General features: G+C 54.0%; 3 protein-coding genes across 4 annotated transcripts; all 3 read right to left on the minus strand.

Annotated features, from left to right (window-relative positions):
• Positions 1 to 27,488: 27,488 nt before the first annotated feature.
• On the minus strand, positions 27,489 to 42,235 carry TAS1R2 (taste 1 receptor member 2). The gene is made up of 6 exons (XM_090271469.1): positions 42,054 to 42,235; positions 40,250 to 40,550; positions 36,160 to 36,933; positions 33,735 to 33,944; positions 29,667 to 29,790; positions 27,489 to 28,510 (listed from the first exon to the last, which is right to left on the minus strand). The coding sequence occupies exons 1-6, from the start codon at positions 42,233 to 42,235 to the stop codon at positions 27,582 to 27,584; spliced, it is 2,520 nt and encodes an 839-aa protein (XP_090127595.1). The 3' UTR covers positions 27,489 to 27,581.
• A 6,541-nt stretch (positions 42,236 to 48,776) lies between these two features.
• Positions 48,777 to 74,291, minus strand: ALDH4A1 (aldehyde dehydrogenase 4 family member A1). The gene is made up of 15 exons (XM_090268689.1): positions 73,953 to 74,291; positions 65,596 to 65,689; positions 64,705 to 64,797; positions 61,926 to 61,973; positions 60,918 to 61,073; positions 59,203 to 59,352; positions 59,055 to 59,129; positions 57,707 to 57,894; positions 55,238 to 55,311; positions 54,361 to 54,557; positions 54,162 to 54,209; positions 53,113 to 53,265; positions 52,239 to 52,360; positions 51,348 to 51,466; positions 48,777 to 50,974 (listed from the first exon to the last, which is right to left on the minus strand). Exons 1-15 carry the CDS (start codon positions 74,009 to 74,011, stop codon positions 50,862 to 50,864), a joined length of 1,689 nt encoding a protein of 562 aa, XP_090124815.1. The 5' UTR covers positions 74,012 to 74,291; the 3' UTR covers positions 48,777 to 50,861.
• Positions 74,292 to 75,673: 1,382 nt separating this feature from the next.
• IFFO2 (intermediate filament family orphan 2) lies at positions 75,674 to 120,971 on the minus strand. Of its 2 annotated transcripts, XM_090268690.1 has the most exons (9): positions 119,972 to 120,969; positions 90,203 to 90,263; positions 88,855 to 88,950; positions 87,514 to 87,654; positions 86,082 to 86,221; positions 82,491 to 82,611; positions 82,243 to 82,335; positions 81,160 to 81,290; positions 75,674 to 79,927 (listed from the first exon to the last, which is right to left on the minus strand). In XM_090268690.1, exons 1-9 carry the CDS (start codon positions 120,631 to 120,633, stop codon positions 79,822 to 79,824), a joined length of 1,551 nt encoding a protein of 516 aa, XP_090124816.1. In that variant the 5' UTR covers positions 120,634 to 120,969; the 3' UTR covers positions 75,674 to 79,821. The 2 variants fall into 2 exon arrangements, with proteins under 2 accessions (XP_090124816.1, XP_090124817.1); XM_090268691.1 differs by lacking the exon at positions 87,514 to 87,654 and having other exon boundaries at positions 119,972 to 120,971.
• Between the last annotated feature and the right edge of the window lie 925 nt (positions 120,972 to 121,896).

A 121,896-nucleotide genomic window follows, 5' to 3' on the forward strand; every position in this document is an offset into this window, starting at 1 on the left:
TCATTCATTCATTCATTCATTCAACAGGTGCTGGAAATACTGTGATGTTAGACAAGCTCCCTGCTCTCAGGGGACACACAGTCTAAAATAGTGTTGCATTCATCACAGTATACCAGGGGCCCACCCAGGGCCTGGCACTGAGGGACCTCAGTGAGTCTGCTGAATAAGCAAATTAGAGAAGGAAGGAGGGTGGGCAGGAAAGAGAGAGAAGGAGGGGAGGAAAAGCCCTGGTGGGAAAGCTCTGTGAGCCCCGTCTTTCCCCATCTCACCCCCTCCTGTTGTCCCCTTGGTCTCTTTCTGGCCTTGCCAGACACCCTGATCCCCTCGCTAACCCAACTGAACTGTGGGCAAATGCTTCTCCAGGCCAGGCTGGAGCTTTTCAAAAGGAAAACAAAGAAAGCCAGACGCCAGCGCACATAGGCATGTTCACAGGGCACAGACTCCTTGAGGAATGTCTGGCTGGAACAGCTGAAGTCATTGACCATGGCATTTCAGCCCAGCTGGGCCAGGCGGTGGACTCAGAAAACAGCATCCCCCAAACTGCCACCACCAACAACAACACCATTGACAGTGTTAGTACCAACACCAATAATCATGGTAGCACTACCACCATCAATATCAACACCACCAATACCAGTAACAATGTTGCTATCACCAACTATAGCAGTAATCAGACTGGCACTACCACCACCAACAACGCTAACAACATTAGCAATCATGTTAGTACTATAACCATCTCCACCATCAACACCAGTAATCAGAGACTTCCGGCCAAGATGGAGGCCTAGACAGACATGTTGCGTCTCCCTCCACAACTGAGAAGGAATACAACTACCTCAAAACTAGAGACAACCAGAAGTTCCAGAAAATCGAGCTGCATGGAAGTCCAACAAATGAAGATATAAAAAAGAAATACTCACCCAGACAGGTAGGAGGGGTGGAGCTGGGGTGGAGAGGACATGGTGTGGTGGCGACAGCAGTGGTGGCAGTGGCAGGCCAGCGGAAAGCGCAGTCACATGTTTTAAAAAGTTGGGAGAGACACCTGGGGAACCCTTTCAGCACCAGACTGGACCATGCAGCTCACGGTTCCAGCACAGGGGGAAAATCAAGCCTCATTGCTTCTGACTGTGCAAACCAGTTGGGGTTGGGGTGGAGGAAGAAACTGCCACTCTCTCAGCAGAGTCTGCTTGCTTAAAGGGTCCCCACTGTCCTAGAACATCTCCAGACCCACTCACTCTGGGAACGACGGCCAGAGCAGCAACTAGAGGGGTGCCAGTTCCATACGAAAGTGGAAGAAGTGCCTGGAAAAGGGGTGAGTGCTGAGCAAGTGGCATTGTTCCCTCTCAGACCCCTCCCCCACATACAGCGCCACAATGTGGTCAAACAGGTCACCTGTACTGATGAATACCTAAGGCTCTTCCCCTTACCTAACAGGTGTGACAGCTCTACCTAAGACACAGAGGCAAACAAACATAGGAGCCTGTCGAGATGAGGAGACAGAGAAGTATAACCCAAAAGGGGGAACGGATCAAGGTTCCCATGAGAGAACTAGTAACAAGGAGATAGGCCACCTAACATATGAGGAGATAGCCAACCTAACATACGCAGAATTCAAAACACTGGTGATAAAGATGTTCAAAGGCTTGACAGATATGCTTAAGTACAGCAAACATGTAAGGGAAGAGGTGAAGGCTATGCTAAATGAAACAAAGAAAAATCCACACAAAACCAATGGTGAAGGGAAGAAAACGAGAGTTAAAATAAATAATTTTGAATATAAGGAAGAAAAAAATAGTCAACCAGTGCAGAATGAGGAAACAAGAATTGAAAAACTTGAAGAGAGAAACTTCTGGGACAACTTTAAACGTGCCAACATCTGAATCATAGGGGTACCAGAAGGAGAAGAAGAAGAGCAAGAAATTGAAAGCTTATGTGAGAAAACAATGAAGCAGAACTCCCCAAATTTGGTGAAGGAAACAGACAAGTTCAAGAAGCACAGAGAGTCCCAAACAAGCTAGATCCAAAGAGGACCACACCAAGACACATCATAATTAAAATGACAAAGGTTAAAGATAAAGAGAGAATCTTAAAAGCAGCAAGAGAAAAACAGAGAGTTACCTACAAAGGGGTGCCTATAAGACTGTCAGCTGACTTCTTAAAAGAAACTGCAGGCAAAAGGGGCTGGCAAGAAGTATTCAAGGTAATGAAAAGCAAGGACCTACAACCAAGATTACTCTATCTAGTAAAGCTATCATTTAGAATGGAAGGGCAGATAAAGTGCTTCCCAGACAAGGTAAAGCTAAAGGAGTTCATCATCACCAAGCCCTTATTATATGAAATGTCAAAGGGACTTACTGAAGAAAAAAAAGATCAAAATTATGAACATTAAAATGACAACAAACTCACAACTATCAACAACTGAATCTAAAAAATAAAAACAAAATCCAACTAAGCAAAGCAGAATAGGAACAGAATCATAGGTGTGGGGATCATTTGGGGGTTATCAGCTGAGAGGGGGAAGGGAGAGAAATGGGGAAATGGTGCAGGGACTAAGAAGCATAATCGGTTGGTACAAAATAGACAGGCGGAAGTTAAGAATAATATAGGAAAGGGTGAAGCCAAAGAACTTATATGCATGACCCATGGACATGAACTAAGGAGGGTGGGATTGCTGGAGGGAAGAGAGTAGTGGGCAGAGGAGAACAAAGGGGAAAAAAATTGGGACTACTGTAACAACATAACCAATAAAATATACTTAAAAAATAAAACAATAATCATGTTATTACCAACACCACCACCAACCCCATCAGTAATCATGTTAACAGTAGCATCATCAACATCAACACCAATACCAGTAATAATGTTAGTACCACCAACACCAGTAATCATCTTAGCACCACAAACAACAACACCAACACCACCAGTAATCATGTTAGTACCAACACCATCCTCAATGCCACCACCACCACCACCACCACCACTAACATCACTGTTCTCAATAACAATGAAAAGAACTAATGATGAAAAGAACAACCTCAACACCAACACCAATGACTTTAACATTACATGTAGCAGCAATACCACCAATAACTACAATAATAATAATAATAACCCCTATTCCAACCTCAACATCGCCAGTAAAAATATTAACACCACTACTGTCGATAAGTGTCGCTGGTTCGATCTTCCAGTCAGGGCACATCAGAGAAGGAAAACTCTGACTCCAAAAAACTTCCGCTGCCTTGCGGCATACCTCTTCAGGGGAAAGGCTAAGGGAGTAAACCCCGACAGAAAATCCGGAGCCGGAGTCCCTAAGGCGGTTTGACGTTGTAGTCAACACCGGCAACTCCTGCAGCGCACCTGAAGCCAAGCTGTATTGACTCCGTCTTTCCCTTGGACCCTTCAGCTGCGAAGAGAGGGGGGGGTCTGCTGCAGACCCTCCATATCACCCTGCCCAGGCTCTGTAGCTTCAGCTTCACTGGAGAGGACACTCCAGCGTCATCGCAAGATGTCGATTCAACACGGGAGGAGACAGATACCGTGTCACTCCCGAGTCGGACTGCACAGCCATTCTCGGCGGTGCAGATAGACTCTTAAGAAGCTACACCATCGTCTCTTGAGACGGACAGCTGCCGACGACCTAACTGAGAAGACAGGCTCAGAAAGGTTGACCTCAGTGTGTTAGAACAGGAGTGCTGGCTCCTGACTCCCAGCCAGGGCTCTTCGCATTATGTCCCTCCTGTCTCCTTGGCCTGGAAGTCCTCACTGAGCCCGCTCCTGGTGCTCTGTGAGGTGGGTCTGAAATCTCTCCCTGGCGCCTACTGGCTGGCCTCTCCATATCTCAGGGTCTTTCCTTCCTCACCTGTCATAATGGGACCGTAACCATGATACGGATCCCTGAGTGGTGGGCAGATTCCTGAGATGGCACATGTAAGTCATCAGGCAGGACACCCAGCACTCAGAAGTCATGGCTGGGTAGCAGATGTCATGGTTGTTAGGGCTGGCAGGAGGAAAAGGATGTTCCATTCTGTAGATCGGCCCGAAGTACTCATATGCCGTTGGTTACAACCATAATAACGACAGCTAGGTCTTACTGCGGTCTCACTGCACGGGCAGGCAGCGCCCCGGGTGCTCAGCAATGGTAAGTAATCAACCAGCCCAGGCAGTCAGTCTTGGCCTGTGCCCTTTATTTACTAGTCTAGATCTCCTCCAGTAACATAATTAGCATCTATTGAGCATCTACTATGTGCTGGTGCTTGTCATATAGTGTCTCTAATTATCACGACCTTGCAGACAGATAATACTGACCTTGAGATGAACTTGAACTTGGGCTCCCCACTTTGGCTGGGTCCAAAGTGGGGTTCTTGCTGCACCACAGGGTCCCCACCTCCTAGTTTCCTAGGCTGTGGCATCCTCACTACCCAGGGGAGACCTCAGCGCCACCCTGGGGGCAATGCCCACAGGCCCCCACCCAGGGCAGGTCTATGCCAGAGGCTGTCAGGCACAGAGGGTGGTAAATTCCAGGCCTGCCTTCCTGGCTTCCAAGGCTATTAGGGCTCCCAGCCCCAGTGTCCCAGCCCCAGGGGAGCCCAGGGGCCAGGCTGGTTGGGGTTTTGGCATCCCCAAGAGCAGCTGCCCAAGCATAAGGGTTTTGTCTTTCCAGGCTGAATGGGAGAATCCTGCCCCCACTCCCAAGTTCTTGTTCCCAGAGAAAGACCTTGGCAGGACCCCTGATCCCCTCTCCTTCCCTGGGACGGATGGCTTCCAGCTGCCTGCTCCCGGCCTGGGAAAATTCCTCAGAGCCCTGCATGGCCCGCGATCTCTGAAACCTGAGTGGTCCCTCCAAAACCCCAGCCCTCTCCCTCCGCTCCACCCAGGGCTACCCCAGGCACATTTCCTTCAACACCCCCCTCTTCTTTCCCCAGCAAGTCCCTAGTTAGCGTAATCACAGAGAGTTATTTCAATCTGGGAGGGGCTTAGAACAGAGGAAATTCTGTCCCTGATCACCTAGCCCACGTTAGGCCCTAAGGCAGGTACCTTACAAATGGGTAGTCAGTGCTCCCAACCACCTGGTGAGTTTGGTGTGTTACCAGTAGGGAAACTGAGGTTCAGAGAGGCAAGTTGCTTGTTAAACGGCACTGCTGGGTACGAGCTTAGGTTGGTCTAAGGCCTCTGACACCTTGCCTGTCTAAGTCCCTCATTACAAAGGTAGGAAATCAGGCCACACAGGAAGGTGGCATGCCAAGGGGACCCTGCCAGGAGTGTCAGGCCTGGGTGTGAGCCAGGTGTGTCTGCCTTTCCAGCATGTTCTCCATCCCCTCCACATCTCCACCTTCAAGTCAAATGCATCTCTGGCCTCAGCGATGTTGTGGCACCTCCACCTCTGCCTCCCTGTCTGCCTGCCCCCCATCCCCCACCCTGGTAGCAGGAGCTGCTCTGTAGAATGCAGAGCTGAATGTGTCCCTCTTCTTCTTTGGAACCCTTAGTGACGCCCAACGACTTCAGGATTAGTTCAAGTGCATGGCCCTATCTCTGTGATTGAGGCCCTGTCTCCATCCCTGGCTGAAATGGCCCCACCCCCTGTACCGGGTTCCCTAAAGACCCCTGCCCGCTGTGTCTCTGAGCCTTTGCAGATGCTATTCCTTCAGCCTAGGAGTGTCCCCTCAGCGCCTGCCCTCCACATGGCCCCATAATTGCCAGTCACCTTGTCTGCCTCCCTACCAGGCCAGGGCTGGCTCCCTTCCCCGCTGAGGACTCTCCAGGACTCTCCACATCTTCTGGAAGAAAAACAGGGTCCCGTAGCAGCTGCAAAGCCCAGACAGACCCTCCTCTTGTCACGGCCTCATTACCTGGGCAATATCATGCGGTGCCCAGAGTCTGTAATGGTGACAGAGGCCCCCTCAGTGACCTTCCCTGTCACATCCCCCCATGAGGGACTAGAACAACCAGCTTAGGGAGAGTGAGAGGAACAGGTGCCACCGCCCCCCCCACCCCCCTGCCCCCCAGCGGGTCCTTTCCCACACCGGCCGCCAGCTGGGAAGATGGATGGGCCCTTCCCAGCCAAGGAGCAGGGCAGCTCACATCACGGAGGGCTTCACATCCCTGGCTGCAAAGGGCCATAAACCGTTCCGGAGCCAGACATGGCACTCAGGCCATTTTTTCAAGTCATGGGAGATCGGGGGCGGGGGTGATGGTGAGGTGGGAAGGAGTTGTTTTGTTTTCCTGGGTGTTTTGTTTTCTTTTTCTTTTTCTTTTTTTTTTTTTTGAGGAAGAAAAGAAGAAAAAAGAGAGAGGAAGAAAGACCTACTGTGCTGTCCCCACTCCGCTGGCCTGTCCCGGACACGGCCCGGAGACACCACCCAGCCCTCCAAGGTGGCTTCCTGCTCAGGTTTCACCTGCTACCTGCTCTGCTTCGCCAGGCACTTGTGACCCCAGGCTGGGCCACAGCTGTCCGGCCTCATCTGCCAAATAGATCAATGGGCCGTAGACCTTGAAGACAGACCCCTCCCAGCTCTATTTTCGACAAGCCTGGGTTTATCAAGGGCAGAGGCCGGATTCCAGTGGGATCAAGTGCTTCTCCCCTGACTCAGTGTGCGATTGGCACATAAATATTCAATAAACTCAGGACTTCTGCTCTCCGGGACTCACCTTTTCCTGATGAGAGATGGGTATCAGTGTTCTTTTGGTCATGGAGACTGGGGCTGCTGAGCCCTGGCCATGTGCCAGGCACAATGATGGACACAAAGGGGGTGTGGAAGGGAGATTCCAGCTTGCCCCAGGGTCGGCCAGCAAGTGAACAACCGGGGCTGGGATTTGAACCTGAGCACCTCGGGCCATGCTATGCTGTCTCCTCCCAAGGCCTCCTGAAAGGAAGAACTAAAGTAATACCAGGAGTTCTGAGCAAAACTTAAATAAAACAAAAATAAAGGTTCTGGGCAAAGGCCAAGGCTCTGGCAGAGCAGGAGGGACCCGTTACCCCATGCCTTGCTTCCAGGACAGAACTTCCACTTGGCCTTCATGAGGTCCAGGCTCCAGTGTAACCCTGGGGTCTGAGAGGCACAGACCCACCCCAGGCCACCTCCCTCCTCCTTCTCCCTTCTGGACTTTGGTTCGTTGCTTCAGAGTGAAAGTAATGTGGGAACACCCACTCCACCCCATCGGACTGTTAGCTCCTTGTGCTTTCCTTAGCCCCATAGCACTGCTCAGGCCTGCCATTGATTCAGTCATTTACTCAGCAGTTATTACTTGAGGACCTACTATGTGCCAGACACTGTGCAGGCCCTGGAGACACCACAGTGTCTCCTGAGATAGACTTAGAGCTTGCCACCTAGTGGAAGGGACAGGCACCGGTAACGTCACTGGGGGTGGTGCTGAGTGCCAGCGGAAAGCGAGCAGGTTGCTGTGATTGAGGGGACCAGAGGACAGACATCAAGTTTCGGGGTGGCTGGAGGGCAGAGGACATCTCTTTTAACAAGATGGTGTTTAAACTGAGACCTAAAGCATAAGGAGGAGCCAGCCTAGCTTCCTGTTTCCTGGGAAGTGAGGGAAATTTAGCCTAACTCCCTCTACTTACAGTTGGGGAAACTGAGGCCCCCAAAGCCCACATGGCCAATTGGCAGCAGAGCTGGGACTAGGTGCCTGGTGCTTGCCTCTGCCCCAGGGCTTGGACTCTTGTCCTCAGGAACCCAGGACGGGGGCAGGCGAAGGTCTCCAAGCCGGAGGCACAGTCTGGTGAAGAGGCAGGAGGAAGCGACTGGAGCTGGCGGTGGGGGGAGCTACACTCCACCTGCCGGGCACAGCGCCCCCGACCATGCCAGCTCCGAGGCTCCCCAAGACCCACCTGCCCACCCCACTGACTGGGCTTCAGAACATTGATTTTCCAACAGCCATCCATCAGCCTGGCACATCCAGCTGTTGGTGGGACTCCTGAGTCCCCAGAGCCTCATCCACCTGAGGAAGCTGCCCCTGGAACTCCCCCTTCTCAATACACCCCCTGTGATTCCAGCAGCTGGGAACTGGGAACTCCTCCCCTGGTAGTCTCCCCCCTCCCCCCATCCGCACCGAAAGGGGCCTTCAGGGTCCCTCCTAGTTTACCCCTCCCCCGCGGCTCTGCTTGTTTGGCAGGGCTGGTGCGACAGAGGAGCTGTGCCCACAGTTGGTAGGATCTGGATCACAAAGAGTTAAGGCTCCACTGGGGTCTGCCTTGATCCTCCTAAGCAGGCAGGACCCCAGGCGGAGTGGGGGCTTGGGTTTCACGCCGCCCCCCACCCTGGCCTGGCTATAAAATACGATCGTGTCTCACCGCTGATTGATGGTCCGAGGGAAACCTTGGGGAGGTAGGCTGTGGTGAGATTAGATTTTCAAGGGCTCGGCCATTGATATTCTATCCGAGGCCTCCTGGAACCTACCACGGGCCCATCTCCATGGGCCTGGAAGCACTGGAAGAGGCTGGGTGGTGGGAAGGACAGACAAATTGCCCTCAATGGCAGAGACACAAGGCAGAAGGTACCTGGGCCCAGCCCCTGCCCCGAGTATGGCCCACAGGGTCCCCTCCAGGACTCCTGCAAGCCTTGACCTGTGTGGCCACCCACTCATTCATTCATTTCCCAAGCACCTACTATGTATCAAGGGAAGGAGCTCAGAGGTGAGCAGAATGAGACAGTCCTGGCCTCATGGGGGTTTCAATCTAGCAGGCCCGGGGAAGAATGATTCTGAGATGTCCTTCCCATCCATGGTGTGTAGGTTTGAGGACCAGGCCAAGAGTAAAGTACCAACTGATGCTTTAGTCTGGGCTGACCTGGGCTCAAACCTGCTCTGCCACGAAGGAACAAACCTTTCCGTGCCCTGTCTGTGGAACGGGCATAGGACTAGCCCCTAACCAACAGTTAGCATCTGTCAACAGCATGAGTATTCGTTATTTCCAAGGCCCAGTCTGGTTATCTGAGTGCACCCCCACCCCACACATGGACAGTGAAGGAAAACGGGCCCCCAGCCAGCAGCTGGCCCTCAGCCCTGCCCCAAACTCCCCTCTTCTCAGCACCCCCAATCCCCCGGCCCTGGGGTCCCTAATCCACCCCAGAGTGACACGGAGCAAGTGCTCCATCCCAGCATCTGCCTGCTGCTAGGATCACAGAGGCCAGGAGAAACCCAAGCCCCTAGACCCGGTGGCGGAATGTCAACAGCAGATTAGACCTCCTGCTGTTCCCAGGACCCAGAAGGGCTGCACGGCTTTCTCCATGAGTTCTCCCCCACCTTCAGCTCTGGGCAGAGACCCAGCACCAACCCCCTCAAAAAAGAGCCCGTTTACTCATGTCCCAGTGGCTCAGAGAGAGCAAGGGGCTTGCCCAAGGGCACACAGCATTTTGTCCAGAGCCAAGGCCAGCTCCCTGCTTTCAGCTCCCAAGCCCCGATGTTCCCTGTACTGTCTCCTCATCTTTCCATCCCAGTCTCGCCCCAGTGATTTCCTCTGACTGTGACTTTGACCAGGCCAAGGAAGTTAATCTCCCTCATCAACTTGTCAGCGAACAGTCCTCACTGCCTCAAACACCCTGGACTGATCCACACCCCCACACCTACCCCCAGTCCACCCTGCACCCCGCCCAGGCCTCAGAAGCTCCTCCCTAGTCTCTGCAGCCACGCGCACTATAGAGGTTTTGCAAACCGTCAGGCTCGGGCCCAGGACATACTATTTGGGGAAGAGGAGGGTTCTCACACGGTAGCTGTGGGAGATTTCACACTAAAATTCGGATCCTTAGCCTCTCTTGAAAAGAAATGTTCCAGCTACAGAGTTCCTCACAGCTCCATTCCCTTCACAGGATCAGCCCGGCCTCCTCAGGAAGTTCAGTTTGCAGACCCTTCAGGTCAGGGCTTCCCTGGGCTGGGGGAGGGAGATGGGGAAAACTGGTAACTAATCTTTTTTAGTGTATTAAGGTAACATTGCTAATCGCATTCTATAAATTGCAGGTGCACAACATTATGATTCCATATCTGAGTACACTATTGCATGCTCACGTCTCAAAGTCCGGCTTCCTTCTGTCAAATCATATATTTGATCCCTCAGCCTAGTTTGCCCTCTCCCACCCCTTTCCCTTCTGGCAACCACCATTCTGATGTCTGTATCTAAGAGTTTACTATGGAAACCAGTGTGGAGGTTCCTCTAAAAATTAAGACTAGAACTACCATGTGAGTCAGCAACTGCCCCCAAAATATAAAAACACAAATGTGTAAGGATATATGTACACCTGTGCTCCCTGTGGCATTATTTGCAATAACCGAGACATGGAAATAACCTACATGCCCTCTGACCAGTAAATGGGTAAAGAAGATGTGGGGTATATATGCGGTGGAATACTACTCAGCCGTAAAAAAGGTGAAGCACTGCCATTTGTGGTACTGTGGTTGAACCTTGAGGGTATTACACTAAGTGAAATAAGTCAGATGGAAAAAGGACAAAAACTAGTGAGGGGCTGCAGGTGTCATCCAGGCGTAAGAGCATGGCGCCTGTTCCAACATGGCACCCACAGAGACGGGGCCAAGATTTGGGTCACATGCAGAAGACCTCGTCCACTTGCTCCTGGGTGCAGTGTTGGGGTTCAGGAACGGGAGGAATTAAGGGCGACACCAGCAAGGCTGGCAGAAGCCACTTGGCGTATGGAAGAGTTTCCAGTTTGGATCCTGTAGGCAGCTGGCATCTATAAAGTTTCCCTACTGTTATTTCTCTCAGTGAAACTAAGCAAATTGCTTTGATTCCCTGAGACTCAGTGTCCATTTCTGTAAAACGGGAGCGAGAACATGTACTCACATGGAGTGTGATGAGAATTACATGAGATAAAGACTGCCAAGGGCTTGGTAAAGTATAAAATACTATCCAACAGAAACTATAAAAACCATAAACATTAGTAAAATCAAAAAGCTACAAAATATTCTCAGTATCGTCATGACTACTGTTTCAGGTGGCGTTTCCAGCTGGGAGTGGGCAGGAGGCCCCCTGGTGTGGCTGAGATCAACCGATGGCTCTGCATCCACTGGCCAGGTCACCTCCTGCCCTGAGACAGGATGGAGGGACAGGCACAGCTTGGCCAGCAGAGAAGGTCCCAGCGATGGAATCAGGAGGCCCCGAGCCTATTCCCAGTTCAACACTGACTCTTGCATGACCTTGAGCCTCAGTTTCCCCTTCTATAAAGCAAGGGTGTTAAGCTAGATGACCCCCAATGGCCCTTCCAGCTGCGACACTGTTCAAAGCCCATCGCCCTCCTCCTCCCTTGTCTTGCGCAAAAGTTCAGCCTCCCAGCACCTCCCAGAGAGGGCCAGCTGGCCACACCTGGGGAAGAGCTACCAGGGCGGGAGGGGCTCACCCGCAGGCCTGTTTCAGACCTTGCCCGTTCCCCACCACCTGAGCCTTCCTCTCCTCACTTGTTCTCCCACCTCCTGGCTCCAGCTCCGCCAGGGTTAATTGGCCCACAGCCCCCAGCCCCGCAGGAAAAGCAAAGAAGGAGGCCCAGGAGCCTCCCTCCACAACCCCCCTCACCATACCCAGCACAGCTGTCTCCCCACATCCCAGCCGTCCCAGGATTACCGGGCTCCCAGGGGCCCAGAAGGAAGTGGATCACATTCTTGAGAGCCTTATGTCAGGCCCGCTGCTTCCCACTCCCCTTGCCAGACCCCCCCTCACCGTTCTCCAGACCCCATCCCGCACGTCTCCCAGCGGAGGCAGACTAATGGGCATGGAGCCAGCAAGAATTTTACTTCCCTTCTCTGAGCCTCAGTTTCTTCACCTGCAAAATGGGGATAATTTCTATGCCAAGGGGGATATTTTAAGAGGCATGTCTGAATATGGGAAGTGTGGTGTCCATAAAAATAGCCACCTTTACCACTGGGCAGCCCTGTGCTCCTGGGGGCTATGTACAAACTTACTTAATCTTCTGAAATAGATAGGTCCCATCATTATCAGCTCCATTTTATAGATGAGGAAACTGAGGCACAGAGAAGCTGAGTGGATTGCCTAAGGTCACACAGCTAGTATATGGGATTCAAAGCTGGGATTCAAACCCAGGCCTTTCTGGCTTCAAAGTCCACAGGCTTAAATACACTAAAGTGACTGCAAGATAAGGGTTAGTTTCCTTTGTCCCTATTTCCAAAGCCCTTACCTTCTTCACATCTTGTGATCCATCCAGTGTGAGGAGAGGGCTAGGTAAGGTGGGGGTCACAATGCAGCTCCCACCTGTGCTCCTTGAGCCACAGCTCTGCCTCCCCTAGCTGTGTTGCATTGGGCAAGGCGCTCTCCTCTCTGGGTGTGACTTTATCTTGGACATGAACATCATAGTGGGAGGTGGTGGTGTGGAGGGGCTGGTCCGATGCGCTTCTCTGAGCTCTTGTGCATGCAGACAGCTCAGCTTCCAGAGACTCGGGCAGAGAAGGGTTGGAGCCTGGCAGCCCGAAGTGCACGCTGATACGTTTTAAACGTGCCGATGGGAATAAGGGAAGGATGCTCAGATATCCCTGTGCAGCTACAGCAAATTGAACCCTGCGATGACACGTGCCAGCCTGATACACCCGACCTTCTACAAGGTCACCATTTGCTTTTTAAACTGAGTCTATATGTGCTCAGCATGTCCCTTCAGACCAGAGACCGGGGTTCCTCCTGTGGCACCAGGCACCTCATGGGGACACGGGCACTGGCACCCTTCACTCTGGCCACAGCTCCTATACCTCCAGCCTTCTCTCTCTTTCTCCCTCTCTAGTTCCTCTCCTCCCTGCCTCTCACCCTTCCCTGAGCCTTTGAGCACCCTACCTGTGCTCACAGCTCTCCTGCCTCCTGGAATGCCCAGCCCCGGAACCACCTCTTCTGGGCACCTTCCCTGGTCCCCCGCCCCCTTCATCTTCTCTGATGCAAAACAGATCACCTGTTACGTTTGCTTTATGGGCAACAGCAGACCCTCCATATCACCCTGCCCAGGCTCTGTAGCTTCAGCTTCACTGGAGAGGACACTCCAGCGTCATCGTAAGATGTCGATTCAACACGGGAGGAGACAGATACCGTGTCACTCCCGAGTCGGACTGCACAACCATTCTCGGCGGTGCAGATAGACTCTTAAGAAGCTACACCATCGTCTCTCGAGACGGACGGCTGCCGACGACGAATGTGTGTGTGTGAGTAGTTGCTATTTATTGATAATTCCTAAAAATCAAGGGTTATATTTATTTTTATCCAAAAAGTTGCTGGCATATACATATGCTGTTTTTCTTAACTGGCAGAGTCAATTAATAAATTATAACCCCCTTTGTCACCATCACAACCATCACCATCACCATCACTGACATCACCACCATAGACAGTACCACCGGAGACATAACCACCACCATAATCATCACCACAACAGACATCACCACCATAGACATCACCACTGTAGACATCACCACCATAGACATCACCCCATCAATATCACCATCACTGACATCACCACTGTAAACATCACCACCATAGACATCATCACTATCATTATCACCACCATAGACATCACCCCATCAATATCACCATCACTGACATCACCACCATAAACATCACCACCATAGACATCATCACTATCATTATCACCACCATAGACATCACCACCATAGACATTACCATTGTAGATATCACGACCATAGATATCACCACTACCATCAATATCACCATCACTGACATCACCACCATAGACATCACCACCGGAGACATCACCACCACCATAATCATCACCACCATAGACATCACCACCATAGACATCACCACCACCATCAGTATCACCATCACTGACATCACCACCGTAAACATCACCACCGTAGACATCACCACCACAGACATCACCACCACCATAGGCATCACCACCATAGACATTACCATTGTAGACATCACCACCATAGATATCACCACTACCATTAATATCACCATCACTGACATCACCACCGTAAACATCACCACCGTAGACATCACCACCATCATCATCATTCCAAAGTCCATCTTCTTAAACACGAGCACCCCAAAACCACAGCAGAATTGCCATTATTTTTACCACCCAATGAATAACCAACATCAGCACCATTGCCATCATTCTTGCCATCACCAGCACCATGCCCATCACTTCCAAGACCTACTGCCAGTAAGCTTACCACCATCACCTCCATATCACTACCAGCCCCATCATCACTTTAAGATTCAGCTCAACTGACATGAACCAGAGGCATAAGCCTGGTCCCTGGCCTTGTCCACGCCCATCAGAAGGACCACACCTTCCTCCCCCAATCTTGCCACCTCAGTGTACAATGGATGCCCTGGAGAGAACAGTCATTTCCTCATGATTGGGGAGACGGAAATTTTCATAGCCAAGAGGGCGGGCTTTTGTTTGAATGACTGCATCCAATACGCATGCATTCAACCATTCACTCATTCAATCAGCATTTACTGGCCACCACTGTCCACGTGAACCAGAGGGATGCAGAAGTAAGTAAAGCAGAAACAAGGCCTATTCTCATAGAGTGGGGAGGGCAGATGTCAGATAAATCATCAAAGAAGACACAGAGCACCAAAGAAATGGGCTGGTTGTAAAAAGGAGTAGGATGGAATAAGCTAACCTAGTCTGGGAAATACAAGAGGACTACCTAGTTAAGCTGAGACCTGCATACCAAGTGGGTGTGAGCTAGGCAGAAAGGAGAACACACCGGGGTTACTGGGACAGAGTTCTGGTGGAGGGCACAGCATGTGCAAAGGCCCCGAGGTAGGAAAGGCAGCTCCTCTTAGAGGAACTGAAAGGAACATAATATGACCGGTATAAGACATCACAGGGGAAGGTGGAGGAGACCAGAAACTGAGCCGTACCAGCACCATGGGGAGGGAAAAAAGGATGGTGGTAGGAAGCAGGGGATGGTTCTTTCTGGGACTTGAAAAGAGACTCCCCAGTCCCAGAAGAGCGGGCATAGGCAGCCCAGCGTGAGGCCCAGAGGAAGCAGCCCGAGTGCCGATGGGGGTTGATGAAATGCTATGGACGGTGCTTAGCGATTATGCAGGGAGAATCGATTGCTCGGGCTGGTGCCTGCCTGGCACAGAGACACAAACACTGAAATGTCAGGCCTGTGATCTGAAAGCGTCACCCAGCAGCTGATGAGTGAGCACAGCTCCATGGGTGCAGGCAAAGATAGGGGGAAAAACAAACAAACAAACACCCCCCCCATATGGGAACAGGGCTCCCAGAAGGTGCTGGCAGGAAGTGGGCTCTTGTGCACGCAGACCACTCAGTACCCAGGACACCAGGAGGCTAGGCCATAGCTACAAGATGTGCCAGAAGGTGTGGTCTAGACATGCAGACCAGGAGCGGGGAAGCAGCTCTGGGAGACTGGGAGACTGCCCAACACCCGCTCCGTGGGGAACTGTGGCAGTGAAGGGGGCCTGGTGGAAAGGAAGATGCAGGGAGCACCCGGCAGGGAAGGGAAGAGGCAGAGGAGGGCCTGCAGGGCCCTGTGCTAACCCAGCACCCTCCTGGCCATGCCCCCGCCCCGGAAGCCACTGCTCTACAGAGCTGGCCTTGTGCCTGCCTCCTGAAGAAGTCTGGGCCGGCTGGGGCAGCATCCCAAAACCACATTTTCTGAGCACCTTCTCTGTGCCATGCATCTGAATTTCTGGCTATACATACTTTCAAATAAGTGTGGCTCTGCAGCAGGAGAAACTATGCTTTCAGAGTTACATGGCCTGAGGGAGCCGTTCAGGGAAGTTGGTAATCACACCAGGGGGCTCTGACGACCATGTGCCTGGCAGTGGGGAGCCCTTAGTAGTCTCCATTACATCTAATCCCCCTCCCCAACCTGACCCTCTAAGAAGCATTTTTGCCATCCTTTTACAGACAGGGAAACTAAGGCTCACAGAGAAGTAACTGGGCCAAAGTCATCCTGCCAATGAGAGATGATCTAGGGTTTGAACTCTGCTGTAATAGAATCATAGAGCGTCTGCACGGGGAGATGAGACCTCATTCCCAAGATCCACTGCAACGAGGTTCAATGCTCCAGGCACAAAAAGCATCTCCTGCCCAAGGGAAGGGCCAGAAGTCACAGGAAACCCAGGGGAAGGAAGATACCAGGAGGAGAGCTGGCTCCAGGATCCAAAGATCAAATCTTGCTTCCCTGGTCGCCTGTGTCTTAAACCCGCTGGCCCGTGGCAGGTTCTTACTGTCCCTGCTGTGTGCACACGAGTCCCGCTCTGCAGGATCGCCAACCGCACGAAACAATCTCAGCATTGCATCCCAGCCATCCTTAAAGCATAAATCAGATCAGGTCTTCGCTTGCTTAAACTTTCCTGTGGCTTCCCTGTTGCCCTGAGAATAAAGTCCAAGGTGCTAGCTGTGGCCCACGAGGCCCTGCTGCATCCAGCCCCTGCCACCTTCCCCTCGGCGTGCCCCTCAAGCAAGTGCTCCCTCTGTATGGAAGACCTCCCGATAGCCCTGACTTGTCCCCCCAGGCCTCAGCTCCAAAGCTGCCCACTGGAGATGCCCTCCCAGCCCCCCGCCCCCACCCCGTGCAAAGCAGCCCCAGCCACTGCCATGCGGTTCTGGTTCAGTCTTCCTTCCTAGGACTGAACTCAGTGTAAACGGGTCTTATTTGTGCTTTTATCCCCCTCTCTTTCTTGTCTCTTCTCCGTACTGGAGTTTATGTTGCCTGAGTGCAGGGAGTTTGTCTGTCCTGTCTCTAGCATCTAGAATGTGCTTGGCACACAGTAGGTGCTCAGTAAACATTTGCTTACAGAGTTTCTCGCACTAGGTCAGTACGCAGCGCCGAGGGTCCCAGAGACTGACCCCACCTGGGACTGGACTTCTGTCCAGCTCCACCACTTCCTCACTATCTGACCACGGGCAGCTTGCTCTGCCTCCTGATCCTCAGTCCCCTTACCTGTAAAAGGGGGACATTACAAGGGTGTTAGGTGAGACAGTGTACACACAGGCCTGGCACAGAGTACACATTCATTGCATTCAGAATCATAGTAACAACGCTGCCTCCTGCCTGCTCTGCAGGACCTGCGTTCCTGCCTGTTCTGGGCTGGCGGCTCTAGGCACCAGGAAGGCCTGCCTCAGTCCCATTTCCTAACAAAGTTAATTCATCTATCCAGCCTGCCCATCCTCAAACCACTTATTATTTATTCTTTCTTCTTCTTATCCACCAGCCCAAATGTGTGTGTGTATGCCCACAGATGCACATGCACATGCAGATACATGTATGGGCAGCTGTGGGCACATGTCTCCACACACATGCACACACAGCAGAATCGTTGTGCTTAGAGGGTCACAGCGCTGGAGTGCTTCCACATACAATACCCACTCGCACATGTGTGCACACCCAGGCACATTGTACACCCACACCCACATGCTACCCTTCTCATCTGTGCACGTGAAGACACACATGGACCACAGACACAGCATTTGTACACCCACTCTTGCCCACAGGAACATACAAAACATCCTTCCTTTTAGCCCTCCCTCCTTCACATGCCCCAGCCTGGCAGACCCCAGTGCCATGTGGGTTACATGCAAGTGCACATGTGATCAGAGACAACAGGCTGGGCATTTGGCCCCACACAGACAGAAGCAAACAGCCTGTGTGCACCTCGGTGTGTCCCACGTGACTGTGTCTGCACATATCTGCTCCCTGCTTGGCTGTGTCTCCCATCTGGGGGCCTTTCCCCCAGGCAAGTGATGGGCCACAGAGGATGTGCCCAAGGGTCCAGCTTCAGGCTCCAAGGGGAAGTGCCCCAAGCCCCACAAAGTGCTGCTGGGCCCCAGAGCTGGGAGTCTGGGACGCTCAGTGGCTGAGGCTCCTGCTCCTGCTCCTGCCCAGGAATGGGGTCAACAGCACCACCTGCTGTCAGCTTCTGGAACTGCCCTTCAGAGAGCACATGCCTAGCCCTTTCCAGAAGAACCCAGACCATGGTCACGACCCTGAGAACAAGCTTGGGCCATAGGGACACACCAATACCAGGTTCTAGAACGAAACTCATGGTCAGAACCACCCAGGAAGGTTCACATCCAAGGTGGGGACCACTCTCCTTATATGGATAGGGAAACTGGGGCCCAGAGTCAATGAGTGAAACCCACTGCTTGCACCAGGAAGAGGGGGCATGGAAATTTCAGAAGTGGAGTTCTTTTCTCATATTCCTCGTGTTGTTTCACATCTGTGTTAGAAGGGGTGGGAAACTGATTTGGGGGGCCAGGTGGTGGTACCAAGAGGCTGTCAGCCTGGGGTGAAGCAGTGAGAGACACACTAGGCCCTGCCTTGGATGGGAAGACTCACTGTAAGCATGGATCATGTTCTCACCCCCAGGCATGTACACATACTTGACACCCGTGACAGGGGCAACAGAGGTGGGGAGACCAGGACAGAAGCCACAAAGGGATGAGGGGTGTGAGGAAGGTTGATGGGGAGGTGCCCTGGCTGCCTGGCACGGACTCTAATCCCACCACCTTGGATGCCTGCTGTATGCAGTAGGGGACAGCCTTAGAGTAGAGATACCCTGGCCCACCATTCCACAGATGGGGAGACTGAGGTCCAGGGGGGGGGTAGTCATACCTGAGGTCTCAGGAACCAATGGCCAGCTCAGAATTGGTCCTTGCAATTGGTCTTCTGAGTCCCAACCCAGAGCTCTTGCCTTCCACACTGCGGGTCCTTCACTTCCCTCTTCGCTGCCCCCACTGAGGGACACAGTATGCAAAGGCCCTGGGGTGTGTTTGTGCATGGTTAACGTGTTCAAGAAACAGCAAGGAGGCCAGTGTGGCTGAGCAGAGCGAGCAGAGGGCAGAGCAGGTGGAAGTGAGGTCAGGGAGGCGACGAGGAGGTCAGGTAGGACACTGGCTTTCACTCTGGTGGGACGAGGAGCCCCTGTGAGCAGGGAAGTGGCAAGACCTGGTTTAGGTTTGAAAGCGCACTTGGAACACTGTGTGTTTAATAGACGGTGGGGGACCATAGGCAGAAGCTGGGAGACTGGTGAGGGGCTACCCAGAAATCCAGAGGTGAGAGGTGAGGGTCGGCCAGAGATGCGAGGTGCTCACATTTGTGATCTGTTCTCCGGGCCACCCCATGGTCTGCTCCACCTCAGCCCGGAAATGGATGGATCCCCTAATGACTCGGATCTGAGAAAAAGCAGAGTCTACATCTTGCTGGTATAAACAGGGAAAAGATGACCTTGGCCTTTGGCTCCTAAATCTGAGGCTTAATGAAGGCGTCCAGCTGGAAAGGAAAAGATCAGCATTAACATCCTCACTGCTGTCACCACCAAAACCATGACCACCATCACTACCGCAAACATCACCAACATCATCACCATTACCTCCACCATCGCCGACACCATCATCTCCATCACAACCACCGCTGTCACCACCACCACCACCATCATCACCACCAACAGCTCTGCCACCACCACCATCACAAGAATCACCATCCCTGGCATCTCCACCAATACCATCATCACCACCATCTTTCACACCAACATCCTCCTCCTCACCACTGTCACTGCTGTCCACACCTCACCCCATTTTCCACCATCATCGCTGAGCCAGATCTAGATTGAGGTGCACCTAACACTGAACCCAGAAACCTAGCAGGAGAGGGTGAGAGTGGGCTGGGTCTCAGCCACCGCCGCCCGCCCCTCCACTCCCCATCCCCCAGGAAGGGCCAAAACGACTCAGTTGGCAGGGAAATAGAGCTGGGAGGCAGAGCAGGGAGGGCTAGATGGGCCTGGAGTTGGGAGTGGAAATGAGAAGTAGTCGACGGGACGCCATCCAGGGCAGGCATCAGACTGGCTAGAAGAAAGAGGGACGTGGGAGGCTGCGGGTCAGGGAAGCAGGCTGACCGTCATCCAGATGGAACATCAGAAAAAGGGAGAGAGTAGCCCCAAAAGGAGCCCCCTCACGTGCTGAAGGCTTCTCAGAGTCGAGGTCCAGCAGGCAGCAGGCCAGCCTACCCCAGGTGAATGGATATCATCATGGCTTCCCTATCTATCACGGCCATGATCACCGTCACCATGACAACCAGCCTCATGAATGGCACCTTCCCCATAGCTCTTGACAGTCCCTCACCTGCTGCAGGTCATATAGGAAGACACAAGACCTCCCCAATTGGAACCCAACAGCTTTCCACTGAGTCCATCTCTGCTGAGGTAGGACCATTGGCTCTTGGATGTCACCAGCCACAGCCAGCACCAAGAGACCACCCTCCGAGAGCTCCTTCCCTCCTCCTTAACGTTCAAGGTTAAGTTTCAGGAGCTCCTGTGCCCCTCCTGGGTGCAGGGGGCAGGGGCAGAGCTGCATCTGTCCAAGGCGCTTCACAGATTTTGACACTTGTTAATATCCTCCCACTTTCGTGCACCAGGGTCTGGTTCCCATTAGCACCCCAGGCCCCGCGGTGGTCGGTCTCAGGGTTTGGGCTCCATCCAAAGTGTCAGACTCTGCTGGAGCTCTTCTAACTGCTTATCTAACGTGCAACATCGAATGGTTTGATCTGCCAATTAGGCTCCCCTGGAGCTGCTAACTAGAAGCAGATGGGCCTATACATTAACTGTATGGAATACCCTGCACTTATCTCCTCCCTGCTGAATGGGGGGGGGGGGGGCGCAGCGCCCACCCTTCTCCCCTGGACCACCCTGGACATTCCTCCACCCAATGGTGGCAGGTCCAGAGATTTGAGGCCCTGGGAAAACTGGCCTTGTGTCCTGTTCCCAGAGAGTCACGGAAACTGTTGCTTCTGGTTATGGAGTGAGCCCAGGCAGTACTCTATCCAAGCGGTCCCAAGTTCCTGGCGTGTCTACAAGCTCCTGGCTGCTCCCTCCATCTGGCACTCCTGGGCTGGCCCTGGGAGGTCTTGACCAAGTGGACCTGGCCCGGCCACCAGACTCCAGCCCGCACAGAGCAAAGGGGTGGTGTCAATGACCTTGGCGGTGCCTTCTGCCTCGTGGGTGGCCCAAACCCACTCACCGACAGACTTCCCAGCCTGTCGCCACCCAAACCAGGATCCCTCCTGTCACTCCAGGGCCAGTCTGTCACCAAGGAGTGTTGATGCTGCCTGACTCCATGGTCGTTGACCCTGGTCCAGGCCACCAGCCTCACTCACCTGGACCAGGCGGCCGACACCCAGCTCCCAGACCCACACTGCCGGTCTCCTCTCTCCGAAGCTTCTCTCTTAGGACAGAGTCCACAGTCCTTACCGGAAGCGTAGCTGAGCCCCGTTGAGCACTTGCTCTGGGTCTGCGTCCTGCGAAGTCTTCACACCGGGCATCCCGTGTAATCCCACTGCAGCCCTGTGGGACGGTGCTGTGACCCTCACCCCGTTTTACAGAAGGGGACACTGTCACACAGAGGGGTGAGTTAACTCGTCCAGAGTCACACAGCAGGACATGTCTCCTCTCCCTCCCTCTTTCTGTATCTCTCTTCCCCTCTCGATTTCTCTCCCCTCCCTCCTTTTCTCCCTTCCTCCCTCCCCAGCTCCTCTGCTCTCCATTCTCCAGACCCTCCCAGCCTCCCTGTCACCTCTCAGGCCTTCGTTTAGGCCGCTGCTCTGCCCAGTACACACTCCTCGATCCCTCCTACCCCCCCACACACTGGGTTCGCAGCTAATCATTCTTCAGGCCTCCACCCGACATCACGTCCTCAAGAGCCTTCCTCAGCCCTGCAAGCTGAGGCATCTTTCCTGGTCACTGCCATAGCACCTTGGGCTCATCTCCTCACAGCACTGTGACATGGTGTCACGCTTGTCATATTTGGTGTCCTGGGTCCCCCGCTAGAACATGAGCTGCTTGGGAGCAGGGACTGTTTTCCTGGGTGATGCAGCATCCTGGGTGCTGCACCAGGCCTGACCCCAGTAGTGCTTTATAACCCTCTGCTGAGTCAGTGAATGAGTGAGTGAGAGGATGGGTGTGTGAGGAAATGCTGGTCCCCAGCACCCTGTCCTTGCTCGGGGACATGACCTATTGCTTTTCACGCTTCCTAAACTGCTTCTGCTTCTCCTGTCTTCTGATCTCGCGATCTGTTAGAGCTGCTTCATTCATTCATTCATTCATTCATTCATTCAATCCACTCTGTGCTGGACATTTGTCCAGATGCCTGAGTTGTGTCGGTGAGCAAAACAGACAAAACCCCCTTGTGGAATTTACAGTGTATTGGGGGAGAAAAACAATAAACAAGATGAAGTAAAATGTATAGTATGTTAAACGGTGGTGAGTGTTCAGAGAAATGTTAAGTAGGAAGTTAAAATATGATAAATGAGGGAATAAGCCATGTGACTAGGTGGCTTTTAAGAAGAGGGGACAGCCAGTGCAAAGGCCCGGAGGCAGAAACATGCACGTACAGGGGATGAGGAGGAGGCTGGTGTGGCTGCAGAGGAGTCTGGGAGGGAGGGGAGACACCACAATGAGGTGGGAGAGGGGGCAGGAGCCCAGGGGGTACGATACACATGTAAGACCTTGGCTTTTCCTCTGAGGGTGATGGGGAGCCCTGGGGTGTTGAGCAAAGGAAGGATATGAACTAATTTAGGTTCTTAAAGGACCAGTCTGGCTACTGTGGGGGCAAAAGCAGGAAGTAGGTTGAGAGAAAAGGAGGAGTCGAGGATGACCCTGAGGTTTCTGGTCTGAGCGATGAAGATGTTGTCAATGGGCCTATACAGACTCGTCCTTGCCTGTGAGACCCAGCTCCAGCTTTCTGGCTTCCCTCTGTCACCCTCTCCATTCCCTTTGCAGCCCCTGCCACCAGAGAAAGTGACAGAGATGGCAGCCAGCTCCCCACAGGTTGCCACTAGCTCCAACCGGATCTGTACCTGCCTGGCAAAGGCCCCAGGCACTTCACTGCCCAGCCAACAGGGGCTCAATGCCTCAGCAGCAGATGCATTGGAGGTGCCAGCTCCGGTGTCGAAAAGGCTACACAGAGAAGAATAGAGCCTGCTGTCCCCTGCAAGAATGGCAGCAGCCAGGCCACAAGGGCTAGAACCAACAAGGGTTAAGCTCAGGCAGCTATGGGAATACAAAGGACTCCCTCAGCCCCAAGGCAAGGAAGACTTCCTGGGGGAGGGGGCATTTGAACTGAGTGTTAAGAGATGAATACAAGTCCACCAGACAATAAGAGAGTAGGGACGTTTGCGCACAGGCGTGAAACCAGGCATCATGTCTGGGAGTCCGCGGGGCCACTGGGGAGAAGAAGCTGAGAGGGAACGAGGCCCAGATTTTAAAGGGCCTTGATGGCACACAAGGAGGTCGAGCACTATGGTGTAGGCACTGGAAAGTCACCAAAGGTTCCTGAGCTGGGAAGGCCTGTGACTGTGACTGGATTAAGGGGACATCACTTACCTGCCCAGAAAAGATGCTCGCTCATCTTAGAAGGCTGAGGAAAGCTCCTGGAGGAGGTGATGTCGGGCTGAGACCTGAGAGGTGATCTAAGAGCGATGTTTACAGATCAGAGGGCATCCAAGAAAAGGATAGGGCGGGTGTCAGAATCCCTTCTGAAGGGCAATTGAGGACCTTTAGACCAAAAAAAAGGAAAGAAAAGAAAAAAAAAACGATAATCAAGGAGAAGATAATTGATTACACCCCGCTCTAATTCCCTCTTGAACCCAAATCTTAGCTCCTACACTTAACAAGCTGGGTGACCCTGGGCAAGTTAATCAGCATCTCTGGGCGTCAGTTTACTCTTCAGTAAGAAAAAGACATATTGGATTCAAGTGGCAGAAACCCCAACTCAGACTATCTTAAACAATAGTGGAGATTCATGAACTTATGAAATGAAAGATTTCAGAGGTAGGGTAGCCTTCAGGCAAGATCCATCAACTCCAAAGGTTCTAAGGACCCAGTTTTTTCCTTTTCCTTCCTTCCACTTTGTCTTCTACAAGGTTCAGCTTTCCTCCATGGCTGACTTGCCTTATGGTCCCACAAAAGCTGCCTCAGCTCCTCGGTCTACAGTCTTCGTAGTTCCTAGAGAAAGAATCTTTGACCCAGCAAAATCCTGATAGTCCCTCTGGTTGGACCAACCAAGGTCATGTGCCCACCCCTGAGCCAATTGGAGTCTAGGGGCAAGGTATGCCCAGACTGTCTTGGCCTAGGTCACCTGCTCCACCCCCTGGAGCCAGGACACAGAGTCAGCTTCCCCCAGGAGGACAGGACTGTGGGGAGCAGGGAAGAAGGAGATGCTGGGGGACACCCACCCATGACCACCAAGGGTCACTGACCCCTTGAGCAGGGTCATTGAGGGGATTAAAAATAATGTGTGTGAAGCATGCAGTCGGTGCTCCTTGAAAGGAGGTTTTTATTTTGTTATTACACACAAAAGGCCATCACGAGAAAGAAGAATGAGATTTAATTTGTGGTCCCAAAGGATAAAACTAGTGTCCATAAATGGAAACCCCAGACAGTTGGGTTTTGATTCAAACTAAGAAGAATGTTCTAATAACTGACATGGTCCTCAGTGAGCCTCCCATCACTGGAGGGGAACAAGACAGGATTAATGTCCCAGCTCAGGGCAGCCCCGGAAGGAGGTGTGAGCAGCCGCTGAGGCCGGTGGGATTTCAACATTCTCTCTCTGAGGGCAGTCCGTGCAGCACGACCAGGAAAATGAAGTCATTATCGCTTCAAAAAAAATTTAAACCAAGGCATCAGAAAAGAGAATTAAGAGCTTAAAACTCACTGATCCTCTGACAATCTGGTCCCGAGGGCAGGGGGTGGGGGGACGGGACAGGCACATCCAGGAACAAGCGTGCAGAGTGGCTCCCCGGAAGCTCAGGTCCGGCGGGGCCTCCGCTGAGGCTCTGGGCTCCCCTGGGGAGCAAGCGCCAGGGACAAAGAAGGGCCATGCGTGCCGACAGTCCGTCCTTGGGGCCCTCTCCCGGCAATCTCCTGCCCACCTGGCCAGGCCAACGCCCAGGACTGTGGGAAGAGGACCCAGCCAAAGAGGAGGCTGGTCACAGAAGAACAGCACTGCTAGCACGTGGGGGGTGGGGGGGGGGCAAGAGAAGGGCAAGCCCTGGCTGTGCACAGACGCAGGCAGTGGCCACCAGGGAAGACAGAGTCCAGACGCCACGGCCAGGGTGCCCCACGGCTAGCCCCAGCTCGCCTTCCAAGTTCTGCTCTGACAACCCAGGCACCCTCCGCCATGTGCTCCCACCGAACTACCCTGGCCTCCCTGCACCTCACCTTTGCTCTTGTTGGCCTCCTGCCCCTCCCCCACACTCTAACTTCCCGCCTTCCAAATACCTGTCTGTCCTTCAAGGCTCTTCCCAAATGCCAGCCTCCCCTGCGGTCCTGCCTGGTCACTACCTCCACCAGCCATCTCCCTGAAACCTGAAGCGCCCAGCATGCCACAGTGCCTTGGTGAGCAGACTGAGTCTCCGCCATGAATGCGAGTCTCCAACCCGCCCCTGTTTTCCCCATGTGTAAAATAAGGATCCTAACTACAGTATTCCCTCATTTATCGCGGGTATTACATTCTAGACACCACCACCCCGCGATAGGTGAAAATCCGCGAAGTAGGAACCTTACATTTATTTTAGCATTTATATATATTTTAAGGTTTTATAAAACCTTCCCACACACTTATAAACCATTTCCAGCCCCTTATTAACCTTTCCCATTCCCTTATTAATCTTTTCCACACTTTCATAAACACTACTTATGTTCCTAAACATATTCTACACTCTTAAACCTACGTAACTTTAACAACATACGTATACAGGACCGCAAAAGCCCGTGATATAGTGAAAAATCCGCAATAAGTAATTAAATATAATATTTTTTTAAATCCTGCGATACAGTGAGGCCATGAGTGAACCGCAATATAGAGAGGGACTACTGTCATCATTTTGTGAGGAATAAAGGGAGAAAGTAGCAAAGTTTGGAGGGAGGGTAATAAATGTTAGCTACTGCCCTCATTGGTTGCAGGTACAAACAGTTGTTTTGTGTTTCTGAATATCTCTCAGTATATGGCACCCTAGGCCGTGGGAGATGAATTTATAACGCAGTGGTTTGAGGGGATGGGAGGGGAGGCGAAGGTAAGGAATCCAACCATGACTTAGCTGCTTCATCCATATTCACAGAGCACCTGCTATGGGCCAGCATCTGGAAAGAGGCTCGGAGAAGAGCAACAGGACTGGCCTTGCCATTAAGCAGAAGTGGCTCCAAAATAGGAGGGTCGTTCCCCCAAATCGCAGGTGATTCAAGCCAAGATCCCGCCACCCATCACCTTGGAGCAGGAATGCGGTAAATCCAAGACAAGGAGGAGGCAGGTCTGCCCTCCCAGGGAAGCTCTAAGGGGGTCACAATGTCACCACAGTCATGGATTCTTCAGGGCGATGAGGTTCTGACTCCTGCTCTCTCACCTGTGAGCTTGGTGCACCTGAGCTGGACACTGAGCTTCCCCGGGCAGCCGTTTGGCAGCCCTGGCACCAAAGTTCTGGCTCCCTGGTGAGCTAGGAGAGGCCAGGTCGGACCGCCAGACAAAAACGCCAGGGTCCCTCCTGCCAGTGGAGCCCACCATTGGAGGTGCTTGTCAAAGGCACAGTCATGCCCAGCAGCACTGCTTCTCCGTGTTTCAGCAGCGCCCTGGCATGTGCTGGCTCAGAAGCACACACAAGGCCCAAACACCCTGAAGACAACACCCAGAATTGCAGGGGCGGGGCTACTTTCCATCAGAAACTAGTACCATGGACTATACTGTATGCCACAGTCATTGGGACGCAGAAAGGAAACACAACCTTATTATGTCCCCCGATGGTTCCAGGGTCATGTGGACATGCTATGGTTGGCATTTATTGAGCACCTACTATACGCACTTCACACACATTATAACTGGTCCTTAAACATCCTTGTGGAGCAGCTATTGTTCCCACTCTAGAGATGGGTACGTGTAGGCTCAGGGGCAGTAAATAACTGGCCCAAGATACACAGCTCGGAAGTGGCGAGGCTGGGATCCAAACCGAGGTCTCTCTGATTCCACATGTCCTTTCTCAGGGGACCTCTGAGGACAAGAAGGAAACTCATTTGTTTCACTCAAGTGAGGTTTATTCAGGAGCAGTTAGGAAGCGCCCACTGTGCCAATCATTATTCAGAGATAACAGAGAAGCCTGGGTCCACGCTCTGGGGGGATCTGGGAGACGAGATGATGCAGACATATGGGCATCTAGAGAATGATGCCCGGGCAGCATCACGTGAGCTCACATCCTCCCACCCTGGCACACCAATCCCAGGCCCAGCCCAGACATGAGCACAAGGGAATGAGCCAGAATCTGCAGATACCCGCTGTGACCACCAGAGGGCGGCTGTAGGCTGCTCAGTCCGACTCCATCCTGGAGACCCATAATAGGTCATCTTAGGTCGTTTTTTTCTAGGGAAGGCAGTGCCTGGTAAGCTCAATAGCTTGAGAGAAAAGAATGCTTTTAGGCATCCATCACCAGCTGGGTAAAAACATGCAGGATGCAAAGAACCTGGAAGGGGCGCCAAATCAGAGACCAAGGTGGGGTGGTAATAGGGAGAGCTTGACCAAGCAAGCCCCCTGCCCTGCGTCTCCCAAGGCCAAGGCCCTCCCCCTCCACCCCAGTGGGCGGTGCTAGTCCCGCCCCATGGTGTAGCCCTGGATAATGCTGCTGAAGTAGGCTGGCGTGTTGCGCTCCGGGTAGAAGAGGATCATGTAGCATTTAGGGCCAAAGTAGCCTAAGCTAATGCCCAGGAGGTTGAGCACAGTGACCAAGAGGTCCAGGATGGTGACCAGCACCCCCTCGTAGGCAGCCATGAAGGTGCAGAGGGAGACGGAAGAGGTGAAATAGAAAGTCATGCAGAAGGTAATGAACTTGGCCTCGTTGTAGTTGGTAGGCAACTCCTTTCCCATGTAGGCGAAGCTGAAGCCCACCACAGAGAGGAGCAAGTCCAGGCTGGTGTTGACCAGCAGCCCCATGCGGTAGTTGGGGTCACAGGAGAGAATCATGATCTTGGGGTCATTGGGGTCAGCGCGGGCAGTGGGCCTCAGGGTTGTGACCATCAGGCTGCCCACCACAATGACCACCTTGAGCGTCGTCATGAGCGCCACAAAGACATAGGTCCCGTGGTAGCGAACCCAGTAGCCATAGGCGCGCGGGAGGCGGCGGGCCATTTTGAAGATGCAGACGATCTGGAAAGAGCGCACAGTGATGCAGGAGATGCAGAGGGTGAAGCAGAACGTGAAGACGGTCTGGCGGCAGAGGCATTTGGAGACTGTGGGTGGCCCTATGTACGTGGGGACCATCATGTATGTCACCAGCAGTGGCGCCAGCATCAGAAAGCACATGGGGCCCCCAGCTGAACGAACCATGGGTGTCTGGAAGTGCCTACAGAATATTATCAGGATGGCCAGGGTGCTGAGGAAGCCCAGGACAGCCAGCATGGCCACAGCAATGGTGGGAGCTTCGTGCCATTTGAGGAAGGCCAGTTGCCGCCTGAAGCAGGAGGTGTCTTTCCTGTGGGACCACTTGTTACCTGGGCAGGGTTGGCAGTCAAATTCATCTGCAAGAGCCACAGCAATTCCCATCAGCCGAACCCACGCTCCCAGGCCCCAGGGATGGAGAGAGCGAGCTATGGGCAGCCCCTGCGGTCATAGCCAACACTCACTGAGTCCCCTTTACCCACTGGCTCATCAAACCCTCACAGCAGCCCCATTTGGCAGATGAAGGAAACTGAGGTTCAGCCAGGGAAGGTCATAAAGCCAGGATCTGAACCGCAACCTTCCTGACTCAGAGTTTAACAACTAAAATTCCTCCCTTCCAAGACCTCACTCTCGGGTGGGAGAAGTAGTCAACTATTTATTAAAAGAATTCCTTCGGCAAATATTTTTCTGGGCACCACCCACTGTGATCGGTGCCTGAGGTGGGAGGCCTCAGAGATGGATAAGCCCAGCCCCCTGCCTTCAGGCTATGGGCAAGTCAGGAGAGAAAGGCCGGTGAAATCACCCGGCAAACTTCTGCTGAGCAGCTACTCTGTACCCTGTGCTCTGCTGAACACATGATAAGTGCTTTGATGTGCAGATGTCTGCATCTACCTAATGTACTCATCAGTGAAGTCATGAAAACAATAATGGGAGCCTGGCTCTGAACTGTGCTAAACACTAATGTGGACAGAGAGATGACATTGTTCACACCTTCCTGGAGTTTATGATCTGTAGGGAGATGTTAGTTAATTCTTCTAATCAAGAAAGTCATTCAAGAAATATTCACTGCACAACCATTATAAGCTCCGAACGACCCTGGGCACTTGGGAGGCCAGAGAGATAAATTGGATACTGTCCCCGTCTACCAGAAACGTTTCTTCTATTGGCAGAGCCATTCATCCATCCATCCATCCATCCATCCATCTATCCATCCATCATCCAGTGCACTTTCCCTGGCCTGACAGCCCGGGGCCGTGGACTGTGTGTGTGTGGATCTGGATCATTTCAGCCCCACCTGACTGGGTGGCTGTTCCTTCTCCTTAAACCAGCCTGCATTGAAGATTTTTCTCTATACCAGGTATTGGGGAGCTACAAGTGGAATCAAACATGGTCCCTGGGCTTTGGACACTTATGTTGCCTCAGGGAGACCCCAGAGACCCTACCAAAGGGGAAGAGGCCTGGAGACCCCTGGAGCAGAGCAAAAGCAGGGCAGGGATGTGGGCCTGCAAGCCATACCTGCAGTTTTGTTGAGGAAGGTGCCAGGGAGGCAGTCAAGACACTCAAAGCAGCAGGGGTGCATGCCCACAGCCTTCTTCTTCTGCCCAGGCTGACAGTCCTTGGAACATCTGGACACAGGGACCTGGATGGAAGATGGCATGAGACTCTGAGCCCTCTTTCCCCATATGCTGAGGACCTTCTGACTCTCCCCAACTAGCAGGATGCTCCGGGGAGGGAAGGCTGGCTCCTGTCTGGGAGAAAAGGGGGTGCTGGGGGGGTCCCATTAGAACTGGACCTTTGTGAGGACCCTCTTAGTTTTGCCTGCCCAAGACCTAACAGCACCCACCCAACTGTTGAGACAGAGACTTTTGGAGGCTGATGAGAGGACAGGATGTGACCCTGGAGCTGCTGGCAGCCACCTTGTCTCCAGGGAAGAATCTGAGAGATGGGGAGCATAAGCCCCTGGATCCATCCTTGCCTGAAGCTTCACTTCTACCCCGAAAGGTCTCCATGATATAAGGCAATAAATTAACATTTGCTTCCATCACTTCCTGTCACTTTGCAGCAGTGTTAATGAATGCAGCCTTTATGGAGGGCCAGAGGTTTTCAGGTGAACAAGAGCAGGTAGGCTCTTACTGCTCTATTGCTAGAGCCTAGAAGAGGACCCAGCTTCCAATGATTGTTTATTAAGTGAATGAATGAATTACAGATGGAGGAAGCAGTAAGAGCAATGGGGTAGCAGAGTGGAGGGGAACGGCCTGTTTGGGAAGAGGGCATGTCTGGGCCTGGCTGGGACCGGGATGCCCGGGGAAAGGTTGGGAGAGGATGGGAGAGAGTAGAGGCCTTCTGAGGGCTCCTCTATAGCTCACCAAACATGTAGGCAAGTGGGAGGCAACCATGGCTCCTGAGTGTGGAAAGGGCCTGGTTAGATGCAGGCTGTAAAAAATCATTCCGATGACCCATATTTCGAGAGTGCACAAAAGAAGGGCCAAGGGTCCAGACGAGGGGCCACAGCAGGACCCCTCGACGCCAAGGCCCTTCTCTTCTTGCCTCTCGCAGGTCGCCTGTCTTCTGTCCCAGCCCTGTAGTCCCTCCAGCCTCTGACTCCACCACTACAGCAAATAATGGGCACAGCCGAACACCTCTCCAGATAAACACAAAATCTCCTACTAGAGATTTACTTATCTCAGCTCCTTTTAACTACTACATCACATCTGGCCTTCAAAAAAAAAAAAAATTACAAAACACTCTAAAAGACTAAAACAAAAATCACAGTCTGAAAAGAGAAAACAAGCATCAGATGCATCAGAGACTTTGGAATGATCAGACCAGGAACTTAAAATAACTGAGATTAATAGACTAAGGCTCTGACTGCAAAGATGGGCAACATGTGAGAACAGATGGGTAACGGAAGCACAGGAGTGGGAATCTAAGAAAGAATCAACAGGAGATGCTAGGGATTTAAAAAACAGACCTGGGGACAGAGGTAAAGAATGCTTCTGGTGAGCTCACCATAGGCTGGACGCAGCCAAGGAGAGAATCAGAGAGCTTGAAGATAGTTCAGTAAAAACCCCCCACACTGAAAAGCAAAGAGACAAAAAGAAGGAGCAGACTATAAGGACTATGAACAATCACAAAAGGTACAACCTACGTATAATGGGAATAACCAAAGGTGATAAAAGACAGCAAGGAACGGAAAAATATTTAAAGGAATATTGGTTGAGAATTTTCTAAAATTAATGACAGACCCCAACCCACAGATTCAGGAAGTTGAGAAAATACCCAGCAGAATAATTACCCCCCCCAAAAAATCTGTACCTGGGTATATCATATTCAAAGTGCAAAAAAACAAAGATAAAGTCTAAACAAAAAACAAAAAAACAAAAAATCCAAGGGAGAAGTACAATAAAAATGGTTAATAAAGAAAAAGAAGGACATTTTATAATGATAGTAGGGTTAACCTATTAAGAAGATATAATCATTATAAACATATAACAAGAGAGCCCCAGAATACATGATGCAAAAACCACCAGAATTAAAGGGAGAAACAGTCAGGTCAAATATAATATTCCATAGTAATCCTTACAGATTTCAATACCCCCCTCTCAATAATGGGTAGAACAATCAGACAGAAAGTAAATGAGGACAGAGAGGACTCGTCGTCGGCAGCCGTCCGTCTCGAGAGACGATGGTGTATCTTCTTAAGAGCTGAAGCTACAGAGCCTGGGCAGGGTGATATGGAGGGTCTGCTGTTGCCCATGCAGCAGACCCCCCCCTCTCTTCACAGCTGAAGGGTCCAAGGGAAAGACGGAGTCAATACAGCTTGGCTTCAGGTGCGCCGCAGGAGTTGCCGGTGTTGACTACGACGTCAAACCGCCTTAGGGACTCCGGCTCCGGATTTTCTGTCGGGGTTTACTCCCTTAGCCTTTCCCCTGAAGAGGTATGCCGCAAGGCAGCGGAGGTTTTTTGGAGTCAGAGTTTTCCTTCTCTGATGTGCCCTGACTGGAAGATCGAACCAGCGACACTTAGCTCGCAGGCCGACGCTCAATCCACTGAGCCAAACCAGCCAGGACAGAGAGGACTAGAACAACACAATTAACTAAGCAGATCTAACAGACATATACAGAACACTATTCAATAACAACAGAATACCCATGCTTCTCAAGTTCATGTGGGACATTATCCAGAACAGACCACATGTGTGACCACAAATTAAGTGTTAATAGATTTTTAAAAGAGAGAGAGCACACAAGTTAGAAATGAAACATAGAAGGAAGACTGGAAAATTCACATATTTATGGAACTTAAACAATACTCTTAAACAACCTGTGACTCAAAGGAGAAATCACAGGGGAAAGTGGAAATTAGAAAATACTTACAGATGAATAAAACTGGAAACATAACGTACCAAAACGTGGGACACAGCGAAGCTGGGGAAGGGTGAAGTTTCTGACTACAAATGCTTGCGTTGACAAACAAGAACATTGTATATAGACACCACATCTTTATCCAATCATCTGCTGTGGGCACTTAGGTTGCTTCTGTATCTTGGCTATTGTGAATAATGCTGCAATAGATGTAGGGTTTTGGATTTCTTTGGATAAAAACCCAGAAGTGAAATTGCTGGGTTATAAGGTAGCCCTACTTTTAATTTTGTGAGGCCCCTCTATACTGGTTTCCACAGTGGCTGCACCAGTCTGCATTCCCACCAGCAGGGTATGGGGGTTCCCTTTTCTCCACATCCTCGCCAGCACTTGTTTGTTGATTTGTTGATGTAATTAGTTGAGATGATTTCCTACTAGAGCAGGTGGGCCCCTACTCTAAGATGACCAATGTCCTTACTAAAGGGAGAGCCCCATGGAAAGAAGGCAGAGACCAGGATGATGGAGCAGAAGCCAGGGAAAGCCAACAGTGGCCAGCAAGCCACCGGAAGCTAAGAGAGAGGCGTGGGACAGATTCTCCCTCACAGCCCTCAGAAGGAACCGAGCCTGCCGATGCCTGATCTCAGACTTCCAGTCCCCAGGGCTGTGAGACACCACATTTCTGTTCTTGAAGCCCCCAGTCTGTGGTGGTTTGTCACAGCAACCCTAGCAAACAAATAAAGACAGAAACCAATTTCCTCCATAAAAGTCCCCAAGAAGCTCAGGAGCCTGCAGCATCAGGAATCTGGAACCGAGGACCACGTGTGAGGCAGAGGAAGGAGGGGTCTCCGAGAAGCTTTGGTCCCTTCCCCTACCCCACCTGGCTGAGTCTCTACCCCTCCCCACACCAACAGAGTTCTGACAGCTTATGATCTAAGGAGGATTAAAACTGGACCTTTAGATCAACACACGTCAGACACAGTTGAAGGCATAGCTACCGTCCCCAAAACACGAGTATTAATTGACAGGACGTAGCTTGAATGCCCCGGTCCCCACTGTCCTGAGGGGCCAAAAAGCCCTGAACTTTTGGTTCTCCATCAACGGTGGACCTCAGACGAATGGAGACCCCACCAGCTATGGGTAATGAACCTGGGGTGCCCTCCTTGATAAAAAGGGCCCTGGGCACCCTTGCAGAGCCCATCCCCCCAGCCCCCTGACCGCTGACCGTGCCGTCAGGAGTGTGCCAGGAGACATTGTGGACCCCCTCCAGCTGCCGCCGCGTGGGGTGGTAGGAGGCGATGCTCTGGAACGGGTTCTGGCTCAGGTTCCATTGCCACTGAATGACCTCCAGGGGCAGGGGGAGGTCCCCGTACTGGTCGAAGAAGATGCGGTGGCCCAGAAGGGTGAAGTTGACCTTTCTGATCTTCTGAAGTAGCTAGAGGGGCCGGAGAACAGGGAAGTGGAGCTGGTATCAGAGGGTGGGCCAGACCTGGGAGAAATCTGCCTCCCTGGTCTCCTTGATCTGCACATCTGTGAGATGGGGACACCAGGACCTTGCAAATGTGGCGTTTGGGAGGCAGTGGCTGAGAGCGCTGGCTCTGGAGTCGGATTTTTCTGGGTTTAGGCATCAGCTATGCCACCTGCTATGAGACCTGGGACCTGTCACTTAACCTCTCTGAACCGCAGTTTCTTCTGCAAAATAGGAGAAGCAAAAACCCTATTTTCTGGGCTCCAAAGCAATAAATGAGCTAATCTACAGTTGGGGCTTAGACAAGCACCTGAGAAATAGTAAATGTTCACCTCCTATTGAAGAGTCGATAATATTCCTTTTCTCTGCAAGTGCCCTTGGCCATTCCTCGGGACCCAATAACTGGGCACCAGAGTCCACTCCTTCTCTCACTTGTAAGAATCACCTGGGATCTCCTCTGTCCCCCACCCCAGGTCCTGCCAGTCTCTCCCCACTTCATCCCATCACTCTCAGGATGCAGACACTGGGACAGACTAGAACATGTCTGGGGCTGGGGTTCCTTGGGCCTGAATTTCATCCTAACTCTGTCCTCAATTTGCTCTGTGACTTTGAATAAGTCACTGAACTTCTCTGGTCTGACCCTGAAAGGGCTTCCAGCTTAGATATCCCATCAGTCTGGTTCCTTGATTTTTTTTCTCCACAAATAGGAGAGCCTATTGGGCTATATCTTGGGGGCCCAGATATCACCTCACCTTGGGGATTGACAGACAGACAGATAGCCAAGGGAGTTGGTCCCTAGCCTTCTCCCCAGATAGGCTTCCATAGTCAGGACTTTCCTCTGGAATGTCCAGCAGCTGCCATCCCCCCTACTTAAATCCTGTCTTCCCTGTCCCCCTCCCCCACACACCCCTCCACACACAGCTGCAACTCTGACTTCCTGCTGCATCCAGCAGAGACCCATCTTATTAGCTGTCTTCATCTCCTCCTTGGGTGAGGGTCTGATTTTCCCATGGTGCCCAGCCAGGCCTGGCACATAGTAGGTGCTCAGTAAATGGAATGTAGGGTCTGGTGCTCTTTGGTCTCCACTATTAGGGGAAGAAAGAAATCAACTGGTCCTTTATCACAGTTCCTGCCACTTGTGGCTGGGAGAACACCTGGAGAGAGAAGGTGGAAAACCACTGCGGAAAGGGGCCGGCTGGGTTCAAAACCATGGTCCGCCGCTTGTCACTGAGAAATCATGGGCAAATCACTTTAACTCCTCGTTCCTCAGTTTCTCTATCTGTAGATTATCAACCTCCCACGATGGCCATGAGTTAAGGTGATACATACTGGGCCCTCGGTGCCTAGAAGGCACTCAAAAAACAGTAAAGCACCCATGACCGTTATGTATGTTATTAATGTAGCAGAGTAGATAGTAAAAATAAGAGTATTTACCAATTGGCACTGGAATTCCTTTTAAATAATAATTATGTTTAAAGACATAAGCACTTAGGATTGCAAGGTTAGGCTCTGAGATTATGGCGTGGAGAGGTACAAATAAATTGAAATAAAGAAGGGGTTGTTTAAAGAACTGCCTAACTTGCTCCATTAAGGAAGTAACCAGATGGGTAAGTATCTAGAAAAGTGAGCAAGGGGAGAAGAGAGGCCAGAGACAAGGGCTGGGTGACTGGCTGAGCCCCAGCCTACGAAACACCCAAGGAATGGTTTCAGCCCGATGTCTGATAGCCGAGGATGAAGTGCACGTCTCTGCCAGGAAACCCTCTGCACCTCCCGATCCTTCGTAAAACTTTCTCCAGCCCGAGGGCTTGGTGGGAGAGGTGCGTGTGAGTGAGAAAACACAGGTTTAAGGTCCAGGTCTGAATCCAGACCTGGGACAATGATCCCTGAAGCTGATGCTGTGCCTGAAGACCTGATGGGAATCCACAAGCCCCTGCCCCCAAGCGGCTGACCCTGGAGAGCTGCAGGGGGCACTGGGGCTTCCCTTTTCTGTGGGGCTTGCTCCCACAGAATTTCACCTGAACCTCCAAGGACAGATTATCCTGGGTGGTGAGGGTTAAATGACTGGAAAAGGACACCTGTTTGGCCACCATGAAGGATTTCTCGTTCTATGTGTCTGGAGGCAGGGCACATCCCATGGCCTGTCCTACCTGTTGGCTCGAGCAGAGGGGAATAGTCTCCTCACCTGCCAGGGATAGACCACCTTCTTGCGGCAGCTGGTCTGGCTGCAGCCCAGGAGGCTGTGCAGCGCGCGGGCGACGGCGTAGACAGCAGAGTACACGTTGTAGGCCCCGAGCTGACTGGAATGTGTGAGGATGGTGTTGATGGACTCGGTGGTGTCCAGGCAGGTGTCGCATTCCTGGTTGCAGGTGGCCCTCAGACTGGTCCTGTTGGACGTGGGTGGCCTGGCCTGGGCGTGGCGCACGCGGAACTCACTGAAGCCTGGGATGGGCACGCCCTGGGTGGTGATGCCCAGGAAGGTGCCCGTGTGGCGCAGCTCAGTGAAGCTGCTCAGGACCAGGTCCAAGGCCCAGGACTCAGAAGCGATCCACACGACGCCACTTAAATTCTGGCGCAGCACCTCGCGGAAGAAGTTGCGCAGGGCCAGGTCCGGCGAGAACACCACCACCACGCGCGCGGAGCTCTGCTGCAGCTTGTCCACGATGGCCTCCAGGCGCCTGCGCTCCCGGGGCGTCACCTGCTGGTTGGGCTGCGGCGTGGGCAGCGCCTCCTGGAAGGCGATGCAGACGTCGCGGCGGGCCAGGCGCTGGCTGAGCAGCTGGCTGTTGTCGCGGCCGTAGTCGTCGCTGCTCACCAGCACGACGATCCAGTTCCAGCCGAAATGCAGCATCAGCTGCACCATGGCCTCGATCTGGTGGTCAGCACCTGGCACCGTGCGCAGCAGCGCTGGGAAGTTCTGCTTGTCCCGCAGCTTGTCGCTGAAGGCGCTGTAACTGATCTGCCAGAGGGGAGGGGCCGCCGACACTGAGACCCCACCTGACCACCCTGTTTAAAACTGCAGTCCCCTCTACCCACTCTGACTATCCAGACATGCCCCCTCTCCCTTACCCCACTCAACTTTTCTTTTTATCCATTGTTCTTCTGTCTACCACCCTGAATCACTTACATTTACTGCCTGCCTCTCCCCACTAGTAGCTAAGCTCTACCTTCCCAGCTGTATCCATAGCGCCTACAACAGTACCTGGCATAGTAGGTGCTCAATAAATGTGGTAAATGAATTAAAGAATGAGCTCAATCCTGAACTCTAAGAATACAAATGCTTGGGGACTTTCAGCCAAGATGGAGGCCTAGACAGACACGCTGCATCTCCCTCCACAACTGAGAAGGAATACAACTACCTCAAAACTAGAGACAACCAGAAGTTCCAGAAAATCAAGCTGCATGGAAGTCCAACAAAGATATAAAGAAGAAATACTCATCCAGACAGGTAGGAGGGGTGGAGCTGGGGCAGAGAGGATGCAGTGTGGTGGCAGCAGCAGCGGTGGCAGCAGTGGTGGCAGCGGCAGGCTGGTGGAAAGTGCAGCCACACATTTTAAAAAGTTGGGAGGGATACCTGGGGAATGCTCCCAGCACCAGAACAGACCACACCACCAGCTCATGGTCCCAGCACCAGGGAAAATAAAGCCTCATTGCTTTTGACTGTGCAAACTAGTGGGGGATGGGGCGGAGGAAGAAACTGCCAGTCTCTCAGCAGGGTTCACTTGTTTCAAGGGCCCCCATGGTCCTAGAACGTCCGCAGACCCACCCACTCTGGGGACAACGGCTAGGACAACAGCTAGAGAGGCAGCAGACCCATACAGGAAATGGGAGAAGTGCCTGAAAAAGAGGCCAGTGCTGAGCAAGCAGCATTGTTCCCTCTCAGACCCCTCCCACACATACAGTGCCACAACATGGTGAAATGGGTCTCCCTCTACTGATGAATACCCAAGGCTCTGCCCTTTACAATGTAACAGGTGTGACAGCTCTACCTAAGACACAGAGGAAAACAAACACGGGAGCCTGTCAGGATGAGGAGACAGAGAAGTATGGCCCAAAATAGGGAATATATCAAAGTTTCAGTGAGAGAACTAAGCAAGGAGGAGATAGCCAACCTAACAGATGCAGAGTTCAAAACACTGGTGATAAAGATGCTCACAGATGCTACTGTGTGCTTGGCCTGTGGCTGCCCAGAGAGCACCGGCGGGGGCCGCAGGGTCAGTTGGTGGGCCGAGGGCTGCCTTTGCCTCCTGCCGAGGGCTGCGTTTGCATGTGTGTGCGCACACACATGGCCCTGTGTGCCCATCCTCAGGCTCCGAGGGGGGGTCTGCCAGCCTTCTGCATTTGCTTCCCTTTAGTTTCTGTCCTGCCAGTTTCTGGAGAAAGTCCCTTAAACAAGAATGAAAGAAGGGTGGGCTCAGGGAAAGAGGTGCCTCTTAAGATATGCTTAAGTATGGCAAATGCATAAGGGAAGAAGTAAAAGCTCTGCTAAATGAAATGAAGGAAAATCCACACAAAACCAATGGTGATGGGAAGAAAACTGGGGTTCAAATAAATGATTTGGAACATAAGGAAGAAAAAAGCAGTCAACCAGTACAGAATGAGGAAACAAGAATTGAAAAAAATGAAGAGAGGAACTTCTGGGACAACTTTAAACATGCCAACATGCAAACCATATGGGTGCCAGAAGGAGAAGAGAAAGAGCAAGAAATTGAAAGCTTATGTGAGAAAATAATGAGGGAGAACTCCCCAAATTTGGTGAAGGAAACAGACATACAAGTCCAGGAAGCACAGAGAGTCTCAAACAAGCTAGACCCAAAGAGGACCACACCAAGACACATCATAATTAAAATGACAAAAGATAAAGATAAAGAGAGAATCTTAAAAGCAGCAAGAGAAAAACAGAGAGTTATCTACAAAGGGGTGCCTATAAGACTATAAGCTGACTTCTGAAAAGAAACTTTGCAGGCAAAAGGGACTGGCAAGAAGTATTCAATGTGATGAAAAGCAAGGACCTACAACCAAGATTATTCTATCCAGCAAAGCTATCATTTAGAGTGGAAGGGCAGAGAAAGTGCTTTCCAGACAAGGTAAAGCTAAAGGAGTTCATCATCACCAAGCCCTTATTATATGAAATGTCAAAGGGACTTACTTAAGAAAAAGAGTATTAAAATTATGAACATTAAAATGAAAACAAACTCACACCTATCATCAACTGAATCTAAAAATAAAAACAAAATCCAACTAAGCAAACCATAATAGGAACAGAATCACAGGTATGGGGATCATTTGGAGGATTATCAGCTGGGAGGGGGGAGGGGGAGAAATGGGGAAATGGTGCAGGGATTAAGAAGCATAATTGGTTGGTACAAAATAGACAGAGGGAAGTTAAGAATAATATAGAAAAGGGTGAAGCCAAAGAACTTATATGCATAACCCATGGACATGAACTAAGGGGGGTGGGATTGCTGGAGAGAAGGGGGATACTGGGCAGAAGGGAGCAAAGGGAAAAAAATTGCAACTACTGTAACAGCATAATCAATAAAACATACTTAAAGAAAAGAATATGAACACCTACTGAGCACCCACTACATGTCAGACCCTGTGCTAGATGCTTTACATAATAAAAACAACAGCAAAAATTACGAATTTGTAACCACCTACTGGTGCCAAGTCCATTGCTAGCTGCCCTTTAATGAATAGATATTTTCTGCCAGTTTCGAATTAAGCACTTTCAATTATGATAGTAATAGCAGTGATAATAATAGTAGTAATACTAACAGCACTTTCTTGAGGACCTACTATGTGGCAAGCCCTGGGCTAGGCAACTATACCAGATAGTGTAGAGCATTTTCTGAGTTTCCATTCTTGTTCAAGATTTTCTACATAACAACAACATTACTGACTACCTACTGTGTGCCAGAAACGCCTGCATAGGTTAAAAGCTTTATTCTTCAGACAGTTATGGGAGAGAACTCTTATCACCTCACTTTACAGCTGGGGCAACTGAGGCTCAGAAGAGTTAAGAGATTTGCAATTAAAGGCATCGCAATGGGCAAGACTCAGAGCCAAGATGCATGGCCAAGTCTGTCTGCCCCCAAAGCCTAAGTTCTCAACCAATAGGCCAGGCTGCCTTCCCAGGTTTGGGGCTGATGTCCTGACCTTGTCTTTGCTCCCATCTCCACCGGTGACCGGTGGGAGGAAGTGAGCCCTCTGGACAACCACACCTCTTCCCCCCTCCCCATCCCCTTCTTCCAGAGCGCAGGGGCCTCACCCACCTGTGGAAGGAGAAAGAGGGAGAGGAAGTGGGCCACAGTCATGGTGGACTCAGAATTGTCGGGGCCAATGACAGCCACCACACGGGGCACATAGTGGCTGTAGTCCTCCTGGATGGGCAGGAAATAGTCCTCACCCGCCAGGAAGTAGAGCACAGGCTGGATGTTGTTGGAGACGTAGCAGACGTCCACCATCTCGTAGCCCAGCCGCACACCAGGCAGCAGGTCACTGCGGTTGTTGACCTCCTCCACTGCGAAGCGCATGACCTGCATGAGGTTGTAGCCCAGCGCCTTCATTTCGTACCTGGAGGGGTCACAGCAGGGCGGGAAGCAGGTCCAGAGTGAGAGGGGTGAGCCGGGGAGAGCCAGCCTGTTGCTCCTACATGCCAAAGGGAAGCCAAGGCATTGCCCAAGAAGGGGCCACTCCAAAAGTTTCTGGCATTTACCACATCATCGTCACTGTGCCACATCTTTAGAAGCATCATCTTTCCTATGACTTCCTCTGACACTACTCTGTGGCCACCATCAATCACAACCATTGCCATCACTACTACCATCCCTATGGACTCTGTCACACTGCCAATGTCCGCCAATGTGACCACCATTACCCACTATAACCTCCATCATCATTACCACCACTGTCACCATCATCACCTACTATTCCTATTACCAGTATCATCACCACTACCATCACCGTCGTCCCATGTCTATGATCACCATTGCCAAAACCACCATCATCACTATCAACACACTCTACCATCACCATCATCACCACCAACACCATCAGCATCCCCATAATTGCCACCATCACAATCACCATCATCACTACCAGCACCACCATCACCACTGTTACCATCATCACTACCATCACCACCATCACCACCATCAACCTCGTCACCATTTTTATTATCACCAGCATTACTGCCATCACATTATAAACATCACCATCATCACTTCCATCATAACCATCATTTTGCTGGACTCCCTACCATTATCACAGGTGTCAGAACATCTAACATCACGCTTAGTACCATCTCTGGGACCATCACTCTCACCATTCACAAGTCGGCATAAAATCTTTGCCAACATCATATAAGTCAGTGCTTAGTCATCTTTTGCACTTGACTTCCTTCCTCCCTCTCTCCCAGAATTCTTCACACTCCCTGCACAAGGTCACTCATTTATAGCCTCAGGCTGGCTCCAGTATCCGGCCTTCATTCGGCATGGAGACAGGCCACCATCTCTGAGTGATGCTATCCCCCCTAGGGGGCTTACAGGGGAGGGAAGGCAAAGAAAAGCCCCTCCAGTCCTGGAAGCACCCCTGCCCACCTCACCACAGCCCTGGGAAGAGGCAAACCTCCTCACCCCCACCCCCACCCCATCTGAGAACCTGCTGCAGAAGAAGCACATTCTGCCTCCAAAGGTCAGACACCTGGTTTGTCGACTGGGCCTCAGGATGGACCCACTGGGAGTCCCCTAGTTGCCAGAGGGGGTGGGGTGGTTTTGATGGTCCCTAAGATATGTCCTTATGATCTCAGATATCTTAAAGCTCTTTATATTTAGAGACATGATGTTGGGACAACCTGGGTCTCACTGTTTCAGAACACGAGGGCCACAGATTTCAGTCACAGGGAATGTGTGGGGCCTCCCTGCGGGCCAGTGAGGAGGATCCAGGATGGGGATTTGGCAATGAATGAGGAAGAGGTTTCTGAGCCCTCAGTCTTAGCCTGGCCCCCCAAGGACCACAGGACTAGCCCCGGCTCCCACCAAGCCCCGCCGCCACATCAGCCTCCCTCTGGAGACTCACTCCTTGCACTTGGGCACCTGCAGGAAGTTGAGGTGGATGATGCCCTTCACGTTGGCATGGAGGGTGAAGAGGCCACCCAGGAGGTAATCCCCAGCCAGGCTGAAGTCCGAGTTCTCAACCGGCTCAGCCAGGACCTGTAGCAGAAAGAACAGGGAGCAGACCACCCTAGCCTGAGGTCCCATGGTGGGAAGTGGGGGGCCCAAGAGGTGGCTCTGCCTCACCAGAGAGCTGGCACCTTTACACCAAGGGATTTGCACAGACATTTACATAGTGACAGTCCTGCCACTGTCCCGGGGTAGGGAAAGCACCTGGGACAGGTGGGGGAAAGGGAGGAAGCTGGAATGAGGACAATCACTCCTCAGGGCATGCTGGCCCATGGGGCATCTGGATGAACCCATTTTGGAAGTAGAGAGAGCATGTCCTGCCAACTTGGCCCTGGCCTGCTCTCTCACGGTTGAGGACGGGTCATATCCCCCGATGTTTCAAACATCTGGGATTAAAGACGTTGGTGGTCGCATTAGTAGACAGAGTGAAGTGGCAAATGGGGCCCTACTTTAGAGCCTGACCAAGTTGGCCCAGCAAGTGGTGATAATAATGGCATCTGGCCTATAGGAGGTGTCCCCAAAGTAGCAGCCATTATCAATAAGAACCAGGCACTGTGCTGAGTGCTTGTCATCCTCCATCTCTCTTAATGCTCACAATGACTGGGACTGTTACTAATCCCGGTGTCACAGGTGAGGACGCAGAGGCACAGAGAAGTTAAGAAGCTCACCCTGGGTTGCACAGCCCACAGAGCTGAGATTCAGATCTCACAGTCAGACTCCATACCACGTTACACACATCTTGAGGTTAACGCTTTTGATCAAAGCAGCAGAGCAGAGCAAAGAGAATGGGAGGTGGGCGTGGGGGAGGGGTCCCCTCCTCTCTGGCCAGGGGGAGGGGTCCCCCCATCTCTGACCACTGCCATCCATGCTCAGCCAACAGTCCGTCAGTCAGCTTTGCAGAGGGAGCTCCCTCTGAGTCAACCACATTTGCGAGGGCAGGAGTCTTGGCAAAAAGTTCCAAGTTCCTAAAGTCGAAGGTGACCACTCCCCAAAAGTTGGATGGAGGGAGCCAGCTCTTAGGGACCCGTTGGAATCAGAGACCCTTGGGCACGCAATGCTGCTTCGGTCCTTCCCAGCCCTAACGAGGTGTGGTCCAATGGGAGTCCCAGGCGACCTGCTGCATGATGCCCAGCTCCGCTGGGTCTGTCTCAGGCCTGTCGGCTGCTGCTGGGTTGTGAGGGGCAGGAAGCTCTAAAATACAAGAAGTTCATTGAAAACCCAATGTTGTCCTCCAAGAAATAGTCCCTGTCCCCAGTTCACAGGAGCCACCCCTGCTCTGAGCTGCAGTGACCCTCCTGTCTGTGTTGGCACTGGGTGTCCATTAACAGCCTGACATCACGCCCGGGTCCTGCTGATGCGTGTGTCTACACTGGAAGAGCCCTGAGGCAGCGTGACGCCATCCCCCCACCCACCCACCCACCGGACTGTGCGTCTGCTCTGTGAGCTGTGTGAGCTCCGGCAGGTTACATGACCTCTCTGAGCCTCTGTTTCCTCCCCGATGTCAGCCAGTCAAAGGCCCCAGAACTAATTCACCCTCTGTCCTGGGTTGTCTCCAGGCCCCTCCCCCTTTTGCCACACGCCAAGCTCAGACCCTCCTCACCTCCTGCCTGGACCTCTCTGTGCACCTCACACTGACAATTTACATCCTCCTCTGCTCCGACGCCTCCTGGGACTCCCCATGGTCTGCAGGATCATGCCTGAGCTCCTGGCCTCAGCATTCGAGGCCTCCCTGGCCTGACCCCAGCTCGTAGTCCTCCCTGTCCCTGCCTTTCCAGCCTACTACCTACTCCCTCCTGCATCACGTGCCCTAAACTATAGCCCCCCCCCCCCCCCGGCCCTCTTGGAACTTCTAGACACAGAGAGAATTTTGAGGGTGTCATCTGTCAGTCACCGTGCCAGGAACTTTATACACATTATATTATTTAATGCTCACAACTACCCTGCAGAGCCGCCGTGAGGAAACTAAGCCTGAGAGGTCACATGTTTAACAGGTGGTGGCGCTAGAACTGAAACCAAGGCTGCCCCAGCTCTCAACCCGCGTGCTACCTGACCTGGCTGTGTTCTGCCTACAGGAGCTGCCCCTGCTATACCCGGCTCCAACCCCAGGGGTGCAGGGGTGCTGGAGTCCAGAGTGGCTGAGAAAGCCATTAATCCAGTGGGCACAGGCCAAGCCGCTATGTGGCAGGGATGGGTGTGGTACATGGGACACAGCCAGGGACATGCAAGGGACACAGCTTATAGTTGTGACAGAAATCAGGGCCCTTGTGAGGGCAGCCTGTGCTGGGATGCCAGAGGCTATTGCGGCAGAGCTGAGACGGCCTGCAGAGATCCACAAACATACCCATTACACAGATGGGGCCACTGAGGCCCAGAGAGGGGCACTTGCCCGAGGGCCAAAGAGCAGGTTGATTTCCTCTCGGCTCTACTCAAGTCTAAAGTCTGTCCAGACAGCTATGTGATGTCCCAGGCCACACTGGCCCCAAATGGAGTAAGGAGGAGGGAAGGCACTGGGAAGCTAAGAGCTTCATGGGGGAGGCAGGGGCTGTACCACAAAGCATGGGGGGATGATGATGAGAATGAGCGCAGTTATTTCTATGGTTACCATGTTTTGAGGGCTCCCTGCTCCAATAACCCATTTCATTCTCACTACTTTTTCTATTTCCACATTCTGCAGATGGGGAGGCTGGGATTCAGAGAGGGACAGTAACTTATTCAAGGCCACATAGCAAGTATGTGGAGTGAAGGAATCCAAGACTCAAATGGGGGAGGATGGGAGTGGTGGCAACCAAGGGGCTCCAATGAGGAAGGAATAATGGGGACCCTCCCCCTGATGGGGAGAGCTGCTTAGTGTGGGCTGTCAGCATCGATGGGTGAGCTCTCTGAGGACCAAGTTCTGAAGGAGCACTGGGCAGAGAGTCAGAAGTCTCCGCTTCTGGTCCAGCTCTGCCTCATCCTGCAGGCTGCCCATGGGCTGGCCGCCTCCATTCTCTGGGCCTCAGTCTCCCCACCTGTAAAAGGGACTCATTTAGGGGCACGGGTCCTTTTGAGAGTCTGATGAAAGTCCTGGATACTAAGGGGACACCAGCAAATGCAGCTGAGCATCTGAGTCCAGGTGCCTCCAGGCTTGGTCCCCGAGGCTCGTCCGCAGACCCTTTGCTGAGACGCCCTGGGCTTGGTGATGTTCACGTTCCCCTCTGCCCTTGACATCATCTAAGACAGGAGACTGGATGTGGCTGACCGTTCTGAGGACAGATGCCCAGAAACATTGTGTCACCCTGATTCTCTGTCAGGGCTACACACATAGCACATGCCACAACTGTCACCCTCATGGCCCAGTCCAGGACCCAAGGTCCCCATGCTCACACCTGTGTGGCCACTGGATGCCAAGGCAATGAGGAGCCGTGACAAACTTATGCAAAGTACATGGAGGTGGGGGCAGCACGGAAATGGGGGGGGCCTGGAGAGGCTACCCATTTGCCTGGTGTCTGCTCCCATGGGGTGCTCACAGAAAGGAACTGGCTGGAGGCAGCTGCCCTGAACTTCTTTCCTCCCCCTCCCACGGAGCACAGGGGGAGCCCCCAAGAAAGGCCTGACTCCAGGGACTGGAAGCTGCACCTGCTCCACCTCCCTACCCCACCCCCATCTCACCTGTTTCTTTCCTACTATAGTCCCTTCTCCAGGACAAAACGGGGCAGCTAGAAACCTAGCTCCAATCTTAGGGTGGGCAGGCAGGGCCTCCCCAAAGAAGGTGTGGGCCATGGGCTCCAAGCCAGCCAACTTGGTTCAGAGACACTTTGGAGGAGGGTCACCGGGGAGGCCTCCGAGCCCCTTCTCAGGGGGCCCAGCCTCATCAGTCACCCCTGAGAGAGGTTCAAAGTCAGAAGTGGAGTAGCCCCTGGAGGTTGGGGATCTAAGGGTCAGCAGAAGCCTGAGGGAGAAACTGCTGTGATGAAGACACCCACCTGAACCCACAGATCCACTTAAGCCTCCACCCCAAACTTGGCTGATGACCTCATGCAGGCTGTGTGTCCAGAAAAAGATCTGGAGGTTCCAAACGACCACAAGCTTGATAAGAGTTCAAAGGGAAGGACGCAACCTTGACGGAGCCTCTGCAATGCTTTCGAACACCATTACGCCTGCTCAGCCCAGTTCTGGGGAGAATTTTGTTTTTCTTTTTCCTTTTCTTTTCTTTCATTTTTCACATGTTCCTATCTAAGGGTTTTTGCACATACTTTTCCCTCTGCCTAGAATGCTTTTCCCCAAAATTCAATGTGGCTCGCTGCCTTACTTTCTCAAATCTCTGTTCAAATGCCCCCATTCTCAGAGAGGTCTCCCCTGCCCACCATGTATAAAAAAAGCATTACTCCTACCTCCTTCCCATGTCTCACTGTCTGGTGCTATGGACTGAATGCTTGTGTCACTGGTTCCAAAATCACACGTTGAAGCCTTGTCAACCGATGGTCATTGGTGACAACTCAGCCCCAATAGGAATCCCTAGTTTGGGGTGCGGTAAAGAAAGAAACTTTCTTCAGTGCAAAACAGCTCAACTGTAAGACAGCCTGGCTGTGAGGCAGCCCTGGGGTCAAGCTCCTCTCTGGAGAGACAGCTCTGCTCCGCTTCTCCCTGCTCTGCTCTGCTTCAGTGAGACACCTCTGGTGTTTCAGCTCAGCCAGGGAGATGCAGTTTTTAGTGGAAAGAGAAAGTACACTCCGGGAAGGACTTTCATCCGCACTGTACCAAAGAGGAAACCAAACCCAGGGGCCTGAGTGCCTTCTATGGAAGGACTAATGGAGGCCAGAGGTGGAATGACTAGCCCAAGGTCACCCAGCTAGTTAGGAGGGCTGGGGTAGAACCCAGGTCTATGGGCTTGACAGTTCATGTTGCTCGCCACCTGCTTCATCAGGTCCCCGACTTCCAGCTGCTCCTCTACCGCTGTCATTTTACGTCCCCCAACCTGGCACTTTTGCCTCCATTTAACCCGGGCAGGAGGTGGGTCAGAGCCATTGCTCGCCATTTCCTCTGCCTCCCCTTGTCCCCCAGACTTGGGGCTGGTGGCTCCCAAGAGCCCAGTAGCCAGCCAGGTGCCCAAGGCCTCTTTGCATGGTCACCATAGTTAAATCCCCATGTCCGTGGTGGCCCAAGGAGCCTCTTCATTTTCCTGCTGTGGCCGGAGGCTCAGGCTCGGAGCATAAACCATTTGACTGAGGCCGGACGTCCCTGCAACCGCTGTCCCACGGGCTGCCAGTCAGGCGTGCACTCTAAGGAAATGAGGGGCCACCTGAGTCAGCTCTTGGCCCACAGGCTGACTTGGAGCTCCTGGGGGTCCAGAGGAAGAATGAGGGTGCAGGACGCCCCCTCTTCACGAAGTCACACCATTTTCATTAATTCACCCATTGTGTGTCCTTCCTCACGATTCCTGTATGGTCTGTCTGGAGGCCAGCGCGGCAAATAGAGCCACCAGGACTCGAACGCAGGCTGAGCCAGGGTCTGTGCTCAATGCTTTAGACGTCACATCCTCAGGTATTCACAGCAGCCCCCAGGTACATGCTGTCTTTCCCATTTTACAGATGAGGAGACTGAGGCACAGGTGGTTGAAGTAACTAGTACACTGAGCTGCACCTTACTGGGTAAGGTCAATGTCAAGGCTATATGAGACTAGCCCTATCTTGAGTGTCAGCCTGTAAACCAAAGGGTCGCCAGTTCAATTCCCAGTCAGGGCACATGCCTGGGTAGTGGACCAGGTCCCCAGCTGGGGATGTGTGAGAGGCAACCACACACTGATGTTTCTCTCTACCTCTTTCTCCCTCCCTTCCTCTCTAAAAATAAATCATCTTTTTTTAAAAAGAGGCTATATGAGACTAGATAGCTAAAGCATTTTGCCAGTGATCAGCCAGTCAGCTCTGCTACTGTCTCAGTGTGACCTCGAGCAAGTCACTCCTTTAATAGGGCCTACATATCTGACTACAAAATGCAGTTGCCATCCTTCCCATCCATAAGCTCCGGCCTGGGCACTGGGTGCTGCCCTTTGCTCCTCAGGCAAGCCCCCTCTTGGACACACCAATGCGAACCCCTGGGTGAGCAGGGTGGGAGCTTTGGTAAGGGTATAGTCTCCATCACCCCCCCACCCCCACCAACAGCTCTGAGATCCTCCACGCCAACAGCCCAGACTGACAGACCCTGGGACAGGGCGTGTCAATGTGGCTCAGGAGCTGCTCCGTTACATTGCCTGTGGGTGGGGACAGGCCAGGACACACACTCCCCCTCTACATCAGCTGGTCCAGGTGGGCTTGGACCCACAGATTCCGGGCTCAAGGTAACTGGTCAGTCGCTCATCTCATGGCATCTGGCAGCTGAGCAGGTCTTTGCAAGGCAGTTAGTGCCATGTGTAAACAGCTGTGGGGAGGCAAGGGCACGGGTTTGGGACTCAGGCAGACCAGGGTTTCTGTTCCAGGGATACCACAGTCTTGGCAGGCCCCCTCGCCTTTCAGCACCGGACTCATCTGCAAAGTGGGGGGATGGCAGCACTTACATACGGCTGTCGTGAGAGAGAACACGCAAAGTCCTTGGCGCATGTATCCTTGGGGTTCTTCAGATAAACAGGACCAATAGCAGGCACATAGAGAGACTGAGAGATTTATTGCAAGGAATTGGCTCATGAGATTGTGGGGGTTGGTAAATCCAAATTTTGTCCATAGGCTGGCAGGCCAGAGAGCAAGGCAGAGCTGCGGTTGAGTCCAAAGGCAGTCTGCTGGCAGAATGTCTTCTTGCTCGGGGGCGGTAAGTCTTTGCTTGGTGAAGGCCTTTGATTGATTAGGTGTGGCCCACCCATATTATGGAGGGTTATCTGCTTTACTCAAAGTCCCCTGATTTAAATGCTATCCAGTCATATAAGCTTAACTGCCACAGCACACAGTAGTGGGTAAATGGGTAATATTGTTGATCATTAATTCTGAGTGTGGCATTGTTCTAAACACATACGTGAATCAACTCATTTAATTCTCATGACAACCTCCATGTGTATGTGTGTGTGTGTGTGTGTGTATTATTCCCATCTTACAGAGAGAGGAAGAAACAGAGGGTCAGAGAGGTTGCACAACTTTGCAGAGCTGGGATTTGAACCCAGCCCATCTGGCTCCAGATTTCCCACTACCTGAAGCAGGTATCCCCGTTTATCAGCACCTGTCCTCCCTCCTGTCACACTGAGGGCACTGTGCTGCTGACACCTAACGACACATTGGCAAGGCCATCAGACTTAGAAGCTGACCAGCCTCCACAACCTCCCCCAGAAAGACTACCAGTTTGATGAAGTAACAGGTATTTTATTGGGTGACATCAGGGCAAACCCCATTGCCACTTCACAGTGCAGCGCCAGTAAAACCAGGGACGTTTCCAGCCCACCCACCCCAGGCCCTGTCCAGGCGATTGGCACTCACCCTGACCGATGGCCACAGTGTGAGATCATGGCACCTGGGGAATGGCCACACCAACCCTGTGGGGAACCCCTTCCTGTTGGCCTTGAGGAGGGCCCTGCACTTTTAGAGCTCCCTGAAATCTGCCCTCCAAATTTACTGTTTATAGATCCCTGGCCACCCAGAACCCAACCTATTCGTGAGAGTCCATCAACTGGCTGTGTCAAACAAAGACTAGGCCACCAAGGGCCAGTCCACGCAGAGCCACTAGCACGCAAAGGAAGGAAGATTCTACAGGCAATCCTCGGCCCTGGTAGGACAGGGACCAAGGGCAGGTCTCAGGGGCCTGGGGGATGGTAGGAACAACATCCACCAGGGCCTGTTCTACCATGGCCAGTGGGAACTGACCCCCTGCAGGAAGACCCCAGGCCAGTACAGGCTCTGAGAGTGGCTGTCCTAGAGGCAGGACAGGAGAGCTAAGAGGAAGCTGAAACAGCATGAAGGACCATCTAATTTCCAAAATCACAACCCCAACAGGAAGGACCAGCACATCCCACACCTTGGTAGGCAGCCGCCAGCGACCCCTAGGCTCACCGCATGGAGATGGCCAGGGACCATGTGGGCATACAGGTGCCCAGGAAAAAGGCACATGGGTATCTAAGGCTTAAGGGCAGGCGCAGGTACCCACTGGCTCCTGTGGGTCTGGGCAGTGAGCTAGAGTGAAAGGTGGGGTGGCCCAGCCCAAAGAGGGCAAAGTCAGCCGGTGCCCTGTACCCTGCAGCACAATTCACCAGCCCTGCAGACCATCCTGGTCACACCTAATCCTGCAGACCTGAAGAACAAGGGCCACAGCCGGGAGCCTCTGTGGGCAATGAGGTCTGCCAAGGGGCACAGAGCTGCCTCCTTTTCCCCAAGGGGGCAGGAGCTGCCCTACTATCATTCCCCAAGACCCTAAACCACTGGGCCGCTGTATAGAAGAAAGAGGAGAAAGAGACAGCTGGAGAGCCGGCCAGCACCAAGTTCGCCCTGACGAGATATAATTTCTAGGATGTCCAATTGGATGAGGGGCGGCAGGCCTATCCCTCCCTAGCATGACCTCAAACCAGAGCTGGGGCGCCTGACCTCGAGATGTGGGACAGGCCAGGCTCTGGGCCAGGGGGGGCCAGGGGGCCAGCCCTTGGCTCTAGAAAGGGCACCATCCCACAGGGAGCGGGGTGGAGGGGCTGGGTGGGCCCAATGCAGAGGTCAGTCGCCTGGACAGACAGACAGGTAGACAGCGAAGGCGCCTAGTGGGCTCACTGCATGTACGAGTAGCGCCAATCCCCCAGAGGTTTGTGGGTCTCCTTGATGACCTGGGGCGACGTCCAGCGCAGAACATAGTGGGGCCCTCCTGGCTTGTCATTGGTTCCTGTGGAAGAGACGGCTCTGTCTTTCTCTGCCCAACCGCTCAGGGCAGAAGGGAAAAGGGGTAGGGAGGAGTTGATGGAACAAATGGGCGCCAGCATGGGCTGCAAACAATTAAAGTAAAATGAAACGTATTCAGTGGCCACAGTTTCTTAGGCGCATCTGTGAGGGGCACCCTTAGCCGGAGGTCAGGTGAGCAGAAAGGACGCCGACACTCCTGGGGCCCGTGCGCCCCACCTGCACGGGTGTCTCCGAGGCAGGGGAGCACTGCAGAGAGCACTGGCTCCACCCCTAGGCAGCTGAGACCTTGGAAAGTCACTGCCCCAATCTGAGTCTCAGTTTCCCCACCTGTAAATAGGAGGGAGCGGGACACTCACCGGAGGCTCGGGCCCCCCCAAAGGGCTGCTGGCCCACCACCGAGCCGGTGGACTTGTCATTGATGTAGAAGTTGCCAGCAGCGTTCCTCAGCATCTCTGTGGCTTCCCGGACAACATCCCTACAAGGCAGGGCAGCGAGCTCACCCGCCGGGCCAACCTCTAATACCCACCTGGCCCAGGCTGGCTGTCTAGGTGAGCACTAGGTCCAGCCTGCGACAGCAACACGGGCCAGCCACCCGCTGTGGGCCCTTGGGCCGGTTACTGAGGGTCTCTGAGCCTCAGCTTCCTCCTCTGGAAAGGGGGTTAGCACGCCTCCTGTGAGGACTGGGGACGTGGGTCAGGCAGCACACACGCAAGGGGGTGGCCCCTCCTGGTTCCATTTTCCTGCCCCTCAGGAGCAGGGGAACCCCCAAGCCCCCACCCTGCCCCTCAGGTTCACTCCCATCTCCACTCTCTCTAGAGGCAGACAAGGGGTGGCAACTGAGCCAGAGAGGAAGGAAAAAGCCAAGCCTCAGGATGAATATCATGGCACCCAGGTTCGAAGCCTGCCTCTGTAAGAAGAGCAGGGTGTCCCTGGCCCTGAGCCTGGATCCCACGCTGCAGCATGAGGCTCAGCGGGGCCCCATGAGCTGGGAGGAGCTGGTCAACAGCACCCATTCCCGGCCCCACCCCTAGAGATCCAGATTCCATAGTGGGGCCACAGAATCTGTACTTTAACAAACAGCCGGGCTGCCTCTGTGTACCTTTGCTTGGAAGGCCTGTCTGCCAGTCAAGACTGAGGTGAGGGGAGCGGATAGAAAGCAAGGGCGGCTTTCTAGGATCCGTGGCCCGGTGTCCTGTCCTGTGTGTGGACAGGACACCAGGCTTAGAAAAAGGGCTGCAGCTACTCACTTATCCTGGGCAAACACTGCCCCCGTGAGGCCGTAGCTGGTAGTGCTGTCGACCAGCCGCAGCGTCTCCTTGTACTTGTCGTCTGGGTAGACGTACACAGTTAGCACAGGTCCGAAGATCTCCTGGGAGAGAAGCCTCAAGGTCAGCCCTGGGCTGGACCAGCGCCTTGAGGCCTCCCAGCCTGCTCTGGCCTCTGCCTCTATTCTCAGTCCCCGGTCCCCAGGCCTCAGTCCACACCTCAGCCCCTGCAAGAAGGGCCAGGCGCAGTCTCCTGCTGGACTCCCTCTGGGGACAGCACCGTGCCCCGCTCCTGCCCTGCCTACTCCACCCCAACCTGGCAAAAGAGCCAAGGAAACTTTCTGCCCCACTGCCAGCCAAACCTACACCCACAGATCCATGGGAGACTTTTGGCAACAGCTGGTCCAGGAAGTGACTGATATTATTACTGTCCCCACTGCCACCAAGGTGCCTGGACCTCTTCGAGCCTCAGTTTCAAATATGTAAAATGCGACTGATAATACTCCTCACCTCAATCAAGGGCCAGCTGTGACTGGTCTGCAGCTGAGCCTGTAAATGTCAGCTGTCAGGATCACTGCAGCGACTGTACGCAGTGGAGACGCTATGACACTGGACAGGGTCAGCAGTGTCAGGACATGGCACTGGGTTGGGGTCAGGAGGCCTGAGCTCAAGGCCTGGCTCTGCCTTCCCTGGGTGTGAGATGTGAGGCCTTTGCTTTCTAGGGCCTCACTTTCCTCATCTGTGAAATGGGATCACATCCCAAGAAGAAAACCGCGTGCAAGGGCCCTGTGCATGTGTGGTGCTGAGCGAGAGGCTGTCTGTCCTCCCTCGTGTCCCCCGCCACCTGCCCAGTCACCTCCTTCATGATGGGATCCTGGGGGTCCTTGCTCTCGATGATGCAGGGCTCCACGAAGTAGCCCACGGAGTCGTTACACTTGCCCCCCGCCAGGACGGTGAGGCTGGGCGAGGTGCGGGCGTGCTCCAGCCACTTTTTGATGCGGCCAAAGGACTGCGGAGGAGGGGAGAGGGGTGTCAAGTACCGGCCAAGGGGCCATTCCCGGCAGCAGCCCTCCAATACACTCACTGCACAACACCTATTCCTGAAGGACCTGGATTTGGAAATAGGGGAGGGGAGGGCCCCGAGGGTCTGTGAGAGGCACGGCGGGGATGAGGGCAGATGTGCATGCTCATGTGTGTGTGTGTGTGTGTATGTGTGTGTGTGTGTGTGAACTAGAGACACACTCACATAAACGTAACAAAAAACACACAAATGACATAAATGTACACACGGGTATATGTATAACCATGTGTCTTTGTTTAAGCATGTTGATAGACAAGGTGAGCAAACGTAGGTTTATAGTTGTACGCAAAGCTTTATTCTTGTATCATTTAGTGTTGTATTACTCATTTGTATTACAACTATAAATCTGCTTTTGCCCACCCCTGTACATATGTCAATCACACACGTTTATGCATGCAGTTACACGTGTCCTATACACATACAAACATATGCATGAATATCTGTGCACACATGTGGGTTTGTTCATATATGGAGATGTGTGTATGTGTGCGCATTTATGTGGAAAGACTGACATGCATGCCTATACAGAAACATGCTTGCGGATGTGTATACACACAAGCACACGTGTTTAGGTTTATGCATGCAGGTGTATGGGCCTGTTTCTGCCTCTGCATATGAACATATGCACTTAAAGGCTATGTAGGAGGTGAGTTCTCTGGTTGGATGATTCTGCCCTTTTCAAAGCTGGAAGGGGGTGGAATCTGGCTGCCCTCCAAAGAGCAGTGGGACTGGGTCACGCCCTAGTCAGGGTCCCCCATATCTCTTCCCCTCTCCACCCAGTCCAGGGCTCAGCTCCCCAGGAACAACCGGATTCCAGCCCATACCTTGGCATCAATCACTGCAGAGAAGAAGGTCCCGAAATCCTCTGCAGGCTGGAGGCAAGGAAGACAGCAGAAGAGACGGAGTTGCCGCAGGCCCAGACAAAGGGAGCCCCCAGCCGCACACCCCCGCCCCATCTGCTCAGGGGTCTCCAGCCCCACGGGTGGCCCACGGGGCCGAGGCAGGGAGGCAGGCACTGCTTACGTCGCCCACTTTGATCCTGCCGTGCTCCTCCAGCAGCCGCCTCTTGACCTGCGGCCACAGCGAGTGTGGCACGTAGAGGCGGGAGCAGGCTGAGCATTTCTGGCCACCGTACTCGAAGGCAGAGCGCAGGGTCCCGCTCACCACGCTGTCCACGTCGGCGGAGCGGTGCACGAAATGAAAGTTCTTCCCACCGCACTCTACATGGGCCAGGGAGGTGGGGAGAAATGAGGGTGTGGGCTCCTCCGGCCAGCCCAGGGGCCCACCGCACTGCCTACACCTGTCCACGGGGCCCTGTGATCAGCACCCAACTCTGGGCAGACGAGAGCGGGACAGGCACAGGGTTAGAGCTGGACAACATCCCAGAAACCGATGAGCCAGGCCTCTTCTCCCACTCTACAGAGGAAAATGCTGTCGGGGGTGTCAGAGGTCACCAGGACAACTCCCCCATTGTACAGATGAGAAGGCTGAGGCCGGGGGAGGAGGGGCTGCCCAATACAATGGCAGAGGACGGACCACTCCATTCCCAGAAGAACACACAGCTTTCTCTGAGCTTTCCCCTAACCAACACCCCCGCCCCAGCGAGAGCAGAGGGGGTCCACTCTTGTCAAGTGCCAAGGTTCCGTCTTCCATCCACGGTACCTAATTTGCTCAATGACTGAGGAATGAGTGAATGAAAGTACACACTCTGAGGCACAGGTGCTCTGCACAACCTCCGGGACCTGCCAGAGCAGCAGCTCCGTGCCCAAGGCCCCCCGGGTCTCAGCTCCTGCAGGGCCACCCCACCTACGGCTGCTTCACCTTCTCCTCTTCCATGAGGGCCAGGGAAGGGAAGGGTCCCTGGAGCCACAGGGGAGGGGACAGGGAGAGAGGCCCTTACCTCCAGCTATGCGTGGGAAGGTACGAAAGCGATCCAGGTTCTGGGCGACCTGCTTCCACAGGTGTTTAAAGGTGCTAAAATCAGAGGACAGGGTGGGGATTAGGAAACTGGCTTGGGTACTTGGGAGGGTGAAGGTGCTAAGGGATGGGGCACAGGCCCTACCAGAGGAAGGGGCCAAAAACCCAAGGAAGGCAGGCCAGTGTCAGCAGCCTGGGAGGCGGTGAGCAGGAGTCACAGCAGGGTAGGTGAGCAACCCAGTAGGTGGTGGCAGTTGGAAATGGACATCATCCCAGGCCTATGGGGAGGGAGCAAGGGGGGCCTTGGTGGCAAGATGGTGCAGAGAAGGCCAGGGGGTACTGGGTTCGAGCTCTGCCACAAACACCCATGGCTGTGTGATCTTTCACTCATTACTTAACCTCTTTGAGCCTCAAATTCTGCACCTCATCTGGGAATCTGGAAACTGGAGGGAACAATCCCACTGCGTAGGGCTGTTCTGTGACTCACTCTAATGAGAGTCAGGTGCTTAGGACAGTGCTGGGCACACTGCAGGTGACTCATGGAGGACAGATGCTATCACTGTCTGTGAGACGTGCCCCCAGCCCAGCACCCGGGCGCCAGAGGCCAACTGAGGAAGGTCCTGAGAGAGGAAGCGCAGGCCCCCGCCTCCTCCCTGGGCTCCAAGTGTGACCAACCTCAGCACCACAAAACAATAAAAATGCTAATCACCAGGGAGCCAGCGACACAGTAGCTAATACTAATTTATGACTTTCCCACCTTTAAGCCTGATGCTCTTCAGAGCATGGCAAATGGGGGCTAGGCCTGCCCCGCCCGCTAATAGGCAGGGACCCGTGGGGCCCGAGGCTGGCGGAGCAGGCCGTTTGGAAAACAGCCCTCCTCAGCAATTCCAATGCTGCCACCGCCACCTGCAAACCTCAGAGGGAAGAGGGGTGGGGGAGCCCAAGGCCAGCAAGACAGAAGCTGCCGCAGGTGTCTTAGTGACACCTGGGAGGACCCCACTGCTGACCCCGACATCTCCACCCAGAAGACCCCCGGGCACCCCACACTTGAAGTGACCGACATGTGAGTAATCTCTGCCTCAACCTTCCCGCTGCTGGGTCCTCTGGTGCCCCCCTTGTGAATGACGCGCCGCCTGCCCCGAGCCTGGACGTTCCCGCTGAACCGCGACACTGACCCCAGACAGGTGGTCGAATCTCCCTACTGTTTCGCTTGACTTGGCCCACTCTCCTCCATTCCCACCGTCTCTGCCCTGGTTCAGGCCCCGTCGTCCCTGCCCAATGTGGACAGACTCCTGCCGGTCTCCTGCTCCCAGCCACTAGTGACTTGTGTGCAGAGCAGCCAGATCCACTACCTGGGACACAGGCTGCAGACGCAGCGCCCACAGGGGCAGGCAGGGAGCGGCTGAGGCCGGCCAGGCACGCAGAGCCGTGCGCGGTGGGGAAGGTGGGGAACCCGCCCACCTCTGGCCCCCCACCTCCGGCCAGGGGTGCCATGTTGAAATGCAGGCCCAGGGGACCAGAACATCCAGTCTGTCAAAAGAATCTATCGTGTGGATTTTGACCTGAAATGGTCAGAGTTGCACAAGGTTGGCTCACCTCTCTGAAGAGTCAAAGGAAACAGAGCCACTGCCAGGGGTGCCTGAAGAGCTACCACCTCTAATCTTTGCTTGAACCTTGACTAAGTCCCCCCACCCCCCGCATGTCTCCCATCATCTTCAGGATGAGGTCCAGACACCTTTAAGCTCACAGGGCCTTAGAATCACAAGCAAAATCCCATGAGAGGAGGGACCTTGTCCACTCCACGAGTCTACTGCTGAGTCTTAGCATGTGCAGAGTCCACCTGAGTAGGTGGATGCATGAAGGGTCATGATCCGACCCTGTCCCGCTCCCACCCTCTTACCCCCAGCCCCCTACTCCACACTCCAGCCACATGGGACCACCACCACCTCACGGAGCACAGGAGCTTTAGCGTTAATCCTCTGCACATGCTGCTCCCTCTCCCACAACACTCCCTCCGCCTTTTCCACCCTTTGCCTGGCCAATTCCTCAGCTTAGATGCCATCTCCTCCAAGAGGCCTTCCTGATTCTCCTCCTCCAATTTATTCCAAATTCCTTTGTGCCCTTTACAGTGACAGAGATGGCATCAAAATCAATATTGCCAAACACCTGTAGGCTGCTTCCAGCCTGTAAAGCTCTTTCCTGTTCATTAACTAGTTCAACTCCCACTTGCAGATTACTCTGCAAGGTAGGGATCATGAGTCCTGTTATGCAGGTGAAGAGACAGAGGCTCAGCAAGGTGAAGTGGTTCACCCTCAGCCACACAGCAAGTGAGTGAGCATGGTCAGTGCCAGAGCTCTGGGTTCACAGCCCCAGCTCCTGGGCAGAGGTGAAAAGGTGGCTGCCCTGTGAACGTCCCTGAAGCCCCCTGCCCTCCCCCTCCCCAGGGACTTACGGCACGCTGCCCGTGAAGTTGATGCCGCACAGGTGCTCTGAGCTGGTAACAGTGTCCCCAAATGTGGGCCCGTCAGCTGGCACAAACTGGATGATGTTGGGGGGCAGGCCGGCCTCCCGGAGGATGCGGTATACAGCATAGCTGGCGAGCATGGCAGTGTCGCTGGGCTTCCAAAGGACCACATTGCCCTGCCCGGGAGACACAATGACGACTCAAAGGTCAGGGCACATCAGCCCTGACTCCATCCCACCCGAGGCATGGGCATCTTGTCTCACCTGCAACCACCAGGCCCCTGTGCAGGTCAGGATGTCCCCTACGTGACCCCACACCTCCAGGTGCCAGGCACCATGCTCTAAAAGCCCTTGCCAACAAGACCACACGGGCCCTGTCTGCTGCTCCCACTCTGGTCAAGGCTCCCATCCTCTGGCTGCCTGCACATATGGGTCCTGCCAGCACCCCTGTTCCAGGTGTTCCTGCATTGCTGGGTGCTCACTGGGTGTGGCTGGGCACGTGCTCCCAGGGCTCCCTCTGCCTGTGTCCTGCCGAGGGCCCATGGGTGCCTGGGTGTGTGCGCACAGGCACGAGGGCGGCCCTGGGCACTCGCGTCCCCCAGATCACCCAGCCACGTGTGTGGGGCCCAGGCCTCCGATTGCCCTCAACCCTCTCCCTGCGACTCCTCATGCCACCGGGTCCTCTGAAGGCAGGGCTGCGACTGCCCCACCCAACTGGACGCTCATAAGGGCAGTGGCCACCTGTGCTCTGATAATGGCAGCAGAGCCCAGCAACTTTGAAACTAGGCCTAAATCCTTATCTGTCCCATTATTTACTAGCTGTGAGACCCTGACAAATAAGCCACCAGGCACACAGCAAGCATCCAAAGGTGAGCTATAATTACCATCATCCTTGGTGGAGGGCAGCGGAGGAGGTGGACATGTGTCATAGTGTCAACAATAAAAATTTTTTGGAAAATCATCACTATCACTGACAGTCACCGTGCACCAGCCCACACAGGGCCAGACCTTCCTGGCCTTCGCCCTGTCACGTGCCTGATCTCCTTTGCTCCTCAACCCTGTACCGCAGGCTTTCCCACTACCTCTACTTTGCAAAGGAGGAAACTGCCTCCAAGCAGTGCAGGGGCTTAACGTGGGTCACCCAGAGCAGGGCAAACTGGGATCCAAACCAACCTCTGACCCCAAAGCCTTCCCATGGCCTCACGCTGTCTCCACCCTCTGAGCTTCCTCCCACGACCAAGGCCGGGACCTCAGGGGCTTGAGTGTGGTGCCTTTTGCCTCCTGAGACAGGACTGACGCTGAGCTCGCACGATCCCTGCCCGCTGCCCACATCTCACCATCAAGGCCGGCGCCCCCGCCAGGTTGCCGCCAATCGCAGTGAAGTTAAAGGGGGAGATGGCTGCCACGAAGCCCTGGAGACAGACGAGGTGGTGAGGTCAAGCTCCAGGCTTCCAGCAGCCCCCTCCCACCCACACCTGTGGGTACCTCCAGCCCCCGATACACCACGCTGTTGGTGCTGGGTGGCACGCTGATGGGCTGCTCCCCCTCCAGCTCCATAGCGAACTTGGCATTGAATCGGAAGAAGTCGATCAGCTCGGCCGCGGCATCGATCTCTGCTTGGATCACTGTCTTTCCCTGCGAGGCGGGAGCACCTGGGGGTCAGCAGTGGCAGATGTGCCTCCCGTTGGCCCTCACATGGGACCCTGTGCGCACAGTGACATCACGTGCAGCGCGCTGGCAGCCCCTACGCGGGGTGAGTATGTGCCCTCACCAGGCATATTGGGCCAAGAACCAGGAAGCCTTTTGACTGGTAACATTTCCTTAGACTGTCTGTTCTTCCTGATGGTAAATGTGAACCACGTGAAAAGGGAGCAAGAATTGGCCTTTCCCGGATCAGAACAGCACCCCCCTGGCACACAGGGTCACTGGCAGCTGCTTGCCCTGCTCAGGACATGAAGCCAAGGAAGCTGAGCTAAGATGCTCTGCCCCCTACTCTGCATGGCCACAGCACTTCCTGCAAGCTCCGGAGTCTTCAATCAAACAGAGGCACCTTAATCTGGTCTTCTAAGTGTGCGTGTCTCTTCCTGCCCAGGTGTGGCTCACCTGGGACACTCTGGGGCCTGACACACACCCCAGGGGCTACTGAGAACTTGGCAGACGTGAGGCTGTCATGCCACCTCTGTGCAGCAGGGGGAGCACTGCCACAGCAAGGACGCTGGGCTGACCCAGAGCCCCTCAGGCTCTTTCCTGAGGATGGAGAAACGTGCCCTCCTCCCTCCTCTGCTCCTTTCCCAGCACTCTGGGCTGCTATTGCCACTCTCTGGCTTAAATGCTCAGAAAACACATATCAGGAGCTTCTATGACTCCAGGAAGACATGATGCAAGGCCCAAAAAGAGGGAGAACATTAACACATGATCACTGTTCCCAAAAAGCTTGTAAACGGGCAACCAACACATGGGGAAGTCATTACACCCAGTGCGCTCTGAGCTGCATCTGATAAATGAACAGCGCGCTATGGGACAAGACTGATCCTTTTAGACAGAGAAGGTTCTGGAAGCTTCACAGAGGAGATGATATCTAGGATGGCCCTTGACAGGTAAGAGTTCCCGGGACAGAGAAGAGAGCGAGCCTCCCAGGCAGGGGACACAGGCAGAGGCAGGGAGGTGAGAGGCCTGTGGTGTCCAAGAAACTCACGAGTCCCAGACTGGCACCATCACAGGCAGGACGGCCTGGTGGGAAGGGCACAGCAGCTGGTGAGCTGCACAGAGTGGGCATGTAGGGCCCTGGGCGGTGGGGCTCGGGGTCTGGGACGTGACTCTCAGTGACAAGGCTGAGTGGTTTGTAAGCCCGGAGGGACCTGCTGGCGGTGTCAGAAACACGGGGCTGCCGCGGGCTGACTGAGCCTAGAGGTCTGCACAGGGCGACTGTCAGTCCAGGCAAAGCATGACAAGGCCTGGCTTAGGGTGGGGACAGGGGAGGGGAAGGGATGTCGCCATGGTAGGGCACGTAGGCTTAGCACAGTCCACCTCATCTAACATTTTACATGCCTGTTCCTCTCCTAGGCCCTGTCCCTGGAGGACACCTTGGAGTCCCAGCCAGCAGTGCAGGTCTTGGCACCCAGAAGCTGCTTGGCTGATGTCAGCCCAGTTGGATGGGGTACAGCTGTCTCCCACTCCAGCTGTGGCCACAGACACCTCACCTGTCCCACCATGGTCTTGGCTAGGACCTCTGCCCTGCGCGGCCCACTCAGCATGTCTGCAGCCTTCAGGAAGATCTGGGCCCGGTCCGCGACAGGCTTCAGGTCCCACTCCTTCCTGGCGGCCACGGCGGCCTCAATGGCTTTGTTGAGCAAGGCCTAACGAAGAGGGAAAGGTTGGGGGCTTCTTCTTGTAGCAGGAAGGGTCCCAAGGATGGAGGAGAGGTCTGGAGGTCACACTCCACCTGGGGAAGACCCCTGCTCCCTTGGCCCTTAGTGGCCCCTCCCCACAGCCGCAGACACTGTCCCACTGCCGGCCAGGCCACCCCAGGCTCAGAACCTGTCCTGCTGCTGGTCTGGAGATGGCCGACCTGCCAGCTGGGTCAGCGTGGCACTGAGCCCTCAGCTGTTAAACCTGCTCCACTTTCTCCTGGGGTCTCACCTGGGCCTCACCTTATTCCCCGGGCCTGGGGCCCCTGAACCCACCACCCAGAGCCACCAGTCCTCAAGGTCAGGGCCCTGGTCTCGCCTTCACCAGGCCAGAACCACAGCCTGAGACATCCCAGGTGGCAGCTGCCTCATTGCCACACAATGCCAGCCCCTAGACTCTTGGCCACAGGTCTCCCCGCCCCTCTCGATGGCCCTCCATGATACCGATTCCCTGTCTGGCTTTCCATTCAGGATGTCTCCAGTTTTTCCGGACTCAGCCTTCCAGAATCTACCCAGTCCACCCCCACCCGCACCCACACCACGTCAGGGTCACAGCAATCAGCATGTCTGGGGAGGTCCCAGCCCTTATCAAGGAAGCTCCTACTCAGCTCAAGTTAACCATTGCATACCTGGCCCAGTTAAAGCCACCCGCCCAGGGATGACCTCAGTCCCGACCACCCCCACTACACCCCCACCCCCCCGTGGCCAGAGGGAGACAGTGTCTGACTCCACCTTCATGTCTGCAGACAGCAGGACAAAACGGGGGCAGCACCCCTTACCCCAAAGTCGCCAGGGACTCACCTTGTCTGCATAGCAGAACTTGGCCACCTTGTGTCCATGGTTAAAGGGCTGAAAGAAGACAAGAGTGAGGTCACTGCCCAGGAGGGAGGGGCCAGGACAGGGGTGACGGGTTGGCGCTCAGAGCTGGCTCTCTTCCCTGCAACCCCCATAAAGCCTCCCGTAGCCTGGTCCACGCTGAGCTCTGCCCCATGAGGGTTATGGGGGCACCTGCTACCCGATGAGTAAGGCTTGGTTCCCGCTCCAGAAGGCTCCCAGCCCAGGAGAAAGGCATGGGCCCCACAGTCTCTCAGGGAAAGATGGACTTTGTGGCCAGACAGACACAGGTTCGAATCTCCATCTGCCTCCTACTGGCTGCGGGGCCCATGGAAACTGACCTCCCCTCTCCAAGTCTACCCACCTAGGGGATGGCGACTTCCCTGACTCATAGCATGGAGAGGAGGACCAAATGGGGTCACAGGTGGAAGTTCTTCACACCAGGTCTGGCATGAGGCTGTGGCTCAGTCATGGGCACTGCCACCATGGGAGGCCCGAAACAACGCACTGGTGGGTGAGACGCTCAGGACCCATGCCATGCCCCGAAGTCCCTGGGGAATAGAGCCACTGCTTCTAGAGCCCCTTGCACGGGACCCAGGTTCTCTTGCCTAAAAAGGACAATCCTAGCACCGACAAGCAGACCCTGACAGTGCTAGGTGCCAGCATGCGCAATAAAGCGGGGACAAATTTCACTTCTTTCCCTACCGGAGGCTAGTAAGTTATTCTTAGCATCGTTCTCAACACCTGGCCACCTGCTAGCCTGCCATGGACTGTTTGGGGCCTTCCCGTCTAACATGGCAGCCACTGGCCACATGTGCTATGGCAGCCACTACCATATGACATGCAAACTCAGGTCCTCAGCTGCACGAGCCACCAGATTTCAGGCGCTCAGTAACCACGTGTGACTGGTTGCTGCCGGAGCAGACAGCACAGATACAGGACGTATCCATCGTCAAAACAAAGTTCTGTGGGGCTGTGCAGCCCAGGTTTCCGTAGAAAATTACCCTTGTTGCCCCCCCCCGCCCCCCCCCCCCCCCCCCCCCGTCTAACCCCTGGCACCATCACCTGTATCCTGTGACTGATCTGTGACACTTAGGGGCCCCGAGAAGGCAGCTAGGAGCCAGGCCCTTCAATTCAGCATGTCTGAATAGACTATGGATACCCCAAGCCAGCAATGTGTCCCAGTGACATTGCTCCTGCCCAGGTGCCTGGGCTCCAGTGACTACCATGTGGCCAGGTCAGGGAGGCAACATGAGAAGTGAAAATCAGAAGTGCCTGCCCAGGGGCTTATCAAAATCCCAGCTACCTGGAAAAACCCCAGGTGCTGTGGGGGCCACGGAGGCCTGCGGAACTGCAGGTCAAGGCCGTTCCGGGCAGCTACAGAGATGCAACGTGGTGAGCCAGGCCGTGGGAGCTTCTCTCAGCCGGCACCCGGCACACACCCGGTGCCTGGGATGTGCTCCGACAGCTCCAGGTGTCAGGCCCTCTGGTTGCTGCTCACAGCAGAGGCTCCAGGTCACCTGTGTGGGTGACTCCTGTCCCAGGCCATCCTGGGAGCCCTTAGAGTGGAGGCCCTGGGTCCTCACCCTTCTTCCTACCCTGGCCTGCTCAGGGGTCCATCCAGAGCCAGAACGTGCTCATCCCAACTGCAAAAGGGCCAACCCTTCACTCTCCTCCCCCTAAATTATAGACCTGTGAGTTTCTAGGTCCCTCCAAAGTGTGTGCCAGTTGCTGTCCTGTAAACTCCAAGCAGGTGGGTTTCTTAGGCCAATGTCTTAGGCCCAGCTTTGTCACCCTTGCCCACTGTTTCCTCTGAAACCTCCTTGTGGAGAAATCCATTGAGAACAACAGAAAATGCTGTGTGGATTCCTCAGGACTTTTCTTGCCTGTGAATAGGGCTCAGTTATGGGCTGGGTACTATGTGACTGTCTGGCTAGTTAGTGAAATCACGCAACCCACACTATACCCCTGTGAGAACCAGGGTGGGCTAGAAAAGTCTCCTGACATCACAGTGAATAACTTCCAGTGATTTAAAAGACGTATTAATGCTAATGAACATGCTGCTTTTAAATCCTCTTTAGGAATAGTCAGGGTGTGAATGAATTCATCTGAATCAGCATCAATGGAATGTGGTTCTGGAGAGCTGGTCTATCATCCCTGTTCCTTATCTAACTGTGCACCCGAAGGGGGTCACCTGACATCTCGGAGCTTCTCCCTGACGACCTATGAAACCTGCTGCTCTTCCCACCTCTGAGGGGAGTGGCAGGGATTGAAGGAAGAGCTTGTGCAGAGGGGACAGGGCTTCACAGAGCCTCGGTTCCACTTCGCCACACCCTGGGTGCTTATTTCAAATGAGCTCATCCTCAGCTAGACCTGTGGTTTCCAAGTACAGAGCAGGGCTTTGGCGGCGGTCCTTTCTTTGGAAGGAATATCTTTAATTCTGACAGTCTATCCTTGCTTCCTACGACAGAGTGCTCAATGAGTCCACCTTTCTCAAGTGGTGGTGAAGCTGGTGCCGGTCATTGCTTTTAACTGCCTCCTGGCAGGCGTGAATTTGCACCTCCTAGGGCAGCCCGCAAGACTGCTTTTGGAAGTTTCATCCCGGTGCATGGAATCCCAAACCTGGGAGTGGACTGAATAAAAGCCCTCGGGACGCAGGGACCCCACCTCACATGCTTATGTGCTGCCCGAGAGGCAGACCTCAGATTGAGGGAGAGGCCGAGGCCTGGCCACCCACTGGGCTTACCGACACTTGGTACTGCACGTCCGAGGTCCACACCTCCTCGTCCCCCACCACGCATGGGATGGCTTCTGTCTGGCCCTTCAGGTCCTTCAAGGCCTGAGGAGAAAACAAGATGTCAGGTGGTCGCTTTCTTCCCCTGTTCTCCCACCTAAAGCCTGACGCAGAGCCTGCAAGTGCAGATGCCCAGGCAGGAACAGAACCGATCAGGCAGCTGGGCCAGGTCTGTGGTGGGAGAGAGTGTGCTCCCCTCGGGGGCCAGTCGGACTCGGCCCCCTCCACTGCCACCTCCTGTCATGTAGGAAGGTGAGGCCAGATTTGTCAGGTTTTCCCATTACCAAAGAATATTAAAAAAACATGCCCTGGCTGGCATGCCTTAGTGGACTGAGAGCCAGTCTGCGAACCTAAGGGTCGCCTGTTCGATTCCCAGTCAGGACACATGCCTGGGTTGCTGGCCAGGTCCCCAGTTGGAGGCGCATGAGAGGCAGCCACACATTGAAGTTTCTCTCCCTCTCTTTCTCCCTCCCTTCCCCTCTCTATAAAAATAAACAAATAAAATCTTAAAAAAAAAACCCAAAAAACTACACCTGAAATTTACATGGAATCTCACCATTTTTAAACTATTGGCAATTAATGGGAGAATGTTTTGAAGCATAAAACATCTACAAGCTTATGACCCCTGACTGGCACTGAGGCCCCAAAACGGCCCCAGCTGCCACCCTGCTGCTCCCAACCCCTCCCACGCTCCAGACACACAGCCCTCTCCAGACGCCAGGTTTCCTTCCGGGGCTGGGAGCAGTGGCAGGAAGGGCAATGGCTGCAGACCCAGAGCAGCAACTTGGGGCTGCTACAGGCTGACCACTTCACGCTCTACACCCACTAATGCCCCCTCCTTACCTTCTGCAATGCATCTCGCTCGGGGCTGCCCTGCGTGAAGGCCAAGACGGGCTCGTTGGCTACCTTCAGAGAGGGCGTGTGTTTCCATCGAAGCCTGGATGCAAAGACGGGGAAGAGAGGCAGACAGGTCAGCAAGGATCACCATGACCCAGCCCCTCTATCTCCAACAGGGATCCTGGGATGGCCCGGAATCCTGAAATCCAGAGCTGGCAGAGCAAGACAGGCCTTGGGGTGCAAAATCCAAGTTCAAGTCCCAGTCCCTGCGACTGTGTGTCCTTGGGCTTGTTGAGCTGTCTCCTCTGAGCCTGCTTCTACATCTATGAAGTGAGAAGAAGGATACAAACTCCAATGGTTGTTTGAAGTTTAAATCCACAGATGCAAAACCATTTCTAAGTGTGTATACATGGAGAGGGTTTATTTCCTTTCATTTCCCCACCATGCAAACTTGATTCCGAAACAGACTCGGTACTTTCTCTAAGCTGAAAAGGCAGGACATCCCAGGGCTGGGTCTCATCAGAACTGAACCAGCTGAGAGTCCCAGGCACAAAGAGCTGAACTCAGGGTGAGCAGGAAGTCCAAGATGTGGACCATGAACTTGGACTGCTGCCCAGAGCTCAGTTCACAGAGACAGGGAGGGCTGGTTTGGGGGTTCAGAGTCTGAGTCCTGGGTACTGAGTTTCAAGAACTCCCTGTTCTGGCACTGCTATCAGTCTGGAACCTATGACCTCATGGATTAGTGACCACCACCCCTAATGTGTCTGGGGGTCACAGGTGTGAGGGCATGTGGGTAAGACTTTAGGGTCAGTCATTCAAGAGCTGGAGCTTCAGCGGTGGGACACCTCCTCCAGGCCTCAGTTTCCCCATCTGTAAATGAGGATATTAATGATGAAGGTCACCTAACACACACAGGGCTTGTTAGACTCTGTAACACCTCCCATTCATCATGGATAGGTCCATCGGAGGGATCTCACCAGCTGCCCCGTTACAGAAATAAGGCAGATTAGGTGCTAAAAGGAAAATGGCTAGTTTAAGATCAACATGAGGAGAGACCTGGCTTTGAATCCAGAAAAACCCAGACACCTCCTCCGTGTGGCATCAGTGATCCCCAGCCAGAGCCCAGGAAGAACAACCCTGCAGGTGGACAAGCGGGGTTCCTGTCTGACACAGGAGGGAGACGGCGCGCCGGGGGTTGCAGGCCCTCATTCAGCCTCAGAGTGACCTGTCTGAGGCTGGTGCTGGGGAAGGCGGCTGATGCCCAACAGAAGAACAAGACGGCCTGGCTGTGAGGGTCGGGGGCACTTTTTCCTTTCTCAGTAGGAAGAGGTCTGGGGCACAAAGAGCTGCCCCGGGAGGCCTGGGGAAAGGACACAAAAGGGAGCCATGAGGGCAGGTCCTGCATTCAGGTACAAGGTTACTGAACACCTGCTACCTCTCTGGACGCTGTCCTAGACCCTGAAGACACAGTGGTGACTGAGACAGCAAGCCCTCTGGCTGCACACAGCTGACCTCCAGTGGGGGACAGGGGCAAGAAATAAACACTAAAAGGGCAGAGGGGACCTGAAAATGAGTGGTGGAGCCAATCAGCCGGGGTGGTCAGGGAGGGCCTCTCTGAGGAGGTGAGCTCAGCAGCAACCAGGAGGAGGTTTAAGAAACCCTGAGAGAAGTGGCCTAGGCCCAGGGGAGAGCAGATGGGGTGGGGGTGGGGGGCTGTGCAGTCGAGGGGGCAGGGCTGAGTTGCATAAGATCCCCAAGGGCAAGTCAGCACTGGGACCTTCTCCCTCTCCCTACTCCCCACCCCAGACCACACCCACAGGGCCCAAGGAAGCCAGTCACAGGCTTCAGGCCCCACCCTCCCACCACAGAAGCTCAGCTTCCGGTAGCTGTGTGACCTTGGGCAAGTCACCACCTAGGCCTGACACCCATCTCATGGGGTTACTATGGAGGCCTGAAGAGATAATAAAGCTAAGCCATAGAGGTGCTCCATAAATTAAAATCCACACTGCTCCTTCCACCAACTGTGGTGGGGAATAGTGGAGAGGCCAGCCGAGACCAGCAAGGTGAGGGCAGTGTCTATTCCTGGGGCCATCTGGAAGGTTCCAGCAGTCCCTCTGGGCCTCAGGAGCAGCACACCACCACCAATCAGTAAATCAGATACGGTGGGTCCTCTTCAAGCCAAGAGAGTGGCATTGAGAGCAGAGGAGTGCAGACTGGAGCCAGGAGGTGGCCCCCCCCACCTCCTCTCTGAACCCCAGTTCCTGGTGGGTGGGAAAAGCACAGGTTTGGAAGCAGACATATCCTGGATCACCAAAACCCGCCCGTGCTCCGAGAGCTCAGCACATTATTCTCAACTCTGCAGGTCTCTGTTCCCTCCCCTGAAAGATGGGGGTAACCCTAGGTTCCTTGCAGGTCCCTGTAAGAACTATTAAAAAATCGCTTGCCTTTCCTCACCACCCCCATTCTTAGGTTTTTCTAAGAAAACAGAGAAGGTCTTCCAGATGATTACTGCGCCATGCCAGGCTTTCTAAGGCAAACTGGTTCCCAGATCCCCCAAGGGTCAGGGGTTGGCCCAGGTGCTCAGCAAATACTGCTGGAATCAACACCACCTATTCTACCCAAGGGCAGAAGCTGAAAACGTGGGCACTACCAGCTCTCCTTTCCCCGTTCCCTCCTAGGCAGTGTCAGAAACAGAAATCCTGCTGGCCTGCCCCCACCTCCACCAGCGCAGAGGGGTCTCCTGTGTGCCTGGGATCACCTACCCCCGGGCCTTCTCTAGGCCTGGAAAGTCCAGGCCCTGGTACAGCTGTCAGTCAGTCTGAATGTGGCCCAGAGGACAGAGAGACTAGTTCAAAGATCAGTCTGAGTCAACCAGAACAAGAAGAAAAAAAAATCCAGACTCCTGTCAAACATTTTTTTTTTTTCTTCTGTTTTGGCTCATGGGCCATTTGAGATGAACAGAAACAACCTTCCACTGGCTCAGGAAAAGGCGCAGATGAATCACTTGCAAAACCCAGGGCCTCTTGGAGGATCAGCAAGGCCCGTCTAGGCAGGACTGCACCCCGCATGCAAGCAGCCAGCACATTACTCTGCACCTCAAGGACTCGATGATAGCACAGGGGATGTGGGGAGGCCACGCACATTCCCTTGCCACGTGTTCCCTGCGTGCCCACCAGACGCCTGGCTCCAGGGTGCAGAGATGACCCCAACCCGACCTTTCTTAGGGTGGGTCTCAGCCTTCCCACGTCAGCAAGGAGGCACAGGGCAGAGTCTGAATTTGCCTCGGAGAGCCCCTCCTGCTCACCTGGGGACCTCAGGGCCTGGGTGGGAGACCTTAGCTGCCCCTCCCCACCCTGTGCAGGTACCAGGATCCGAACTAAAAAAGTCACATCAAAACATCTCCCACCATGGGCGACATCAGGTCTGGAGAGAGCTGTGAGCCAGCCAATGCAACCCCAGAAACTTGCAGACAGGAAAACCGAGGGGGAGGCGGGGCAGGGGATGGGGGGTTGGAGGCTCAGTTTCCCTCCCAGGTTATCTGCAGCCTACACCCTGGTCCACAGCGCCATCAGCTTTTGCCTGGATGACTGCAATGGCCACTCCTGCTCCACTGTCACCAAGCTACTCTCCAAATCGTAGCCAAAGTTACAGTTTTAACATGAAAATGGGATCATAGGACGCAGAGAGACGGAGTGAGCGTTTGCTTCAATACCACTCAGTGGCCTCTCGCCTCCCATGTGATAAAAAGTCAAGAGTCTTTACTGAGGTCTCCAGACCCATTTCCCACTGCCCCCACCGCCTGTCACCTCGTTTGCTGCGAGCCAGTCACCCTGGCCGTTTTTGCGGTCCCCTCTGCATGGGATGCTCTTCATGTGGCTGGCCTCGCACCCCCTGGATGGGCCCCCCGTGAATCCTCTTTAGCCTCGCACTTCTCTCACAGCGCCGTGTGACAACCCTCATTACCGAGCCCCAACTGGCCGTTTGTGCCCCCACCAGGCCATAAGCCCTGCTTGGCCAGCCTGTGTCCATTCCATGTGCCACCGACACACTGGCCGGCCCAGGGTATGCATTTGAGAAACACCTTTTAAAACAATTAACGCACAAGTAATGTCAGAGCTGACACCAGGCCCCCAGAGCTGGCCTTCCAGGCCAGTGGTCTGCTGCGAACACCCGGGGCTGGATGCAGGTCCCCTTGGGCTCCCCAGGGGCTGAGGTCCGGGGTCACCAAGGCCAAGAAGAGTAGAAAGGAAACTCCTCTTGCTTCATTCAGCACCCGGGCTTTCCCAGCTGTTATCTGGGACTTAATAAAGTAAATCCTTCTTATCGCAGCAATAAGAGGCCAGCAGCGGAGGTGAGCAGAGAAGTGTGGGGCCCAGGGGAGGCCCAGAAGGTAGAGGCATCGAGCCCGGGACGGTGTGTTTGCACTTTATTGCCCTGGAAAACATCAAGGGGCGTTTACTAAGCACTTACAGCATGTTTGGCCCTATGCTAAGTGATTCACTCATTGAATCCATCCTATCAATGTATTATTACCTCCACTCAGCAGATCAGGAAGCTGAGGTTAAGAGATTATGTTACTCCTCATGGCTCCTGCCCCAGGGATGGAGCAGGGTCTGAACCCAGGTCTCCCTCACCCTATGGCAGAAGCACCGGGGTCATCTCAGAGACCTGTGGTCAGATGGGGCTGGCGGGACAGGTTCCTCCTCCTCCTCCCCGCCCAGCAGCACCTCTTCTCTCCCAGCACTTCCCACCTGAGGAAAGAGGCCACCCTGAGACAGGTAGCGGCTTCCCCAAGGTCACGCAGTGGTCCACTGGCACTGCCAGCTCAGCCCAGGGCCTTCCATTTCATGATGTCGTCTCTGCCAGGAAAGGAAATGACTGCAGGGAAAGAGCTCCTCACGAGGGCCAGTGTCCCCCCACCCCCGGGAAGGGCTTGTGTGGTTAATTAGAGCGAAGGGAAAGGGATGAGGACATCCGAGTCCCACGCCTGCCCCCATCCCTGTGCTGCAGGGACCCTCTTGTCCTGGTATTCCTGATAGAGGACAGTCATCCAGAGCAGCTCACTGGCGGAGGAGGGGATCAAAATAATGACAGAGCAACACTTATTCAGTTCTCTCTCTAGGGGCCAGGCGCTTCGCAGTGGTTTTCGTGTATGAATTCATTCAAGCCCCATGACAAGCCTGCTGTCTCTATTTTCCACATGAGGACAGAGGCAGACCAGAAAGGTCAAGTAACGTCTTCAGGGCCGCAGGCCTGCTAACAGGCAGAACCAGGGCCCAGCCTCGTGCTGCCCTCTGCCCACTCTAACAGGAACAGCTTAGCTCCTGCTCTGTGAACGGGGCCAGGTGCCGGGCACCGGAAGCAAGTGCCCCAGCATGTGCCAGTACCAACTGCTGCCTGAGTGGGAACTCTCTAGCGACATCAGAAGCAAGTCTTAGATTCTCTGTAGGTTCCACTTATTCCATCACTCAATTACGACAGAGCACACACGGGGACCAGGCCCCCAGCATCTTACTTAGCTCCTCCACCACCTGTGATGGAGAAGGAACCACCCCCATTTCACAGTGGAAACAAGTAAGGCCCGTGGAAAGTAAGGAAAACTTGTCCAAGGCCTTAAACCAGTCAACACCAGCCCTGCCCGTGGAGGTCTCCTCTCTCTTTTGGCCCTCACTTCCTGCCCCATCTCTGTTCCATTAACTTTATCATGGGTGTCCTTGGTTACGTCTTAGAGCCAAAATACGTATTTATATTTATGTATAAATTTACTTAATTAAAAAAAAAAAACTAGCCCAGGCCCAGGCACATAGTAAGTTTACAATTAATGTTAATTTTTGTCTCTTACTTGCCCTTTAACCAGACCCCCTAGTTACCGGGAATAACCAATAATACTACAATAATTATGGTGGTGCCCGATATGGTGATCACCTTGGAAGGTATATAAATGTCTATTGCTATGCTATACACCTGAAACAAATATAGAATTATATGGCAACTAGAATTATTTTTTTAAGTGTTTGCAGATGAGCCTGTTTTTATGTTATTGTTGTTTTTAAAGCAGATGTATTCCTGGAAAGTCAAAAGATATTCATTAAAATGACAGTAGTTATCTGTGTGGTGAGCTTACAGGTGATGTTTGTATTCTGTTTCGCTTTATCTCTACTTTTTACCATGAATACATACTAATTAAGTCTTTTTAAAAAAAAACAGTCAAAAGTATTTTTAAAAATTGGCTGAGATTCCTGGTACTCCAGGCAAAAAGGAAAACACTAAAAAGCGTTGCCCATACCAGTTCCTCAGAGGAGGTGGTCTTTCTCGGCACTAAAGTTTTTCATATAGGACACAGAGGGATCACGAGACCTGCCCTAAAACGGCTTCATCATAAGTGTGGACATGCCACGCCACAGGTGTGGTCCGAAATGTTTGTTGAATCTATGAACAAGTGACTGAACACTGAAACTGTTGCCCTAGAGCTGTGGCTCTCAACCAGGAGGGATTTCACCTCCTAGGTGGCATTTGGCAATGTCATGACTGTGGGATGCTAATGGTGCCTAGCGGGCAGAGACCAGGAATGCCACTCTACATCCTACAATGCGCAGGACAGTCCCTACCACAAGAATTATCATCCGGCTCAAATATGAATAGTGTCAGGGCTGAAAAACCCTGTCTAGGGCACTGGGCTACCTGCTGTATGGGAAGAGGTCACCTGAGCCAGCAGGTCCTGCTTGCAAAACGTTTTCTCTCTGGTTGCTGAATGCTTTTCCTCCACCCAGCAGGCTTTGTAATTAAGGACATGAACCTGGGGTCAGACTGAATGCAGTTTGAGTCCTGCATCCGCTTTCACGGGCAGATAAGTTTCCCATCTGTAAAATGGGGAGAACGCAGAGCTTATCAGTACAGTGTCAGGGCTACGGTATTTGATTGCTCGATAAATATTATAGTTATAACAGGCTTTTAAAAAAAAAAATGGGTTGCTTTCTACCAGATATTAGAGGTGTTTTTTATGTCTAAGCCTTTCTCCCCATCAAACTGAAACACTTCAAGGGCGCCATCCAATGTAAATCCCCTGGGTACCCCTCCCCCCAGTGTGTAGCACAGCACCTGCACATGGCAGGTTCCCACTAAACAAGTCAGTCTGTGGGATTTCCATCTGGAGTCTGAGCAGGGTGGTCTCAAGAGTGCAGAGAGGCCTGCAAATGTGTGACAAGATGTGACAAGGGCTTGGGAGAGGAGCCCTCCTCTCCCACATCCTCTCCCTGTGCCCTTTCCTACCCTATCCCTGCCCACAGAGGACAGCAGTATTGAAACTCACTCCTGCCCAGGGCACTGCTATGCCATCCTTTGGGACACTGATTAACTCAGAAAGGGCCTAGCTCAGCAGAGAAGACAAGCTGGTCACAGTCCTAGGGGTCAGGCAGCAAACAAAATTCAAACTGGAGGCGGGGCCGCTCAGCTCTGAAAGGGAGACCGACAGAAACTCGGGTCCACGAGCGGGCAGCCTCGCCAGCCTATGAGCCCCTCCCCACGCAGTCCACACATGTCATTGAGTGAGCAAGGGTCTGGGAACCCAACTCCACACTGTGGGGATTTGAAATTCTGGGTTTCCAGGACACCTACGCTAGCATCTACACCTTGGCTTCTTCATCGGTAATTGGAAATAATAATATCTACTGCACAGAAGTTTAAATACAAGTGCTAATGATGATCGTGATAATAACTGGGCATTGCCTATGGGCCTGCCACTGTTCAATGCACTTTAATGTACCAACTCGTTCAGTCATTACAATAAAACATATACCAAGCGCCTAGCACAGTGTTTGGCACATTATAAGCATTTCAATATCTGCCCAGCACTTAACTTGAAAAAAGGGGGGAAGAGAAAGAGATAGAAATCCTGGTACAGAGACCAGAGGGAAGACTAAGGGAATCCCAGAGGTGGGTCCTGAATGTGAGACCGAGGGGAGGAGAGGTGAGTGTGGTGTGCTAAAAACAGAAGCGCCCCGGGAGGAAGCCAGCGCAACCGGGGAGTGGGCACATTTAAGAGATCTGTGTTAGGAGCAAGGCAGGCACGTAGGAAGCTATTTTCCGAGAGTGGGAGCCGGGAGAGCACCGAGGCACCGCATACGGCCTCAGGATTCGGGAATGGGGTTCCCCTCGCTGTAGGAAGAAGACAGAAGTCGCAGTGAGAGGAAGGCCTGGGTCGGGGCGGAAAGCACTCGAGGAAGCGACCCCCGCGGAAGGGAGCCCCTAGGAGCCCGGCGGTAGTCCGGCAGGGAGGGAGACCCGTGCCTGGGATGCCCAGCAACTCCTGGGACCCCGGGCCGGCAGTGTCGCTCGGGGCCTCCCTTGGCCCTGTGCTCACTCACCTGGCCCCACTCCAGGGGCAGGCCAGCAGGGCGCGGCGAACAGCAGGTTGCAGCAGCATCTCCAGCTCCACGGGCTGTTCGGAGCACGGTCCACCCGGGGCGCCGCTGACCGCGATGCCCCACCCGGAGCGCACTACCTCGGCAAGAGGGGGGTTCCGGTCAATGCGGCCGTCCTCTGAGTCAGGGTCAACCGAAATACCTCTATATTTACCAGTTAATAAGTAATTTTTAGTGCTTGGTGGAGGCCGTTACGTGACATAGCGCGAAGCAGTACAAAAGGGAAGTCTTGAAATATACTCGTTTCTCCTTCCTCTCTTTATAGTCTGACCCAATTGCCTGGGAAGGGAAGAGAGGGCGTGAGCCCCATCGACCAATCAGAGTGACACATAAAAGTTCCTGGGCCAATCAGAAGGACGGTTGTGTCGCAGTATTCTACGGCCGGGAGAGAGGTGCTGGAAGAGCCAATGAGAAAGCGGGAGTGGCACACGTGTGTGGCCCGGCGTCAGGTCCACAGGTTTGCGCGTCAAGCGCGGCAGAGGTCCCAGCCAGAACCGTTGGGGAGCCCTGGGTTTGTGGGTACCGCTTTTCCCCCCGCAGGGCCTGATGTGCATCACCTGGGAGGGGACTACCGTCCCTGCCTCCGGCTCCCTGACCGGGACCCATTCACCCTCCACCTCCCGGCCTGGGGCTGGACCACTCAGCTTCCCGGGGCCAGGCGCCTCGGTCAAGGAGCCTCATTCCTTGAAGACGGAGGTCTATAAAAGAGAATTTCCGAGCTGGTCTGTGCCTAGCTTCTCTTTCAAAATTTCTGGCCGCGGATCAGAATTTTCCCCCCGGATCAGAATTTCAGTTTTCTCTTGGATAGGTTTGGTGAGGACTTGAAGGTTATTTAAAACTCGGAATCTGAAGCCTTTCTGATGACGGGGGTCTTAGGGACCCATTCTATTTACACTGCCTTCTAGAAATTTATCTGTATTTCCTCCAGCAGTGTATTCCAAGAACCTGCTTAGCAGTCCGTTCCAGTGCTGATTGCAGTTCCTCCCTATGACATTGGCAAAATACATAACTTCCTTGGACCTCAGTTTCCCTGTCTGTTACCCCCCCCCCTGTGGGGGTAATAATGCCCACCTTAGAATGACCTCACTATCTCAGGCTACTCTTCCTTCAGAAGACCACACTCAGGGAATATAAACAGTTGGTAGTGGGAAAAGAGAAACTACAGTAACCCTAAGTCTTGGATATGGCAAAGAGCGAATTGGGATTGGTGGTGGCTGTTTTTCTTCAGCCTTGAAGAAAACCTTAATTGAGGGGCCCGTTTCACATGGGGCAATGTCTCCCTGAATTTGGCCACTAATAAGAAGAAACTAGAACATTGCACAATGTCAAATCCAGAGCCTGGGGATGGTCTCTCACAGGCAGTGTGAGGAAATTTAAGAAATGGGAGTTCTGTGATTAGCAGGGCCTCAATTCCAAACCAGGTGATGCCAATTACTCAGGCTATGATCTCTCTGGCTTTTGATTCTCCTCTTGTAAAATGTGTATAATAAATCCTGCTTTCCCTACCTATAAAGATGCAAATGTAACAGATGATCTGAAATTTCCCTATGTTATCACTAATCGGCTAATTAGTTTGTATTAGTGTTTATATTAGCCCTCAATCCTCCTGCCCCTCCCCCATCACCACTTTATTCTCAGTTTAAAAAAAAAAAGTGCACCATCAATTCTAAGACATTTCACTTTATTTAAAAGAAGCCAATATACAGAATATAAAGGGCATGACATTTACAACAATACAGTAAACAGATTGGTTTCCCAGTAGGATCAGTAGTCTTTCAATGAGTATTACCCCCCACCCCCACTTGATGCTAGACCCAGCTGGCAGACAAACAACAATAGTGGGGGGGGAGGGGACTATGGGATAGGGAGTCCCCCTGGATGGGATTAAAAATCACATAGATGCTAAAATGTCCACGAAGAGGTCTTGGGGGTGGCGGGTGCCTTTGCCTCATTTCTTTGAGGGTTTGGCAGCAGGATCAATGAGGGATTTGCCCAAGACTAACACACAGCCCACCCTGAGCCTGGAAATCTTCCGCCCATGGAAAACTCCCTTCTAGGGAGAATCTGCCGGTCATCATCTCTAGATTCCCACTCTAGAAGAGTGCCCTTCCAGAACCAGAGCGTGGAGTCTCAAGGTAGAGGACGCCCAGCACCCTCATCCCTCATCCAGGGCCCTGGAGGAGCACATAAACACTGGCAGCCCAGGCAGTGGGCACAGCCAGGACTGTGGGCATCTCCTGACACTTCTACTCCTGCTCCAGCTGCCTAGCAACCCCCAGGAAGCCGTGTGGCACCTGAACCAGCAGCCCCGTTGCCATCCACACCCTCCCAAACAGCTGCTTTGGAAATAGGTCTTGGCATAGTTCGAGAAACTTAACAGTAGCCCACTCTCGAAGCAGAGCTTGACCCCCATCTAGTGCCCCCTCCCCCCACCCACCTCCTCAACTCTGAGTTCCCCACTGGCTACCCACTCCCACAAGTGCCCTCCCCAATAAGACTTCCAAGGACCCAGGAGCTGGGGGATCAGGGAACAGGGAAATGGGGTGAGGTGGGGTTTACACGCTGAAGCCGCTCATGGGTGTGGAGGAGTAGGCGGTGAGGACTGGGAGACAGGGCGAGGGGAACCAATTATATTAAATCCAGCAGCAACATGCATCGTGCCCACAGAAAAATGCTGGGCTACCACAACAGCTACCCTAGATTAAAAAACCCTTCCTTTCATAAAAATAGATGAGTATCTTGCTTTATAAATAGATTACATTTAGCTTAAGTTATGCCCTACCCCACACCCTCTCCCTCATCCCAAGCCAAAGAGGTTCGATTCTCCCTAAATTATCTGAGCTGCATCAACGGAGCTAAGTCCAAGATGGACCTGCCCTTCAGAGACCTCAAAACATATTGCCACAAGAAAACAAAATGTGTTCACGAGGAGTATGTGTGTGTGTGTGTGTGTGTGTGTGTGTGTGTGTGTGTATTTCCCAACCAGGGAACCAAAATGAATTACTCAACCTGCCCCTCCTCAATCCTCTCTTTTTATAAAACCCCCAAAAATAGGAGAGTGAGAGAGGGCAGCACAGGAGAGCCCATCTGAGAACAAGCTAAAATACCAATGTCAATATGACACTGGGCTTGGAAATAGAAAACCAAAATTAAGTATTTACAGCTTTACAAAGGACGGACCAGTGTGTCCCGTCTGGACCTGGTGCTACCTCAGAGAGTGTTGGGGTCTTTCTTGGCAAGCTCTGGGCTCATGGCAAGGGGACAAGCAGGGCCCACTGGCAACTAACTCAAAAGAGAACTTGGTGGGGAATGAGGGTGCCAGGTCAAGACCCAGGACCCTGGCCAGGAAACAGGTCCGCCACACCCTTGCTGTTCCCCCTCCCCCACCCACCAGCCCCAAATCCTTGCTCCCCAGGAGAAAGGAGCTATGGAAAACCAGCAAGAAGAAACTTCTCAGCCAGAGTCTGTCTCTGGCTCCTGCCATTTCCATACTCCTTGGACAAATTCAGAGTCCTCTAGTCCCCAATGCCTACAAAGGGGAAAGCAAAAGTAATACCATTAGACACCAGTCACCACGGTCACCTTCATTACCCTCAAATACACTGTCGCCTTACTGTCTTAATTTTATGATAGGTCTGTCACCCTTCCACCACTTGGGGAACAACCCAGGGCTGGCTTCCAGTGTGCGTGTTGCCCACACCATCCGATGCCTCCCTCAGCCCTGGACAGCGGAGACCGCGGGGGCAGCCACTGCCCCTCCCCATCCTGGAAACGGAAAGTCTTTTTAGCAGCTGAGGTCCAAGCCCAACTGGCTCTGATAACCTTTGGTTAAAATAAAGAAAAACTAAAACAATAACAATAACGGCAATAATAATCAGGTATGTCTGAACCCTGTAACCTTTAGAACAAGGGTCGGTAAGGAGAGGGGAAGAGGCTGTCTCTCCTCCGAAATCACTGACCCTCCCAGTACCTACCAAGAGACTGTGTGTGTAGTTAGTAAGAGACTCTGGGTACAGGAGCCTCTCGGCCACACTGCCACAGGGGACAATCTGAGGTTCCCCCAACGACAACAAAAAGGAAAAATTAGAAAAAAAGATAAAGGCCACCAAGTTCTGATAAATAAAAGTAACACACTATCACTAACACACTCTTTCTCTCTCTCCATATATATATATATATACTGAATATTATGTACAATGGTTTTAAGACTGCAAAACAGGCAGGGGAAACAGAAGAGGTGGTTGGTACCCTAGGGAGGAAAGACTGGGGGCCGCCACCTGCTCAAAGCCAGAACCCCTCCTCTGCCTCTAGACAGAAGCAGTGGCTGGTAAGTTCTGGTCCTGGGGCACAGTGTCTCCTTTGACCTCCAGGGGGAGCTGCCAGGCCAACAAAAGCAAAAATCGGCCGTCACACCCACAAGAGTGTGGGTACAAAAGAAATTTTTTTTACAAAAAAGCAAAACCTGCTCAGAGGGCTCCCAGGTGAGAGTTGGTGGGTGGCCTCAGCACAGCGCTTTGTAAGGCAGGTCCACTCGAGTCTTGGGGAGATGCTGGCTCAATGAACTCCCCAACCGGTCAGTCAAGTGAAGTATGGACAGAAGCTCCCCTATGTCGAACAAGGATGGTTCTCACTTGAGCACCGACTCCTGCCACCTCCACTCTGCCAGCAGCCCTCATTGCCCACCCCTCGCCTTTCCAGTGCAGGCCAGTGGCCGAACAGCGGGGAACCAAGGCGGCGGTGGGTGGGCCTGACCCAGCTCCCAGGGGAAGGGTGACGACAGGCTTGACTCCCTTCAGACTTTCTCACAGAGAAATTACAGATCTATAACCCTGTATAGTTGTCTGGAAATAGAGGGGAAAACATCAAGTTATCAGGGCAAAAAAGGACCCTCCAAACCCACAGAGGTCCCAAGAAAGCAGACAGGCAGCCAAGGGCCTTGCGGGACCCAGGCCTCTTTACTGACCTTGACCGAACCCCCTCGGAGGCTGCGAGAGACAGTGCCCCAGCTTCGGCCTCCCTCCCAGCTCCAAGGGAAAACCACGAGTCTGGGAGAGGGCCTACCTTCCATGATATATAAGGCAAGCTGCTTTTTTGTTTGTTTTTTGTTTTTTGCATAGTAGTTTAAACACAGTGAGGCTCCACCTTCCCCCACAGTGCCTTGTCCCTCCGCTTTGCCACTTGGTCCAAAAAGAAAAAAAAAATTTGTCTTCCCTCCCTCCTTCCATCTTTGTCCCTTTTGGTAAGTGGAAACACCCTTGGGAGGTCCCTGCCCAGGGGAGTTTGCAGAGGCAAACAGCACAGTCCTGGGCGGAGCTGGACCACCCTTAGCCCAACTCGCTCAGCGCTGGCCAGCAGAGGAGAGGAGGGCATAGGTCATGGCCAATCAGAGGAGCAGGTGGGAGGGTGGACAACCACAATAGACCACAGCAGGGCCCCGCCCTCACCTTACAGTTTGGTACAAAAACACCTGCTAGGAATAATACTTTGGAGCGCAAAGTGGCTCAGCTTAAGGGGAAAGGCACGGTTAACACTGCATCATCTGGACAGAAGTCTGCATTTGTAACATGGAGAATAGAAATTGACAGCACCATTCCTTGGGTGGGTGGGTGGGTGGAGAGGGTGCACTGGTTGATGGTGGATGGAAGGGAGGAAGGAAGCAGCAGTCCTGTGGGGCCTCCAGAGAAGGGAGGGCAGAGGAAGTCTGTGTGGTGAGGATCGGAGCCCCTCTCCCTCCGAGGAGCCTTCCTGGCTTTGTGGGGAGAGGGGGCAGAGGCCCCATCACCGAGACCGCCAGGCACAGGGGGCTCAGTCATCAGCTGACCATGGGCTCCACGTCTGCCTCCCGCTCAAACTCGTCCTGGATCTCGTCTGTACTTCCTGAGTCGCTGCTGGCCACGGAGCTGGGGGACGGTGAATTCCTGGGAGGTGCGAGAGAATGGGGGACAGTCAGAAGGCAGCCTGAGGACCCCTGAAGGGATTTAAGCAGCGGGAAGGGCTGAGCAGCCAGCCACTCCAGTAAGATCTAACCTCAGAGGGGGATCCTGCCCTGAGACCCTGCCCTTGCTCTGCTTTCCTTAGAATCTCCTAAGCTCACAAGTTGCACATGGCTCTCAAGACCTCTTAGGACCTCCTATACCAGCCTCTAATTGATCTGTGTGCTGAAAGGCCCTTGGGAGCTCCTACTACGTGCCCAGACCTGTTAGCTGGTTCAAGGTAAGAACCAAGCTAATGCGGGTCTGGGCACATAGTAGGTGCTCACTAAACTCCAGTTAACTCAGCGCTCAAAGGGAGGCCATACTGAATAGTGGTTAGTAACACTGGGTTCAAATTTTGGCTCTGTCACTGATGAGCTGGGGGGCCTCAGGCAAACTCTTCAACTTGCCTAAGCTTCTGGCTCCTCCTTCTGAACAACGCAGATAACACAGTGGGCCCTGGGGGATTCAATGAGCTAAAGGGTCCCATGTACAGCTTTCCACAGAGCTGCCCCTCTCTCTTTTACAGCCTGAACTACAGCCTGCAGGAAAATAGTCATAATAAGAGAAACAATTACAACTAATATCCATTTGTGCTTTGTGCCAAGCATTTTACGTGTATGAATCCCACTTTGTTGTTAGCAGGGCTGTCTCCCCAAGAGGCTGTGTGTTCCTTAAAGGCAGGGGCAATGTCTTTTTTTTTTTTTTTTTGGTGTCCCCCAGCAAACACAGAGGGCCTGACCCACCTGGCGCTGGACTGGGATATGAGAAAGGATATGAAATTGCTTCCTATGGATAAATGGGAGTACCATCAGCCATGGTGGAGAGGAGAGGGCTGCCCCCTCCTCCACTCCCAAATTCAGCAGAGAGGGGGTCTAAGCCCCCTGAGGGCAGGGGCTGTGACTGTTGTGTTCTTCACTGTATCCCTATGGGCCTTGCACAGAGCAGGATCCCGACGAGAAGCTGTTGAGTAAGTGGGGCCACGGAGTTACGTGAGATTAGAGAGGTAGGTCATCTAGCACATGGTGGGTAGGTGACTAATATCCATTGGATGGATGGATAGATGGATGGAGATGTGGGCGGGGCATATGAAACAGGCCAGACTTGTAAGTTGCAGCCCCCCAAAGTGCTCCCAGGAACCCAACTGCTGGACTCCCAGGGAGGACAGCGCCAGGTACCTGTCTGAGGTGCCTTTGATGAGCCGGCGGCAGGTCTCCATCTGCACGTCCAGGCCACGCTTCATGCTGCACATTTCCATGTATTCGTGCAGGTGTCGGTTCATGTCACTCTTGGCTGTGGCCAGCTCCAGCTGAGAGGAACCAACGTGGGATAAGGGGGAGGCCAAGTCCTCCTCATAGCAAAACCCTCAGCAATTCCCTCCTCATGCCCCGAGTGGTGGCAGCATCGAGGCCACCCCTGGACACCCTCAGGGCCCTGTCCCGGCCTCTGCTCTCTGCCTACTGGTCCATGGCCTTTACAACTGCTTCTGGAGAAAGGAAATGGGTGCTTAGCAACCACAAGGGCAGCCTTCCCTGATGAACCCCACCGGGTTCTGCCCACTCCACTCTGCCTAGCACCTCTGCACTCCTTTCTATGGACTTGATGAGAAAACTCCTCCCATCCCTCACATTTCTGACCCTTCTCCTCTACCAAATGATCCAGCCCCCAGGAAAGAAGCTCTTCTCTCTCTGGCACAACAACAGCAATGACTCTCACTGATGGGCGTGGCCAAGTGCACAGGCTCTCGGGCAGAGAGGGCTGGGACTGAAGGCTACTTGCTGGCTGGAGGCCTTGGGCAAGTCATTTGGTCCCTTTTAACCTCATGTCCTCTCCTGTCAAACAGAGTGCTCAGTACCCACTGCACAGGGCACCTGGGTACCTCCAGACCCATACTAGGGGATGCGGAGACCAGGGAGAGTGTACTTGTAAATGGCTTACTCAGTGCCTAGCATCACTCGACATCACTCAAATGTCAGCTCCTGTTATTTTAGGACCACTATCTCAGGAGAATAACTTTAAAAAAACTTCTCCGGGGCAGACAGGAATCACCACCCCCATTTTACAGATTAGGAAACTGAGGCCCTAAGAGGGGTATGGCTTTCCCAGTGCCAGGTAGGGAATCGTAGGCCTCCTGACTCCCAAGCCTGTGGCTGCCCCAGGCTACCAGCCCCTACCCACATGACCACCACTTAGTCACCAGGGGTCTTGCCCATGTGACCTCAATGAGCTGTGCTAGGGGGCTGCACAGCCTGAGCCCTCACCTCGATCTGGCCTATGGTTTCCTGGTACTCCTTGTCCCTCGTCTTGAAGAAGGATTCCGTCTCGTGGATCAAGTTGCCCAAGTTTTCCTCTTGCTAGGGAAACAGAACAGAGCGGACAATTTAACTGGGCAGTAGGGGCTGCAGGGAAAGAATAGGGAGGAAGGACCATTGAAAGGAGGTGCCCCTCCCTACCCCCCCCAGCCCGGTCCCCATGACCCCGCCCTTGGAAAGCCAGGCCCGGGGCGCACCTCGCCCTGCAGGTCGATGGTTGGGTTGCAGTTGGTGAAGTCCTCCCAGAGCAGCAGTGTGTCTTCATTCTCTTCCCAGGTCAGGCTGTCACAGTCATCATCAAAGTCAAAGGTCTCCCGCCTGTGGGGGTGACATGGGAGGGCATGGCTGAACAGGAGCCAGGATAAGAGAGAGGAGGGCGCTGCCCCAATGAGGACGTTCCTACAAGGCGGCCCTCTAGAAAGACAGTGGTGGCAGAGGGACAGACCATATCCATGGAGCTGAACTCTTAAAATGCAGAATGTGTTTTCCATACTCTTTAAACAATTGAGAATGTATATTTGTAAGATGCCAGGCTTTATAATCAATGGAGACTAAAGGCATTTTCCTCCCAAGGCTAATCTTGTGACTTTTCCATTGAATCGCTCATTTCCTGAGCCCCTACTGTTTGCAAGATTTATATAATCTCTGCAACTTGGGATGGTTGATATTATGATTCCCATTTTACAGAAGAGGAAACTGAGGCTCAGAGGGGTTAGGTGGACTGTTAGAACAATGCTCACTGAAAATCAGATCTGAATTCGAAGCCTAGGTGATTTCAGGGCTTCCCCCGTCACTAGAACAGGAAGTAGAGTGACAGACCCATAGGGGTTTGCCTGGGACAGAGGGGTTTCTGGAGATGCATGGTTACCCCTGCTGGGGAGACCTTAAACAATCATTCAGTTCAACCAGCCCACAAATCAGATGAGAAGGCTGACATCAACAGGAGTTAAATCACTTGACCTGGTGAATCAGCCAAAACGGAAGTGGGTCCCAGGTGTCCCGAATCCCATCCCAGGGCTCTCCCCACTGCCTACATACACTCCCTCCCTCAACTCCTTCCTATCTTCTCCCAACCTTCCAAAAATGGCCCAGGCCAGGGGCCACTGGGCAGAGCCCAAGAAGAAAGAATTTCTCGTAAAAAGCTGCCCGACAGCACCCCTGGAGCCAGGTTTGTCTCCAAAAAGCCAGAGCCTCTAGGTGGCTCTGTGAGTCCCAGGAGCAGGGCTGGGGCTGGGGTTGCAGGGAGGGGAGCCACCGGCTGGACTAGCCTCAGACAGGCCCCTGGGGTCCCCTAGCACCACAGCACATTCTCAGCTGCTGACTTCACTTCCTTCCCAGCATCTGGGATCTGAAGGAAACCCCAGATGAGGAATAGGAAGCCAGGAAAGACAGAAAGGGCTGCGACGAGGCGACGCGCCCCCCCCCCCCCCCAGATCTGGACAGTGGCAAGAAGGAGGGGGCGGGCCACAGTAGAGAGAAAGTAGCAAATCCCTCCCCTTTTCCTTGGCCTCAAGCCCAAGCAGCCAACAGGGATCAAAACAAAACAGCTGATTTTGATCAAAACAAAACAGCCCCTGACATGGGTGCTTCTTCAAAGACTTCAGAGGAACTGGCCCTGGGCAGTCCCAGGCCTCGTTCTCAGCAAGCTGAAATGTCGGCAGGAGGGGGCCAGGGTTCCACCTCGGGTGGGGTCAGAATGGCCTGGGGTAGAACTGCAAGGGTGCAGGGGTGACCAGAGGATTTTTTTTTAACTTAGGCCACTTCACCACCATGTCAATCTCATTGCTTACACACAGCCCGGCCCCTGGAGCCCCCAAGTCTGGCTCTTGGGACTGTCCCTTTCAGCTCACCCATTCCTGGGCAGCCTAATGATTTCCTGGTAACTTTATGAAAATGAGGACAGTGCTTTCTTCAGAGAACCCCTTTAATTCAACCAAACGAACCCAGCCTGGGTCTGGGAGGGTGGGGGGGCTACAGTCCTGTCCTTAGGCTCAGGAATGCCCAGAGCAACATTCAGGAAGCCTAGACCCAACTAAGGGTTCTCCCCCAAAGCCCCTCTCTTCAGCAAAAGGTGAGAATATGAGATTGGGGGGAATGTCAAAGAGGAATCCGGAGTCTGGGAGTCTCCTCGTCACCTAATAGCAGTCCCCAAGACACAGCCCCACCTCGCTTCTGTTTCGGGGGAGCCACATGTACAAGGAAGTGTAGGGCAAACGCACCCCCGCCGGCTCCCAGTCCTATCTTCCTCACTGAGTGGCCCAGCTCAGCTGCAGAGGGACCAGGGCAGGGATGGCTCCGCAGAGAGGGCCTGGACGTCTCTTCCCAGCAGGAAGACCGCTGGTTGCAACAAAGCACTGGACTGACAGCTGGGGGCCAGATTCCGTCCCAGCTCCTCGCATGCCCCTCTCTGAGCCTCAGTTTAGTTTCCCCATTGGTGCAGGAAGGGGCTGGGCAGAATGATCTTTGGACTCTGTAAGGCTAAGCCAGCCCCAGAGCTTTATGGGAAGCATTAGGGGCATCCCATGCCCCTGACTTTCGAAACAACTATGATTCCAGAGGCACCGGCTGAGAGCAGCCTGCCCTCGCGGGAGGGTGCTGGGAGGTTCTGTGATGGCCATCAGAGCAAGAGTGCAAACCTAGCCCCGCTGTTGGAAACCCAGGACCTCAGGCGGGAACGGCAAGTCAGAAAGCCTGCTCAGCCTGAGACTCTGACACAGGGGGTGGGGGGAGATGGGTGAGGGGCTGGAGTTCTGGGAAAACGCTGACTTCTCAGGGCTCAGGTGCCCAACAGCAACGGACTCCAGAGAGAGGAGGAAGGAGCAGGTCACTGGGGCAAGGGGAAGGGTGACCCCAGGACCCAGCCCCAGCCCTGGGCATTGACTCCAGGCCCTTAGACAAGGCATCCAATGTCCAGAGGGGCACCTCTCCCCTCCCCTTCCCTGCCCCACTTTAGGGTACAACATGATTAGAGTTAAAGCTGGGTCAGGGTTGAGAACATGGAGCTGGACAGGCCAAGGCCACGAAGCATCCATCCCTGCCCCAAACGATGACATAGTGAGCTTCAGGTAAGCCAGCTCTCCGTAGGGGCAGGGAGAGCAGCCCTGATTGGTAGCATTTGCTAATTTTCCAACCTGGCAAATTTTAAGCTACTAATGTGCCATCAGTGAACCTGGAGTGGGCAGATGTACACAATCAGCTTCCATGAGCTGGTACAAGCCAGCTCCGACCCACCTCTGACCGTGTCCAGCCCACATTCTGCCACTAACCCCGGCAGCCTCTCAAAGCGAAAGAACACAGGCAAACAGGCTTGGCTCTGAATCCCAGCTCCGCTACATATTAACGGAGTGGTCTTGGCCAAATCACTTCTCCTGAGTCTCAGTTTCCTCATCTACAAAAGGGGAGTGATAACCCCAGCTCCCAGGCTGATTGTCTGGAGTCAATAAAGTCACATTTGTAAAGCGCGCTGCAGATGGAGGGCGCCTGGCCAGGGTGGTGGGCCTGGTGTGTGGCTCAGCTCAGCCATCCCACCCCAGGAAAATCTAATGGGAGCGAGTCTGAGGCTTGGTCAACTCTCCCACCAATAGGACCACCACTACCATTTGGTCCTTTCTGAAAATGTGGCACTCCCCAAATTATAAACGCCAAAAATGCATGCAAATTTGTTCATTATGCTGGTCAAACAAAACACACCTGTGGGCTACTTTCAGCCCAAGCCACTGGGTGCCGCCCCTGCCCTAGGTACCCTGGGAAACAGAGGAGCTCCCAGCTGGGGCAGCGGAAATACTCACAGCTGGTTAAACATGCGTTTCATTTCATCCGTGATGTTCATAGAGCCGACCTCCTCTTCTGGGAACCGGTTCACCTCCCCGTCCTGTTCAGAGATGTCATCCTCCGAAGTCACCTTACGCTCTTTCTTTTTGGGGACCACCTGACCCGGAAAGGAAGAGATCAAGGTAACTGAGTGGCTCTGCCGGGATGGAGGGTAGGGGCGGGCGGGAAAGGGAGCGAGCATCCCACGGGACAGATGGAGCGTGGCCGGGGCCGGCCACTGCCGGGACAGATGCACAGGTCCTCTAGGAAGCAGGCGGCGTCAGCAGGAGGCGTGAGGTGGGAGCCATGCGGGATGGAGGACGCAGACAGCCTGGACCCCTCCCTGCCCTGGTGGTTGGGCCGGCTCCGCTCACCCCTTCACCAGAGAAGCAGCCACGAGACTTGGGGAGAGGAGCGAGCTGGACTGGAGTACAGAGTCACGTGCGATGTCTCAGCGCCAGAGAACCAGAGAAGCCCTCAGGGAGGCGCGGACGGCCCCGTGCCCCCCGGAGCCCCGCTGCTCACGTGCAAAGGCAACAGGCGGTGGCCCCAGTTCACCAAGCTCCCTCCACTCCAAGCAGACGAGACACGAGCAAACCGAACAAAGGCTGAAATGGGCCCCCCTGCTTTCCAGCAGAGGGTCAGCGAGAAGGCCCAGAGGCGGACAGAGGGCCCGGGGAAGCCCAGAGCTCACCTGGCTCTATCCAAACTCACACACTTAAAGCAACAACACACCACGTTGCCTGGGCTCAAGCAAAAGCCAAACCACAACCCAGACTCAAGGAGTAGCCTTCGGAGAATGACACGTGCCCTTCCGGCAGCCAGCTGGACGAGCCCCCACACCCCCCTTGCGGGGCAGCTGCCAGTGAACCCATCACCTCTGCTCAGGACAGACACATTCGCTCACTGAGGGGGTGCGGGTGGGAGACTGAGCGCCTCTTCAGCGGGAATGAAAAACAGTCAGAGGCCAACCGCTCGTGCTCGCCATTGTGCAGCTCATCGGCCAGGCCCCAGGCCAGCTCACCCGGGGCACCCACAGCCTGGCCAGGGCTCCCCGACGGTGCTCAGTTCTGGCACCCCGAGAAAGGCAGGAAGCCAGACAGGAAACCCAGCATGGGCTGGTGGACGAAGCCCTTCGGGGTCAGGAGACCCGAGTTCTAGTCCCAGTTCTGCCGTTTCCTTCCTCGAGCCCGTTGTGTCATCCCTCAGGTGAGGGGTCTCCTTAGCCACAGGATGGAGCCAACGGCCGTGGTCATGGAGTCGGACCAGCCTACGAGTCCCTGATTCTGTGTTCTCCTGGGGAGGCCGTGCTAACTGGGGAAGGGCGTGGGTGGGACGTGAGGGAAACGGGTTGGAGGGCTGCGATGGCAGGGGGTGGTGGCGGCTGGTGAGCAGGGTGGCCCTAGTCACCTGGAAGATCTTGGACACGTCTTCCGAGTTCCGCTGCTGTGCGACATCGCACAGCTTGGCCGTGATATCGATTCGGCGGCAGATGTCCATGTCCACCTTCATGGCCTTTTCTTGGATCTTTGTGTCCAGGTCTGTCATGGGCTGCAGGGAGGACAGCAGGGTTACGTGAGCGAGGGACGGAGCAAGCACGGGGGAGGGGCTGCTCCCAGGCCCCTGCTGGACGGAGGGGTGGGAGGCCCTAGGTGTTGGGTGGGAGGTCCCAGAGGCCAAGGCAGGGGCTTGAGCTTTTCCTGGGTGTGAAGGGCTGGGCCAGCGCTGCTCAGGTTGGGGCAGGGGTGGAGGGGCCGTGGGAGCTAAAGGCTCTGGCGCCGAGGGGACAATGTGAGACGGTGCTTGCCAGTCTCCCTGAGGGCTGGGAGGCATCCTCTCAGCAGACAGTGTCGGTGTTTATTTTGTTAGAGCAAAGGAAAAACAAAGGCAGCTCCCACCACTGAAAGACTTCCCTTCTTTCCCACCCAGCGTGCCCTACCTGTCCCCACAGGGAGGTGCCTGCCAAGGTGGCTCTCTCCAGATTCCTCCCACGGCTGACAGCGGGCATCTGCCCAGGACAGCAGGCTCCCCCTGGACCCCCGGTGAGGGAGAGCCAAGTGGCCTCCACCTGGAGCCCCCAGGGACTTTTCCCAGCCACACCCGGCTTCACGCCCCTTGGGCCCAGAATCCACACCAGGCCAGGTCGCCCATAACCGGGCTCCTTCTCCTTTCTGGTGTCTCTCCCGACATGCAGCCTGCTGCTTGAAGGTGGCAGGAAACCTGGGTCCCCGGTAGGAAGGAGCCTTGGCTGCCAACATCTCCCCTCACACACGGTCACTCAGAAGGGCTCTGATCATCGTCCAGAGGATACATACACTGGCCTTCCCCGACTGACTTCACAAAGCAACCCTGCTGAAGGCCACTGGCCTGGGGAGCCTCTCAGGCTGGCACAAGGCCTCCCTCAACCTGTGCCCAGACGCTGAGGCCCACGGCCACCACCCGCCGCATCATGGCGAGCTGGGGACGAGCCAGAGCCAACGCACACACTGTCAGAGGAGCCCAGGGAGGGCGGGATGGGTTAAGCGGCAGATTAATGCATCTCTACTCAGACCGAGGGAAGCGGAAGTGGCAGGGGGCAGGAGGAGGGCGCCTGGTCTCCGATGCATCAGTCATCCTCATGGTCAAACGCAGCCAGCCAGGACTCTTAACTAGAAGCCGAGCTCTGGAGCTTCCAAGTGAATGAAGCGTTTTGCATGATGGGTGTGGGGAAGGTCATGACACCTGGGGGCGGCGGCTGCCAGTGCCACTTACATCACTCATGAGCCCCTTAAACACCACCAGCTCAGCCTTCAGCCTCTCGATGGTCTCATTCATCTCCTCCTGGATGGCTTCCGCCTCCTGCGCTGCCTGTGGGGACAGAGATGGGCGGGTTTAGTGGGGCTGGGCACCTGAGGGGTAAAAGACGCTGGACGCTGGGCGCACCCAGGCCAGGCACCTGATGGCTGGGGAGGGGGTGAGCCAAGGACCTGGGCCCAGTCTGCTTCCCACCCCCTCAGCTCAGAACACTTCTCAAAGGAATATTTACGGCACAGAGAAACCTGCGGCAGACGGTAAGAGAAAAGCAGGTGAATGCAACAGGTGGTCCCGAGAGGTTAAAATATTAGGTCAATTCATGTGATATTTGACCATCTCTGGTCTCCAAAATGGCAAGGTGAGGTGTGTCAACCTAACCGAACATACACACCTACAGTGTGAGTGTGTTTGCACAGAAAACACCAGAAGGTGGCACACCGACATGTCAGCCGTGACGGGGCAGAACTGGAGAGAAGTTTTATTTTATTCTCTAAGCTTTTCTCAACTTCCCAAATATTTAAGCATGAATGTGTTATGTTTCTAAAGCAAAAAGCACTTTTGTTATAAAAACAGGGAAGTTCACGCCTTCCCTTCTAGGTACCAATATTATTTTAATCTCTCTAATTTTCCCAGAAGATATATGTTTAAAATATCAGAAAGAGATTTTCAAAAATATTTCAAAGAGCTTTCCATGCTCCATGCCTTCGCATGGGGTCACTGTCCTTGCACGCATTTGTCTGAGAGGAGAAGACAGGCCGGGAAGGGGAGGTTTGGTGCCTAGGGTACCTGGCAGGCAGATGAGTGCAGGCTCCAGAGCACAGAGCCACTGAGCCAGAATAGCAGGGAAGGTCCTCACGGCCCCCACACGGAGGGCCCGCTAGGGCTGGGAGCCTGCCTGGAGACATGCGTACCACCCGCCCTCTCCAGAGCATTTGGGCCCAAGTCAGCTGCTGCAAGCTGGGGGAGGGGGACTTAGACACCATCCACTCCAAGCCTCAGGTGGGGAGAAGAAGGAGAGGGGTCACTAGCCCAAGGTCACCCCTCAAGCCAGGGCAGAACCAGGACTTGGACCCAGGCTTCCCAACCCCTATACCTGAGCTTTTCTGCAACACTGTGCTGGTCCCTTTCTAGCTCCAAAGCAAGGCGTGCAGAAGGGGCCTCTTGGCCCCATCAAGGTGGCAGGAGGCAACACAGAGTAGGGGCTGTGCTGGGAACTGCCTCGGGCTTTGTCCCCTGAAGACTGTGTTTCCCAGCCACAGGGTTCTCCCCTGGGCCTCTCCTGATCGGGACCTCTGAGGGCTCTTACCTCCTTCAGCGTGTCCACCATGGTCTGCAGGTTCATGCTCCTGGCAAGCTCCTCCTCCCATCTGCAAGAGCCAAGAAGGACAGGTGGTCAGACGGTCCAGCCCTTAGACACAGTGCAGGCGGCCACCCTGGGCCTGTCCCTGCGCTGGGCAAGGAAGAAGGAAGGCCCAGCAGGGAATCCATCCCTGTCTGCCCTCCAGGAGCTCCCAGTCTGGGGGTGGTGACGGTGGGGCAGGGACAGGCAGGTTGACACATGGCCATAATACCAGGAGGTGCTGATGAGTGTCATGCTCAAGGCATGAGCATGGCCCCATGGGGAGATGAAGGTGGAAGGGACCACCGCTCCCCCTTCAAGCAAACTGTAAAGTGCTGTACCAATGTTGCTGCAAGATGCAATATTGAGGCTGGCCCTCAGGAGCCAGGCTGCAGCCAGCACCACACTCAGGCTGTCCTTTGCACCCACAAGAAATACACTTTGTTGTGCTAGCTACTGCACTCCTGTGGTCTATGATCCTGCGGCCTGCCCTCACCAACAAGGTCAGCTCCTACATGGCTATGATCGTCCCTAACTTACAGAGGAGGACACGCAGGCTCAGGGGTTAACATCCTGCCCAAGGACACACAGCTAGTTGGTGAGTAGGGCTGGACTGCAGACCCAAGTCTGTCTTATTACATTAAAACAGTAAAATAATAAATACAGCTCTCACTTGTTTAGCACTTAGTTCATGCCAGGCCCTGTTCCAGTAGCATCCAGGGTGTGCACACGCTGGTTGATGCTGGACAGGAAATGACAGAGAGGAGAAGGCACGCTGGGGCTAACAGTACCCCCAGCAACCACTGGAGGCTGGATGAGGTGACAATCACTATAATCACCGCGACAATACCAGCTCACCTTAACTGAGTGCTTACGTTGTAGCACGAACCCCTCTACATGACAGAATTCAGTCCTCATAACAGCCCTCTAGCACAGGTGCCTCTATTATCCCCATGTTACAGGTGAAGACAGCAAGGTACACAGTCAGGGGCCCAAGGTCAGGTGGAGCCAGCACTCCAACCTGGGCTGGAGGCTTCAGATTGAGTGCCTGTCACCCCGCTGGGCCTCCTGTGGACCCGGGACCGAGCAGAGCCCTAACCCAGCTCCACACCCAGACTCCTCTCCCTCCCCAGAGGAAGCCCGGGGCGGGTTCCTTTCTCCTCTCCTTCCTGGGACAGACAGGAGCTTCTCCCTTTCCTCACCCCACTGCCGCCTCCCTACATGGCCTCAGAGCAGGCAGGTCTGGAGGCCTCTTAGGATGCTGTCGGGGCCAGCTAAAAATAGGCCAGAGGGGAGGAATGGATGAAGAGTGGGTTACGTCACCAGCTTTTGGAAACGAGGAAACAGATACTGTTTGCACACACAGAGAAAAATTCCTCCTCTCTCCCACACGAGACGAGCCGAGCCGGGCCTGGTCAGGGCTCCCAGAGGAAACACACACACACACACACACACTCACCTCTCCCCTGTTCCCTTACCCGCCCCCGACATCGGCAGCAAAGCTTAGATCTGCCATGGGCCACAGGGTCCAGAACCTAGAGAGCAATGCGGCTGGGTGGGGGCTTCTGTCGGGGATGAAGGACACAGACGAAGCTAAGAAGGGTCTAACCCAACAGGACAGTTCACTGAACATCCTCATGGTACAAATAGGGAAACTGAGGCCCACAGCATGCCAGGAATTTGCAAGGTCACCCAATATGTCAAAGGCCAAACCAGGAGTTCATTCCTGGGCCCAATGCAGGGGACAGACACCCCAGGTAGGGGGACATTCACAGGCCGCCTGCGCCCCTACCCAGCAGCAGGGGGCATCCAGGAGTTCTGTCAAGAGGCCAAGGCCCAGAACACAGGTCCCACGCCGCCGAATCATCTCCCCTGGCCATGTTGCTCTGAGTGGGGGCAGAGGATTTGATTCCAAGGCCACTGAGCTAGCAGCTGCAAGGAACAGCAGGAACAGCAGAGAAGGTGGCATGAGGGTTAAATATGCGGGAGCCAGGGGCATCTCCGCCACCCACACCCACACCCACACCGGATCAATCCCCCAGGCTCCTGGGGATGAGGCCCAGCCCCCACTCACTTTTCCTTTCCTTCTCAGGAGGAAGGTGGGGCAGGGGTCAACATACAGATGGGGAAAACGAGGCCCAGAGAAGGAAAACGACTTGCCGAGGCCAACCCAGAGTGAAAACTCGAGCCGTGTCTTTGGGTCTGCAGACCCACCCGCTGCAGCAGGAGCGGCCACTGATTGGTGAGCACGTCTGGGTGCCACGCACGCCCGGGGCTCAGTGCCTCGTACACGTATTTTATCAGCTTTTGTGTGAACTATTAACCCCAAACTCCATTGCAGATGAGAGAGCTGAGGTTCAGAGGTGAGGTAACTTGTCTAAGGTTACACAGCTGGTAAGCAGGGCTGGGACTGGAGCGCAGCCCCTGCTCAAACTGCGGCGGCCTGGGAATCACCCAGGGATCTTTGCTCGCTCAGACGCGGACCCGGGGCCAGCAGGTCCGGGCTGGGGCGGACACGCTGCACATCCAAGGAGCTCCCCTGCAGATGGCACTTGGAGTGGCCTCACACCTCACTAGTGATTCTAAGCTGTACCCCAGCAGATGAGCTTGCATGAATGATTTCACAACACTTCTGCTTCCAAAGCCAGGCTGGGTGGGCAGCCAGCACTCCTGGCCCCGGAGGGCAGAGCCCAGAGCCCAGCCCGTAGGTAGCAGCTGGCCTGGCAGACCGCATCCTCTGGCTGCGCTGACGTGCCTCCCAACGGCAGCTGGAAAACCTGGCTCTGCTGGCCCCGGTGTTGACAGTGCAGAAAAGCTTTGCCCTTCAGCTGCGCTGGAGACGGGGTGAAAGGATGGCAAAAGGTGAAGTGCTCCTTAAGAAGCTCCAGACACCCCACATTCTCTGCAGCTCGGCCCAGGACAGGAGAGCATGCAGCTTAACGGAGAACTGGTCCAAGTTGTGGGCTATGAAATTTCAACACCTGCTTCCCAGGCACGGTCCCCTCCCAGACCTGGGTCAGGCCATGGGAGTTCGGTTTCGGCAGGCGGCTGCTTCAGGCAGAGGGACCAGCACAAGCAAAGAGGGGCAGCCAGAAGGCCAGGGAGTAGCCAGCGGCCACTAAGAAGGGGACACACCTACTATGGGTCAGGGGCTGGTGGATATCATGGCCTTTAACCTTCGCACAACCCACCGCGCAGCAAAGGAGGTCACACAGAAAAACCCTTCCCTATTTTACAGGGGGCGGGGGCGGGGGATGAAGGCCCAGAGCACAGTGACAACTCCAGCCAGGGCCGAGGTTGCCTGGATCACTTAGAGGCCCTCCTGCCGCTCCTGAGCCCACAGCTCATAAAACTTCCAAATTCGTCTCTCTCAAAGTGTTGGAGGAGAGAAAGGAGCAGAGGGGCATTTATTGGTCACCTTCTGGGCTGTGTTCACCATGTTAGGCATACATATACACACTCAGTATAACATCACTTAACCTGCCACTAAGGATTGTCCCCACTTGGCAGACGAGGAAACAGAGGCTCCGACGCAACTCAACTTCCCTGTCCCTCCCTCCTTCGCAGCCTTCTGAAATCCTATGCATTCTCCCAGGCTAGTCTCAGATGTCACCGCTCAGATGTCCCTGAGCCTCCGCAGACACTTCCACTGTTTTCCCTCCTGGAGCTTCAAGCTCCTGCATGAAGCAGCTGAGCCTTAGGACTCTGTTGTCCTGGGCGGCTCGCACCCAAAGAGCAAGCCACCCTGACAGGGACAGCGATGGACCGACCCCCCTCCCCCCCATCTTCTCCACCTCCAAAGAGCGCTCAGGCCCCGGCCCCAGGTCGGCTGTGCCCCAGAGCCTTCCCCTCTCCACCCCTCCTGCAGGCAGACACCCGACAACAAGTCTCATACCAGCTCCTCAAAGCGCTCTCAGCCCACGATGCTCAGAGCAGCCTCTGAAGCGGGCAGGGTAGGTAATGATGGTGGGAGGAGGATGGTGATAATACTCAGAGCCTCTAACCCAGTCTCAGGGCTTCCAATGTGCTGGGCACTGTTTTTAGGGGCTTCCCATGCATGACCTCATTTCAATGGGTTGCATAGCCAACTCTAGGTACATCCGTGTTACTGATGAAGAAGCTCAAGTCCAAAACCATTAGCCAAGATCACACAGCCAAGAAGGTGGGGCTGTTTCTACTTTACAGGAGAAAACTGACAGAGAATCTCCCCAAGTGAAGGCTGAAGGGCACCACGGTTCATCTGGCCCCAACCTCTGAGGGTACAGATAAGGACACTGGGGCCCAGGGTTATGCAGGGAATGGGTGGCAGAGTGCCCCCCACCCCGCCAGCCTAAGCCAGAGTTCCCAAGGGGGGAGGTGGAGGAGGGCAGAGAGAATGGGCCCCGGCTCTGCCTCCCCAGCATCTGCCTCCACTTCCCAATGAGACCGATTGAATGTGAAATTGGGGTCCCACGGAGGAAGGGCCCACAACGGCCTCCCCAGAAACCCTTGGGGCACCGCTGGGCATGGTCCACACGTGGGAGCAGGGGTGGGTGCTGGACAAGGGCCAGCCAGGGCAATGCTGGAGGGCCTCTGGGCCAACACAGGGACCAGCAGGGGCTCAGACCATGGCACCCACCAATCGGGAACTTGGATGTGTGTGCCGACAGCACAGAGACGCCCTCCAGCGCCCATCCCAGGAGGTCTCAGGCACCCTGTGCCCTGGCCTGCCTGAACACGGCGGAGGTGCCTGTTCTAGGGTGAGAAAGAGGCACAGAGGAGGGGCACCATCAAACAAGTCATTAGAGGAGGGGAGTCTGAAGCTGGAGGGCCAAGCCCTTCCACCAGCCCAGGGAACTGCTTGTACTTACTATTCCTCTGTTCACTGCTGTACTCCCTGCACCTACCACCCACCTGCACTTGGTAAGGACTCCAACAGGTGCTGCATGGATTTGTTGAATGAATGAATGAATGAATGAATGAATCTAAACTGCAACCACTCCTCAGCCCTCCTGCTCACCCCTTCCCCATCCAGGGCCCCTCCTGTCTGGAAGGATCATCTTCTGCCTGCACCCCTCCCCCAGCCGGGGGGTTCCCAGGAGCCGAGTTCCCAGCACCAGCTCTCCGCTCAGTTCCGACCACTCGCCCACTTGGCTGGCTCCAGAGCCTCTCCAGGGAGAGACCAGGCCAGGCCAGGCCAGGGGGAGAGACAGCCAGGGCAGGAAGCAGGCAGGGGGAGAAAGCTTCCCTCTCCCACTTCCCACAGGCCTCCAGCCCAGGAGGGGATGCAGGGATGTTGGACAATGAGGGCAGGGAGAGGAAATGACTCCACAAACAGCACTGGCACCGCCACTGAGCTCTGGGGCCTGGGCAGCCATCTGAGCAGAAGGAGCGCACGTGTGAGGCCAGTGGCCAGGAGGGGGAGGGGCCGCACCCACCCCAGCCAGATGTGGTCTCCAGGCATTCCTGAGGAGCCACCGCTGGATCACGTGATAGATGAGAAGTCTCAGCACTTCTGCGGGGAGGGGAGAGGCAGCTTCAAAGTCAGCCCCACTCCCAGCCACCATTGGGCCAGCATCCTGCCTCCCCATCAGCCCATGATGACACACAGCCCCACAGGAAAGGGGCTGACAAAGCCTGCTTCAGCGGGGAGGGGAGCCAGGCTGAAGTCACTGGCAGAGGGTCTGACTCACACAGTTTTCACTTCCTCTGCGATCAGAGAAAGAGGTTCTGGGGCTCCAGCTCCAGGGGAAAGTGGGGGCAAGCCCCAGCCAAATGATCTAGGGGCAGCCTTGGGGCTCTTGGGGAGAAAGTCCTGGAGACTCCTGGACTCCTAGACACTGGGTTCATCCTCTGCCCCCTCCTAAGCACTTCCCAGCTGTGTGAGCTTGGGCAAGCCAATTACCCTCTCTGAGCCTCAGTCTCCTCATCTGTGAGATGGGGAGCACATCGCCGCTAATGAGGGAGAGAACCCCATGGGCGAAAACACCCAGCCCCACCCCGGCATGCAGCAGACAAAATGGCCGGCGGCCCACCTTGACCTGCAGAGTGCCAGGCTGGCTCCGGCGGCCCGACCTCAGCACCACAGGGATGGTCCACACCTTTCTAAGGAAAGGCGAGGGCGGCACACCCAGGCCACCTCACTCAGGTAATGGGAAGCTAGGTCAGGTGAGGCTGGGCGGAGCCGTCAGCGGAAAACTTCATTCTGGGCCAATCCCACGCTTGGCAGAGGGCAGATGGGTGGAGAGCGATTTCCCCCTGCCACGGGGATCTCACCCCATTGCAGCACAGCCAGGTGTAGGCTGCCAGGCGGTGGCTGGCGGGGTGTGCTGGGCTCTGCGCTGCCCCCGGTGCTGTGTGAGCCCACCCACAGATGCACAGGGACACCTCTCCCCTTCCCCACACCTGGCTACCAAGCTGGGGCTGAGCCCACGGCCTGACTGGCAGCTTCTTCACTAGACTAATCTGAGCTGGAGGGGGAGGCTGGCAGCACAGATGCAGACTAGGGACCCTTCTTTCAATGCCGATTCGCAGAAGCCAACGGGTTAACAGATCGGAGTGGGCACTTGGCAGTGGGGCCAGAGCTGCATGTGAAGAGCCAGGCCCCTACCCCCTTAGCTTCTGCTGAGCCCCCTGGAGAGCTTAAAAATCACAACTGAGTCAACTTCCTCATTCCACACCACCTGGCTTATCTACTATCACAAACCATTCACGTCTGTGGCAGGAAAAGAATCGAGACGAGCAGAACGGGCAGTGGGAGTAGGTGGAGATTCCCACCCCTCTGAGCGCTGAACACTGACACACATAGCGTCTCCCTCTCCTGACCCCGTCCTCTCATCTGGTTTTACTGTGTCTTTTCTCTCCAGTCAAAGGAGGGCTGGGCCCCCCCAGCCTGCGAGCAGGGAGGCCTCCGTGCTCTCCCAGGTGCCTGCCAGCACCGCCTCTCCCACTCTCCCCCTCCTCCCCCCTGGTGCTCCCATCTGCACTGAGTGAGCCCCGGGTCCCAGGGAGGGGATGCCTGTCAGACGTGCCCATCAGAGGCCCGGCTGCCCAGCTGTACTCGGCTGCTCAGAAGGAAACACAAATGAAATGCCAACTGATTGTCTCCGCGGAGGAGGTATTAATTTAATGTGAACACTTAACCAGGGCAGCCGATTCCATTATGGGCGGCGGTAATGGCCCGGCAGGCCATAGCACAGGCGGCGAGCTGGTGACAGGCTGGGTTTGAGCAGCCACCCCATCAAGCGTGCCCCTCTGCCCAGCATGCTGCCACCATCCAGACATACATGGACATGCTCTCAACCTGAAACAGCAGCCCCCTGCGGGGATCCCAGCAGATGAGGCCTCTGCAAGGCTACTTGGGGGTGAGCAGGGGGTCTAATGTCCACAGGGAAGCACCCTGTGGAGGAGTGTCCTGGACTAGAAGGCAGGATATCCTGGTTTGGGTCCCAGCTCTGTCATTAATTCACTGCATGACCCCAGCAAGTCCTTTCTCCACCTGGGCCCTAGTCTCCCAATCTCTATATAATATGATCTCTAAGAGTCCCTCTGAATATGAATCACCGTTCCTACTACCCAGCATCCATATTTGCCCTGGTTGCCTGCGTCACTTCGACTTTGTTGTCATTTATTAAAAATACCTTTGGAGACTCAGGAGCTCTGTAGATGCCTGTAATCCAGAGCTGTATGCTGGACAGCACCCTCCTTCCAGTCCTCTGTCTAGAAAGCACACCCCAAGTGGGCACTGCCCCCCCCCACACCCCCCAAAACCAGGCACTCTTGAGAACGAAAGTGACTGTGACTCAAGGAGCATCTCATGGCAATAAGGAGTCCGCATCCTAAATTGCAAACCACCATGAGGCTTCTGGGGCACTATTTCCAACTTCTTTCAGGCTTGCTATACCCACATCACCTCCTCCAGGGAGCCCTTCATGACTTCCCCAGGATGAATCTGGATGCCCATTGCGATGTCTCCAGTCCTGGCACATGCCTTCCTCGTGGCATCCAGAGTGTTGTAAACTTTTACTCCCTGACTTGCTCACCAGATTCTGCTCTCCAGAAGTAGAAGACTTGCATTTACTGTAAAATGTTTATTACATCCCTTTACCCGCATCATAGCTCTGTGAGCCAGGTGTTATTATTCCCACCTTACAGATGAGAAAACTGAGGCTCTGGTCAAATGACTTGCTCTACATCAAGCCCAGGTCCATCTGACTCCCAAGCCTGAGCAGCTTCTCACTGGTAGGAGTGTCTCATCAGCTCCCTAAGGCCTACTCCCTACCATGCCCCTAGCACACTGCTCAGGAAATGCTGCTACATGACCAGGCCGGGGCCAGATGCATGGATCCATGCCCATGGGTTACAGTCACTGACTTGGAAAAGAGTTGCTTAACCAGGCTATTTGCTTTGGCTGTTTACTGACTTCTCAAGGCCTTAACATTCCATCTCCACCGGCCACGACCGATCTGCCTGCAGCCCTGCTGCCCTCCCAGCCCTCCCACTGGCTGGGGCTGCGTGATGCCTGAAAAGGCACTGGGTTTGGAGTCAGACCGAACTGGGTTCAAATCCCAACATTACCGGTCACACGCTTCTGGACAGATGAGCTCCTGCCTGAGCCTCCGCATTTGGTCATCGTGAAATTAAATGGGAATCATAAAGGCCCCCTCCTTGGGGCTCTTCCAGTCTGTACAAGAGATAACAGGCTCTTAATGAATGCCCTGCCCTGTCTTCCCTGTCACTAACCAGCTCTGAGGCGCAAGATTGCACCCTTGTCTCTCTGGGTCTCAGTTTCGTCGTCTGTAAAATGGTCTCATTCTCTTTCAGCTTGGCTGCTCTATGGAATTCATGGTGGGAGAAGGCTGCCGTTTGTCACCAGGCACCCAGGCACGGGCTGCCGAGGACTTCTCCCCTCCCGCAGGTCCAATCCAGTGCCATGTCCCGGTGCCAGCACAGACCTGGCACCGCGGACACCACAGGGAGTGTGCACCATAGCCCAACTCAGGCTGGCAGTGGCTTAGATTGCATCTTCTTTCCCCCATGACAGATACATTTCCCAAGTGCCCAGTCGGAAGCCAAGGGCTAGGGCACAGGAGTGGCTGAAGAGTCCTCCCCTTTCACCGAGGGGAGGTGAGTTCTGGAGCTCCCCAGCCTCACGTCCTCATTCTCTCCAACCCAACAGATGGGAATATCCAGGCCCTGGCAAGTCTTGTGCCTTGGGAGTCGGGGTGAAAGGGGGTGCTCATCCTAGGCTCTTAGGGCTCGGAGGCATCTTTGCTCTGCCCACGTGTGAAGGGACCCCATCCAAGTTGCCCCTGCCCAGCAGCACACAGGGCAGGAGGGAGGACAGCAGAACTCCACCACCACACTGAAAATTGGTACCCGGGGCAGGGGGAGAGGGAGATTTGTCACTCCGTCCCCTTCTGTTATCTTTTTTTTTAATTGTAGTAAAATACTCATAACATAAAATTTACCATCCTAACTATTTTTTAAGCATACAGTTCAGTGGCATTAAGCACATTCCTGTTGTTGGGCAACCATCACCACCATCCAGCCCCAGAACTCTTTATCTTGCGAAACTGAAACTTTGTCCTCACTAACCAAGAACTCCCCGTTTCCCCTCCCCCAGCCCCTGGCAACCACCATTCTACTTTCTGTCTCCAGGAATCTGACTGTTCTAGGTGCGTCATAGGAGCGGAATTCTATACTATTCGGTCTTTTGTGTCTGGCTTACTGTACTCAGCATGTCCTCAGGGTTCATCCACGTTGTAGCATGTGTCAGAATTTCCTCTCCTGCTGTACCTTTTTGAATTCTGAATGATGTATATCACCTAATCAAAAAATCAAAACCACTTACATTTTAAAAAGGCAAAAATAGCTGCTCATTTCCTCTTGTTTTGAATTGCATGAGAACTTCACAATGATTACACAAGAAATCAAACAAACAAAAAATGAGGTAAGCCAAACAAAAGAACATAAAAATAAAAACTCATCCAATCCCCCCGTCCCAAGACAATCGATGTTAATATTGGCTGCACATCGTTTTTATGAGATTTTTTTTTCCTGATGAGGTCTTTTAAAAGTGAAAATGCAATCAGTCCATATTCGGTCTTCAGGCAACAATCGGCAAGCCTCCTTCTGAGCAGGTGACACCGCAGGTAGCTGTGGCATCGCTGGTCTAAAGAGTCCTGTGCCGTCAGGCCCCAATCCCAGCAATCTGAATGCTGCGGAGAACTTTTCGGCACACACGTTCGCCTATCTGTCCAGCTGTCCACGTGGAGTGGGTTGCTGGGTCAAGGGTGCAAGCTGAGAAAAGGCTTCTGTGCCCCTGTAAAGGGTTGTGTATGTGACAGCATGTGCTCTCGAGAGGCTCAGCAGCTGCTGGAGTCTGGACAAGGAAAGACAGGGTCTCTGGGTCCTCCTCTCAGCTCCTGCAACAACGCTGATTTGTGCCTCAGTTTCCCTATTAGTCAAAAGGCCCAGATAGAGGAAGACCCTATGGCACCCTCACTGGGGTGGCACTCTGACTTCCCGAAGGAGCAAGTGCTGGGAGGGGTCTGACCTCTTTTTTGAAAGGGTGGGGGGTACCGACCTGGGGTCTGATGAGCCCTGGAGCAAGTGACTACATCCTAGAGTGGAGCGACACAAAACATCATCCCTGAAGCACTTCCAGCCCTGGGTGTGCCAAGCTGCCTCACATCTCTAGGGCCTTTGCATGTGCTCTACACTTTGCCTGGAAGGTTCTGTCCTACATGCCCCCTTTGTTAACTTCTCTCTCTTCTGATGCCAACTTCAAAACCCAGCTCCTATACCCCTTCCTCCAGGAAGCCTTCCCTGACTCCTTAGTCTTCTGTATTCCAAAGGCCCCAGCCACTTGCTTACAGAGGTTATCTATTCACCTGTTGGGTCTCCCTACTTAACTCAGCTCTTGCAAGACCAGGCCCATCTCTGACTCCCAGCTGCAACTCCAGAGCCCAGCACAGAGCCTGGTACACAGGCACCAAATAAATGCTTGCTGGATGAGTCCATTGAGTATAACCTCCAGGGCCTTCCTTAGGAGATCCAATCTGGAGTCAGTACAGTGCATATGGATTAACTATGTGATCTTGGACATGACTGCCCTTGCCTGGCTCAGTTTCCCCAGTCAACCTCCACAGTCTTTGCCAAGCAGGAAGGTTGGTGCTCACAGCTTTCCATCCCCAGGACTTGCCCTTTCTGCCCACACCTGGCCAAGCCCCCAGACACACTCCACCCAACCATATTCCCAGCCTCAGCAGGCTCTCAGCCTCCGGTGCTCCAGCTCTTGCTCCGGTCCAGAAGCCAGCAGGGGTTCCGAGCACCCAGGCCAAGAACCAGGAAGCCCAGAGGGTCTGTGCCTAGGAGGCTGGGGGCCCCACCCCTGATATGTTTACAGCTTTGAGGAAAAATAGCAGCTCCCAAGGCTATTTCGGAAACCTAATTTGCAGCTTGGGTTTCTCCCTTGTTTATTCCAAGTGACTGTGCCCACAGGTAAATGCAGGCACCGTGGGTCTGCAGCTCAATGGGATCTCCGCATCAAAGTCAAATTGCTCACTCACTCGTTCACCCAGCAACCTTGGGCCAACTGCCTTGGATTCCAAGTTTCCCTTATCATCTGCAGCCCAGAAGCAGAGCCCACCAGCAAGAGTTGGCCCATCCCATCCTGGGTTTAAACCAAGGCTCTGCAGTCTTGAGCAAGTCACCTCTCCAGGCCTCGGTCTCTCGCCTGTGAAATAGGGCAGAATGACCCCCACCTGAATTAAATAAGGAGAGGTAAGCACAACCAGGCTCCCTGTGGGGTGTCAAAAAGAAAAACCACAGAACATGGAAATGGGATCCCAGGATGTCAGGAAGGGATGCTCAGACATCCAGGCCATGTGTCAATGAGAAGTCTGAAGCTCAGAGAGGTGAAGTGACGTGCCCAAGGTCACACAATCAGGCAGCAGCAGAGTGAGGACAGGAACCCAGAGCCCACGTGCTTCCTGCCATGCCACTGTTAAGGAGGACATTCCTGAGTAGTCACCAGGGAGGAAGGAGGGAAGAATGACAAGAACCCAGGAAAACAATTAATTACACGTGGGGCTTATGCAACTGGGGACAGGTCATGGCGGTACTGTCTGTGTGTGCAGCACCCTAATTGCCATAAATGGCCCGGAGGGTGCAGGCACAGCAGGACAAACTGCCAGGGCCTGTACCAAGACAGGGATTAGTGAGTCAACATAGCTCAAGGGGACAGACTCATTACTTAATACCAGCCTTCTGTCGTCATGCAGGCCCCGACCTTCAACTTGATGTGAGCCACACGGAGGGGTCCTCCCACCTGACTTTGGAGCTGGCAGACCCCTCTCAGAGTAGAGACAAGTCAGTAGGAGGGAGAATGAAATGGTGCAGACACCCAGAGAACTTTCTGTGACGGTAAAGCCCCTCGCAGGACACTTTATTGGAGCCTCTCTTTTCCTTGCCCTCATTCTGCCAAGGGGGAAACTGAGGCTCACAGAGGTCAAGTGACTTCTCCAGGGTGACATAATCATAATCATTAACATGACAAAGTGTCAGGATTGGGAGGCACTGTTAGCTCATTTAATCCTCGCAACCACTTTATGAGGTAGGTACTATTATTATGCCCATTTTACAGATAGGGAAACAGGACCAGGGAAGAGAGCCACTCATGCAGGGTCACAGAGCTTGAAAGTGGTAGAGCCAGGGCTTGAATCCAGGCAGCCCGGCATCAGGGCCCCCGCTCAGAGCTGTCAAGACTCGCCTGCCTCTGCTCGCCTTGTGGGATGGCAGATGCTGGATTAGAACACGGGTCTCTCTTATCCCAAAGCCTGGGCTCCTTCCTCTGTGCCAGGTGGCCTCCTAATGGGAGGGAGAAGGTCAGGGAGAATGCACTCAAGTTGCATGACCTCCAAACTGTAAGAGCGAAGTGCAGAGGCCCCTGACTGCGGCCCCTGAGGTGCAGTCCCCCCTAGGTCTGGTGCAGCCCCCAGGCTCTCAGGTGGCCAGGGAGTCCTCCAGACACCAGAGATCCTCTCCTCCAGAGCAAGTCCCCCAGGCTGCCCAGATCCTGCCAGGTGCCCAGCCCAGGGGGAGGCAGAGGGTCACCCACCCCAACCCTGTCAAGGGACCAGAACAACTTCTCTTCTCAGACCTGATTGGGGCCTTTCTTCCTCCATGAGAAATGGTCCTCCAGCCACATGATCCCTGCACCGGACATAGCAAGAAGCCGAAAAGGAGATGGTCCAAGACAGAGGGAAAGAAGGAATGGCCTGGGGGAACAGGTGAGGCCACTTGTACCCACACCCTGCTCCTTACCCACTTCACCATCACTTAAACACTGTGATATCAGACAGACAGACTCAGCTACTACCCAGCTGGCGGCCTGATAAAAGTGACTTTACCTCTGTGAGCCTCAGTTTCCTCATCTATAAAATGGGGGTAACAACAATACCTACTTCACTGGGTTGTAAGGATTGTACAAAATCGTGAATACCAAGCATCAACGTTATTTTGATCATCTTAGCAAGTAGGCCCCACTTCCAGCTGCTTGGGAGAGCGGAGGTGCTGCTGGTCCAGGGTCCTGGGTCCTGGGTCTTGGGTGTGGCTGAGATGTGACATTCCTCCACTCACAGGCACCATCCTCTGGATTCCCTCTTCCCCACCTGGGACCAGGGTGCTGTCTGGTGCCCAGAGTCTCTAAGAGCCAAGCACATAGCAGGCCCTCACTGGTATCTACTGCACGAATGAGCTTGTACACGGGAGCCATGGGGCAGAGCAGTGAGGAGAGACGACGGGTGTGAGTCCCACTCCACAGCACTGACCCTGGGCCCCTCCTTGCACCTCCGAGACCCCTCTGCACAAGGAAGCTCTCACCACCCCTGGGAACTCAGGCTCTGTCTACTCCTGTACTCCTGCCTCTGGGAGACCACAGGCCAGCCACCCCCAGGGCAGCCAGCCGCTGCTGGGCCCTCTCCCAACTGGCCTGGCCTGCTAGGGATAGACAGCTGGTCCACACCCACCCCAACGGGCCTCCTGGTGACTTTGCCCTGGGGCAGATGGAACACCTAGTGGCATCTGTCAAGCCAGATGGCCTGGTAGGCCTGAGGGCCAGGACACCAGCTGGGAGTCCAGCCCCAGCAGGAAGAGCTGCTTAACCCCTTCCTGCCCCAGCTGCAGGAGGTAGTGTCCCCTTGGCAGTTTAACCATTGTCACACACTAAGGCATCCTGTCCTCCACCCTTGAAAGTGAGGGGCCTCCCCAGGGCCAAAAGGGAGGCAGGGAGGCTCTGGGATGAGAGGGGGCAAGCAGCCTAGGCTCCTGCTCCCCACCCCCCAGCCTGTGTCTAATCCTGGGCTCCGACCTTGGTAGGTGGGAGTGGAGGGGGCCGCTGCCTGGCTCTAAGAACAGGCCTGGTGGACCTGCTGGGCTCTGAGGTCAGGCCTGGACTGCCAGGACTCTGCCAGCCCAGAGGGCAAGCAGGGGAGGGCACTGATTCTGGGTGGGGAGTCCTGCAGGGCGAGGTGGAACCAGCTGCTTTGCTTCCAAGACACCCGTCTGGGGCAGGGACTGTCAGGCCTGCAGGCCACCAGCCACCTTGATTGGGCTGGAAAACCCACTCCCAGACCAAACCCTGAAAATAGTGCCGTCCTGTGAAGAAGACCCAACTCCACCGGGCCAGCCCCACCTCTCTAGGCCTCGGTTTCTCCATCAGGAAAGGTGGGGCCAGGGTGAACCCTTGGCTCTATCTAGGGCCACTTCCGGCTCAGAGGGTTCCATGACTCCAGGAGATGGAATGTGCCTCAGTTAGAAACCTATGGGATCCGGAAAGGACCAGCCAGATCTTTTCTACACAGAGCATGCCCCGACCAGCGTTTGTGAGTCAGGAGGGATTCAGTGGGGGAGAGGGGGTGCTGCCTTGAGAACATGGGAAGGGTCATCACCAGGCAGCTGAAATCTGCCCATGCTCCTCCTCTTTAGAAGGCTAAACAGGGGGATTGGGGCTAGAGACCAGGAAGTATTTCTCAAAGCAAAAGGCAACAAGGACTGGAAGGCACATCTAGGGGAAAGCTCTGGAATGCAGTACTACCAAAGGCAGTAAGGTCTGTATAGGATCTGCAGTGGTCCTGGCCTCAAAGTGAGAAAGGAAGAGATGACCTCTGGAGACCTCCTTGGGGACAGCAAGCCATTGTCCACAAGGAGTAGTAAAGCAGGGCCCCAGAGTCTCCGCACTCAGGAGTCCAGCCAACCTGTCGTTCCAAACGGACAAGTATGTCATCTCAGGGCAGAGCACAGCCAAGCCTGGCTCCAGTCTGGGACCGGCATTCAGGTCCAGCCAGCGTCTCTGGGTGGCTCTCAGGGCAGAGGCTGCAGAGGACTCCAGAAAAGCCAAGAACATGTCGAAACAACCCAGCAGAAAGGCGCTGGGCGAGAGGGCCGCCAGCCAGGAGAGGAGAGCCATCTGCCAGCACAGCAGAGGGGCGAGACCAGGAGGCTGGGGTCCGCAGACCTGACTGTGAGGCCTAGCTCTGCCACCAACTTGCTATGCAATTTTGGGCAAGTCACTGCCTTTCTCTGAAGAAACTGTGTGTTGGGGGAGAAACTAAACAATCTCTAAGGACTCTTGCAGCTCTGATTTAATAGTCATTTGACAAGCTCCCTATGGACAGGAGTCTGCCTTTCTGGTCCGTGCAGCATCATCTCCAGCCCCAAGCACAGGGCCTGAGCACAGGGGTCCCAAATATTATGGCTGGATGAATGATAAAGTGGGATACTTCCTGAAACAGAAGAGCAGAAGGTCCTAGGCATCCCCTGGAATGATTCCATACACCTGCCGAAAGGCCTCCTGGGATCACTTTCTCATGGCTATAGACTCTTCAGTGCCCAAACTCCTTCATGTAACTTGTACATATGTGTGCATATACCCACAGATGCATGGTTACATATGCAACACACTCTCCAAGCATAGTAACCCAACTCTGAATCCTAAGAATAGAAATTAGAGCTATGGATCCCCAAAGCCTTGAGATTTGGATTTGTCTACATTGGCCTCCCCCCAAGGCACCCCAGCTTTCTGAAATACACTCCCAAATCTGGGTTTGAAAGGAGACTCAGCAGTGGCAGAACCCAGTGGGGACTTTTTAAGCCATTAGGTCATTTCAGCTGCCAAGACTGTGTCCCCACCTGTATAACGGATATGATCACAGCCACCCTTCAGGAGTGTCATGATGTCCAAAGAACATGTCCGTGAGGTTTGACCTGCTTCGGGCACATGGGATACTCTTGGCAAATGGCGAGATGAGTGTTCTGGGATTATGAGATCCTGGCTTTCTTCTGGGAGGAGCTGAGGGAGAGCCAAGCCTCCCAGGGCTTCTGTGCTTGGGCCCTGCAACCCTTCCAGCTTGTTCCCACCTTGGGGGGTGATGGGACTGGCCTTCAACTGGGCAGAAGCTACAAAGCAGCCTTTGTCTCCCAGATGAAACCCTAAACCAGCTGCCCTGACATCAACCCGGAAAAACAATGCCACGACAGCCTTCAACGTCACCTCTCCACCAAGATCTGGGAGCGAGCACTTAACCCACAAGGCCTCACAGAGGCAGTCCGTGGGCTGGACGAGAAAGGAAGCCATCTTCCTGTCACCTTACGGAGGCCCAGAAGGAAAACAGCTACCTCTCTGCCTGCTGAGGGGCAAAGCAGGACTTGAACTTCCAACTCCCATATCTCTGCCCAAGGGCTGGGGCCCATTTCTCAGCCTGGGAGACAGAGCCCATCAGTGTGACAGGAAGTACTCTGAAAGTGTCTGTCAGACCCAGGTTCGAATCCCAGTTCTAACATTGCCTCAAGGTGAGACCTCAGACCAAGGATGTGACCTCCTGAGGCTGCTTCTACATCGGCATAGGGAGGCAGGGACAGGGACAGACTACCCCCATTCCAGTCCACTCTCCAACAGGCCACTGGAAGCCCCTGGCTCTAGAGGACACGCTGTCATAGACACAGCCTTGAAGGCTAGGTCTCGTCCTCCCAGTGACCTTGTGCTGACAGTCTGCTGGGGAACAGAGGGGATATGGCCTCCTGCTCGCTGGCGGGGCAGCAGGCTCTGCCGGAGAAAGGAAGTGCCCAGAACACAAAAGGTCAGCCTGCAGCCAGGGAGGGAGGGAGTAGGTGGTTCCCATGCATGGGCCTGGGGACTGGAGAGGGCCAGCTTGGGCAGGAGGCGCAGAGGGAAACAGCTAAGGGGCCAGTACCCCAATTAGCACTGGGAGGGCTTTATTTCACAGAATCCTCATGACAGCCTTGTGAGCTAAAGCTGCCATCCCCATTTTACAGGTGAGAGAACTGAGGCTTAGGATCGTGGTGTGAACCCAGACATTCTCACCCCAGAGTCCGTACTCCCACTCCACGGGAAGGTCCAGAGAGCGGGCCCACGGTGTGCACCGAGGAACAGCGAACACAACAACCATTTCCTTCTAATTCTCCATGGACTTGTCATGCCTGAGACTCAGAAAAGACCAACCTATGAGCTGGGGCTCCCTGAACTTGGCATCAGGTTAATCTCGGCACTGCCAGTAGCTGGCTGAGCTGGGCCTCAGTTTCCCCAACTTGGATAAGTCCTGGTGTTTTAAATGTTAGAATTTTCTTTGAAGGCAACTGTGAAAGCAAGCTGTAGAACCATTAAGATTTTCTTTACGCAACTGTGTAGAGATCCAGAAGTACTACTAACTGTCAGGCCGCAGCCCCAGGCTGGGGATTCAGGAAACACAGTGATTGTGACGGCTGAAGGACCAGCCCTTACATGTCACCCGACTCCAACATTCGAGACAAAGTCCTCAGACCTTCCAATCCAGGGCTCACCCCTGAGGAAAGGGGGTGGGGGTGGGGCCCTCGCTGGACCAGGCTTCTCAGTAACCCTGTGTGACTTATCCTCCCATTTTATAAAGGAGGAAACTGAGGCACAGAGCTAATGCAGCCAAACGCATGGCTGGCAGACAGGAATAGTAGGTCAGTCAGTCAACACACCAAGACCGCGAAGCTGAACTGAGGCCAGGGACGTAAGTGCCCTTTGTTATAAGGAGACAAACCCACGGCAAGGTGACCTCATGTGTCTCTTCTGTAGGCCGAGAGGGCCCATCTACAGCACCGAGGACCTGGATGTTGGGCCGAGGGGCAGGCTTGGTCCCTGTGGACTCCATCTGACAGGCTCCGAGTTACACCTTTGCAGAGGTGTCTTCACTCTGAGGGTCTGGCCTCTGGAAGTTTTCAAAAACCCTCCTTAAAGGACCAGCAGCCCCAGAAGGATCCCTTAGCTCCAGAGTTTCTGCCCTGCTCAGGGGGCCTGGACTCTAGCCCTTACTTGGCTGTATGACCTCAAGATAGCTGCTCTCCTTCTCTGGGCCTCATCTGTAAAATGCTGATGGGTATGTGAATGCGGGTGGGGAGGAAAATATAAAATACTAAAGGATAAACACTTGGGTCTTTTTAGAAAGACAAAAGCACATCTAATCATCTGGGAGGACAGGGTAGGGACCTTGCCTGGAAGCAGGGGGATGGGTGAAATGACCTCAGAGAAGCCTCAGACCCTCTGGGCCTCCTGGGGGTAAGAGGAAGTCACAGGTGTGAGGAAGAAGGGACAGGAAGGGTGGTCAGGCCAGGAGAGGTAAGGCATGCAGCCTGGGCTCCCGCCCCCCACTCCCCAACCTGTGTCTAATCCTAGACTCAGACCTTGGTAGGTGTTGGAGGACTGAGGTACCCCGTGACCAGCCTTGAGCTCCAAGACCCAGCAGCTATCCTCTCACCAGGCAGCCTCCCCTCCCTCCACCATGATGCACAAAGGGTAATACAAAGCATCTGGGGTGGCCAGAGGCAGGGTCCTGACCTCAGGACCACAGGATGTAGGTGGAGGCCCCAGACACATGCTCAAACGCACGCACACACACGGGCTCACAAAGCCCCAGCAGCGGACAAAGAGCCCCCAACAGAGGCCTGGCATCAGGCAGAGGGCTGGGGGCAGGGCCTCCTCACAGCCTTCCCCTGCCTCAGACGAAGGACAGAGTGGGGGTGAGAGAGGCAGCCATAGGGAGCAGAGCCCAAAACAAGAAAGAGGGAGAGAGGATGTGAGGTAGCAAACAGAATAAAGAGGGCCAAGGTGGCCATGAGGAGGGCGGGAGAACACGAAGGGGAAGAGGAGCAGGCAGGCCAGGTCTGGCCTTGAGGAATGAGCTCCAAACTAGGCACCACATGGCACTCTCACCTCCAGGCCTTAGCACAAGCTGTTCTCTTTACCTGGAGCACCCTGCCCCCTGCCACCGAACTCCTACTGGACCTTCAAAACACAACTCAGGTGATGCTTCCTCCAGGAAGCCTTCCTTAACTGGCCCGAATCAGGTTCAGGTGCCTTCCAGAATTCCTGGGTTTCAGGCATCGCACTGTCCCACCAGGCTCCCACCCAGAGGTTGAAGGCTCTCTGGTCCCATGGTCTAACTTTGCAACAAGCTTTCCCCAGAGCTCCTCCAGTCCCAGTCTCCCCACTGCACCCCCAGATGGCCTTCTGCCCATTACCACATCAGGCCAGGGACAAAAAGGAGGCCCTAGGATGATATGCTGACTCTGCCCTGAGGGCTTGTCTGCCGGGGAATTTCACAAGGTCCACTTAGGCCAGCGGCTCTTCCCCTCCCCCAAGACGGCAAACAGGAGGCAACAAGCCAAGAACCGTCTTAAATAACCTAAGTAATAAAAACGGCCAGTTAAGAGGGCAGGAGGCCGTGTCTCAGCTGCGGGGTGTCTCTCCATCGAACAGCAGATGAGCGGGGGAGCTGTGTGAACCTGCACATATGAAGTCAGGGCACGCAGGCCAGAGAGCGCTGAGCAAGCATCTCAGAGCCGGCATGGAGACTGCCCCTCCCACCTCCACCTGGAGCAGCCACGTGGAGGGGCTTCTGCCCAGGTCAGCGGCCCAGTGCCATTCAATCCCTCACTCTGCTTCCCTCCCCAGGACACGCAGCCTCACTTAGTAATTGCCACGGCAGAGGCCAGCGCCTGAGCCCCTCATCCCAGTCGCTTTCCCATGCCATCCATGCAGTATGACTGGCTCCATTTGGCAGATAAGGTAACATGGCTCAGAGAAGCAAATGACTTTCTCAAGGTCACAGAGCTGAGAAGCAGCAGAACCATGCTTCGGCCTCCTCTCTTCCCAGCGTCCCAGTCCCACACAAGTGCTCTGCTCCACGCTGTCTAGTTTTGCAGGTTTCTGTCTAACATGCCATCACAGCTTGCCTCCGGACCCTGGGGTGGCGTGACTGTAAGTGCAAGGGGAGGACAGGACATCTCAGGGAGCTTCGAGGAGCCCTTGGTTGCACGAGAAGTTGGAAAAGAAACAGCAGCATGCGTAGGGCCCAGAGCTTCCAATCATTTAGTTCTCCTGGCACAGAACTCAACAGTTTACAAAGTGCTTCCACAGGCATCACTTCGTTTCATCTTCCAAACCAAAGTCAGATTTATTACTCCCATTTCACAGGTGTGAAAACTGAGGCTCAGAGCATGAACATACTTGCGCTAGGCATACCCCTTCCTGGGTGGGATCTGGAACCTGATCTCCTGGGTTCAAACCTCAGCTTGCGTACAAGCTGTGTCTTGGCCCAATTCCCATACTGTCTCTGTGGCTCAGTTTCAACATCTCTAAAATGGTCTAATGATAGTACCCAACCCATAAGGTTATTATGGGGTTACATGAATTAAATGGAGCCTGGCAAAGAGTGAACACTATATAGATAATTGTTTAATAAATTAATTAACTAATAAATATGTATTGTGCCCCTGTTATGCACAGGTGCTATTTGAGCAGGTGCTTGTCACCTGGCATTGTCCCAGAGTCTGAGCTCTGGAGGGAAGGGGCTGTCTCTGGCGTGGTGGGTGCCCAGCCATTGCCAAGAGAACAGAACCGTTGCTTCTCAGACATCCACACCCAGCATCTCATCTTCCCCAATAAGAGGCACGAAATGACTGTAACAAGTTCCCTGTACCCTGGCAAAGTTCACAGCAGCAACCAGAAGCAAAAGTTAGGGAGACCTGAGCTGGGGTGGAGGCCAGCTTCCCTCCGGCCACCAGAATGCCTGATGCTCGCTCCTGCCTGTTATCGGTTAGTGTGAAGCCTGGGTGCTCCCTGGGAGCATTTCTGTGCTAGGCATGGTAACAGCGGCACAAACTCCAAGTGTGCAACCCACATCCAGCCCTGGCTTTGCTGTATGACTTGGGGCAGGTTAATTCTCCTCTGGGCCTTGGTTTCCATCCTGCAGAGCTGCCACAACTTTTAAATCAGATCATGTGGAAAGTGCCGGACAGGTAATAATATATGTTCCCTGCTCCCGATCCCTTCCCCTTGCCAGGCCTGCCAGCCCGGGGGTGCTACCTTTTTTGGCTGAGACCAGGAACTTCCCTACTCAGAGTTGGGACCCCATTAGGATCATCTCCAAGGAGCTGGGGCCGGGGGTGGCGGTGGGGGGGGGGGGGGGGGCTAGATGGCCCAGGATGGTGGCCCGGGAGGCTCATCTGTGTGCCACTGCCTGTGACTCATAGACTTCTCAAGAAAGAGTTACTGTAATGTGACAGCAGGAAGTCTTCCCAGCGTAGCAGCTACCTCCTGTTCTGCCACCAGCCGTGGCAATATTGTGACAGGTGGCGGAGAGACCCTGTGCCTCCAGGCTGCCTTGGTTGGCACAGGATAAGGCCAGCCTGTGTCTCCACCAGGAAGAGCACTGAGCGTGGGATCTGAAGACCCAGACTCAACATACTGCAAGAATAGGGCCATATTTCTTCACCGCCCTGAACCTGTCATCTATAAAACGGGCATAATCAATTCCCACCTCTGGGGTTGCTCTGATAATTAGATCTCACTTATTTAAAAGCCATCACAGAGCTTAGCACGTAGGCACGTAGTAGGTGCTCAGTGGACGGTGGCAATTAAGACGTGATGGTTTGTTTTTAAACCTTTTTGCAAAATGCTTTCACACTCCATTATTTCAATTAATTTTTTTCATCAACTCTGGGAAGCAGAACTCATAAGAAACCTTACCCCATTTTACAGAGACAAACTGAGATGCAAGAGATTAAATAACATGTCCAGAATCCAGATCACTCAATAAAGTTACAGAAGGGCACTGAGTAAGCTCATCTTCCCACCGTCCCCATTCCCGGCTGGACAACACAAAGCTCAGGTCACCCCACAGGCAAGCCAGGACCACAACCTGGACTCCGCAGGGCTCCAGCTGCCCCACGCCACCAGGAAGCTCAGCCAGCCACAGCCCCTCAAGGAACCAGATTCACTTATCAGGTTTACCAATGGGTGACAAGCACCCTCTCTTGTACCAGGAACTAGAGTAAGAAACCACATCCTGCCCAGGAAACCAAGCACCCAGTGCCCACTAAGGGTGGCAGGGCACTGCCCTGGCAGCAGGCAAGCAGCACCAAAAGAAACTTTCACCGGCTTCCCATCTGGCCCAGAATTTTCTAAGTATCTCACAGCCGCCAATGCCCAGAGCCTGCACAACTGCCAGATGCTGCCAATAGGGGCACGGACCACCCTCCTCCCAGCTTCCAGCTTGGTTCTCGACCTCTGCCCACCTCACAAAGCCAGTACCACTCATCCCGCAGGGTACCCTCCCTTCTGCCTGTGAAATCTTGCCAGGTAACTCTTTTGAACTTCACCGTTTACAAAGAGCTGTAGCTGCGTGAGCCTATTTACTTCTCTCACCAACTTGGGATACAGAGCTCAGCATCTCCCTTTGGCAGATAAGGAAATGAGATCAGAGACGCCACGTGACTAGTCCAAGCACACTCAGCTTTTTACTCCTGTGCTCAGTCCCCAGCACCTGGCACCAGGCAATGGAAGTTGATTCAAACTTGTTGAACCGAAGTGTTGGGACCAGAGCATGGGGGCCCTGACTCCAAGTCCAAACCCTTCCCTCGACAAGTTCCAAGTCCCAGAATGGAGAGTCCGTATTGGCCATCCGTGTCCTCTGTGCCTTACAGCCCTGCCCCCAGCCCCCACAGGGACCTATCAGCACACAGCAGCCAGGCACAAGGCCTCCCTCGCTGCACAGGTAGCTGCTCAGGAGGGACTCTGGCCAGGCCCTGGCTAGGCTGTGCTACTACACCATGAAGAAGACAGACCCAGAGTCAGCCCCACACAGCTTACAAGAGAGGACACCAAAAAAAAGAATTTATAAAAAATTGTATGTTTATTCTTACATGTTTAAATTTCAGTCACCTTCAAATTACTCTCCATTTGATGCAATACACCTATGGAGCCATTTTTTCCACTGCTCAAAAGAGTTTTTGAACTAGTCAATTTTGATGCCTTTTAGTGCTTCTGCTGTTTTTTTGTTTCACCTCTTCCACATCAGCAAATGTTTCCCTTTGAGGACTTTTTTCATCCGGGGGAACAAAAAAAGTCAATGGGGGCGAGATCAGGTGAATAGGGAGGTGGGGTATGGGGGTCATGCTGTTTTGGGTCAAAAACTGCTGAACACTCAGCGTGGGGTGGGCAGGTGCACTTGTAAACCACCCATCATGAAATGGGCAAACATATTGAAACTCTTCAAAATAATTCACTGAAGCCAAAGGCAGCTTCTCACAACACCACCAGCTGGTGCACTGATACAGATGGGCTTCTGGAACACTCACCTAGCAGGGGAAGCCTGTATGTACTACAAGGGGCCCACCCTCCAGAAGATAAGTCCAGTTTTTGGAGGGGTTCCCCCAGTACAGTCGGCAGGGGTACAGACACATCCCAGACAATTCTGATTCAGGGTGTCGAGTGCTGTGACGGGGAAGATAGTGGGTGCTCAGAAATGCCAGATGAAAGAAAGTCAAGGAAGAGCAACACATCCTAATCCCAACACAGGGGACAATAGGGCTGCCTCCTTCCTGTCCCAGGCCTTCAGCCATCCATGACACAGGGAATGAACAGAACATCAGGTCGGCTACATCTCTGCGATGTGTTCCAAAGCCAGGTCTCCAAACACAAAGCCCAGCCTCCAGTATCACTGATTTCGTGACATGGTTTAAATCAATTCCCCTGGAAGTCAATGCATGGCCTTGCAGCAAAGGGCGTGTTCAAATTCTGGGTCTATCCTTCCGTGTCCTTCAAATACCGACATGTGTGGGGATGCGGGCCACAGGCCTGGAGAGAGAGCCTGACAGTGAGCATGTGCACGCACCCCCCTGTGTGCTGGGGGGGACCTCGCATCCGGTGGCCAAGGCAAAAGCCCCGCCTCGCATTCCTGGGAGGAGGAATCTTCAGTGTCAGCTGTCTCCCAGCTTCTGCTTCCTTTTCTTTTCTGGGACCTCATTCTCCTCCCTCTAGCCTGAGGCTCTGGAAATCCCTCCCAAATTTGTCCCCAGAGAGAATGCCAGCCTGGCCAGGAGACTTTGGAATACTGAGGAGCTAGATGGAGGGGGTTGTGTGTTTCTTTTAAATAAAGGAGGTTGGGGGGGGGGGGCAGAGATTTCCGGAGACACAAATCAACCGCTTAGAGTAGGAAGAACACCCTCCTCAGATGCTGGACAAAGAAGTAGCCCTTTTTCCCTCCGCCCCCAACACCATCCCGGCGCCTTCCACAGGACATGTCCTGAAATGGATGTGTTGGGCATTCTAGCCAGTACTGAGAAACCCCTATAAACGAAAAGAACAGATGCTGTTGGGGGAAGGAGTGGGCCGGGGTTGGGGACATATGGGGCCTGCAGAGGACCAGGTCCCTTAACACATGAGCTTATTTATTCCTTCCCAATCTCCTTGTACAGGAAGGGGAGAATCAGGCAGCTCAGAGAGGACAAGCAATGGCCCAGAGTCCCACAGTGTCAGAGGGAAAAAAGAATCCATATCAGTGGCAGCTTCAGAAAGGATCCTAGCATCCATAGAAGGACAGCAAACAAAGCACTCCAGCCAGCTTTCGGAGGCAGTATTCCAGCATGGGGACTGTCGGGGCCAACGCCCACCTGTTCAAGGGCCCCCCAGGGTGAGATGGGAAAGGCAAGGCACACTCCAGCTGGCTCACCCACCAGCCCTTTTTGGAGCCATCCATTCAGGCTGACAGCCCAGCCCCTTCCGGTTCATAATCAGAAATAGCTGTAACAAAAGTCCCTCCCATCCCTGAAAGTGGCTTTTCAAAAAATGCTTAAAGGCAGACACACTAAAGGTGGCAAAAACTCTGCCAAGCTCTGACCACAGGCATCACCTGGGAGCAGTGCAGGGAGCTCTCAATGGCAAACAGAAGGTCTTCCCACTCGGCTCTGTGGCTCAGTGCCCTCCAGGCCTCAGTTTCCCCATCTCAGCTGAATCGGTGATTTCTTTTATTCTCTCCCCTCCCCAACTGCAGAACCCTGTTTTCCAATTGACTGTTCCTCAGAATATCAATCTGAGAGTCATGGAAATGGAGCTGCTATGGCTGACATGGGCTGAAGCCCAGATGCTCAGCCACCCAGTGCCTCCAGAATGACATCAAGGCACCCTGCTCTGGACCCCAGGGTTCTAAAGGGCCTAACTGAAACCCCCCCCCCCAGACTAAATGGCCATGGTCCCTCCTGGCTCTCAAATGGAGTTCCAATCACCACAGGTACCAAGGAAAAACAAACTAAGCCCTTCCTGCTGAATTGAGTCAGGGGCACAGGCACTTGGCAACCTGCAGGGTGGGGGCTGGGGGACAAAACCACAGATTCCAAAGCACACTGGACCTGGGTCAGGACAGAAGGAGGCAGAAAGACCAGCCCCAACCCTTCAGGTCACAGATCCTTCAAGTCACAGACCCGAAGTGTAAAGTGAGCCAGGAGGGACCACCTAAATGAACCCCCCTTTTTTTGTAAAGGTGGGACACGTAAGGCTCAGAGAGAACAGCAGCTGGTCTGAGGTCACACAGAGCCTAGTGGCAGAGCCAGACCTGGAATCTGGGTCTCTTGGATGCCCATTCAGAGAATTTTCCACTTGTTGAAAGTTCAGAGAGATTCAGCAGGAATCTCCCAGGAAAAAGCCCCCAGCTTGCAAACTCAGAACAGGGTATTTTGGTGGCACTGGGTGGTGACAGAGCAGAAATGTTTGTTTTGGTTTCCAAATCAATGCTTGACAACCTTGTTGGTGTTACAGTTTCAGCAACCACATCCCCACCCCCCCCCCCCAACCCCCGCCACAGTAAAGAGCTCAGAGCTCATTGGACCAAGGCAAAACCAAAGCAACAGTGAGCAGGGCCAGGGCCAGGGACCCCAGGCCGGGAGCTCTGGTTTAGACTGGTGTTTCAAAGCATGATTCCTGTACCACTGAGGATGGCACATGAGATGATGCGGGATGGTAAATAGGTGACCTTTAAATTTAAATTTTATTGTTTACGCAGGTGACCAAATGTGGTCTATCCATACGGTGGAATATTACTCAGCAACATAAAGGAATGTACTACTGATACATGCTACAACATGGGCGAACCACAAAAACATAATGTAAATGAAAGAAACCAGACACAAATGACTACATATTGCATACTTCCATTCATATGAAATGTCCAGAAAAGGCAAATCTAGAGAAGCAGAGAGCAGATCAGCAGTAGCCCGGGCTGGAATGGGAATGGGGATCTTTTTGGGGTGATACAAGTTGTTTTAAAACTGGATTGTGGTGACGGTTGCACAACTCTGGATTTACTAAAAGTCATTGGATTTTATGCTTACTATGGGGGCATTTTATGATACGTAACTAATACCTCAATAAAGCTGTTAAAAAATATCTTATGTAAGAAGCAATACAGTTGGTGGTACATGGATATGGCCGCAGGTCATGGAGGTGGAACCCAAAGTGGCTCCAAATTGTAGAACACTGAGCTACACATTCAAGGCTGCCCTTCAAGGAAGCAAGTGGGGTCTCAGAGCTGCAGACCAGAGGACACCCTGGAACCTTTCCTTTCCTGGCAAAGGCTCCTTTCGTTGCTCACTGCCTGGGGCTCCATGTTTGACATACTGGAGTGACTTGAGGCCTTCAGTGGCCAACAGCCCAGGCAAACACCTTGGTCTCATGCCTCAGACTATGCCTTTCTCTTACGAACAGGGCATCAGAAGTGGGCTGGGAGCTCAAGCTCAGATTTATTTATTGTTAAGGCTGGGAAGATCATCTAGTCCAGGGGTTTGTAAACTTTTGAAAAAGTTGATCATATGCCCACTCTTCTCATAAAACAAAATTCTTATGAGAAACCCAAATATAGAAACAAGTAAAACCAGACTGTTACTTGTGTAAATTGATATTTCAGGTTCAAATATATAACAGTTATCTATTCTGAATTCAATCACTGAGGTTGATGAGTCTATTTTAATCCATTAATATTTAGAAGTGGGATCGTGGATGACAGTTCCACATTCCATTTAATTTTGTCTCCAGTTTTGGCTATAGAGTATCAAGAAAATCCTGACTCACACAGATTAGTAGCTACAAATGGGAATAGTTTTAGCAGTTTGCTTTGTAACCTCAAAATACTCTTCAGACAGATGGCAGAAGGGGAGCATTCACTTGAGTCCAACTACTAACAAATTAGTGTGTAAGTGAATTTTGATGGGTCAACATTAAAAACTTAAAAGTGAATGAGCACATTTTTATGACCATATTAACATTTTAATATGTTTTTAAATATTAATTTCTATTTAACATTCAAGGAGCCCCCTAAGACATCTCTGAGGAAGTCTGGGGCTTAGAGGTGATATGCCACCACCTCTCCTTTTACAGATAGGGAAACTGAGGCCCAAGTAAGGGAGTATACTTGCTTTGGAAAAATCCAGCTTTAGCCCTGAATCAACTTCAGAAAAGATGCGTCTGCCCGGTTCACAAAAAAAAAACAAAGGAAGAGAAGGTGCGCACACATCCCAGGAGAGACACCCGCACTCCACCTGTCTCAGCAGCACCCATCATTCCACGCCAGCGCCAGAGGCTGACATCACCCCCACACCCTGAACGCAACTTAAACAGAGCATTGCTCAACACCAACCGACCTCCCTTTAAGACTGGGCCTGGTTTTTCCATCTCCTTAGTAGCCAGGTCCAAGAAGCACACACACAATAAAAGAAACACAACACACGCCTGGGGCATGACAACACAATCAACAGTGGCAGACAGAAGGGCCCATCCCTCCCAGGAGTTTCACCATCAAGAGCAAGTGCTTGTTTCCCTACCTCACCCACCCAACTGAAGCTGCCCACAAGGAGAGGGGTGGCCTCCCCATGGCGAGACACCAGGCCCATTCTCAAGTTCTCAAGAGAGACAACCAGCCCAGTAGGGTAGCTAGTATACAGCGAGGTGCAAGATTTACCCCCAGAAAGCCAAGCCCTGCATGAGAGAGCCCTGAGACTCCAGGCATCTGTTTCCTGCTAGCTGGACAAAGAGACTACCATCTTTAATGGCATCAACTTGATTGCTTTGTACCTCCTAAAAGTATCACCATCTTACTCTTCCTTCATGCAACTGGGAGTAAATATCATTATTCCATTTCTCTGGTGAGCAAACAGGCTTTCAAGTAGTTCAACAATCTCACTGGCTGGTGATAGAGCTGCCACATGATTTGAATTCTGCCAAGTAGAGGAAAAGGAGGGAGACCCATGCCCGCTCCCTGGGCAGACCTCTGCACTCATGTGAGCACCAGGACTCAAAGAGTGGAGGGGAAAATCCTTCTCAGCACACACTCCAAATCTAGGAGTTCTGAGCCAAGGTTCCCCAAGCAGAGTTGCCCATGCTGGGACAGCAGAGGGCCCCACCCCCACCCAGGCCTGAGATGCTACAGACAGTCCCCTCTCCCCTTATGGGAAAGTGGAACAGACAGTACTATCAGCCAGGCTGTAGGCAGGAAACTGTTAATTTTCCCACCTGGGTAATCTGGTCCAGATAGTAATGTACTGGCCAGTCTTATAGGTAGTGCATCCTGCACACTCTACTCAGAGATGGTGGTCTGGGTCCATTCAATGTCTAGTCTTCCGGTCCAAAGTTACCTCCTCCTGTGTGCCTTTAGGGCTGAGTTTGTTGGGGCCCAATACATCATGACAATGGGGGAGGGGTGAAGGGAGGTGTTTTTCAAATTTTGTGGCTAATCTGATGTAGGTCTGGTTATCCAGACCAGCCAGCTGGACCTTACAAAGCTGGAGCAAGAAGGCGGACCCTAGCCCCAGTGGGTAGGGAGAGAGGCATCCAGTTTCAAATGCATGATGTCATTTAATTCAAGGAACAAAAGCTCAGTGAGTTACTTAAGAGTTTTTTCTTTTCGCCCATGAAGGGAAGGGAGCTCACCTCCACATCCTAGGGAAACTACGCAGGCTGGGAGACAGACTAGCCAGGAGTACTTAAAATCACTAATTCAAATCCTGACTTCACCACTTACTAGCCAAGCCACCTTAGGCAAGTCACTTGCATCCTTGTGCCTTAGTTTCCTCATCTATAAGATGGTGCTAAGAATGCCCTACACTCTGAGTTGCCATGAAAATTAAACAAGTCTACTTAAAACACCGATGGTTATTTTGTCACCTACAAAACAACGCGCCCTGTCCAACAACGACGGGTTGGAGGTGTCCCCTGCTGTAGTCAGCTCCCGTCTTCATTCTTGGAACTAGATAAATGAGTTTGCCTAGCTTGTGCAGGGTGCTCTGCAGTTTCCAGCCCACCTGCCAGGGCCAACTGGCTGCCACCTGCCCCTCCCGAACACACACATTCCGCGGCCGCGGGGGTAGAGGCGGGGCCGCACTCACCTCCGCTTGTACTCGTCGCGCTCGCGCTTCACCTTGGCCAGCACGTTGTAGAGCGCGCGGATCTCTGGCGTGATGGTGTCGATCTGCACGCCCACACCGTCGGGGTGCACCCACGACACGCCGGGGCCCTGAACGGTTTCCACGCCGCCGCCGCCCGTGCGCCGCACCTGCGTGTAGCTCCAGATGGTCCCGGGCAGGCGGCCGTAGAGCTGCGGGTGAGAGCCGCCGCCGGGGGGCAGGCCGCCCAGGGCCACGGCGTTGGCGTTGGTGCCGGACGCTGCGCCGCTGCCGATGCCATGCCCGCTTCCCGGCGCGGGTGGCCGTAGCAGATCGGGCCCGGTTTGCACGGCCTGCTCGCGGGTGAATGTCCTGTAGCGCAGTCGCCGGTCGCGCTCGCTCTGCTGCTGCTCCAGCTGCTTCTCTAGCAGCCGGTTGCGCCGCTCCAGCTCGTGCACTTTGGCTAGGAAGCAGCGGAAGCGCACGTTGAGCCCCTTCAAGAGGTGGATGTTGGAGCCCAGGTCGTCCCGCAGTGCCGCCGTTACTGGCGATGGCCCTGGCCCGGCCCCGCCGCCGCCACCACCCCCGCCGGGGCAGCCCCCGCCGCCGCCCGGCGGACAGCCGAAGGCCAAAGCCATCTCTCCGAACAGCAACGAGTTCACCATGCGCCGGCTGCGCAGCTCAGGGCCCCGGGCCCGCGGCTCCAGGGAAGGCTCCAGCTCCGGGCAGGGCTCCCGGCGCGGCCGGGCCAGGTTGGGCGCGGGCTCCAGCGTGGCCGGCCGGGCCGTTCCAGATGCAAGCCAGATGCGGCCTCCGCAGGGACTGCGAGCCTGACTGCTCCCGGATGTGGGCAGGGAGGCAAGGAAAGGAACTCAGGCTTCGATGGAGGCCACGGCAGCTGCGCGAGGTAGTGAGGGTCGCGGATACCAGCGCCGGGGCTGTCAGAGACGATGTGGAGACGCCGCGGCAGCAGCGCGCAGAGGACTCTTGGCCGGCACTGCCCCTCTGCGGTGGGCCCCGCCCACTGCAGACACAGGCCCCGCCCCCACAATAGCCCCGCCCGCCGCACCTCCTGCGGCGCTTTTAGAGCCTGCGGGCCCCGCCCCCGAGGCGCTCAGCGCTGGGCCACGCCTACAGAGTCTGGCTCCGCCCACTCCCGGGCTTAGCTGCGTTCTCGGCTCCAATGACTCTCTGCCTGCAGCTCTGGCTCCGCCTAGGTCTTACCGAACCACCCCTCCCCTTTCTGGTTCAACCGCCCTGCACGGCTCTGATTCTTTGCCGGGGACACGGACTGCGGAGCTGCACTAGGTACGCGGTTAGCTGGAGCCACCGCAGAGCCAGTCCAGCCTCTTAAAGGGATTGGCAGCCTCGGCAGCGCTGGTCTCCCCCTTTAAGTAGCCCTTTCTCCCACGTCCTCTGCCAACGAAGTTCCCCTTCTCTCCCACTCTAACTCCCCAGGCCCCAAATCCCCACGGGGTGCGGGAGACCTCAGTCTGGAACGGCTGGAGGGGCATAGCATCCGAAGGTGCATTCGCATCCCATCCCCACTTTAGCCTGGGCGGCCTAGATCGACCTTCCCAGGATAAGGCCGCTCTTCCGCCTGTACGATCCCCACGCAGTGGGCCCAGGCAGGCTCCTCGACCGCCAGCCCCCAAGATCCGCCTGGGCAGTGCAGAACACTCTAGTCCCCCGGCCCATGGAGGCGCCACGCCGATTTCGGGAGAAGGAAGGGGGAGGGGAACCCGAGCGAAGACCATCCAGGAATATGACACCCGCCTGCTCAGTCTGCGCTACTGTAGCTCCCCAGCCCGCAATCACTGCACACTCACGCGCTGAAATGTAGAGGCCCCCAGAGCTGGGGTCCATTTCATTGAGCTGCTTACGGGGGCAACATAGGGGAGGAACCTGTCTGGTGAGGCGGAGCCAGT

Source organism: Furipterus horrens, unplaced genomic scaffold, assembly GCF_987537825.1.
Source record: "Furipterus horrens unplaced genomic scaffold, mFurHor1.1.pri manual_scaffold_3, whole genome shotgun sequence".
NCBI lineage: Eukaryota > Metazoa > Chordata > Mammalia > Chiroptera > Furipteridae > Furipterus > Furipterus horrens.

Excerpts from the sequence above, each read along its gene's own strand:
- TAS1R2 (XM_090271469.1), bottom strand. The coding sequence starts at position 42,235 with ATGGGACCTCAGGCTAGGGTGGTCTGCTCCCTGTTCTTTCTGCTACAG. Across the intron at positions 29,791-33,734 it reads GGCACACTCCTGACGGCACG|GTCCCTGTGTCCAGATGTTC; the intron begins GTCAGCGGTCAG and ends TCTTCCATCCAG. Across the intron at positions 28,511-29,666 it reads CTTCCTCAACAAAACTGCAG|ATGAATTTGACTGCCAACCC; the intron begins GTATGGCTTGCA and ends TGGCTCTTGCAG.
- ALDH4A1 (XM_090268689.1), bottom strand. The coding sequence starts at position 74,011 with ATGCTGCTGCAACCTGCTGTTCGCCGCGCCCTGCTGGCCTGCCCCTGG. Across the intron at positions 59,353-60,917 it reads CCAAGACCATGGTGGGACAG|GGAAAGACAGTGATCCAAGC; the intron begins GTGAGGTGTCTG and ends CCCGCCTCGCAG. Across the intron at positions 50,975-51,347 it reads TGGGGGGGCCCGAGCCTCCG|GAACCAATGACAAGCCAGGA; the intron begins GTGAGTGTCCCG and ends TCTCTTCCACAG.
- IFFO2 (XM_090268690.1), bottom strand. The coding sequence starts at position 120,633 with ATGGTGAACTCGTTGCTGTTCGGAGAGATGGCTTTGGCCTTCGGCTGT. Across the intron at positions 82,336-82,490 it reads CCATCGACCTGCAGGGCGAG|CAAGAGGAAAACTTGGGCAA; the intron begins GTGCGCCCCGGG and ends CTGTTTCCCTAG. Across the intron at positions 79,928-81,159 it reads ATCAAAGGCACCTCAGACAG|GAATTCACCGTCCCCCAGCT; the intron begins GTACCTGGCGCT and ends CGCACCTCCCAG.